Source organism: Cynocephalus volans, chromosome X, assembly GCF_027409185.1.
Source record: "Cynocephalus volans isolate mCynVol1 chromosome X, mCynVol1.pri, whole genome shotgun sequence".
Classification (NCBI taxonomy): Eukaryota; Metazoa; Chordata; class Mammalia; order Dermoptera; family Cynocephalidae; genus Cynocephalus; species Cynocephalus volans.
The window spans coordinates 101421623-101565801 of NC_084478.1; positions in this window are offsets into that span (position 1 = coordinate 101421623).

Genomic DNA, 144179 nt, shown 5'->3' on the forward strand with positions numbered 1-144179 from the left:
TTCTCCCTCCCCCCCTCCCCCCCAACAATGTCCTTTCTGTTTGCTTGTCATATCAACTTCAAATAATTGTGGTTGTTATATCTTCTTCCCCCCCCCCCGGTTTGTGTGCGTGTGTGTGTGTGTGTGTGTCTGTGTGTGTGTGTGTGTGTCTGTGTGTGTGTGTGTGTGTGAATTTATATATTAATTTTTAGCTCCCACCAATAAGTGAGAACATGTGGTATTTCTCTTTCTGTGCCTGACTTGTTTCACTTAATATAATTCTCTCAAGGTCCATCCATGTTGTTGCAAATGGCAGTATTTCATTCGTTTTTATAGCTGAGTAGTATTCCATTGTGTAGATGTACCACATTTTCCGTATCCACTCATCTGATGATGGGCATTTGGGCTGGTTCCAACTCTTGGCTATTGTAAAGAGTGCTGCGATGAACATTGGGGAACAGGTATACCTTCGACTTGATGATTTCCATTCCTCCGGGTATATTCCCAACAGTGGGATAGCTGGGTCATATGGTAGATCTATCTGCAATTGTTTGAGGAACCTCCATACCATTTTCCATAGAGGCTGCACCATTTTGCAGTCCCACCAACAATGTATGAGAGTTCCTTTTTCTCCGCAGCCTCGCCAGCATTTATCGTTCATAGTCTTTTGGATTTTAGCCATCCTAACTGGGGTTAGATGGTATCTCAATGTGGTTTTGATTTGCATTTCCCGGATGCTGAGTGATGTTGAGCATTTTTTCATATGTCTGTTGGCCATTTGTATATCTTCCTTAGAGAAATGCTTACTTAGCTCTTTTGCCCATTTTTTAATTGGGTTGCTTGTTTTCTTCTTGTAAAGTTGTTTGAGTTCCTTATATATTCTGGATATTAATCCTTTGTCAGATGTATATTTTGCAAATATTTTCTCCCAGCAGACGGAAAGAAATCCTTAAGATCAGAGCAGAACTGAATGAAATTGAAAACCAAAAAACAATTCAAAAGATCAACGAATCAAAAAGTTGGTTTTTTGAAAAGATAAATAAAATTGACAAACCATTAGCATGGCTAACAAAAAAAAAGAAGAGAGAAGACTCAAATAACAAAAATTAGAAATGAAAAAGGCGATATTACAACTGATTCATCTGAAATACAAGGAATCATTCGAGACTACTATAAACAACTATACGCCAACAAATTTGAAAATCTGGAGGAAATGGATAAATTTCTGGACACACACAAGCTCCCAAAACTGAACCGTGAAGACGTAGAAAATTTGAACAGACCAATAACAATAAAGGAGATTGAAGCTGTTATCAGAAGGCTCCCAACAAAGAAAAGCCCAGGACCAGATGGATTCACAGCAGAATTTTACCAAACATTCAAACAGGAATTGACACCGATTCTTTACAAACTATTCCAAAAGATTGAAACGGACGCAAATCTCTCAAACTCATTCTATGAAGCAAACATCATCCTGATACTAAAACCAGGTAAAGATATAACCAAAAAAGAAAACTACAGGCCAATATCCTTGATGAATATAGATGCAAAAATCCTCACTAAAATACTAGCAAACAGAATACAGCAACACATACGAAAAATTATCCATCACGATCAAGTGGGAAATCAATAAATGTGATACACCATATTAATAAACTCAAACACAAGGATCATATGATCATCTCTATAGATGCTGAAAAAGCATTTGATAAAGTTCAGCACTCCTTCATGACAAAGACCCTCTATAAGTTTGGTATAGAGGGAAATTATCTCAACATAATTAAAGCCATATATGCCAAACCCACTGCCAATATCATCCTGAATGGGGAAAAGCTGAAAGCTTTTCCTTTAAGAACAGGAACTAGACAAGGATGCCCACTCTCACCGCTCCTATTCAACATAGTGTTGGAAGTACTTGCCAGAGCAATCAGAGAAGAGAAGGAAATAAAGGGCATCCAGATTGGAAAAGATGAAGTCAAACTGTCCCTGTTTGCAGATGACATGATCCTATATATCGAACAGCCTAAAACCTCTACAAAAAAACTGTTGGAATTGATAAATGATTTCAGCACAGTAGCAGGATACAAAATCAACACACAAAAATCAGTAGCATTTCTTTTCTCCAATAGTGAACATGCAGAAGGAGAAATCAAGAAAGCCTGCCCATTTACAATAGCCACCAAAAAAATAAAATACTTAGGAATTGAGTTAACCAAGGAGGTGAAAAATCTCTATAATGAGAACTACAAACCACTGCTGAGAGAAATTAGAGAGGATACAAGAAGATGGAAAGATATTCCATGCTCTTGGATTGGAAGAATCAACATAGTGAAAATGTCCATACTACCCAAAGTGATATACAAATTCAATGCAATCCCCATCAAAATTCCAAAGACATTTTTCTCAGAAATGGAAAATCTATCCAGACATTTATATGGAACAATAAAAGACCACGAATAGCCAAAGCAATGCTGAGCAAAAAAAATAAAGCTGGAGGCATAACACTACCTGACTTTAAGCTATACTACAAAGCTATAATAACCAAAACAGTATGGTACTGGCATAAAAACAGACACACTGACCAATGGAATAGAATAGAGAATCCAGAAATCAACCCACACACTTACTGCCATCTGATCTTTGACAAAGGCACCAAGCCTATTCACTGGGGAAGGGACTGCCTCTTCAGCAAGTGGTGCTGGGATAACTGGATATCGATATGCAGGAGAATGAAACTAGATCCATACCTCTCTCCGTATACTAAAATCAACTCAAAATGGATTAAGGATTTAAATATACACCCTGAGACAATAAAACTTCTTAAAGAAAACATAGGGGAAACACTTCAGGAAATAGGACTGGGCACAGACTTCATGAATACGACCCCAAAAGCACGGGCAACCAAAGAAAAAATAAACAAATGGGATTATATCAAACTAAAAAGCTTCTGCACAGCAAAAGAAACAATTAAAAGAGTTAAAAGACAACCAACAGAGTGGGAGAAAATATTTGCAAAATATACATCTGACAAAGGATTAATATCCAGAATATATAAGGAACTCAAACAACTTTACAAGAAGAAAACAAGCAACCCAATTAAAAAATGGGCAAAAGAGCTAAGTAGGCATTTCTCTAAGGAAGATATACAAATGGCCAACAGACATATGAAAAAATGCTCAACATCACTCAGCATCCGGGAAATGCAAATCAAAACCACATTGAGATACCATCTAACCCCAGTTAGGATGGCTAAAATCCAAAAGACTATGAACGATAAATGCTGGCGAGGCTGCGGAGAAAAAGGAACTCTCATACATTGTTGGTGGGACTGCAAAATGGTGCAGCCTCTATGGAAAATGGTATGGAGGTTCCTTAAACAATTGCAAATAGATCTACCATACGACCCAGCCATCCCACTGTTGGGAATATACCCAGAGGAATGGAAATCATCAAGTCGAAGGTATACCTGTTTCCCAATGTTCATCGCAGCACTCTTTACAATAGCCAAGAGTTGGAACCAGCCCCAATGCCCATCATCAGATGAGTGGATACGGAAAATGTTGTACATCTACACAATGGAATACTACTCAGCTATAAAAATGAATGAAATACTGCCATTTGCAACAACATGGATGGACCTTGAGAGAATTATATTAAGTGAAACAAGTCAGGCACAGAAAGAGAAATACCACATGTTCTCACTTATTGGAGGGAGCTAAAAATTAATATATAAATTCACACACACACATACACACATACACACACAAACCGGGGGGGGGGGGGAGGAAGAAGATATAACAACCACAATTATTTGAAGTTGATACAACAAACAAACAGAAAGGACATTGTTGGGGGGGAGGGGGGGAGGGAGAAGGGAGGGAGGTTTTGGTGATGGGGAGCATTAATCAGCTACAATGTATATCGACAAAATAAAATTTAAAAAATAAAAAAAATAAAAAAAAAAAAAAAAGCAATCTTTTAGATCTATGATAATTAGATTATAATTGTTAGGAATGAGGGCTGGATTAGGGAGCCCAGGCTGTAGAGTCCCCATGGGAAGAATGCAGGCATTGATTTTTCTTAAATCATGTAATAATCTCCATTTTCCTGATTTTTTAGGAATGAAAAATATAGGAGTATTCCAGGGACTATGCGATGGCTCTAACTGTCCCATTTCTAACTGTTGTTTGACAAGTAGCTTAATTTAACTTCTCCCCTCTAAGAGGCCACTACTCCACCCAAAGTGGAGGGCCAGGTGTCCATTGTAGTTTGAGTGGTGGGAGTGTGGCAGTGGCCATCATGATAAATTTGAAGATGTCCCAATATAAACATTCCATTGAATAAGGTGGTCTCAGCCCCACAGTGTTTGAGGGAGATCTAGAACATAAGGCACAATAGAGGCAGTTTGTCCCTCAGGGCCCAGTACACAGCAAAGGATTTTTACCTTGATAAGGGATTTTGGACCCGCATAATTCAGTAAATTCAACTGGTGAAGAAGTTATTTTTCATAATGGATTCCAATTCTTTTTAGCAATTTTAGTAACGTCAGCCCCCTGAATCTACCAATCCTGTAATTAACTTTTGTTCAACAGAAATGCTCAACTTTTGGTCAACAGGGGCTGAGTATTATCTAATCTTGGTATCCAAAACCCATCAGGAGAAACAAGAGGTTGAAGTTTAGATTTTGTTTCAGAGAACAAAGAGGACAAGAGAACAAGTTGAGCTATTTGAGCACCTTTAGGAATTACATGATATCCTGAACAAGTTATCATAACATGAATTGGTCCAAAGTTATTAGGTGGAATTAGTTCTGAAATAATTTGGATACCATTTATACAGTATTTTGGATTGCCCAGGGGTGTTGAAAGGTAATGGACTGGAGAAATTTGTTGTCCCTAACTTTACTTGTCCTGCTTCATCTAAGATAACATCTTTTGTTAAAGTCAAATCAACAACTGTCTGACCATTTATTTGAAGTCTGGCAAAGGAAAATTGTCCTGGGAAGGAGTCCAGACTTGTGCCTGAAAATTGAGAATTTGATTCCTCTTGTTTATTGGGGTGCAGAAGCAGGCACCCCTTTGTTGGTTTCCCTAAATAGGATTGCCTTCTATATCAAACTTAGATATGCATTGACTTGATCAATGAAATCCTTTTTTACATTTAGGACATTTTTGTTTTGGTTTAGTTTGTTCTATGTCTTCTTGTTTGCAATCCTTTTGAAAATGACCTTCCTTTCCACATTTAAAACATTTTTTAGATTTGAGAGCTGCAGCAAGAACTTGGGCTTTATAGGTTTCAGTTCCTACATTTTGGCAGGCTCTAATCATATCAGCAAGAGTGGAATTTTTATTGAAAGAAGGATCTTTTGGCAGTCTTCATTATCATTGTCAAAAGCCAATTGCAGTGAAAGTATCTGGGCTGCCTGAGCATTGTCAATTTGTTTAGTTATGGCATCTTGAAGATGATTAATAAAATCTATATAAGGCTCAATGGGACCCCCTGTCTAACAGTAGCAAAAGATTTAGTGGGAGTATTTTGTTTCAGGAATTTTGATACAAGTCATTATGGCTGCATGAGTTGTTTGGTCAAGCACTTGTTGAGGAAGTAAAGCCTGTGCCAGAGGTGTTATAAAATCTCCTTCCCCAAATAACATGTCCATACTAATTTGAACATCATTTCAAGAATTTTCGAGTGAAATAGCATGTAAGGCTTCCTGATATTCTTGTAGCCAGACAATATATTTAGCAGTAGCTAAAACAGTTTTTCCAAGTGTTTTCCAATCCCAAGGGGTCATATTATACCCATTAGCAATTGATTCTAAGTACCCCTTAGTAAAAGTACTATGTAAGCCATTTTCTGTTATGCTCTCTTTAAATCTTTCAATCAAAGAAAATGGGAGGTTTTCATGTCTTGACTGAGTCCTAGTTCTTACAACAGGAAAGACATGACAAGTATCAATTCCCATGTTATGTCCTTCTTTAAGACAATGCTCCATCAAAGGAGTAAATGAATTGTTGGCCTCTAAAGGCAGAGGTGGGGGAGGAGGAGGAGGCGAAGATTGTTTTTCATCCTCTTTAGTGACATAAACACATTTTTGCTTTCTGTTAGGGTCCTGAATAGATTTTAAAGCAATTCAACATAAATTCCAAACCATTACATGGGAAGCTTTGACGGCACTGGTTGCATTTTTTAACCAATAACCAATTAGTTCCCAATCCTCAATATCAAGACTTCCTTCTTTAGGGTAACAAGGGCACTGTTGTTTAATAACCAATAATAATTCAGTTAGTTGATGTTTAGTTACTTTATAACCTACTGCCTCAAGGAGACATTGAAGTTGTGACCTATGTTGAACTTCCTTTTTAGACAGTGAACTACCCATAGTCATAAGAATAGATAGAAAATTGAAAGAGAAAGAAAGCAAAACCTCTGGGTAAAGCACTGGCTAGACACTGCCATAGGCATGCAATCAATAATCAAAAGCCACCTGGGCTTCCCTTACCGAGATGAGTAAATGCAAATGTCAGACATCCTTCTCCTCTCCAATGCTTTGGCAGGTCAGTCTCTGATCCATGGAGTTGAAATGCCTCACACGGGGCACCACTTTGTTACACGTCTCTCTGTGTAACGGAGATGCAAAAAAGGATTACTCAAAGCACCACGAATGTGTTGAGAAGCTCAGAAGGGCTGCACTCCAGCAATTCCTCTGTTAGAGGGAGAAAGCTGAGTGTAGCAGCCCTGATTCAAAGTTAGCTTCTCTTTTATATTGTAAAGAAAAGGAAGTTTCACGAGAAAATTCAGTTGATTCAATCATTACAAAAGGATACAAGGACATGGGCAGTGTTACAAAAGTTATCCATGGCTAAGTATAGCTTAAGCAATGGAAACTAGTAACATCAGTAAAATTAACAATGTGACATTCCAAAGTACAATTAGTGAAAAGCTAAGTTGGTCAAACTGGCTCATTATCTAAAGTATAAGCTCTCCTTAAGCAAGAGTTATATTCTTATCATAAAATCTAAGTACAATTATATCTAAAGTTTCCCCCAACAGACAGCTTGCCCCGGCAAATTTTTTTTTCACATATTTTCCTTCAGCAATTCTTAAAATATCTTAACAGTATCAGTATGACAACCACCTGTTAGCTCTAAAATTATTAAAGTATACAATCCCATACCTAAGCAATGATTAGAGTTGATTAGATGGACCATAGCCTGGTTATTTGTGGGCTGTGGCCCCCTATGCAAGGACTTTTGCCCCAATATGTATTTACATAAAAACCTATTCTAAAAATCAAATGAGAATAGAATTGATTAAATGGGCTTTTGCCCTCTATATGTAGACTTTGGTCTCCTATCCGAGGGCTTTTGCCCTATATATGTATTTACTTAAAAGCCCTATTCTAAAATCAAATGAGAATCAAGATTTCTAGCCTTCCACAGTAAATTAGTACAACCACTATGGAAAACAGTATGGAGATTTATCAAACAACTACAGATAGATCTTCCATATGACCCAGCAATCCCACTTTTGGGTATATACCCAGAGGAATGGAAATCATCATGTCGAAGGGATACCTGCACTCTCATGTTCATTGCAGCCCTGTTTACAATAGCCAAGACATGGAACCATCCTAAATTTCCATCAGTGGATGATTGGATAAGGAAACTGTGGTATATATACACCATGGAATACTACTCTGCCATAAAAGAATGAAATTCTCCCATTTGCAACAACCTGGATGAACCTGGAGAAAATTACATTGACTGAAATAAGCAAAGCACAGAGGGATAAATACTGCATGTACTCAACCATATGTGGAAGCTAAGAGAGAAAGAAGGAAAGAAAGAAAGATCAAAGTGGTGTGTTGGACTTGTAGAGGGAGAGAACATACCTTGGGCTACAAAGTGGAGTGTAGGGGAAAGGCGGAAAGGGAGGGAGGTTGGGGATAATTGGGTGTGGGACACGGGGTACAAATGCAATTTTTGGTAATGGGTATGCTGTCAGTATGGATCTGGCCTTCACATCTTGGGCATGAGGAGTGACAATCAGCTTTGTATCTCATTGATTTTCATAACCAAAAAAAATTATTTAATTATTTTTTAAAAATCCTGACTAGATGTCCAGGACAGAAGTGTCCTGTAATTTTTTAAAAAGAAGTACCAACAATAGAGATTAGAAATACATTGATAAGTGATAGAGTTTGGATGCGTTATCCCTGCCCAAACTCATGTGGAAATCTGAACACCAATGTGGCAGTGCTGGAAGCTGTTTGAGTCATGGGGGCAGATCCTTCATGAATGGATTAATGCTCTCCCTGGAGAAGGAAGGGTAGTGAGTGAGTTCCTGAGAGAGCTAGCTCTCTCTCTCTCTCTCTTCTTCTTCTTCTTCTCGCCATGAGATCTGCTTATACCTGCCAGCTGCCTGCTGCTTTCTGCCATGAGTAGAAGCAGGCTGAGGCCTGCACCAGATGTAGCTGTTCCAAACTCATAAGCCAAATAAACCTCTGTTCCTTATAAATTACCCAGTCTCAGGTATTTCTGTTATAGCAACACAAACAACTAATACTATAAGTATGTCATAGGTATTATCCCACCATAGTAGTTAAATTTTTTTAAAGTCCAGAATTGTTCTTCCCAACTTTAAGACCCGTGGTAAAGTGTTCTCATAAATTTTCCAACTAGATACAGCTGTAGTTCATAACCAAAAGTGAATCACAGTGGTTTCTCTCCTGTTATTATAGGAGTCAGAAGATAGAGACCACTTCGCCCACTAAATCAAACTCGGTTTAGATGGCAGCGATTAAAGGAAAAGTGACGTACTTGGTGCCTTTAGATGGCCAAGGAAGTCTAGTTAGGTAGTTGCCTGAACAGTAGAAGAGGATAAACAGCTGAGATGTTTGCAAAGCTTTAATAAACCCTGTATAAGGATCACAGACAAAAATCACAGTCAGGAAATCAAATAACAGTGACTTCTAAGAAAAGAAAATATCATGAAGAAGGTTAGCTCTAAACAGCACATTGATTTACATGTACTACCAGAGAATTTCTTGGCCTTGAAATCACCTAGTTTGGTTGGGCAATGAGGTGAGTGACCATAGCATACCAGTTACATTTAATAGTTACATTTCTAGCAAGAAACTGCTATGGTATTTTCACTGAGATTATGCAATAATTGCTTTAGTTGTACTCAAAGTAGCAGGATTGCAGCATAAATCAAAGCAATAAATATTTTTCTGCTCAATAACATGACATTTAACATGTTTTTGCACATAGTGATCTATGAGACAAATATTGTGTTTAAATTCTAAGGTGAATATGAAGATGAGCAACAGTGGGAGATGGGGAATGTACAAGTGTATTATATTCGCTATATCTGGCTGCTGGAGCAACAGACAACCTTCATAGTTGTTGAATGCATTTTGTTCACAACAATGTTGTTGTTGTTTTTTTCTGTCACTCCTTACCTGACACCTTCCACTGAAATATGCTGTATTTCAGGTACTGACTTTCGTTTTCTTGACATAAGTTATTGATTTCTGTCCTATTCAATTTAGTTCATGTGAAAATACTCATGGTGTCTTGAAATAAGTCTGTGGATAATAATTGCATTGATTGATCATGTCCTGGGCTAAGTAAAGGATGGTATCCTAATGATGGAAGAAACTGAAGCTTATTAAAATTTATAAGAGGAGTAATTTGACTTAGGATCAAATTAGATAAAGCATATAAAATACTTACAACAGTGACTATTATTATTTCTCTAATTTTCATGAAATATCAAATAAAAAACTAATATTTAAAGTGGGCATTCATGTAACATGTTCATCATTTCAGGTTTTAAGTTCCAACATTTTTAAAAAACTCTAAAAATAGGACCCACATTTTAAAAACCGCCCTGTATTTTATTTTAAATTTACTTATTATTATTATTATAAAATTTAATACCAATATTTCTATGAAATAAATATTTTTTATAAAAATATTGTTCGCCTAAAAATTTAAACAATATGGAAAAAATAGAAAGGAAGAATATTTTCACCTCTAAAATACCACCACTGTTATTAAAATGTATTAAGGACCATCCAGAAATCTCTAGGCACACACATACAGATATAAGTTCTTGCATACACATAGATATTTTCAGTAGATGACCTCATAGATTGGAATGCATAATCATATAAAGCCAAGAGAAATACTAAGATTGAATCAAATATCGCAGTGATATCTAGAAGAACTTGAGCCCTATAAAAGAGGAAGATTATCAAAAGAATGAAGGATTTCCTAACTTCTAAGGGCTTTATTATTGATAAATCCAAAATCTTTAAATATCTTAAGAATCAAAGAATTGCAAAATACAATGAAATAATACAGCAATCCATGTGGAGGCTGCAGACTTCTGTGAGTAGACAAAATAATTAGGTAATATATTAATCTAGGTGACATGGTCTCTGTTTCCAAATCCTCCTTTAAAGATGTGGTCCTTTGTATAGGCTATCAGTAAGGTGCAATTCTTCCTATATGCATCACCAATGTGAACAGCGTCACCATTCCATCATCAGTCATTAAGAAATCTCAAATATAAATTTATTAGCCAGAGAAACAAAATCAGTCTTGAGTCTGAAATCTGCATGGCAGCCAGTAAGCAGGGTTTATATGTTGTGATCTTGAAGCAGAATTGCTTCTTCTTTGGGAAAACTCAGATTTTGCTTTTAAGGCTGTCAGCTGCTTAAACAAGACCTATCCACATTATGGAGCGCAATCTGCTTTACTCAAATTTTAGTCATCTAAATGTTATTCACTTCTGAAAAATATCTTCACAGCAAAATTTAGACTGGTGTTCAACCAAACGAACACCATAGCCTATCTATGGTGACACATAAAACTAAGCAGCATAACCTGTGAAGCTACCTCCCCAAATTACTTAAAATAACAAAATTGTTTCTTTAGTGATTTAGCATATTTTGTCTTGAGATTTACAGTTCATTACAGAAATATTTAAGAGAACCAAACCCATAGTATTAAAATTTTTTTGTAAAGTCTATTCATATTTTTGTATTTTGAGTATTAATAATTTGTTTAAGAGAGTTTGGCCTATTAGAGAAAAATGCTAATTTGCTATTCTAAATTAAAATATTTAATTGATTGATTGATATAGATTTGAAATTTTAAATTGAAATCTCGTTATGCTTGTACACAGAATGGGAGCATTTAGAATAAAAATACCATGAAGCCAGGGATTTCCTTTCTTTTGCCTGCTGTTACCTTCTAAGTGCCAAGAACAGAGCCTGCTCTTTAATAAGTTCTCAATAAATATTTGTAGGATAAATCTTAGAAAATTGAAGACTCAGCAGACATCCAAGTTTACTGGGACTTTTTTTTTTTTTAATTAGTTATTTGAGTATTTAAAGGAAAAAATGTAACAAATTTATAAATGCAATTTAAAATATTTATACAAATTTGATTAAGTTGTAAAAGCCCCCTCAACGCTGATTTTTGGTAATTAATGAAATATATGAATACAATAACATTTATAAATTAAAATAAAACCTTAAGAAATAACTGGTTTTTTGCATTCAGAATTTTAATTAAGTATTAATTTCATAGTGGAATTAACTTTTCTCTGCACCAAAACCACCCTCAAGGGCAGGGAAACAAAACAAAACAAAACAAAAAAACCTCACACTTGAGAGATAGGTCAGTATTTTCCAACAGAGGTCATCAAACACGTACTATATTTATGGAAAGCTTAATTTTAATTTCACTAATTTTTAGCAGGAAAAAAAGCTAAGAAAATTAAAGAATTACTGAACTTCAGGTAAATGTTTCATCATAAGAAGAGATATTTGTTACTAAAAGAGTTCCCTAAAGTTTTTCTTTCACTATTACAGAATAATCATTAAGAGTTCGGTCATTGTTTTGCTATATTTTATATATGTGTATTTTACCACACTTTTCTACCTTAGGCAACATAGCAAAATGAGAACCAAATTTTCTGGGACTGAAACCTAGCTCCAACACTTACCAAGGTGGCAAGTGATTGAACCTTTATGTGTTTTAGTTTCCTCACCCTTAAAATATTGACAGCAGTGAGAGCTGCCCTTTAGCATTGTTGTAGGGTTGCACAAGATCATTCTTGTCAAGTACTCTGAACGTTATCCGGTACATACAACTTTTATTAGGCATAGCATTTATTAACTTCGTGCTAGGAAAGATGAGAAAACTAGCCCACATTTCCTCCCAAAAAACCTACCCACAACTCCTGAGTTTTGTTAGTAACATACTTTGATAATATAAAAATGATTATATAATTTGCATAACCATTTCAGTGATCATTATCCCCACAGTTGTTTAGTTCTACCCTATCAAAAACAGAAAGGGATTAAATGCATGCCACCAGTTCTTTTGTCACGGCTTTCCCATTTCTGGATTCTCAATTTGTATTAATTCCTTGGTTGACTAGATTTCATCATCAAGTAGAATTGGTTTGTTGCCTTTTTTGTTTTGTTTTTTGAGAGCTCGTGTGTACTAAATTTTCTGAGTACTCATGTACTTGATAATGTCTTCTGCTTTTCCATACTTATACAGTAGCTGCATGTGGCTACTGAGCATTTGAAATGTGGCTAGTCTCAATTGATATATGTTGTAAGTGTAAAATACACAGCATATTTCAAAAACTTAGTGTGCAAAATAGTTTATCAATAATCTTTATATTGATTTCACGTTGAAGTGATAGGTTTGATATACCAATTTACATAAAATATATTATTAAAATTAATTTATCCTGTAATTCTTTGCCTTTTTCACTATTTCAATTAGAAATTTTAAAATTATATATGTGATGTTCTGAACCCCTTGAAGTGGCTTGATTATCATGCCTTCATGCCTTTAGAATTATTTCTTCTTTATCTTGGACATTCCATAACTTTGCTCGTAAATGTCTTGGTGTTGAAATGTATCAAATCAATTTCTCCTTAGAGATGGTTGTGGTAGAATGCAGTGAAGACAACAGTTCTTCAACCCTTCTTGTAACCAAACCTTTCATCATGTAACTTTGAAGTAGTCTCCATGTGAGCAGGTTGACCTGTCCCACTGCTTCACCCTGGTCACAAACATGACTTGCTTTGGCTGATGGGATATTAACTGACATTATGCAATCAGGGGATTGAAATGGGCTTTCACTTTGGGAATTGCGCTGTATTTCACCTTTGCCATAACCATGAGAACATGCCAGGGCTACCCTTCTGGAAGATGACAGACATAGAGCAGAGCCAAGTCACTCAGTCACCACAGTTATTACCAGCAAAGAACAGCAAACAGCAGGCCAAACCCAGACATGCAAAGGAACCCAACCACTTATCAACAGAGCTGCTTAGCTGACCACCCTAGATACATAAGTAATGAACACTTATTATTGTATGTCATAAAGGTTTTGTATTAGATTTTTATGCAGCAATAAATAAAATAAAAAGTTTCTGCACAGCAAAGGAAACAATCAACAGTGTGAAATGACAATGTACAGAGTGGGAGAAATTTTTTCTAACTATGCATCCGACAAGGGATTAATATCCATAATATACAAGAAACTCAAGCAATAACACAGTGAAAAAACAACCCAATCAAAAAATGGGCAAAGGAGCTGAATAGCCTTTTCTCAAAGGAGGACATACAAATGGCCAACAGGTACAAGAAAAAATGCTCAACATCACTAGTCATCAGGGAAATGCAAATTAAAACTACATTGAGATACCACCTCACCCCAATTAGACTGGCTATAATCAAAAAGACAGTGAATAACAAATGCTGGTGAGGGCGTGGAGAGAAAGGAACACTCCTTCACTGTTGTTGGGACTGTAAATTAGCACAACCACTATGGAAAACAATATGGAGGTTTCTCAGACAACTACAGATAGATCTTCCATATGATCCATCAATCTCATTTCTGAGTATAAACACAGAGGAATGGAAATCATCATGTCAAAGGGATACCCGCACTCCCATGTCCATCACAGCTCTGTTTACAGTAGCCAAGACATGGAACCAACCTAAATGTGCATCTATGGATGATTGGACAGGGAAACTGTGGTATATATACACCATGGAATACTATTCTTCCATAAAAAAGAATGAAATTCTCCCATTTGCAACAACATGGATGAGCCTGCAGAAACTTATGTTGAGTGAAATAAGAAAAGCCTAGAGGGATAAATACCACATATACTCATTCATAAGTGCAAGCTAAGAGAGAAAGAAGGAAAGAAAGAAAGACCACAGTGGTGTGTTGGACTTGTAGAGGGAGAGAACATACCTTCGGATACAAAGTGGAGTGAGAGGGAAAGGGGGAGGGGGAGGGAGGTTGAGGATAATTGGGTGGGGAACATGGGGTACAAATGCAATTTGTAGTAATAGGCATGCTGCCAGTATGGATCTGGCCTTCACATCTTGGGCATGAGGGGTGACTATCAGATTTGTATCTCATGAATATTCATGACCAATAAAAATAAGTAAATAAATAGTAAAAAAATGATTCAACCTTTGATCTATAGATTCAAAGCTGTAATTTGGAATAATTTTACTCTGGTATATCTTGGAATAATTTGCTCCATTTATTATGCACTGTCATTAGGAAACCAATTATGAATATCCTGTGTCTTCATTGATTGTCTTTCATAGCAATTATGGTTTTTTCTAATCACAAACATCTTTTTTTTCCAAACTAAATTTGTTTGGTTTTTACATGTCCAAATTTTATTACCTTTACTGTATTTGCTATTGTATTTTTATGAATACAATTGTGGTATGTCTATTTTCTGAAAAGTAGTTTGGGGAGCATCAATGGCAAGAAGGGATCACTCAGCAGCTTCAATGCAAGTATGGAGTCAGGCTGTCTACCTTGCAGCAATTCCTTAAATCCTCTGCCTTGAGGAGATTCCTCAGCTCAATTTTCAGGATTAAGAGGACTGCAGTAATCCCAGATCTTGGTTTCTAATGAAGGATGATTGGTCAAGCTCTTAAGGATACTGACATTTATTTTTAGGGAAATCTGTTTATTGCCTGAGATTTGATGGAGCATAATTTAGATTCCTCTTCCTTTTCTTTCTTGAGCTATTCCAGATCACTTCATGACCATCCTTATTCCCATCCAAGTCTCACAGGATTTTATAGTTTTTCTCTTACATTTGTAGTTTGGGGAATTGGGGGTTTGTTGATGTGTTTTCAGTTGAAGAATGAATTTTCTTCTCTATCTTTTGTTCTTGATATTCTTAGTAGGATTCAAAGAAGAAGAGTTAAACGAAAATAATTTTACACTTCAATCTTCATCCTTATATACAAGTTCAGCCTTCAGCTTATAAACAACAAAATGTGGAAATTCAGTATGGTGATGAATGCTCATATAACCAAAACTTAATTATTTTTATATTCAACTTATCAAAAAAATTATATAAAATATTTATAATACCAGAATTTACTAGAATTCAACAAGGCTTCATAAATTTAATTGGATCCGTCTTTAATAAAAAATCCTCCACAAAAACATCTTAATCTCTTTCTAGCACTGGATAGGGCTAGAAAATTAACAGGAATTTATAGAATCTCTTCTTTGTGCTAGGAGTTGAGACACCAAATTATTCTTAGCAAAGTGAATGAGAAAGTACTCTACATACTGTATTTTATTTATATTTCATTCATTCAGAAGACTGAAAAAGATGCAATGATTGTATTGCAAGATTAATTATTCATTTTGATTCTGGTGAGATTTTATTATTAGATGATGAAAAACCATTGATGCTTCTAAAGGGAAGAATAAAACAAGTAAAATCACAGACATTTTGCTTTTCCTTTGGGGTAAATCAAGATATAATTCAACTTTAAAAGAAACTTTTTTCATTCAGTATCCTAAGGTTAAATATTATCTAGGTTAGAATATCAATATATTTTCTATAATTAGGTAAAATACTGAGTGAGAGGACTGGTCTTTCTCTTGGGTTAAAATATTATTCAGAGACATGTTTCTTACTATAATGTGAAATAACTGTATTTAATATTGAAAAACATTTTTCTAATACTATTTTTTATGAATATAAAACAACTGTGGAAGGCCATGACCAGGCCTTCTATAACATGAGGATGCAAATAAGAAAGAGAAAACAAATATATGTAACTGTGGATTCAGCAATGATTTGCCTTATTTGGAAACAGTTAAACCATTAATTATTTACACATGTCCTTCTCTCTGTTTATTGTTATGAAAAATACTGAATCCTATTCAGTGATGACAGGACAATGGAAATCATCATTTTTTTCTTCATCTCAGACTTTCATACACAATTATATGAGAAGCTAGGGAAGTACCAGGCATCTGAGTACACTCTTCCATGTGTGCTTTTAATTATTATATCCTTTGCACAGATTGTTAACAGTATCAGTAGTTAAATTAAAGGGAAACCCACTTAACCTGACTCTGAGTCATTATTCTCTCCAGTTTTCAACTTGAACCAGCTTCTAGACCTCTTTTGTCTGACCTTAAAAATAAAAAAAATAAAAATAAAAGGGAGATGTGTGTGTGTGTGTGTGTGTGTGTGTGTGTGTGTGTGTGTATACTGTAAACACAGTTTTATACAGGAATGTTTTTACTTAACAACATTATATCACAAATAACTTCCAATTTCCTATAAGTACACTTACTGAGTCAAGGGGTATAACAGCTTAAAATTATTAATATGTATTTCCAGCTTCCTTTCCAGAAATGTTGCATACATTTACATTTCCACCAACAGTTTATCAGAATGCCCGATTGTCACTGAACCTTAGCCAATACTGGGTGTTAGCACCTGTAAAAATTTTGTAGAGAAATATAGGTTACTAAAGTGGCAGAGTAGGAAGCTCCAAGCTCCTGATAATACACAGAAACATAAACAAACAAACAAAAGACAGAAGCTGTCTGAACAAACTTTGTAGGAATTCTGAAAAGCATCCAAAGGTTTATAGCAAACCAGCAAATATCCAGTCAAATGAAAGCCACCTTCAAAATGGTAGGGAAGATTTGTGGCATGTTTACTCACCCTGGACCCACCTTCTCTGTTGTGTGGCTGAGATGGTCTTGGTCTTCAGCAGCAGAAACCCAGTTTCCAATCCCACTCCTTGAACTGTCAGGAGCAGAGTACACTTATTTTCAAATTATTATGTACTCTATTCTAACTTGAAGGCCCGATTCATTTGCCTCTGTCTTGCATAGCTTGGAACATATGTTAGAAAAGTGATGGACAATGTTCACTAAAGCTACAAGAAGACTGCACACTTACAGATGACCAAGGCAGCATATTCTAGGAGGAGACATACAATCAACCATCTAAGGCATGGAGGTGAATCAGGGATGAGATTCTTTGGGAAATTAGAACTTCTAAAGCAGCCATGTATATGGTTGAGTTTAGAAAGCCACATGCATGCACAGACTAGACACATAGAAAGTCCTGAGAAGGCCTTGAGTTTTCACTTTGTGCTGATCCCTAGGCTCAGAGCAAGCATAGAGAATTGGCAAAGGGCTGTCCAAGCACAGAACCAATCTCTGTCACTCTCCCTCTCTTTGGGGAAGTTGTTTGTTTGTTTGTTTCACCTCCTGCATTCAAAGAAATCTCTATCAAAACATTAGCTGAACCTGAGCTAAAGAAAGAGACTTCAGTGAATATACATTTCAAGGAATGGCCTTTAAAGTAAGCCTCAAAACAAATATATTATTGCAGCTATCAACAATTATTAAAAAAATTTAAAAACAAACCCACAGAAAACTCTGAAGAAGGAAGAGCATCTCATTTCTACAGCTACCACAATATAATAATCAGATACCCAATTTTCAATGAAGAATCTAAAGTCATACACACACAAAAACAGGATGCATGGCTTATTCAAAAGAACAAAATAAATTAATAGAAACTGTCCATTTAGAATCCCAGACATAGAATTTACTAGTTAAGAATTTGAAACAACTGTCTTAATGTGTTCAGTTAAAAAAAAAAGAACAAAAGAACTAAAGGGAATCAGGAAAACAATATATGAACACAGTGAGAATATCAAGAAAGAGAAATTATGAAAAGAAAGTGAGCAGAAATTCTGGAACACAAAAGTACAATAACTGAAATGAAAATTTTACTTGAGGGATTAAAAAGCATATTTGATCAGGGAACAGAATCAGTGTAGTGATGACAGGACAATGGAAATCATCAAGTCCGTGGAGAAAAAAATATAAGGAAAAGTGAACAGAATTTAAGGGACTTCTGGGACACCACCAAGCAAATCAACATAAGCATTATGTGAGTTCCAAAAGAAGCGAAAAAGAAAGGAGAAAAAAATAAAGAAATAATGGCCTAAAACTTCCCAAATTTGAGGGAAGACATAGATCTACAAATGTCAAAAGCTCCAGGAACTCCAAGTAAAATAAACCCAAGAAGACCCACACCAAGACATGTTATAACTGAATTGCCAGGGCCGATCCCATGGCTCACTCGGGAGAGTGTGGCGCTGGGAGCACAGTGGCACTGGGAGTGCTGAGGCCACGGGTTCAGATCCTATATAGGGATGGCCAGTGTGCTCACTGGCTGAGTGCGGTGTGGGCAACACCAAGCCAAGGGTTACGATCCCCTTACCAGTCACATAAAAAATAAATAAATAAATAAAAATAACTGAATTGCCAAAAAGACAAGGAGAGCATCTTGAAAGCAGCAGAAGAAAAGTGACTCATCAAATACCAGGGATTTTCAATAAGATTATCAGTGGATTTCTCAACAGAAACCTCATAGTCCAGAAGACAATTGGATGACATTATTAAAGTGCTACCAGAAAAAAAAAAAATCTGTCAAACAAGAATTGCTGTGTATTTGGCAAAACGTTCCTTCAAAAATGAGAGATAAAACTAAATAAATATTTGTCAAATGAATGAATTATGCTTTCTAAGTGGTGATTGATGCTACATAGCAAAAATATTGTGTGTGTTTATTTTATATTCAATCTCTTTACTGAATTTTCGCATATTTTAAATATATAAAATATATATGTTTTCAGGTATTCTAAGAAGTCCTAAGCTACTTTCCAATATTTCCCAGCAATCTACTGTTTCTTCTGAATTAAAGATGGACATTCTTTTACATGCACAGTCCAGTTCTCTGACACCAAATCAACATAATGTATGAAAAATTGTAATCCCAACATGCACCACTACCAGGATTTATCAGTCTTTTATCTTTGTTTAGCACTTAACTTATTGGGAATAAACCTTTCAGAAAGTGATCTGCTAACTTGGTTTCTCTTATTATTTACACTGATGAGGGAGAATTTATGGTGTGGGGCGGGAAGGAGGTAGCAATATTTTCTGGTCATTCAAAAATTCTTACATTTGTCTTAAAGCATGGCTAATGCAATTTTCTAGTTGGAATACAGTCTGCATTTCTGAATAACAGGACAGTTTATGGGAAAAAATATTGCTCAGTTTTTCAAGCATATAGCTTTATAGCATTTCAAGCAACAAAATATGTGTCAGCCACTGATGGTTATTCTTGGATCAGCTAAAAAAATGACGGTGTTGGAAAATTTCCCCAAATATAACATTATGGGAACTGTCAGTATTAGCTTTAGTTACTGTTATGAATTTTTACCTTTATCTGTCTTTGTATAGATATTTATTTAATTTATTTATATATATTTTATTTTATGATTACACAATATAAACTTTTTTTTGTGGCCCTTTACCAATTTCTCCCTAACCTTCCCTCCCCCTCCCCTTTACCCACCTCTGGTGTCCTCAGTTCCATTCTCTCTTTTTGAGTGTTCAAGGAATTATTGTGATTTTTGCATGTCTCTAGCTTTTTCTTTTTCTTTTTTTCCCCCAGTTCCCACTTATAAGTGAGGACATGTGGTATTTCTCCTTTTGTACTTAGCTTACCTCACTTAACATAATTTTCTCTAAGTACATCTATGTTGCTGTGAATGATACAATTTCATTCCTTTCTATAGCAGAGTAGTATTCTATTGTGTATATATACCACATTTTCCTTATCCAGTCATCCATCAGTGGACATGTAGGTTGATTACAACTCTTAGCTATTGTAAATAAAGCTGTGATAAACATGGGAGTGCAGGTGTTCCTTCAACAGAATGATTTGCATCCCTATTGGTATTTACCTAGCAGTGGGATTGCTGGATTGTATGGCAGTTCTATCTGTAGTTGTTAGAGGAAACTCCATGCCATTTTCCATAATGGCTGCACTAATTTAAAGTCCCACCAACAGTGTAGGAGGTTTCCCCCATTCTTTTCATCCTCATCAGCATTTGTTATTCTCTGTCTTTTTCATTCTGGCCAGTCAAACTGGGATGAGATGATATCTCAATGTGATTTTTATTTGCATTTCCCTGATGCTTAGTAATGTTGAGCATTTTTTCATGTGTCTGTTGCCATTTGTATATCTTCCTTTGAGAAATGCCTATTCAGCTCATTTGCCCATTTTTTAAATTGGGTTACTTGTTTTTTTACTTTGAAGTTGTTTGAGTTCCTTGTATATTCTGGATATTAATCCCTTGACAGATGCATAGTTTGCAAATATTTTCTCACATTCTGTAGGTTGTCTTTTTTGCTCTGTTAACTGATTCTTTTGCTGTGCAGAAGCTTTTTAGTTTGATATAATTCCATTTGCTTCTTTTTCATTTTGTTGCCTGTGCTTTTGTGATCTTGTTCATAGTCTTTGCCCAGTGCTACATCCTGAAGTGTTTCCTCTATTTTTTCTTTTAGTAGTTTTATAGATTGAGGTCTTATGTTTAATTCTTTCATCCATTTTGGGTCAATTTTGTTATATAGTGAGAGATACAGGCCTCATTTCTTTCTTCTACGTATGAATGTCCAGTTTTCCCAGCACCACTTATTAAAGAGACTGTCCTTTCCCTTGTTCCTCCTGTTGCCCTTGTCAAATATGAGTTGGCTGTAAGTATGTGGGTTGCTTTTGGGGGTTTCTATTCTGTTGCATTGGTCTGAGTGCCTGTTTTTATGCCAGTACCATGCTGTTTTTGTTACTATAGCTTTGTAGTATAATTTGAGGCCCGGTAGTATAATGCTTCTGGCTTTATTTTATTTGATTTTATTGCTCAGGATTGCTATTCTGGGTCTCTTGTTGTTTCATAGGGATGTTAGTATTGTTTCTTCTATTTCCATGAAGAATATCATTGGAATTTTGGTGGGGATTTCATTGAATCTCTAGATTGCTTTGGGTAGTATGGACATTTTCACAATATTAATTCTTCTATTCCAATAGCATGGAATGTCTTTCCATCTTTTTGTGTCCTCTTGAATTTCTTTCGACAGTGATTTGTAGTTCTCATTGTAGAGATCATTCACCTCCTTGGTTAAATTGATTCCTAGGTATTTTGCTTTTGGTGACTATAGTAAATGGGCTTGCTTTTGTGATTTCTTTCTCTGCTAGTTTGTTGTTGGAGAATAAAAAAGCTACTGATTTTTGCATGTTGATTTTGTATCCTGCACCTTTACTGAAATTGTTTATCAGCTCTAGGTATAAAAGGAAAATATCTCAACACAATAAGAGCCATATATGACAAACCCACTGCCAATATCATCTGAATATATTTTTATTTATTTTAATAGGAGGTTTGGAGAGACAGTGCCGGGACTTTCTGATCAGATTCCATTTTAAAACACAAAATTTGGAAATGTTTTAGTGATATAAATGTGAATTTATTTTTGATAGGATTTACAAGTTATAACTTTTATCATTTAAAGGTATATGTAGAAAATATAAAATAATGTAAGATTTGAACTGGATAAAGAGTTTTTGAGCTTGAACATATTGGTTTCTTTGTCCCTTTATTTTTGATAGGATTTACAAGTTATAACTTTTATCATTTAAAGGTATATGTACAAAATATAAAATAATGTAAGATTTGAACTGGATAAAGAGTTTTTGAGCTTGAACATATTGGTTTCTTTGTCCCTGAGCCAATTTGTGAACAGCAGAAGACACTCTATAGTCCATCCATTTCAAAAATAATTATTCTCATAAATGTGCAGCCTCTTATTAAGTCAACAGTAGTTTGTCTGCACAATTCAGCAGCTTTCTTCCCTCAGGCAAATGACACAGCTCTAGGTTGGTCTCAACGTATATTGAATTTGGTGGGTAAATTTGGACAATGTTTTCCTAAATGACACATTATTTCAGGATTATTGGGTTTCTGAAGCCCCAAAGAAACATTTACATAATGTAATGCAGAATTGCAAAATCTTCTAGTCATAAATACCAAATAGTATATGTATATGTATATTTTAAATGGTACTATATGATGTAATAAGTGCTATACTAAAGGCATCCAAAATAAAAAGACAAACATCTAAGGGATAAAATAGCTGACATTTATTTTTTTACCATGTACACTTTGTGACAATTATTTTACCACTAATCTAACGTAAATAATGACTAATATTTTAATAATATAGTTTACAAAATATCTCTAACATATATCCTCATTTAACTATTTGTGTGATTTTTGGAACATTTTCCACCTGAAAGAGATAATGATCTCAATAAATAAGAAGTAAGGTCATTCTTTTTCCTCCTCAGAATGTTAGAACATTTATAAATGGCAGTCCAGTTAAATAAGTGTATTGTTGCAATATAATATTTGAAAAATCGTGGTCTGTCACTGTTGGTGGCATGTGTGTGTGAGTATTTCTTCTCATGATGTATATTATTCAGTTATGCATTTAACAAGCAATCACGGAGTGATTTCTAGGTGTCAAAGATACTGGTAAATCCAGTAGTAATGAGGACAAAGACTTCCTCCTCATTGGGGCTTATCCTCTATATGGAAGACATACACAAATCTAATTAATGAATAAATATAAATGTTGGAAGTTACTAAGGAACATAAAGCAATAAGAGGATAGAAAGTGACTAGAAAGAGGGATGTTACTTTAGCTAGAATGATTAGGGAGAGCTCTGAGGAGGCCACACTTGAGCTGTGACCTTGAACGAGGAGAAGGAAGTACACATCTCAGAACTAAAATCATAGGACACAAGAAGTGCAATGGTTTTGAAACAAGAATGAGCTTGGCATGTTTGAGAGATGGGGATAAGGCCAATTGTATCCCATAACACTGCCTTTCTTATACTGGTATGTCAACGGGAACATTGATGTGAACAGCTACAAGCACCTGCCCTGCCAGTGGATTGGTAACATCATCTTTGTACAGAGGGAACAGCATATTAGTTTTCTCCTTTAATTGACTTCAAGTGTTAAGTGAAGAAGGAAAGAAAATTCAAGCAACAGACAATCACAAAACTTGCTATAATAATTCAACGTTATTTACGCTGTATCTTCTGCGTTTGTGGATAAAAACGAACATATGCAAGCACAGCAGTAATATTCATACCCTAAGGCAATTATTACCCTTATCTCTGTGAGAATGGGACTCTGTTAGGGGCATTAAGAGCAAATTAGCAAATAAATATTTCTCTTTCTATTAATTCATAGACAATTGATAACAGACGACTTTGGTTTCTTAAATAAAAGGTATGGTTGCAAACGTGACAGAAACTTGAATACAAATGGTTTACGAAAATAAAGGAAGGGGTGGATTTTTATGCTAATGTCCAATGAATGAAAAATCCTAGAATGGATCTGATTTGGGGGTGGTTTAAAGCAGAGGCTTAAATTACAACATTGGGGCCTGGTTTGAGTCTTCACTAAACTTGGCATCCTTTGTGTTGTTCTATTCTCAGACATGTTCCCTGGTAGTAGCAAGATGGCTACTGACACAGGATTAAGTCACTAAAAGACCACGTCCAAAAGAAAGATCAAACAGGGCCATACTGCAGAACTCCAGGTGGCACCATTCAGGTTTTGGTCAATATAAATGGCACCCTCTAACTTAGTTTAAAGTCCTTCCTGGTAAACAGCTGTATTTGTCCAAGGACCTCGCTTAATATACCTTACTCAAAGGAATTGTTCAGGAAATATCTATTGAAATAAATTCCCTAGGTCTTTACTCTCCGTATACTTTGTCACAGATTCTATAGCTTCAGTCGTTAGAAAAATACACTATTATAGATCTATATTTTCAACCAAATAATTTTCATCATTAACTAGAAGCTGCAGCTAAGAATACGGGTTAGTCACAGTAACTATCTCCCCAAGCTATACTACAGAGAAAGTGAGTGGCTGAAATCTTTGCAGAGGGATTCAACTTTAAGTTGAAGCACTATATCCAGTAAATATCACTGGATAGGCAAAACTAAAATGAGAGGCTCTGACCTGAATTGCAAGCCATGTGAGAGAAAAATGCAAAAAGTCAGGGAGTCCAAGGACTGTTTTTTCTTTTTAAAAATTTATTTATTTATTTATTACAAATATTCATGAGATACGAAGCTGATTGTCCCCTCTCCTGCTCATGATGTGAGGGCCAGATTCATACCGGGGGCATACCCGTTACCATAAATTACTTTTGTACCCTTTGTCCCCTCCCAATTATCCCCCAACCTCCCTCCCCCTCCTCCTCTCCCCTCCACTCCAATTTGTAGCCCTAGGAATGTCCCCTCTCTCTGTTGGATCACGGCACTACTGTGGTCTTTCTTTCCTGCCTTCCTTTCTCTCTTAGCTCCCACATTAGGAAGCACATGCGGTATTTATCCCTCTGTGCTTTGCTTGTTTCACTCAACATAAGTTTCTCCAGATTCATCCATGTTGTTGCAAATGGGAGTATTTCATTCTTTTTTACAGCAGAGTAGTTTTCCATAGTGTATATATACCACAGTTTCCTTATCCAATCATCTATTGATGGACATTTAGGTTGGTTCCATATCTTGGCTATTGTAAACAGAGCTGCAATAAACATGGTAGTGCAGGTATCCCTTCGACATGATGATTTCCATTCCTCTGGATATATACCCAGAAGAGGGATTGCTGGATCATATGGAAGATCTATCTGTAGTTGTTAGAGAAAACTCCATACTATTTTCTGTAGTGGTTGTACTAATTTACAGTCCCACCAACAGTGCAGTAGTGTTCCCATCTCTCCACACCCTTGCCAGCATTTTCTTCAGGTCAGCATGCAATGTGTTAACATGCAATGAATAAAGTGCTGAAACAACAGGCAAAATTGCTTGCTTCAGAGAACACTGATAATATTCTGTTGAAACTCATGACATTCACATTAGCAAATACAAAAGCAATTTCCATATAGCTCTCAGTAAGTATAAAAACACATTTATGAAAATGTAACCTGGGTAAAAAGTCTGCTTATTGGATGATCAAAACCCCAGCAGCCAATTTGCCCATGCTCCCCCCGGCTGCCACCACCACCAAATATAACATCTTATCAATATCAGGAAAAAAGTTCTTTTTGAATACATGAAATAACAATTACTAGTCTCATAGAAGAATTTTTGCTATATATTTGTTTCGTAGATTTTTAAGTTGTATATCAAATAGCATAAAATAGTTCCAAAACATTTCTTTCTACCTTGTCAAAATGAGGTATGTCTGCTGTTTCTAAGCTGCTGTTTTTAAACATAAAACATTGTAATACAATAACAATTCATTGCAAAAGTATGCTCAGTATTAATATACTTTTTAAAAAATTACACATACTTGTACTTTGACAGCATATTCTAAAAGTCTCTCCTTGGTGAATCTTGTATTGCATTTATTGCGTTTATTTGTATTTTTATGCCTATCTAGTTGGTTATACATTTAACATTAAGTTGATTCCTTCAAACTACGAGAAGAAAACATAGGGGAAACACTTCAAAATGTAGGACTGGGCAAAGACTTTATAAATAAGACTCCAAAAGCACAAGCGACGAAAGAAAAAGTAAACAAACGATTATATCAAACTTAAGAGCTTCTGCACAGCAAAGGTTACAATTAATAGAGTGAAAAGACAACCTATGGAATGGGAGAAAATACTTGCAAATTTTGTATGTAATAAGGGATTAATATCCAGAATATACAAGGAATTCAAACAACTTAGTAAAAAAACAAATAATCCAATTTAAAGTTGGGCAGAGGAGCTGAATAGACATTTTCCAAGGGAAGACATACAAATGGTTAACAGGTACATGAAAAAATGCTCGCCATCATTAATCATCAGGGAAATGCAAATCAAAACCACATTGAAATATCATCTCACCCCAGCTAGGCTGGCTATTATCAAAAAGACTGAGAATAACAAATGCTGGGGAGGATGTGGAGAAAAGAGAACTCTTCTACACTGCTGGAGGTACTTTAGCCATTATGGAAAACAGTATGGAGGATTCTCAAACAACTACAGATAGAACTACCCTATGACCCAGCAATCCCACTGCTGGGTATACACCCAAAGGAATGGAAAGCATCTAACTTAGTCCATCTCAGTAATAAAAGCAATAGTTTGGCTGCCCATTTCACCATTTGTTTTAGTTCTCAATGTTTTCAGAATCTGGGTAGAGAATATGGGTCTTCTTTATTGGAGGCCCTCTTAAGCATACAAACAAGAATGGTTCTATGCGTTAGTGGCATAAAACAATTAAAAGTCAATCATGCTTATGATTACTGAGTGATGACTGAGGCCTCAGTTAGAGTGGCTTAAATAGCTGTAGGTTCCTCAAACAGCTGAATATGGCTGAGATAACTCGAGGTTACATATGTATGGGGCCTTGACTCTGGATATTGGACAGATTTTTCTGTTCTCACTGTTGTGTCTGCTAGAGCTATAAGGTCCTATATGACTTCTTAATTCATATGTCACTCACACATTTTCAGTTTGTCAGTTTGTTAGAGAGAGAAATGAAGAGAGATAGAGATATGCAGTGTAAGAGATAGAGAGAAAAATGGAAGGAAGGAAGGGCAAAGAAAAGAAAAAAAGAAAAAGAAAAGAAAATACTATGGCTCAGTTGTCTATATTGGACCAAGACCCTAAATACTTGCTCAATTTGAGAGTTCATAGGGTAATTGTATTACTTCATTTTGATGGAACTAACTACAGATCTCAAATCTCTAACATTTTGTTTGTGAGAAATATGGCTACTTATTAATTGCTAAATTCTTCCTCCTTCCCCTGCTTTTCTCAGTTTTACTACCCTATCTATTAACTGCTCAAATATTTCTTGCCCTAATGTTCTAATATACCTTATGCTATCGAAATGCTGGATGTAATATTTGAGCTGGTAATGTTTATGAATTACATCAAGACCGCTGGTTGATCCTTCCTATAAAGCATTTATATTGTCCTTAGAACTTATGATTACTTTGCTATTAATGTCTTCATCATGCCACAATTTATTTTCCTTAATAAAACCTGGACTGATGTCAGACTTTTCAGTAATATTCCAGAAAGTGAAATTATTCAGGTTGCATGAAAGCATTCAGCCCATCTTCTTACTTAGAACTTTTCTTTGAAAAGGATTAAGCACAGCATTTATAACAAGTTTTACTCTAGTAATATAAATGGATACTAGAAGTAGCATAAAATTAGCTACAACCAGTTCCTGGGAATTTTGAACTCTAGTATTTGCTTAGCTTTCAAATTACATTGACCTTTTCTGGGCATTCCCAAATACTTAAATTTTTATTAATTTTATCCAATTTTCTAATTACTAGCTCTTTCAAAATGTAACTATTTCCACAAGTTTCTGAAATGAGAAATTATAGTGATCACGGTTTATGATTTTTACATTTATAAATTATAAGATCTAGGAGCTATTTATACCCCCAAATGCTCTATCTTATAAGAAATGGTTCATATCACTCTAACACAGAAGGCTATAATTGTGTTTATGTGTAACCCCTTACACACTCTGACCATCTATATCGTTAGTTGTCCGGAATGTTATCTGGTATCAACAATGTTTACACTTGCATATGCCTCTAGCTCCTTCAACAGGATAAAAAGCTTATCTCTTTAATCCACTAGATGGAGCCCAGCAGCCCTTCCATGGTAAGTAAATTGTCCATGATCTCTCTAGATTTTATGTATCCAGATCATGCCTAGTCTCTATTCATTCAGATATGAAATTTTAAACTACCAATCTATACAATTGTAATGGAAATATGATGATCAAGAGCTTTTAAATAAATATTTATGATACAAATGAAATACAATCAATGTTATATATTGCTATACTATTATAAGTTGAAATAAAGAAAGCATAAGGATGTCCTGAAAACAGAGTAGCATGCTTTATATTTGGATACATATAGTTCTTATGATTATCTGGAAGTTTTAAATATATACTCTGGAGGATAAGGGAGGGAGTAACTAAAGTATCCACTTGGGCATCAATTTTATTGAATGAAAAAGTATTAAATATTCCCAAAGTCATAATATTTACAAAATAAAAATTAAATGTCTCCAACTGAAAAATTGTATTCTTCTGAGAAGCTGTATTCTAGAGTACTTTGAATTAGTATTGAATAAACGGTTTACAAATTATGATGACATTTATAGTTAAAGAATAGATGTTTATTTATAAGATATTAGCAACAGTGATCCATTAAACTTAGGTTCTTGTTCCAACATATGTGGTAAGACCTACAGTTTATTGTTTACTACAGAATACAGAGGAAACATTTTTTCCTTTGCAGTCATTAGCTAGATATTATACCAAAAAGAATTGATTCAGTAACTCATAGTGTCTACCTACCCTAAGAGTTGATAGAAAAGCATTGAACTTCTAATCATCTATGTAGTCTCCAGCACCTTTACAAATCATTTCCTCAGAAAGTTAATTTAATACTCAATATTTTACATGCTTTTAGTGAAACCAGTGATTCTAACCCCGTTAACTACCTGGCTGCTCCTCAGTTACTCTCATCTGCACTACAGGTAGACAGAGGCTATCATCAAGTAAAGATGAGGAGGATTGGGAAGATGGTGGAATACAAAGAAGGGCTCTGGGGAAAGACGAGACTTCACCTTATTCTCCATATACAAAAGACAGAAATGGAAACAAAGTTCCTTGATTACTTGTCTGTTCAGCTGCTATGTATCAGAGGAAAAAATGCAAGTATTCAGATCTTCCTGTATTTAATTAGAAATCCTTTATCTTTTTAAATATTCTCTTTCTACCAACACAGATTGTTTCGGAGATGTATAATCAATTTTGTAATGCTGTCTTTTCCTATTTCTTTTTAAAATATTCTACTGAGCTAGTTCAATCTCTTTACCAGTGGCTATTATTTTCCTTCAAAAAGAATATTCTTTTTCACCTATAAAGTGGTACTGTACTGGAGAAAAAGGAAGGGGAAAGCTGTGGTAATTTAAATTGCTATTACCTAGAATAAATAACACAGTTTTCAAATGTATTCACTAGATATTAAAGAAGTACATCAGGCAATTGTAGGTTCATGTTCTACCCTGGGACGATGGGGCCTCCTGATAGGTGTATTGTTAACCTAAATTGTCTGTATCCAGTGGAATCTAATTTTTCCTAGAAGTTTATTTGCCAGCATTATCCATAATTGTAACAATTTTCCTTTTAAAACTGAATTTTATAGCAATTTTATGCTGAGTTCATAAATGGTCATGTTACTGTCTATTGCATGTGGTCATTATAAAGCCACTTATGAAACATTTTAGGAGGAAATGTTATGAAATGATCGATAATGAAAAATTCTTCTAAATTCAGTCTGACATTACCTCCTAGTTAACAAGTAAAGACTGTTTTGAGGCCAGAGGCAGTAGAAAGATATTGGAGGACTGAGGGGACAAAGGCTACTAATCAGTTTTGGAGAAAACTGCTTTACTGCTCTCAAGGATAGAAGTATCAAGCCTATAAGTATAAGATTAATCTGGAGATTTAAAAAAATCAACACCAACCAATTTTAACTGATCTAAACTTGTTGAAAAAATGAAAATTTCAGCTGGTGTGTTTATGGGGCATTAGCTCATCAGCTTGTTTTTTTTAAACATAGTAAATTATTGTTATATCCTCATGTACTCAGCCTGAATATAGCTTACTATATCATAAGAAGAGATAATATAAGATTATATCTAACATCTCACATTGAAATATCAATCTTATACTGAATATATAAAAGCTACTATACATCAATAATAAAAACATATACAACCAAATTAAAAATAGTCAAAAGACTTGAAAAGACAGTTCACAAAAGAGAATGAAAACAAACCATAAAGAAAATACTCAATAAACACACAAAAATATCCTTAACACCATTATACACTAGAAAAATGGAAATTAAAATCACAATGAGAAATCAGCAAACACGCACCAGAATTGCTAAAATTAAAGAATAAAAATAACAATGTTCAATTGTTGAGAATATGGAAAAACAGGAAATCTCATACACTGCTGGTTGAAATATAAAATAATACAAAAAATTAGGAAAGCAGCTTGGCAATTTCTTATGAAGTTAAATATATTTGTATCCTAAAACCCAACAATTCTACTACTCCTTGGTATGTTATCCAAGAACAATGAAAATATCAATCCACAAAAAGATTTGTACAGTCATAGCAGCCTTGTTCATAATAGCTGAAACCTAGCACAACCAATATACATCAGAAGGAGAATGGATAAACAAATTTTGGTATTAAAAAGAAACTAGTGACAAAAGCACAACATGGACAAATCTGAAAAATATATTGAACAAAAGAAGCCAGACACAAAAATGTGCCTATTATGTAATCCCATTTATATGAAGGTCAAGAGCAGGCAAAAACTAATTTATGGTGCTAGAAATCAGAAAGTGGATATCTTAGGAAGATGGTAGAGATGAACTGGACAGGTACATGAAGAAAAATTTTGGGTAATGGAAACATTATACATCTCATTTTTCGTGGTGGATACAAAAGTATTTACAATCATCAAAACTTGTTAAACTTGAACAGTAGGATGAGTGGATTTCATTATATGTCAAATATTCCTCATTAAAAATAAACAAAATAGAAATATTTAAATATAAAATAAAACTATTGTTCTAGCACCAGAAATACATATATCGATCTTGATCACTCAAATATTAGAATTAAATAGACAAATTTATTTTTATTCTTTTTAAAATAATTTTTATTGAAACATACTGATTGTACATATTTATGGGATACAGAGTAATACTTCAACACATGTATACAATGTGTGCTGATCTATTCAGGGTAATTAGCCTATTCGTCATTGCAAAACAATCATTTCCATATGATGTGCACATTTGGTCTCCTCTCTTCTAGTCATTTGGTTACATGCAGTAAAACATTATTGATTATAGATTTCTGGGTCAACTGTACATCAACAGGGCTTATTTGTCCTATCTCACTGTACTTTTATATCCACTAATCAGTCTTTCACTATCCCTAGTCTCCTCTAACCTTTCCCACCTCTAGTAGTCATAGTTCTTCTCTCTCCTTTTAACAGTTCAATATTATTAGTTATTTGTTTTGTTTGTTTGCTTGTTTGTTTTGTTCTCATAGTTTAGCTCCTACATATGGGTAAGAACATGCAATATTTCTCTTTCTGTGGCTGGCTTACTTCACTTAACAATTTTCTCCAAGTTCATCTATGTTGCAGAATTTCATTCTTCTTTTAGTCTGTGTAGTACTCCATTGTGTATATGCACCACATTTTCTTTATCCAATCATTGGTCAATAGACATTTAGGTTGGTTCTATATCTTGGCTATTGTGAACAGAGCTGCAATAAACATGGGAGTGCAGGTATCCCTTTTACATGATGATTTCCATTCCTTTGGATATATATCCCAGAAGTGGGGTTGCTGGATCTTATGGCAGTTCGATCTGTAGTTGTTTGAAAAGCCTCCACACTGTTTTCCATAAGGCTATACTAATTTATGGTCCCACCAACAGTGTAGAAGGGTTCCTCTTTCTCTGCATCCTCACCAGCATTTGTTATTCTCTGTTTTTGTGATAATAATAAGTCTAACAGGAATGAGATGATATACGGTTTTTATTTGCATTTCCCTGATGGTTAGTGATATTGAGCACTTTTTCATATACCTTTGGCCATTTGTATGTCTTCTTTTGAATATCTATTGAGCTCCCTTGCCCACTTTTTAATTGGGTTATTTGGTTTTTTATTATTGAGTTGTTTGAGTTCCTTATATATTCTGGAAATTAGCCCCTTGTCAGATACATAGTTTGCAAATATTTAATCTCATGCTGTGGTTGTCTCTTCACTAAGTTGTCTCCTTTGCTGTGCAGAAATAGTATGATGTAATCCCATTTGTTTATTTTTGTTGTTGTCTGAGCTTTTGAGGTCTTATTCATAAAATCTTTGCCTAGTCTTATATTCTGGAGCATTTCCCCTTTGTTTTTGTCTAGAAGTTTTATAGTTTCAGGTCTTATGTTTAAGTCTTTAATCCATTTTGAGTTGATTTTTGTATATGGTGAGAGATAGAGGTCTAGTTTCATTCTTCTACACGTGTACATCCAGTTTTCCCAGCACCATTTATTGAAGAGGATGTCCTTTCCCCCATGTGTGTTTTTAGAGGCTTTATCAAAGATCAATTGGCTGTAAGTACCTGGGTTTATTTCTGGGCTTTCTATTATGTTCCATTGGTCCATGTGTCTGTTTTTATGCCAGTATCATGCTCTTTTGGTTACTATAGCTTCATACTATAATTTGAAGTCAGGTAGTATAATGCCTCTGGCTTTACTCTTTTTGCTCAGGATTGCTTTGGTTATTTAAGGTCTTTTGCTGTTCCATATAAATGTTAGGATTGGTTTTTCTATTTCTGTGAAGAATGTTCTTGGTAATTTGATAGGGATTGTGTTGAATCTCTAGATCACTTTGAGTAGTATGGACATTTTCACAACATTAACTCTACCAATCAATGAGCATGGAATGTCTTTCCACTTTTTGTGCATCCTCTTAAATTTATTTCATGAGTGTTTTGTAGTTTTCCTGGTAGATATCTTTCACCTCCTTGGTTAGATTACTCCTAGGCTTTTTTTTTGGTGGGGGGGTAGCTACTACAGATGAGATTGCTTTCTTAATTTGTTTTTCTGCTAATTCATTCTTGGTGTATAAAGATGCTACTGACATTTGTGTGTTGATTTTATATCCTGCAACTTTACTGAATTTATCTAAGAGTTTTTTGGTGGGGTCTTTAGGGTTTTTTTTTTTTTTTTTTCTGTATACACGATCATGTCATCTGTGAACAGGGACAATTTGATTATGTCTTTTCCAATTTGGATGCCTTTTATTCCTTTCTCTTGCCTAATTGCTTTGGCTAGAACTTCCAGTAGCATTTTAAATAGGAATGGTGAGAGTGGGCATCCTTGTCTTGTTCTTAGAGGAGAAGCTTTCAACTTTTCCTCATTCAGAATGATGTTAGCTGTGGGTTTCACAAATGCATAGCTTTTATTATATTGCTTTTCCTTCCATACTTAATTTGCTGAGAGGTTTTATCATAAAGTGGTATTGAATTTTATCAGATACTCTTTTTGCAGCTATTGAGATGATCACTTGGTTTTATCTTTTATTTTGTTGATATGGTGTATCACATTTATTGATTTGCATATGTTGAACCATCTTTGTATCCCTGGGATGAATCCCACTTTACCATGGTGTATAATCTTTTTGATGTCCTCTTGGATTCTGTTTGCTAGTACTTTGTTGAAAATTTTTGCATCTAAGTTCATCAAGGATATTGTCCCGTAATTTTCTTTTTTTGTTGTCTTTGTCTGGTTTTGGTATCAGGATGATGCTGTGCTCATAGAATGAATTTGGGAGAATACCCTCTGCTTTGATTTTTGGAATAGTTTGAGAAAAATTGTGATAAGTTGTGTAAAGGTTTGGTTGAACTCAGCAGTGAAGCCATCCAGTCCTGGGCTTTCCCTTTTTGGAGACTGTTGATTACTGATAAAACCTTGTTATTTATCATTGGTCTGTTCAGGTCTTCTATTTCTTCTTGGTTCAGTCTTGGTAGGGTGTATGTGTTCAGAAATTTATCCATTTCCTCTAGATTTTCAAATTTGTTAGCATATAGGTGTTCATGATAGTCTCTAATGATTCTTTGTATTTCTGTGGAATCAGTATAATGTCTCTATTGTTTTCTCCTAGACACTCTATAGGTGACTACTTGTTGCTTTTGACTTCCATTGTATTAGAGGTGAGGGTTGGCCACCTCTAGTCAGATATCTTGCTGGAAGAAAACAACTTCATTCTTAACTCTAACAGTCAATATTAATAATGTATAGCATTTTAACAGCTTTATTGAAATATAATTTACATACTATAAAATTCACCCATTTAAAGTATACAGTTCAATGACTTTTAATGTATTCAGAGAGTTGTGATCATTACCACAATCATATTTAAAATATTTTCAATTTCCCAAAAGAAGGCCTGAATCACTTAGCCATCATGTAACAATCCTTTTGCTCCCTCTAGCCCTAGGCAACCACTAACCTACTTCCTCTCTCAGTAGATTTGACTATTCTGGACATTTCATATATATAGAATCATATAATATGTGACCTATTGTGTCTAGCTTCTTTCACTTAACATGTTTTCATTTTTTATCCATGTTGTACAGTATATGAGCACTCATTCCTTTTTATGGCCAAATAATATTCCATTTACATATATATAACAATTTATTGATTCATTCATCAGCTTATCAACATTTGGGTTGTTTTTACCTATTGCTACTTTGAGTACTGCTGACATGTACATTTATGTATGAGCATTTGTTTGAGCACCTGTTTTCAAATCTCTTAGACATATACTCAGGTGTGGAATTGCTGGGTCATATGGCAACTCTGTGTTTAACTTTTTGAGGAACTGGAAAACTATTTTCCAAAGTGGCTGAAACATTCCATATTCCCACCAGCAGTATATGGAGAGTTTCAATTTTTCTACATCCTTACTAACACTTGTTATTATCTCTTTTATAGCCATCCTACTTGGTATGAAGTGGTATTTCTTTGTGGCTTAGATTTTCATTTCCATGATGGCTAATGATATTGAGCATCTTTTCATATGCTATTTGGTCAGTTGTACATCCTTTTTGGAAAGCTGTGTATTTATATCCTTTGGCCATTTTAATCTTTTTATTTCTGAGTTTAATTTGAGCTGGGGTAAGGGTGACCAGGGCCCTAGTATTCTCAGTCTGCTGTGCCTAGTGTAGAGCCTCTGCCCTTATTTTGGGGGCTGGGTGGAGGAAGTGAACCTTCAACCTCTTGGCTGCATTGACTAAGAATTTATCCTCTTCAACTTGGAATTGGAGGGTCTGAGAAATGCTGGATTCCTGCCCCTTCTGGAGAGAGATGTTGTACTAGTTTCCTAGGGCTGTCATAACAAAGTACCATAGACCGGGTGGCTTAAACCACTGGAAGTTTATTCTCTCACAGTTCTGGAGGCCAAAAGTATAAAACCAAGATATCAGAAGGGCCATACTTCCTCTGAAGGCTCTAGGAAAAGTTCTTCTTTGCCTCTTCCTTGCTTCTGGTGGTTGCTAGAGATCTTGTCATTCCTTGGCTTGTAGCTGCATCATTCCAATTCCTGCCTTTGTTATCACATGGACTTCTTTCCTGTGCATCTCCTCTGTGTGTCTGTATAAAAAATCCTCCTTTCTTTTCTCTTATAATGACAAGTATTAATGGATTTAGGGCCCACCTGATACAGTAAGACCTCAATCTAACTTTATTCCATCTGAAAAGACTCTATTTCCAAACAAAATTACTTTCATAGGTACCAGAAACTATGACTTAAACATATGTTTTGTGGCACACAATTTAACCGACTACATACAGTAACCCCTGATGCAGAAGTGAAGAGAGAGGGAGAAATGTCTGCTTGTCCACACTCACCCAGAGTGAAGTTCCCATCAAGCTGACCTGGGGGTGAGAGTGGTGGGAACTGTTCATGGCTCAGATGCCACAGAATCTCAGTAATCTTACTGAGTTTTAGTAAATTTTCTTGACCAAATTATTTTTCATTTGCTATATGACATTTGAACAATTTCCAGAGATTTTAAATGGCTGGTTTTTTAATTACTTTTCACTAGCTTTGTATGCAAAGCTCTTTCCTTAAGGAGTGGGTTGTGGAGCTTGTTGCACTACCATCCTAGAAGTGGAACTTTCCAATAAATAGTATTTTAAAGCTTTTTTGATGTGACAAGAACTATGTTAAATATTTCACCAATAATAATAATTGAATCTTCAGAATAATCCTATGAGTTGAGTACAACTATCTACCCAAATTTATAAATAAGAAAACCAAGACTTATAAAAAATAGGTAAATTTCTCAAAGCCCTATAGCTTTTAAGTGTTGAACTCAGAACTTAAACCAAGCTTTGTTTAACTCCAAGGCTGATGCTTTTAAAGATTATATTATACTCCCTTTCATAGTGGTGAAGCTAAATCACTCTGTAGATTTTATGTGGACCAACCAGGTTTTCTTTGAACCTCTGTGGATTCTCAAAGGTAATAATGGGAGTTCACAAGCTATTTTATTATTTCAAAAGATGTAAAAGAAAAAATTTAATTCCAAATATTATGATGCCACAGGACAATCCAGACAGAGAAAGAGAGAGAGAGAGAGAGAGAAGGAGAGAGGAGAAAATGCCTTGATTCATAGCATTTGTCTGAATGTCAAGTTTTTTTGCTTTAGAATGGAAGTAGGTACTTGCATGTACTTTCCCTCAATAGCATTACTTGTTATCTTATGTCAAAAAGAAGGTCTGATAGGAAATTATATGTAATTAATATAAACATAATGATATACATATAGATACACACACTTGTACACAAGTAAAAGGATTTATTATAGGAATTGTCTCACACATCTATGGAAGCTGAGAAGTCCCATTTTCTGCTGTCTGAAAGCTGGAGAATCAGGGAAAGACAGTGATGTAATCCAGTTTGAGTCTGAAAGCCTGAGAATGGGAGAGGGTAGATAGGAGGCAGCAGTGCTGTAAAGTCCCACTCAGAATCCAAAGGCCCAAGAACCAGGAGTGCTGATGTCCAAGGACAGAAGATGGATGCCTCAGCTCAAGCAAGGAGAGCAAATTGACCCTTCTTCTGCCTTTTTGTTCTATTCTGGCTCTCAGTGGATGGATGATGTCCACCTGCATTGGTGAGGGCTGTTTTCTTTACTCAGTCTACCAATTCAAATGCTAATCTCTTCAGGAAACATTCTCATAGACACACCCATAAATAATGTTTTACCACCTATCTGAGCACTCTTCAGCCCAGTCAAGTTGACACATAAAATTAAACATCACAGTACCATATACTAGACAAAATATTTTTGTATATATGTTTTATGAAAAAATGATGAAAGGAATTTTTGTGAAAAGACTGGAACCAATGATACTGAGAGTTCTTTGTATTTTTTGAATACCAGTTCTTTATCTGATGCATGTTTTACAAAGATTTCTCCCAGTCTGTGACTTGTCTTTTCATGATCATAACAAAAATCAAATAACTCTTTTAAAAAATGGGCAAAGGACTTGAATAGATATTTCCCCACAAAAGACATACAAATGCCCAACAAGCACATGGAAAGATATTCAACATTGCTAATCATTATGAAAGAGCAAATTATTTAGAATTAGATACCACCTCATACCCATTAGGAGAACTCATATATACTCACACACACACACATACACACACACACACACACACACACACACACACACAATGAGAAGTGCTGACTTAGGTGTGAAGAAATTGGAATATTTCTGCTCTGTTGTTATGAGTTTAAAATGGTACAGCTGCTACAGAAAACAGCATGGCAGTTCCTAAAAAAATAAATAAATAAAATTACCATATGACATTACACTCCCTTGGTATATATCCAAATAAATTGAAACCAGGGTAGGAAGAAATACTTGTACACATATGTTCATAGCAGCATTATTCACAATAGCCAAAAGGAGGAAGCAATACAAGTGTCTATCTATGAATAAATGAATAAACAAAATGTGGCATATACATACAATGGAATATTATTCAGCCTTAAAACAGAAGGAAATTCTGACACACACTACAAGATAGATTAACCTTGAGAACACTGTGCTAATTGAAATAAACCAGCCACATGTCTGTTGGCCATTTGTATATCTTCCTTAGAGAAATGCCTACTTAGCTCTTTTGCCCATTTTTTAATTGGGTTGCTTGTTTTCTTCTTGTAAAGTTGTTTGAGTTCCTTATATATTCTGGATATTAATCCTTTGTCAGATGTATATTTTGCAAATATTTTCTCCCACTCTGTTGGTTGTCTTTTAACTCTGTTAATTGTTTCTTTTGCTGTGCAGAAGCTTTTTAGTTTGATATAATCCCATTTGTTTATTTTTCCTTTGGTTGCCCGTGCTTTTGGGGTCGTATTCATGAAGTCTGTGTCCAGTCCTATTTCCTGAAGTGTTTCTCCTATGTTTTCTTTAAGAAGTTTTATTGTTTCAGGGTGTATATTTAAATCCTTAATCCATTTTGAGTTGATTTTAGTATACGGTGAGAGGTATGGATCTAGTTTCATTCTCCTGCATATGGATATCCAGGTATCCCAGCACCATTTGCTGAAGAGGCAGTCCCTTCCCCAGTGAATAGGCTTGGTGCCTTTGTCAAAGACCAGATGGCAGTAAGTGTGTGGGTTGATTTCTGGATTCTCTATTCTATTCCATTGGTCAGTGTGTCTGTTTTTATGCCAGTACCATGCTCTTTTGGTTACTACAGCTTTATAGTATACTTTGAAGTCAGGAAGTTTGATGTCTCCAACTTTCCTCTTTTTGTTCAAGAGTTCTGTAGTGATACAGGGTCTTTTGCGTTTCCATATAAATTTTTGGATCAATTTTTTTCTATTTCTGGGAGGAATGTTGTTGGTATTTTGATAGGGATTACATTGAATGTGTAGATTTCTTTGGGTAATGTGGACATTTTGATGATGTTAATTCTTCCAACTCATGAACATGGGATATCATTCAATTTATTTGTGTCCTCTTCAATTTCTTTCACCAGTGCTTTATAGATTTTATTGTAGTGATCTTTATCCTCCTTGATTAAATTTACTCCTAGGTATTTGATTTTGTTGGTAGCTAATGTGAATGAGATCACTTTCTTGATTTCTTCTTTGGCTATTTCCTTATTGGAGTGTAAGAATGCTATTAATTTTTGTGTGTTGATTTTATATCCTGCCAGTATACTGAATTCATTTACTAGTTGTAGTAATTTTTTGGTGGAGTCTTTAAGGTTTTCTATGTATATAATCATGTAATCTGCAAATAGGGACAGTTTGACTTCCTCTTTGATTTGAATGGCCTTTATTGCTTTTAATTGCCTTATTGTGCTTATTATCCTGTATTATGTTGAATACAAGTGGGGAAAGTGGGCATCCTTGTCTTTTTCCAGACCTTAGAGGAAAAGCTTCCAATTTTTGTCCATTCAGTATAATATTATCTGTGGGTTTGTCATAGATGGCCTTTATTGTGTTGAGGTACATTCCTTCTATACCAAGTTCATTGAGTGCTTTTTTATCATGAAGGGGTGCTGAATTTTACCAAATGCTTTTTCTGCATCTATTGAAATGATCACATTTTCCCCCTTCATTCTATTGATGTGATGTATCATGTTTAAAGATTTACATGTGTTGAACAATCCTTGCATCCCTGGGATGAATCCTATTTGATCACGGTGAATGACCTTTTCAATGTGCTGTTAGATTTTGTTTGCTAGTTTTTTGTTGAGGATTTTTGCATCCATGTTCATTAGGGTTACTGGTCTGTAGGGTTTTGTTGTAGTTGCTGTGTTTTGTTTTGTTTCTAATTTTGTCATAAGAGTAATGTTGGCCTCATATAATAAGTTTATAAGTATTCCCTCCTCAATTTTTTTTGAAGAGTTTGAGAAAAATTAGTATTAGTTCTTCTTTAAATGTTTGATAGAATTAGGCAGTGAAGCCATCTTTTCCTTGGGTTTTCTTTGTTGGAAGATTTTTCACCACTGCTTCAGTCTCATTACTTGTTATTGGTCTGTTTAGGTTTTCTAGTTCATGATTCAACCTTGGCAAGTTGCATGTGTTCAGGAATTTATCCAGTTATTTTAGTTTATTCAGTTTGTTAGCATATAGTTGTACATAGTAGTCTCTTATGATCCTTTGTATTTCTATGGTATCAATTATAATGTCTCCTTTTCATTCCTGATTTAATTTATTTGTGTCTTCTATCTTTTTTTCTTCATCAGTCTAGCTAAAGGAGTATCAATTTTGTTTATCTTTTCAAAAAACCAAGTCTTTGTTTCATTGATCTTTTTTGTTGTATTTTAAATCTCTAATTCATTTATTTCTGCTCTGATCTTTGTTGCTTCTCTCCTACTAATTTTTGAGTTGTTCTTGTTTTTCTAGATCCTTGAGGTGTAATGTTTGGTTGTTTATTTAAGGTTTCTCTCTTTTTTTGATGCAGGCACTTAACTTCTGCAAACTTTCCTCTGAGAATTGCTTTTTCTGTATCTCATAGGTTCTGGAATGTTGGGTTTTTATTTTCATTTGTTAGAATTTCAGTTTTGTAAGATGAAAAAGTTCTGAAGATTGGTTGTATAGCATTGTAAGTATACCTAACACTACTGAAATGTAAACTTAAAAATGTTTAAGATAAATTTTATGTTATGTATTTTTTACAGTTAAAAAATGAACAGACTAATGAAACATGCAGCAAATCGGATGAATCTCGAAAAAATGAATCTATCTCAAAATTTATTGAAATATTTCTTCCGTTTTTCTCTTATATTTTCATTATATGTATGTTATATTTTTGTATTTGTGCCATAGTTCTCTGATATTTTGTCTTTTTCATTCTTGCTTCTACTTTAGATTTTAGTTTTGGAATTTTCTATTAACATTTCTGCAAGCTCACTGATTCTTTCTTTAGCTGTGTCCAGTCTATTGATGAGTCCATGAAAAGCATTCTACATTTCTGTTATTGTGTTTTTGATGTTTAGCATTTCCTTTTGATTCTTCCTTAGAGTTTACATATCCATGTTTCCATGATGTCCACTTCTTCTATTAGATCCCTGAGCATATTGATCATAGTTGTCTTAAATTACCAGTCTGATAATTCTAACATCTCTACCATGTCTGAGTCTTATTATGATGCTTGCTCTCTTTTCAAAATGTGTTTTTTGTCTTTCAGTATGTCTTCAGTTGTATTCCTCTGTTATACAGAAGCCCAGTTGATGTGGTCATGAGGAGGGAAGGAGGGGAAGTGTTCTATATCCTATGGTTAGGTCCCAGTGTTTTAGTGAGTCTTTGCCCCTGTCTTATGATCTTCATAAGTGCTTCTCAGTTTTGTGGTGTTTTTTTTTCTTCTGTAGGAGTGATAGGAAGGCTAGAGAGTGATGCAGTTGGGTATTTCCTTTCCCCAGTTTTTTTATATAATAGTAAAACCCAAGTAGGTTAGGCTCTGGTAAGACAGTTTATCTTGAAGTTAAGTCTTATAAAGGAAAAACAAATACTCTGGGCATATTTTTAAATGGTTGCATTCTCCCTCCCCCTGTTGGAAGCATGAAAAAAAATTTTCTCTGATCTTCACAATGAGAACCTGATATGACTCCTGGAGATAAAACTTATAAGAGAATGAAATACTGCCATTGCAATGACATGGATGGACCTGGAGAGAATTATATTAAGTGAAACAAGTCAGGAACCGAAAGAGAAATATCACATGTTCTCACTTATTTGTGGGAGCTAAAAATAAATAAATAAATATACAAACAACCTGCCGGGAGGGAAGAAGACACAACAATTACAATTCATTGAAGTTGATATGACAAGCAAACAGAAAGGACATTGTTGGAAGGGAGGGGGAGGGGAGGAGGGAGGGAGGTTTTGGTAATGGGCCACAATAATCAACCACATTGTATATTGACAAAATAAAATAAAACTTAAAAAAAAAAAAAAAAACTTTTAAGAGTGTGGGTGTTCTTCTAAAACTGGACCCTCCTGAAGTTTTTAACATTCAGACTTGTCCATATTGAGCCTCCAATAATTTATCAATTACAGATTATATTTTTCTCTTCCAGTACCAATTCCCACAATGGTTTCTGCTTCTGGGCTCTGTTCTGATAAGTATAATTCTCTTTATCCTCCTCTCTGTCTCTTCAATTTTGGGTACTGTGTTTGTCCTGTGACCATGGTTCTCTCATGGGTCTAAGAATAGTTGTTGATTTTCCCACACAAAAATCAGTAGCATTTCTTTTCTCCAATAGTGAACATGCAGAAGGAGAAATCAAGAAAGCCTGCCCATTTACAATAGCCACCAAAAAAATAAAATACTTAGGAATTGAGTTAACCAAGGAGGTGAAAAATCTCTATAATGAGAACTACAAACCACTGCTGAGAGAAATTAGAGAGGATACAAGAAGATGGAAAGATATCCCATGCTCTTGGATTGGAAGAATCAACATAGTGAAAATGTCCATACTACCCAAAGTGATATACAAATTCAATGCAATCCCCATCAAAATTCCAAAGACATTTTTCTCAGAAATGGAAAAAACTATTCAGACATTTATATGGAACAATAAAAGACCACGAATAGCCAAAGCAATGCTCAGCAAAAAAAATAAAGCTGGAGGCATAACACTACCTGACTTTAAGCTATACTACAAAGCTATAATAACCAAAACAGTATGGTACTGGCATAAAAACAGACACACTGACCAATGGAATAGAATAGAGAATCCAGAAATCAACCCTCACACTTACTGTCAGCTGATCTTTGACAAAGGCACCAAGCCTATTCACTGGGGAAGGGACTGCCTCTTCAGCAAGTGGTGCTGGGATAACTGGATATCGTTATGCAGGAGAATGAAACTAGATCCATACCTCTCACCATATACTAAAATCAACTCAAAATGGATTAAGGATTTAAATATACACCCTGAGACAATAAAACTTCTTAAAGAAAACATAGGGGAAACACTTCAGGAAATAGGACTGGGCACAGACTTCATGAATACAACCCCAAAAGCACGGGCAACCAAAGGAAAAATAAACAAATGGGATTATATCAAACTAAAAAGCTTCTGCACAGCAAAAGAAACAATTAAAAGAGTTAAAAGACAACCAACAGAGTGGGAGAAAATATTTGCAAAATATACATCTGACAAAGGATTAATATCCAGAATATATAAGGAACTCAAACAACTTTACAAGAAGAAAACAAGCAACCCAATTAAAAAATGGGCAAAAGAGCTAAGTAGGCATTTCTCTAAGGAAGATATACAAATGGCCAACAGACATATGAAAAAATGCTCAACATCACTCAGCATCCGGGAAATGCAAATCAAAACCACATTGAGATACCATCTAACCCCAGTTAGGATGGCTAAAATCCAAAAGACTATGAACGATAAATGCTGGCGAGGCTGCGGAGAAAAAGGAACTCTCATACATTGTTGGTGGGACTGCAAAATGGTGCAGCCTCTATGGAAAATGGTATGGAGGTTCCTTAAACAATTGCAAATAGATCTACCATACGACCCAGCCATCCCATTGTTGGGAATATACCCAGAGGAATGGAAATCATCAAGTCGAAGGTATACCTGTTCCCCAATGTTCATCGCAGCACTCTTTACAATAGCCAAGAGTTGGAACCAGCCCAAATGCCCATCATCAGATGAGTGGATACGGAAAATGTGGTACATCTACACAATGGAATACTACTCAGCTATAAAAACGAATGAAATACTGCCATTTGCAACAACATGGATGGACCTCGAGAGAATTATATTAAGTGAAACAAGTCAGGCACAGAAAGAGAAATACCACATGTTCTCACTTATTGGTGGGAGCTAAAAATTAATATATAAATTCACACACACACATACACACATACACACACAAACGGGGGGGGGGGTAAGAAGATATAACAACCACAATTATTTGAAGTTGATACAACAAACAAACAGAAAGGACATGGTTGGGGGGGAGGGGGGGAGGGAGAAGGGAGGGAGGTTTTGGTGATGGGGAGCATTAATCAGCTACAATGTATATCGACAAAATAAAATTTAAAAAAAAAAATATATAAAAAAAAAAAAAAAAAAAAAAAAAAAAAAAAAAAAAAAAGAATAGTTGTTGATTTTTGGTTTGTTCAATGTTTTTCTTGTTGTGTGAATGGATGAATCGACATCCAAGCTCTATAAATGCTAAACCAGAAGACAAATGTCAATAATATTTTCGAAACATAAATCTTGGCAATATCGGTGCTATGCTTAAAATCCATTAGTCGCTCCTTATTGCTCTTAAGATATAATCTTAAATCTTTATTAGTTCCCAAATGACTTGTTTCTTCTTACTTCTGGGCTTAAAGAGAAAACAGGTCTGTGAATATTTTCCTGTCTGAAAGAGAAATACACACGGTCATCTGTTTTGATGGAATTTTATCCTCTTTTATACATGCGTAAGTGTGAATGAATACTCAAGAATGCAATATCCTGTAAAGCAACTCAACAAGGTTGTTTTCTGACCTACAATCTAAATGTAAATCAATTCAATCTCCCCAAAGAAGGACTTACTTTTTATTTTTTTTTTATTTTTTATTTTTTTTTTATTTTTATTTATTTATTTTTTATTTTTTATTTTTTGTAATTTTATTTTGTCGATATACATTGTGGCTGATTATTGCTCCCCATCACCAAAACCTCCCTCCCTTCTCCCTCCCCCCTCCCCCCCAACAATGTCCTTTCTGTTTGCTTGTCGTATCAACTTCAAGTAATTGTGGTTGTTATATCTTCTTCCCCCCCACCCCCCGGTTTGTGTGTGTGTGTGTGTGTGTGTGTGAATTTATATATTAATTTTTAGCTCCCACCAATAAGTGAGAACATGTGGTATTTCTCTTTCTGTGCCTGACTTGTTTCACTTAATATAATTCTCTCAAGGTCCATCCATGTTGTTGCAAATGGCAGTATTTCATTCGCTTTTATAGCTGAGTAGTATTCCATTGTGTAGATGTACCACATTTTCCGTATCCACTCATCTGATGATGGGCATTTGGGCTGGTTCCAAGGACTTACTTTTTAAAAAGCAAAAATGGGAATATGGTGAAAACTAATGTGTTGAGGTCAGTTATTACTCAGTAAAATTGTGATGTTAAGCTAGTTTATTTTAAAGTAACAAATTAATCTCAAAGAACATGAATGTGAATTATGTTACAAAGTAATTAATTTCAATATTATTAATCTCATTCTTAAGTTAGTGATATAGAACAGAATGTTGAAGAAGACTGAAATAATCATTTTTATAATTTTAGTAAAATAAAACTACTTAATGATTTTCCTTACATATCAATTTCCTTGAAGAAAGGATTGCTATATAAAAGAATTTATGAATAGTTATAGAAAATAGAAGGCAATCTCTATTTAATGTCATCTAATTTATTCACCCATACCAATAGATTTAATTAAGTGAGATATGAGCCAGATGTCAAATGCCAAAATGTATAAAAACCACATTTTTAAAAAACAAAATAAAAATCTCTTCTACCAACCAAATATGAAGTAAGTCTCTAATAACTCATACCTAGACTTTACCTTAAACATCAGTCCATAAATTACCAAATCCAAAATTCTTGTTTTAAAGAAGATCTAATAAATACAGAGAAATCAATAAGGGCAGTTGAATTATTTTTTCTGTTTTTGCTTTATATTTACTTTGAATATAAATGTCATCCATTTCTAAGAAAACTGTTTTGAACACATTTACTTAAAAATGTATTTGTCAACAGGATGATCTGAATTATTAATTTCTAATGTTTAACACAACTTGGTTTTTGGATAATATGGCCCAGGACCAGCTACCCTGATATAAAATTTCTAGATTCTGAGTAAACTGCAGTTTTTATTGCTGGAAGTAAGGGGGTTCTCCAATAAGTCATTAAGAGAAATGAAAACTGAAATGCTGAATAACAATGATATGTAAATTGAGAAAGAAATAATTATGTTTAAAGCATGCTAAGGTTCATGGACTCATGTGTTGTTTGGGGGTGATAAGATACTTAGTGCAAATTTAGTTATGCGTGCATGGTCAAATTTTAAGAAAAAACATGGGAATAGTAAAAATAGACTGTAAAACTTGCAAATTAGCAGAAGCAAAAAATGAAACTAACAAACAAACCCCAGCACTTAAAAAACAAGAAACAAGAAAAAAAGGAACATAGTAAAAGCAGGACAAATAAAAAGCAATATAAGATAATAGAAGCAAGTCCCCATATAAAAGTAATCACAGTAAAGTTAAATGAACTAAACTCACTAGTTAAATGACAGAGATTATTAAAATGTTTTAAAAATTCTCAGCTATATTTAAGATGTAAGGGCATGATTAACATGAAAGTAAAAGGATGAAAGAAGATATACTAGTCAAATACTAACCAGAGTAAGTCAAAGTAACTATGTTAATATCAAACAATTAGGCAAGATTAACATATTATCAGGGATAGAAATGGTCACTACAAGAAATAAGAGGGAAAAAGCACAAGGAAGTTATAATTATAAACATGTATGTACCTAATATCATAGCCTCAAATTAAATGAAGCCAAAATATTGCAAATGCAAGGAGACATTGCCGATTCCACCAACATAGTGGGAGTGTAAATACAACTATCTCAAAATAATTTAAACAAAACACGAGATTTGAGAAACAAAATAAGCTTGATTTTTTGAACATATACAAAACACTGCAACAAACACTTAGAAAACACACATTGAACATTAATCAAAACTGACTACCATAAAACAAGTCTTACTTTAAAAGTTTCATTGTGAGCATTTTTCAAGAATTCTATAAACTTCATAGAGATGACAGAAATGAACTAGACATGGTAAAAATTTGTAACATGTCAGATAATATCCTGATATTACCTATAAGTAATTTCTTTCCCAAGGTAGATGAGATCTCTAATCAAGGTGAATATTAAGAGATGAAACTTAAATATAACTCTGAACTTTCATTTCAAACCTGAATTCAAAGTTACAAAATATAGGACACAAATTTTTCTTTCTATAATATTTTATATCCTCTGTAATCCACCAGGTTGTCCATAAGCACCCTGATTCAACATTATTAGGATGAAATTAGATATTTCTCACCACTCTAATCACAGAAGATAAAAAACTAAAATAAATCTCAAAAATTTCAGGTGTTTAGAGAGTCAGTCCATTTTTAGATAACTGATCTATATACCACCAAACCATGTCAGGGTTAAGAAGTGGCATTTGGTATGTATTGGTAAATCGAATTAGGTGTAGCTAACTTTTTATTCTCCTTAATTTTACATATTTTATAAACAATAAATATCATTAAACTTTAACAGTATGTTGTGCTCTAATAAATTATTATATACACTACGCTTGTTTTCTATGGTAATTACTGGAAACACATAGCTTTGCCATTTATAAATGGCTAAATTAGCACATCCACATTAAAAGAAAACTGTTTCTCTGGGTTTTTTTTCTTTGAGCAATGATGAAAAAACTTACCCTTATCTTCAAAGGTTATTAACTGTGAATTGTGTAACCATTTATTTAAGGTCATTATTGCAATTTAGATATACAATTAGTTATATAATACTGAAGACAACAAATGAATTTGCTAGATAAGATTTTATTTTCTTATGGCTCTCTAGGTGATTGTATTAGCTTTCTCCTAAGTGTGATTAAGTGGCATAATATTCTGTAGTATGGTTTATAAGGCTATTTATAGGACAATTTCAGTTTTGAGTAATATTATTTTAGCTATGTATCTTACTTATAAGAGATTATTTGTAATACTGTTTTTTTATGGTAAGCTAAAGGATAGTATTATTGAGTGTTTGTTGGTTTTAAGTACTGCTTCATGCTGTTTTTATAAATGTTGGTGGGAATGTACAGTCAGTATAGAAAACTGTATGGAGGCTCCTCAAAGAAAAATAAACTAAAATTACTATATGATTCAGCAATCCCTCTTCTGGGTATTTATTCAAAAGATTTTAAATCAGTATGTCAAAAAGATGTCTGAACCCACATGTTTCTGGTAGCACTATCCACAATAGCCAAGTTATAGAATCAACCTAAGTATTAATCAGCAGACGAAAGAAGAAAACGTAATATATGTATACACAATGGAGTATTATTAAGCCTTAAAAAGAAAGAAATTTGGCATTTGCAACGTGGATGGAATTGGAATATATTATGCTAAGCGAAGTAATCCAGGCCCACATGGACAAATATTGCATGATCCCAATTATGTGTGGAATCTAAAACAATCAACTTCAAAAAAGCAGAGAATAGAATGGTGGTTACCAAAGGCTGGGGGTTGGGGGAATGGAGAGATGATGATCAAGCTTCAATGATACGGGAGAAATAATTTTTTTTTTTTACATTGATATATACTGCACAGTGTGGTGAACAGTAAATAATGTGTTTTACATTTCAAAATTGCTAAGAGTAAGTTTCAAATGTTGTCACCACAAAAAATGATAAGTATCTGAGATGATGACTATGTTAATTAGCTTCATTTAATTATTACATATTGTATGAATATATCATAACTTCACTTTTTACCCATAATTATATAAACTATATAATTAGTCAATTTACAATTTAAATAATTAACAAAAAAAATTTACTTCATCATTTTGCACCTATAAATCTAAATCAAAATTAAAATCTGAATGTTTTACTTTGTTTTGCCATAAAAGTTTCCCTTTGAAATGAATTTCATAATTTCAGGAGGGTAATTCACCTGCCACTTAGATGCACTAGTGCTCTTAACTCTAACCAGGAAAACACAAATGGGAATGATAACAATGCAACACTAAGGTTATATTGTTTCTATATCCCCCGCCCCCAAAAAAAGTATACTGTAAAACTTTGAATGACCCACTTTTCCATTTGTATTTTTATCACAAAAATTGTTGTATTGATAGATTCGATGATTCTCTATTTCTTTATTTTTTGTTTTTCTTCTTTGGTGTCAAGTGGAACCAACTAAATCATATTTTCATAATCACTTGAAACCGACATAATTCCCCTTTGTTAAATGAGTCTTTCAAGCTACAGGCAAAAGTATTGCTTAACTTTGATCATTTAGTAATTATATCATTTCATAGTTTTTTCAAAGATATGCTAATGAAGCATGTGGGTTGGGGTGATGCACTAATGCACCTACAAAAATTAAACCAGGTCAAGTGGTATAATACAGAAAGTAATCCTATGCAGAATTTCAGTTTTCTACATTAAGGAAAATATGCTTTAATTAATAATCTATTAATGAAATTTGAAAGCACCTTTACAGATAACGATCCCAGGTCACTGAGAAGATTGATATATTATGATTTTCCAATGAATCTCAGACCTGTGAGTAATATTTTGTTCCAGTTTTTATTTATTTTATCACTATATGGAACAAAAATAAGTTTTGAATGAGCTGAACCATTTGGAAATCTTCAACCCATCACAAAATTTGTTTTCCTCTTGATAAAATAAGAAAAAAATTTAAATCATCTTTGTTTCTAAGAATATACTTTAGATTAATCAGGACAACAATCTTTAAAACTACACTAAATAAATATCTTAAAATTTTTCCCTTGTGTAGATAATTTCTCAAAAGTTTGTCATTGTAGCAATAATCAAATTTGACCATTTACGTAATGGATCCAAATAATTATTCTGTCATCTACCATTAAAAACATCCTGAAGAAAATTTTGATCATTAAACTTGTTGAAGAAAATATAATTGAAAATTATTTTTAATTACTGAATTATTAACTAGCTCAGGATATTCATAAGTGCTCAAACTATAGGAAAATATACTTCTGCATAAACTGGTTTTGTACACAAAAATATTTGTGTTGGATATAGCTGTAGTTCAATTTTAAAAGTGGTTTTATTTTATGTATATACATACAGGTTTGCTAGATGCTTTTTTAAAAAGCATAAAATATTTTGTAAAAGAATAGTTAAATTTAGCAAATTATGATAGTTCTAATTTTGGGTTCCTCTTTTTTTTTTTTAATGTTTATTTTAAAAGCAGGAAGAGAAAATCTAGCCATCCCAGTTTTAATTGGGTAGAAAGAAGATGAATAGGATAGAAAATATACATTTCATACATGGACAGAGGAATAAAGAAATAAAAAAAATTGTTGTGAACATGGGAGAAATGGATCAAAAAGGTCAAGAAGATACGGAATCAGGTGTAGTTAAAATTAGAATAAAGGCAGTTTGTCTTTGGTATCTCTAACCTTCCGTTTCTGAGTAGAGATTTTCTCTTTTAACTCAATGCTATCAGGAGAAAAGTCAATAAATCATTAGCACTTAATTATTATAAGATTCACTTACATATTCAAAGTGATCCAAGAAAAAGAAATTTAAATGATAAATCTCTTAAGGTAGAATTTAAAGCATAATGGCATTTTGATGGGGACATTAATCTAGGGCTGAGTGGCCACTAGACTACTCTTTACCATCTTGCATACGTGACTATATACTTTAAACTTTCTGTCGCAAGGAGTGTCCTTTTAAATGAACCTATTTTGTGGCTTTTTTCCCCTCAACACCGCTTTGTGCCATACTGAAGGGGAATGAAGGTCAGGTTGTAAAACATTTTTCTCAATCTATTCAAATAGTGAAATTATTCTGAAATCTCAAGAGACAAAAGGTGGCAGGACAGAAAACAAACACTGACAAATGATGAGCCCAGTTCTCCTCCTGAGCTGTTACATTGGTATATATGGGCAGACACTGTTGGTCTCCTTAAGGCATTCATGAGTGAGAAGTTACAACTTGTAGTAAAGGCCAGCTGAGGTGCATTCATACACAAAGACCTGTAACTATGGCTTTGGTTTCATAAGTAATCATATTGCCAGCTGGCTCCAAGAGGTTGCTTTGTATAATTTCCCTGATCAGTTTCAGGCTTTCTCAGGCCCAAAATGTTCAGGTCCAAGTGAGCTCATCTTCCTGAAAATCATAGAAGAATGTTTTCTTAATTTCTGGTTGTGATTGGAATAGTAAAGTCCTTTATGCACTCTCTTGGGTGCTGAGATCAATGTGTGATAAAACACAACACCACAGAGCAAATAAGAAAATGAGTGGCATTAAGCTGAATCAAAGTAGGCACTCTGAACTTCAGTTTCTTATAATAATAGTGCTTCCCTCATTGGAACCTTGTGAGATTAAATGAGAGCATTTGGGAAGTGCCTAGCATAGTACCTGGCACATTGTAGCTGTTCAATATGAAACCATTTTCAGCTCAAACAACTCAAATACTATTACTTTTATATACTGACGTCTGTGGAAAATTCAATTTGATGAATAGGCTCTACAGTTTTTTAAAAAACGATTTAAAATCATTGGCCTCATTGATCTCAAAAAACCTTTTCAGGCCTAAGGTCATATTATTCTTACACCCTAGTCTTCTCTCTACCAAATATTTAATTTTATATTTCTCAACGAGTGGCATAGTATTGATGAAATAAATCAAGATAGAGGAAGAATGGTTTACTATTGGACATATCTCTATTTAAAGGCCTAAGAAGTCTTTTAGCACTGCTATTATGTGAGAGTATTTTAGGAAATTCACATGAAAACATTTTTGTGATAATAATTATGTTCTTTATTTCAATATGTACCAACAAATAATATAACTAGCACAAAATACACAGATTTAAAATTGAGTCAATTTTAAATGAGATAAATGATAACAAAGGTAGGGAAGGAAATGGAAAAAATGATAAAAAATGCCCTTTAAATGCCCAAAATTGGAAAACATTTTTTTGGTTCATCCTCCAGTTATGTTAGGATTTTTAAAAAATAAATTATTGAGAACAGAAATTCCATACACAAATAAAACAATATTGTATGCATCTAAAGTATATTTGTCTAAAAAGAGATTCATGATTGGAGAATCATATTGTTTCATTCTCACCAAACCACTTATTAATTCCCTTTGTGTCAAATCCTTTGTATATTACCAACTACAGTCTTCTATAAGTTGAAAATATGATTTAACCTTCTCAAAAAAATCCCTGTTTATAATTGCACTACTGAGTATCTACTTAAATTTCATGTAATTTTTTAAAATTAAGCTCATTAAATAAATAAATTATGAACAGAACTATGAACACAGAAAGCTCTTCAAAATCTGTAATTTCTTGGGTCTGAATTCATAATATTGTAAAAAGTGAAGAGTGAAAATTAGCTTAGGCTGTGTGAGGAAAGTGGAGATAGAATGGTCAGGCTCCCTCACCTCGTATCTGGCTGAGCATGACTCAGCATGTCTGTTGTAAATATGTTATGCAAGAGTGGTATAACTGTGCATGTGCACCCATGTGTTCCTTGGCTATCTGACTCTAGAATAAAAGACAATGGCTCTGATCCACTGGGGGGCTGAGCTCACATCCGAATAAAGCATGTCAACCTTGCCAATGGCTCCCAGAATCTTTTTCTGACTGCCTAGCTCACAGCCTGCGCAGGATAGGCTTGAAGAGTCTGTGACCCAGCCCAACAGGCTGCTATAGCAAATTATCATAGACTGGGTGGCTTAAATAACAAACTTAATTTCTCACATTTCTGGAGTCTAGGAAGTCCAAGATCAAGATGCTGGCAGACCCAGTGTCTGGTGAGATGACCATCCTTTTGTTGTTTCTTCACATAGTGGGAAGCACAAAGAAAGGAAGCAACCTCTCTTGTGGCTCTTCTTACAAGGGTACTAATCCAATCATAACTGATTGATATGATCTGAACAAATGTTTGTGTCCAAAATTCATATGTTGAAACTTAATTAACAATGAGATGGTAGTAGGAGGTGGGGTCTTTGGGAGATAGAATCCTCGTGAATGGGATTAATGACCCTATAAATGAGGCCCCAGAGAGCTGTCTTGTTTCTTCTGCCATGTCATGACAACAGGAAGAAAACTACTATCTATGAAGAAGTGAGCTCCCCCAAGACATTTCATCTGTCTGTGCCTTGATCTTGGACTTTCCAGGCTCCAGAAATGTGAGAAATAAATTTCTATTCCTTAAAAGCTAGCAAATTTATGTTATTTTGTTATAGCAGCCTGCGTGGACTAAGACAGGACTCAACGCTCATGTCCTAAGTATCTCCCAAAGTCCTCACTTCCTAATACCAACAAATTAGTGATTAGGGTTTCAACATACGAATTTTGGGGAGGAATTGTCATGCAGTCCATAACAATAACAGAAGAGGAGAATAAAAACATTTATTTTGAGAGCAATGGAAATGCAGCTATTTTGTGTTTTCTGGTTCCAAGTTAAATGTATGGCCTATTACAGAAATACTCAACACTACTCTACAGAAAACTTTTCAATGATCTTTTTTTTTTTTGACTTTCAAAATTTCATATCATCCAGACTCATCATCTTCATAATCTGAGAAAGATAATACAAGAAAAAATTCATTCCCAGGAATTATATAGCTCTTGATGATAGTCTCAAAACTTCTTACATTTCTTTTTATTTGAAATCTGGAAGGGATTATGGATACAGAGGGTGAAAATAAATGTAAAAGTTGTTCATATGATTATTTTTTTTTATACATAATTCCTGAACTGTAGTAAACTGTAAATTGAAATTTAAACTTAAGTCTCAGAAACAACTCTAATTTTTCATTTTCAAACACTAGCATAAATGAAATGATAGTGCATCTATGAAGAAAATGTAGAATTCCACTATGAAATTATATATTTAGCTTTCTAATGGAAAAATAATTAATAAAGTGAAAATTTTATATAAATAGCCTTAAGAGTTAATACACCACATAGGTGAATTAAACCAAGGTAAAGGGAAAGTGGTAGACTATTGTCAGTGTCTCTATTTAAAGGACTTAGAGGTTATATGAGAGGGCCTGGAACCTGATCAAAAAATAACAAAATACCATCTAAGTAAAGCTGCTTGTAGATATACTTTGCAGAGGATAATGAGTGGGGTTTAGGAGGGCAAAATTCAGAGTGATGGGATTATGATAGATGTAATAATTCCCCCCAAAAGATGTCCACACCCTAATTATTAGAACCTGTGAATATATTTCCTTACATGGCAAAAGGGAATTTGCAGATATATTAATGTGATAGACATTCAGATGGAGAGATTATCCTGGATTAGCAAGGTAGGGACCAATGTAATCCTAAGAGCAGAATCTTATCATTACCATTATCATTATCATTATTAGTACTATTATTGTTGTTTTCCAATAATAATAATCATAAGAGCAGAAGACCTTTTGTGGCTGTGATCAAAAAGGGAGGTGAGGATAGATAAAGGTACAAAGATAAATTTAATGTTATTGGCTATGAAGATGAAGAAAGGGGGTCAAGAGCCAAGAAATGTGTGAGACCTCTAAATGCTGGAAAATACAAGAAAACTGATTTTCCCCTAGAGCATCCAGAAACAATAGAAAACTAATATGAGCATTAATCAGTTTTTACAGTGGAGTTTCATATAGGTAGATGTTGTGCCAATTTCTGATATGTAGGACTAACTGTGTTACATATTGTGTGGTGTTAGATTTAGGACAAGGACATAATTCAAATTATAGCAAAATCATTGTAATCAAATGTACTATAAAGAATTGTATATTAGTGGATATGACCAAAGATCAATTTGTATTCTGATCTGGAAAGGAAAGTGGATCAGAAAGCTAAGGTAGGGCTGTCTAAGCATGAGGGGAGTGTCCTATCTCAGAGTAAATCTGCAAAGTACAGTAGAATTGGGTTTATGTTTGTCTTTTTTTATTCTTTTTGGCATCAAACATTTAAGTAAATCTCTTCTAGGTTATTGTTTAACCACCAAGCTAATGGAATGAAGACTTCAGTGATGGCACATGACAAGAAATGCAGTCTTCACAAAAATAGATTGGAATAGTCAATGAAGAAATGGTCAGCTGCAGCCCAAGATAAGCAGCAGCAGTAAACCCCAAGGTAGAGGGGGAATCTAATTTCCAGAATTAACAAATTACAGTTATCAAAATGTCTAGTTTTCAAAAAAATAATTATGACACATGCAAAGAAATAGGAACATGTGGCCCATTCATAAGAAAAAATAAATTGACAGAAACTATCTGTAAATAGGCTGACATTGGACTTACTGGACAAATCAATCATCTTAAATATGTTTAAGGGCTAAAGAAAATCAGGAGAATAATGTCTCAGCAAATTGAGAATATCAATAAAGAAATAGAAATTTTTAAAAGAATTGAAATTTTGGAAATGAAAATTATTATAGCTGAAAAAAAATCATTTACTACAGTGTTTAAACAGCATTTTTGAGCAAGCAAAAGAAAAAAATCCATGAATATGAGCATAAGTCAATAGAAATCATCCAGTCTGAGGATCAGAAAGAAAAAAAAAAGAAAAGAAAAAACTGACAAGAGCCTAAGGGTCCTGAGAGACACCATCAAGCTTTTTAACATATGAATTATGAAAGTACAGAAGGGGAGGGAAAGAGAAAGGTTAAGAAAGGATATTTTAAAAATTAATGGCCAGGCCGAGCCCATGGCACACTTGGGAGAGTGCGGCGCTGAGAGCGCGGTGACGCTCCCGCCGCGGGTTCAGATCCTATATAGGAATGGCCGGTGCATTCACTGGCTGAGTGCCAGTCACGAAAAAGACAAAAAAAAAAATAAAAATAAAAATAAAAATAAAAAATAAAAAAAATAAAAATTAATGGCCAAAGTTTCCCAAATCAGATGAAATACATGAATATACACATTCAAGAAGCTCAATGAACTCCAAGGATAAGCTCAAAGAAATCCATGCCAAGACACATTATGATTGCTACTGATTAAGTGTGGCCTCCATAGGTTCATGTATTGGAAACCTGAAACCCATTGTAACAATGTTAAGAGGGTGGGAGATCCAATTATGGTATTTGAAAATTGGGCTTTAACAGGTGACTAAATTGTGAGAACTGTACCCTTGTGAATGGATTGGTCAATTTATAGAGTAATGGGTGCAGCTCTGATGGGTATAAGGAGTGCAAGTGAGAAGTTGAGCTCTGTCTTGATCAGCGCATTCTCACCATGTGATACCCTGAGTTGCTGTAGAGTTGCTTGGTGGTGCCAAGAAGGCCCTGCCCAGATGTGTTCCTTGTATCTTGGACTTCCCAGCCACTAAAGTGTAAGAGAATAAATTTTTTTCTTTAAAAATTGCCCAGTGTCAGATATTCTGTTACAAGCAACAGAAATGGACACAATAATGAAACCATCAACAGACAAAAACAAAAAGAGGATCTCGAAAGCAGCAAGCAAGTAGTATCTCGTCACATACAAGGAATCCTCAATAAGATTAATAACCAATTGCTCATCAGAAATCATGGAGGCCAGAAGACAGTGGGACGACATATTTAAAGTGTTGGAAGGAAAAAGAACCTATCAATCAATTTATGTCTGGGAAAATATTAATTCAAAAATGAAAGAAATAGAGTGACATAAGCTAGGTGGTGAATAGGATGTAACAGGCTTTACTCCCACTCACAGAAAGATCAACTAGCAACTATCCACCACCAAAACCACCTGGGTGAAAACCCGGCAACAGGAGAATAAGCCTGAGTCACCTGTATGTTCCAGAAAACTGAATAAAAACAAAATATTTCTATTCTTTCACATTAAAAGTATAAAAGAAATGATCTTGTTTTGGCTGCATTACCCTCCTCCCTTCCCCATGTCAGCACAGCACCACACAGAGATGATACCCCAGGGCCCATGGTTTCTACAGTGGGAAAAGAGAACTGAAGAGGCAGACATCCAGCTTCTCTAGAATTCCAAGATGCTTCCCAGGGAGGCCCCTTTGTTCCCATTTCAACAGGAATGGGGAATTTTGGGGAAACTGCAGGGCTAGACCACCTGGGGTCAGCTAGAAACAAAACAAAAAGGTGAAGCCCACAGAGATGAGTGTGTATATTTTGATGAAAGCTCAGTGTATCCGGAAACAAAGGCACTTGATCAGAGGTACCAGCTAACAGCATAGCTCACTTGCAAAGCCAAACTGCTCACTCCCAGAGCAGCTGGGAACTGATACTTGGCTTGAATCCCTAGACAACCAACCAACAGGGCCAGACTCAGATTCTGCCCCAGGGTACTGCCTAGGGAGGGAGAAAACCCACACACCTAGGAGTTTAATCAGCACTCCCCACAGCCTCAAAGCCGTTCCCCAGACTCTACCCAGAAAGGGAGGCAAATCTTAACCATGCATTTCTATTGAGCATAGCAATTGGTAAATCCATCCTGATCCACTTAACTGCAGAGCCCCTTCTGCAACCCTGTCCAACTGCTAAACTTAAATAGCAGTACCTTCTGGCCAGGGTATACACTTTGTGACCCAGTCAAGTCAGAGGCAATTGCAATGCCCATACAGCATCTCAGCCTGATAGCACAGCTCAGACAGTGGTTTTGCAAGATAGCAGAGTTCAGCCAGCTGCCTCATCCAAATTCAGAGAAAAGGCAGCAGCACAGTCATCCAGAGAACCTGAAAGCAAACCCTGCTTATTCAGTGTCACTACCAGGTCCATCAAGAATAATAGACTAGACCATGTAGTGAAGGTAGAACCTGCCTGAAAACAAAAGTAAAAGCCTAAAATGTGTCTCTCTCTGTAAATGCATAAACACTAATACAAGGGTACAAGTATTACAATGACTCTGGTAATTATGACACCTTCAAAAGAAACTAACAAAGCTTTCACAATTTACCCTCCAAAAAGGGAAATCTATGAAATGACAGAGAAAGAATTCATAATAATGCTCTTAAATAAGTTCAGTGATCTTCAAAAACATATGGATGAAAAATTAAATAAAATTTGGGAAAACAATACATGAACAACATAAGAAGTCTGACAAATAGAAACAATAAAAAATGAATAAATAAAAATCCTAGAGATGAAGAATACACCAACCAAGCTAGAAATGCAATAGAATGCTTTAATGGTCAGCATGATCAAGCTGAAGAAAGACGTAGTGACCTTGAAGGCAGAACATTTAAAATTACCCAATCATAGCAACAAAAAGAAAAAAAGAATGAATAAGAATAAATACTATGGGAATTATAGGGCAACATAAAGAGATATAATCTATGCATAATTGGCATTCTAGAAGAAGGAAAAGGAATAGTTCCAGAGAGAATATGTAAAAAACTAATGGATAAAAACTGCTGTAATCTGAGGGAAGAAGACAACATCCAGGTTTAGAAATCACAGAGATCATCACTTAAATTCAGCTCAAAGAGGAATAATCAAACTGTCAAAATCAAAGACGTATAAAATCAATCTATCAAAAATCAAAGACAAATAAAATTTCTGAGACCAGCAAGAGATAAATACATCACATACAAAGGAGTCTCAATATGGCTATCAGCAAATTTCTCAGCAGAAACCCTGTAAATCAGGAGACAGTGGGATGATATATTCACAGTGCTGAAGGAAAAAAAAATGTGCTAACCAAGAAGATTTTTCCCAGCAAAGCTGTTTTTCAGAAATGAAAGAAAAATAAAAATATTTCCAGATAAACAAAAGCTAAGGAAGTTCATCACCACTGGACCTACCTCATAGGAATTGCTAAAGGGAGTTATTTAAAATGAAACAAAAGGCTGCTAATTAATAACATAAAACTCATGAAAGCACAAAGCTTAATGGTAGAAGTAATACATAGCAATATTCAGAATACTCTAGGACTGTAATGGTGGTATGTAGGTAATTTTATCCCTGGTCCAAGGGTTAAATGGCTAAATTATTAATAACAACTATAGCTAAAATAAATTATCAAGGGATAACTATTACAAAATGATGTAAATTCAGACATCAAAAACATAAAATGTGCAGGGGGATTAAAAGTGTAGAGTTGTTGTATGCAATCAAAGTTAAGCTGTTATTAGCTTAAAATAGACTATTATAAGATGGTACATATAAGACTCATGGTAACCAAAAAGCAAAAATCTATAGAAAGTGCACAAAAACCAAAAAAATAAAATAAAATAAAATCCAAAGCATACACCTACAGAAACCTTCAAATGACAAAGGAAGACAGCTAGAGAGGAAGAAAGAAATAAAGGATATACAAAACAATGAGAAAACAATTAACAAAATGGCCATAGTAATTAATTTCCTAGCAATAATCACCTTAAATATAAATGGATTAAATGCCTCAATCAAAAGACACAGAAACAGTAAAGATGGCAGAATAGATGGTCCCCAGCATCACTCTCTCCCACAAATCAACCAATTTACACCTGTAAAAATGCAATGACAGCCAAGCTGGGTCCACTAGAGTTTAGGAGAAGAGGAAGAGAGACCTACAGAGTGCATGAAGGCAGGAGAAGCCACAATGAGAGAAAGAAAAATCTGCTCTGAACATTTTGAGCCCTGGCCACTTCCAGGATGGAGCTTCTGAGAACACAGAGCACGAGCTGTCAAAAGCTGCAGTGGTGTCCTTCAGATGAAGTTGCTTGAAGGCAGAAGGGGAGAAGAAGGACTTGGTGGCCCCCAGGCCAGCAAGACCACTGATAGGGTTCCCATGGACCCACATAGGAATAAGAAGCCATAACAACTGAAAAAAAGGAGCTACTAAGAGCCCGGTGAGTCATCACAATTGACTAGAACATGGCCCATCCCATAGGAAGTGTTTGGAGCATGGGTGGTAGGGGAGATGTGCCCATTGGGGCACAGCAAGGACAGCTGATCTGTACCCCAATCAGCATAAGACCACTCATAAGGGACTGGTCAGGAATATAGAATTGCCTGGGGTGCAGTTTGATGAAAAGATTGAGGCCCAGACCAGAGTTTCTACACAACTCAGGTGCACCAGATTTCACTAGACCCAGAGGTACCTATAAAGTCAACCATTAAACCCTGAGCTACACAAAAAGCCTTCCCTAGGGAATCAACAGCAAAGCAGCAATTTAACTAAACCACACAGCTCAAGTATTGGTCCCCATGGTAAGTTCCCCCATTTTAGAAGTAAGCAAAGGACAACAAATTAGTTCAAGTGCAGAGTTTAAGTGGTGGTAACATCAAATAATTCAATACAGAACTGAAAGAAAAATCAAAGCACCCACAACCAGAGACAAAGTTTGGTATTAACTAGTAAGGGTCTCATCTCACCAAAGAATACCTATAACACCTAGAAGGACTGGAAGTCTCCTGGGTTACCAAGCCAGAAATGGGGAAGAGACAGGGGCCTCAGCAATGCCCCAAACACCTGCAACCAGTCCTGGTGGTGGGGTACAAGGGCTTTGGCAACACTCCCCCAACACATGCAACCACACCAGCAATGACCAACACACCGCAGGAAGTGCCCTGGGTTCTCCTGAGCCAGGGTGGTGGGGGAGCCAAGGGCCTTGGCCATGCCGCTTTGACACCCACAGCCAGCCCAGCAACAACCACTGAACTGCTATAGGAAGCACCCCAGGCTCTCCCAAGCTGGGGTGCTGGGGTGCTGTGGGCCTTCACCAGGCCCCCCTGACATCTCCACCCATCACAGCAATGACCAAGCCACTTCGGGAAGCCTTCTGTCTCCCCTCTGGGAATGGGGAGGGATGCCACTGGCCTCAATCCTGCCCCTCCTCCTTCCTCCTTCTTCCATTCTCATTTCCTTCCCCTTTCCCTCTTCCACTCCCTCCCAATTGCTCCACAACAACATTCTAGAATGAAAAAAAATAATATTAATAAACTACATATTCTTTAAAAAACATAGTCTACTTTAGCATATATTTGTAATTTTCTGTAATAAAAAGGTGTTTAAATACAAAAACAAAAAAGACATAGAGTATAGGAATGGATGAAAAAACAAGATACAACTATATGCTGCCTACAAGAAACTCACTTCACTTTTAAAAACAAACTGAAAGAGAAGGAATGGAAAAGGCATTCCAGGCCCCTCCCCCTTAGACCTAGAGGGAAGTGCAGGCAGCCATGGCAGGCCCCACAGAGGTGAGCTAAGACACACATGGTACAGGTGGCCCCTCCTCACTTGGACTGGAAGGAAGCACCAGCAGCCACAGTAGTCCCCAGCTTGGTGAAGTGAGACCTGCGTGATACTGGGGGCTCATTCTATGGCCACAGATTCTTTAACAGGACCCAAGGTGGTGTAATAAAACCAATACCACACCTACTGTCACTGAAGAAAAATTCACCTCCAGAGTAGCAGCCAGGGCCATGCTACAGGTTACCTACTGCTCATTCGACTACACTGATTGAAGAAGAGTCAACAGTAAAACCTGCAAATGGAGGAAGACATCTATATCCTCATAGGTGACCTCATAGTAAAAGAAGAAGCAAACCCTCTATCGAATGACCAAACATCAATGAAAAAACAGTAGAGCTACAAATAAACAAGAAGATATGACACCACTGAAAAAATACAATAATGCTAAAATTTCAGACTCCATGGAACTGAAAATCCTTGAAATGTCTGAAAAAGAATTCTGAGCAATCATCTTAAGAAAACTCAAAGAGATAAAAGAAGATTCAATTCAAGAGCACAATGAAACAAGAAAAAATATCCAAAATATGAAGAAGGAAATTTACAAAGAGATTAATATCTTTAAAAAAGTGTAGCAGGGGCTGAGCCCATGGCACACTCGGGAGAGTGCGGCGCTGGGAGTGCAGCGATGCTCCCGCCGTGGGTTCGGATCCAATATAGGAATGGCCGGTGCACTCACTGGCTGAGTGCTGGTCATGAAAAAGACAAAAAAAAAAAAAAAAAAAAAAAAGTGTAGCAGGATTCCTAGAAATCTAAGATTCACTCATTGAAACAGGAAAACACAACAGAGAGCTAGAGCAGCAGGCTAGAGCAAGCAGAAGAAAGAATTTCAGATCTGTGAAGACAGTCTTTTTGAAATAACTCAGGCAGACAAAAAAAAAAAAGAGGAAAAAAGAATTAAAAATAATGAGGAAAACCTAAGAGAGATAGCAGATGACCTCAAGTGCTCTAACATCAGAACTGTGGGTATTCAAGAAGGAGAAGAGAAAGGAAAATGTATTGAAAGCCTATTCAAGGAAATAGTAACCAAAAATTTCCCAGGTGTAGGGAGAGATACAGATCTTCAGAACCAGGAAGCTCAAAGGTCTCCAAACTGATTCAACCCAAAAAGATTCTCCCCAAGACACATTAGAATAAAATTTGCAAAGCTCAAATACAAAGAGAAAATTCTAAAAGCAGCAAGAGAAAAGCGTCAAGTCACATATAGGTGACACCCCATAAGACTAACAACAGACCTTTCAACCGAAAACTTACAGGTCAGAAGAAATTGGAATGATATATAAAAATATTAAAAGAAAAAATTGCCAGACTAGAATTCTTTACCAGCAAGGCTCTCCTTCAGAAATGAGGGAAAAATAGTGCATTTCCCAGACAAAAAAAGTTGTGGGAGTTCACCACCCCATGATCATCTCTGAAAGATATTCTCAAGGGAGTCATTCACCTGGAATCTGAATAACGATGAAAACTATCACAAATACACAAGAGCAAAAATACAAAGTTAAAAAAGAAATGTCAGTGAGAAAAGAAATAAGGTAAATCATGCTACCTTAAATTTCCAACTAACATTGAAGAAGAGAAATAGAAGGGGAAGTAATAATCAAAAGACATTTAAGTCATCCAAATAAAAAGCAATTAAATGACAGGAAACAAACAATACCTGTCAATAACTACCCTAAATGTTAATGGATTAAACTCCCCATTCAAAAGAGACAGACTGACTGGATTAAAAGCTAGACCCAAGTATATGCTGTCTTCAAGAGACACACCTCACCTGTAGAGACACACACAGACTAAAAGTGAAGGGATGGAAAAAGATATACCATCAAATAGAAACCAAAAACGAGCAGGACTAGCTATTCTTCTATTGAATAAAATTGACTTTAAACCAAAAAACATAAAAAGAGACAAAAAAAGGCCACTGTATAATGATAAAAGGATCTATCCAGCTAGAAGACATAACAATCGTAAATATATATGCACCCAATTCTGGAGCATCCATATATATAAAGCAAACATTCTTAGACCAAAAGAAAGAAATAGGCCCTGATACATTAATAGTGGGTGATGTGAACACCCCTCTCTCAGTATGGGAAAGATCTTCCAGGCAACAAATCAACAAAGAGACACAGGATTTAAACCACACCATAGACCAACTGGACCTGGCAGATATATACAGAATATTTCACCCAACAACTAAAGAATATACTTTTTTCTCATCACTACATAGAACATTCTCCAGGGTAGAACCACATATTAGGTCACAAATCTAGTCTTAGAAAATTTGAAAACATTAAAATCATTCCAAGTGTCTTTTCAGACCACAATGGACAAAATTGGGAATTAATCATAAGCAAAACTCTGAAAAGTATACAAACACATGGAAACTGAACAACAGGCTCCTGAATAACCTATGGATCCAAGAAGAAATTAAACAGGAAATCAAAGAATTTCTTGAAACTAATGAAAATAAAGATACATCATACCAAATCCTGTGGGATACTGCAAAAGCAGTACCAACAGGCAAATTTATTGCAATAAATGCTTACATCAAAAGAATGTAAAGACTTCAAATGAATGCCTCAAAGAACTTGAAAAACAACAAAAATCCAAACCCAAAGGTAGTAGATGGAAATAAATAATTAAGATCAGAGCAGAACTAAATGATATAGAGACTCCCCCCAAAACAGAGATCAACAAAACAAAAAGTTAGTTTTTTGAGAAGATAAGTAGAATAGACAAACCATTACCTAGCTTAATAAAAGAAAGAAGAGAGAAGACCCAAATAACAAAAATCAGAAAGGAAGAGGGTGACATTAAAACCGATCCCACAGAAATACAAAGAATCATTAGAGACTATTATAAACAACTATATGATAACAAATATGAAAGTCTGGAAGATACGGATGTTTCAAGACACATATAAACTACCAACACTGAACCAAGAAAAGATAGAAAATGTGAACAGACCAATAAACAAGCAATGAGATTGAAGTCGTAATCAGCAATCTTCCAACAAAGAAAAGTCCAGGTCTGGATGGCTTTACAGCTGAATTCTACCAAACTTTTAAAGAGGAGTTAGTGCCAATTCTCCTCAAACTATTCCTAAAAACTGAAACAAGCTACTCTTCCAAACTCATTCTATGAGGCCAACATAAATCTGATACCAAAACCAGATAAAGACACAAAATAAAAAGAAAATTACAGGCCTACTTGCTTGATGAACATACATGCAAAAATCCGCAACCAAACATTAGCATCAGAATACAGCAACACATTAAAAAAATTATACACCATGATCAAGCGGGATTCATTCCATGGATAAAAGGATGGCTCAACATATGAAAGTCAATAAATGTGATACACCACATTAACGAAGTCAAGGACAAAGACCATATGATTATCCCAATAGATGCTGAAAAAGCATTTGACAAAATTCAACATCCCTTCAGGATAAAGACAAATTAGGTATCGAAGGAAAGTTCCTCAACACCATAAAAGTGACCTATTACAAGCCCACTGCCAGTATCATTCTGAATGGAGAAAAACTGAGGACTTTTCCCTTAAGAATAGGAACAAGACAAGGATGCACACTCTCACCACTTCTATTTAACACAGTATTGAAAGTACTAGCCAGAGCAATCAGGCAAGAGAAAGAAATAAAGGGAATGCAGATTGGAAAACATGAAGTTAAACTGTCTCTATTTGTAGATGACATGATACTATATATAGAAAAACCTAAAGACTCTATCAAAAAATTCCTAGAGCTGGTTAATAACTTCAGTAACATTGCAAGATACAAAGTAAATGCCCCCAAATCAGATGCATTTATATTTTCTGGTAATGAACTAACAGAAAGAGAAATCAAGAAAATAAGCCCATTTACAATATTCAAGAAAAAAATAACTAGGATCTATTTAACCAAGGAGGTAAAAGATATCTACAATGAAATCTACAAAGCACTACTGAAAGAAAATAAAGAAGACACAAAAAGATGGAAAGATATTCCATGCTCTTGGATTGGAAGGATTAACATTGTGAAATTGTCTATACTACCCAAAGCGAGCTACAGATTCAGTGAAATCCCCATCATAATACCAAGGACATTATTCACAGAAATGGAAAAAAACAATCTTACCATTCATATGGAGCAACAAAAGACCCCGAATAGCCAAAGTAATCCTTAGCAAAAAAGATAAAGCTGGAGGTATAACACTACCTGATTTCAAATTATACTACAAAGCTACAGTAACCCTAATAGCATGGTACTGAAATAAAAATAGACACTCAGACCAGAGCAGAATAGATAACCCAGAAATCACCCTTCAGGTTTATAGCAATCTGATATTTGACAAAGGCAACAAAAACGTATATTGGGTATAGACTCCCTCTCAATAAGTGGTGCTGGGAAACTTGGATATCTACATCCAGAAGAATGAATCTAGGCATGCACCTCTCACCATATACTAAAATCAACTCAAAATGGATTAAAGATTTAAGCATAAGACCTGAAACTGTAAAATTACTAAGGGAAAATATAGGTGAAACACTTCAGGTATTAAGTCTGGGCATAGACTTCATGAACATGAGCCAGAAAGCACAAGCAACAAAAGAAAAAAATAAACAAATGGGACGATATCAAACTAAAAAGCTTCTGCACAGCAAAGGAAACAATCTTCAGGGTGAAATGACAACTTACAGAGTGAGACAAAATTTTTGCTAAGTATGCATCTAGCAAGGGATTAATATCCATAATATACAAGGACCTCAAGCAATTACACAGTAAGAAAACCAAATAACCCAATTAAAATATTGGCAAAGGAGCTGAATAGATATTTTTCAAAGGAGGACATACAAATCACCAACAGGTACACGAAAAAAATGCTCAACATCACTAGTCATCAGGGAAATTCAAATTAAAAGCACATTGAGATACCACCTCTCCCCAGTTAGTCCATCTATAATGAAAAATTTGGTGGATAACAAACGCTGGTGAAGATGTGGAGAGAAAGGAACCCTCTTGCACTGTTGGTGCGGCTGTAAATTATTACAACCACTATGGAAAACAGTATGGAATTTTCTCAAACAACTATAGATAGAACTTCCATATGATCCATCAATCCCACTTTTGGGTATATACCCAGAGGAATGGAAATCATCATGTCAAAGGGATACCTGCACTCCCACTCCCATGTTCATTGCAGCTCTGTTTACAATAGCCAAGATATGGCACTAACCTAAATGTCCATCTATGGATGACCGGATAATGAAACTGTGGTATAAATACACCATGGAATACTACTCATCCATAAGAAAGAATGATATACTCCCATTTGCAACAACATGGATAAGCTTGGAGAAACTTATATTGAGTTAAATAAGCAAAGCACAGAGGAATTAATACCGTATGTATTCACTCATAGGTGGTAGCCAAGAGAGAATAAAGGAAGTAAAGAAAGAACACAGTGGTTTTTTGGACTTGTAGAAAGAGAATACATACCTTGAGAAACATAGTTGAGTGGGGAGAAAAGGGGGATGGGGGGGAGTTCGGGGACAATTGGGTGGGAGACACAGGTACAATTGCAATTTGTGGTAATGGGCATGCTGCCAGTATGGATCTGTCCTTCACATCTTGGGCACAAGGGATGACAATCAGCTTTGTATCTCATGAATATTCATAATCTATTAAAAAGTAGAAAAAGATATTCCATACAAATGGAAACCAAGTAAGAGAGGGGTAGTGATACTCAAATTAGACAAAATAGACTGTAAGTCTAAAACTGTAAAAAGAGTCAAAGAAAGACATTGTAAAAGGGTCCAGTTCATCAAGAGTATACAACAATTGTAAACCTATGAATATATGTACCCAATAGTAGAGCACCTAAATATATAAAGCAAATATTAAAAGAATTAAAGGATCTATTTGCAATGCAAGGACACATCAAAAAGTTCATGGAAAGATTAGTATTATCTAATATTATTTTTCCAGAAACTTTTTGAAGTACTCTTTTACAATAATAATAGGAGATTTCAACGCCTGATTTTTAACAATGGACAGATCATCCAGACAGAAAACCAATAATGAAATGTTGGACTCAAACCACACTTTAGACCAATGGAACTAACAGCCATATAAGAACATCCCATCCAACAGCAATAGAACACACATTTTTCTCAAGTGAACAGAGAACAATCTCAAGGACATACTATATTTTAGGCCACAAAACAAGTCTTAATAAATTTAAAAATCTAGATAATTTCAAGTATCATTTAAGACCACCATGATATGAAACTAGAAATCCATAACAGGTGGAATTTTGGGAAATTCACCAATAATTTGGAAAATAAACAGCATTCTCCTGTACAAACAATGGGTCAAAGAGGCAATTAAAATAAAAATTAAAAAATACCTTCAGACAAATGAAAATGGAAACACAGCATACCTAAAGTTATTGGATGTAGCAAAAGCAGTACTAAGAGGGAAGTTTATACCAATAAACACCTACATCAAATAGAAAGGAAGCTCTTAAATAAAAAACTTAACACTACACCTCAAGGAACTAGAAAAAGGAGAACTAAGCCAAAAGTTAATAAAAGGAAGAAAATAATAACCATAGCAGCAGAAACAAATGAAATAGAAACTCATAGAACAATACAAATTATCAGCAAGACTAAGAGTTTGTTTTTTGACATTAAACAAAATTGGCAAACCTTAAGCTGGACTATGAAAAAAAGAGAGATGATCCAAATCAATAAAATCAGAAATGAATGAGGAGGCATTACAACTGATAATACAGAAATACAAAGTACCATAGAAGATTATTATGAAAAATTAAGTGCCAACAAATTGGATAACCTAGAAGATATATAAATTCCTTGACACATCCAACCTACCAAGACTAAATCATGGTGAAAAGGAAAATCTAACTAGACCAATAATGAGTGATAAGATGGAATCAATAATAAAAAGTCTTACATCAAAGCAAAGTCCATGACCTGATGGCTTCACTGCTGAGTTCTGCAAAACAATTAATTAAGAACTAATACCAATCTTTCTCAAATGCTTCTAAGAAATTGAAGATAATCACAAACTTTCAGTCTCATTCTATGAGGATGGCATTAACCTGATAACAAAGCCAAATGAGGACACTACAAAAAGAAAATTATAAGTCAATATCCCCAATGAAAATAGACGCAAAATTCTCAACAAAATACTAGCAAATTGAATTCAACAGCACATTAAAAGTATCATACACCATGACCAAGCAGGATTCATCCTAGAGAGGCAAGGATAGTTAGAAAACACACAAATTACTAAATGTGATGTACCACATTAATACAGTGAGGAACAAAAACCCTATGATCATATCAATAGATTCAAAAATGCATTTGACAAGATTTAACATGTTTTCATGATAAAAACTCTCAACAAATTAGGTACAGAAGACATGTACCTCAACATAACAGAGTCCCTATATGAAAAACCCATAGCAAACATCACATTCAATGGTAAAAGCTGAAAACTTTTCCTCTAAGATCAAGCACAAGGCAAAGATGCCCACTCTCACCACTTCTATTTACCATAGTACTGGAAGTCCTTGCCAAAGCAATTAGGCAAAAGAAGGATATAAAAGGCATCCAAGTAGGAAAGGAAAAGGTTTAAATTTTCTTTGCAGATGACATAATCTTATATAGTATATCAAAAATCCTAAAGACTCCCTCAAAACACTGTTAGAACTAATACATTCAGTAACACTGAAGAATACAAAATGAACATACAAAAATCTCTTGTTCCCTGGCTCAAAGAGTATCAGGCAAAGGTGGTCTAGTGCCCTGGTTATTCTCTTATGGGGAAGGGTCTTTGATGCTGATGTGATATATTTTTATTCTCAGAATACCAGAAACAATCATTTGACTCCACCTTTTCTCTGACACTCTGGTACTTTACATATAGCTTCATTCGTTTTCAAAATGCTTATTTCTTATGGAATTAGAGAACTGTTTTCATTACCTTCAAAAGCTTTTGGATGTGTCTGTCTCTGCAGAAATACATCATTGAATGTGACTTAAGACTCTACAAAGGAAACTTTGTTCTTCTATGTACAGAATGTGCTATAGGGACCCTCTTTATTCTAGAATTTATGTCTAAGAATTGAAATTGTCTAGGAAAAAGGAGGATAGCTAAATAAAGTTGGAGAACATGGCAGTGGCTTAAAGGGAAGGAAAGCTATTAGTCACAATGTTAATTTCTTCTATTAGAGGGAACAGGTCCTGTAATCTGGACAGGAGCATGGAAAACAATTTGCAGCCTAAGAAAAACAAGTTTCTTTTTTTTCCACTTGACATCAAAATCTAGATGAATGATTTTGTTTTCAGTTTTTTGGGTGTTTGGTATTGAATAAACAGACCCATGGTGTGACTATGGGGGACAAAAGTAGACATATACTATATTATATAATCGTTTATAAGTTCTACTTTTTAAAAATTATTTTTCTCTATGTTCTTTCCTAATAAATTTAACTGGAATCTTTCCATTAGGTCATATAAGTCCTAATGCTCCTCAAGCTTGGCATTTCTCTTACATTATCTTACCAAACAACAGCTTTCTGTAACTTTTTAGCATAAGCACATCCATAACAAATGGGGTGGCTAACTAGTGAGAGGAGTAAACTAACACATTTTTCTTCCATTAACATCTGACTTTCAAAAACATACTCTTTCTCTTTTCCCCACAATGTCAAGATATACAATACCTTATATTGTTGAAATGATTTTTGTTATGAATAGAAACAAAGAAAAATAGTTTCCATAGCAACACATCTTTCTATATGAAAACAGAAGATCACTTTCATCACTCTTCAAGTTTTGTCTTGTTTTGCCAGTTTGCCTATTGATTTATTCAGAGAATAGGGCAGATGCTGAATGTCATTTTGAAAAAAGAATAGAAGCAAATGGACATTTAAAAAATGTATTCTAATTTCACAGTGAGTAAGCTATTTAGTGACACAGGGTTTCTGATATAGGAAATTGTAAAACATGATATGAGAAAAAGAATTTAGCTATATGTCAAAAGAATGTCTTGTTCATTTTGCATGAGCATAAAAACCAATAGATTTTTAGAATTGTCATATAAAGATGAATGGCTATTGATTGACTGTACTATAAATACATGTGCATGAAATGAAGTATAATACATGAGAATATAGGCCAGGTTCAGAAGCTGAACAGAGTGGAGAAAGTCTGACACTGAAGCTCTTAATGAAGAATGAGACTTCCAGTGCTTCAAAATTCATGTGTCCCAGATGAATTAACGACAATAAAGCAAGGCTGGATCCCTGACCCTGATGAATGAATTACCTGAGTAATTTCTGTGCTGTGCACCCTTGAATTGGACATATAATTCTGTGCATGTATGACCAAGAGAAAGTAAGAGAGAGAGAGAGATTAATTGGATTAATTGAGCATGTACCAGGCAGTTTTCTGGACCCTAAGGTATTCAAATAAATGTGCAGGGTGCTCTAAGCACACAGATGGACAACTCATTTTGTCTAGGGAAAGTCAGAAAAGGTTTCTGGAAGAGGTGAAAGTGGAAATGGCCACTGAAAGATGAGGAGTTCTTTAAGAACATTAGGAAGAAAAGGAATTTCAAGGTAGAGAAAACAGCACTAGTGTTAGAAGGAAGGCAAAAACAAAGTATGATTCCTTTGTGGGAGAAAAATGAAACTTACTATGTTTGAAATACACATTTTACTTTTATCGTAAAAGAGAAAAAAATATTTTCAAATTTTAGAAGTCCGGATATCATGAGGGTCATGATACCAGAATGAATTAGTCCAATTAGCAGGTCTCATCAAAGCAGTAAAGAAAGGAAGGCAGCAGAGAGTAGAGGTATGTGAGAGAAATTGGGTGACTCAATAGATGATGGACATTAAGGTGTCCAACCAGGAAGCCATCTGACTGAAATTGACAAAGAAGCTAGAGAAATGGTAGAGTACAGAGTGCAGCCGGTGTGAAAGGGACATTTAACAACTGACGAACAAGAAATTGAGAGGAACCTCCTGTTTTATCATGAATTGTGCTACTTCTGTGTTGTAAAACCCATCTTCTGATGAACAGGCTTCCTTAAAGAGGCCTAACTTTAGAGGTGATCCTGTGAAAACAGCCTCTCACTTCCCTTTTAGCATTTTACTCCTATCTTCATCCCCAGTCCATTCATGCATACAGTATCCTGTGTTTCCATGTATCAGATGCTTTTATATTGTCCTTTGGTTGCCTCATGATCTCCACAGTGGTGTTTTATTCTGGCTTTTTGTGCCTGTGTGGGAACACATATACCTTCCTCCTTCAATTCAATGTTCCCTGTTCTACCTCTCAATGCATATGGAATCTGTCCACTCCATTCTGTCCATATCACCATACTTTAGTTTAGGCCTCCATCCTTTAAGGGTTCTCTGTTGCTTACAGTATAAAATTCAAAATGTAGTGATGAGGGTCTAAACTAAGTTATGAACATTTCTAAAATTACTTTACACATTATGGATTTGCTTACACTTTAAAAGAATCTTCCTTATTAGATCAGTAAGTTATGAAATACATGAGTAAGAATGATATTGGTCATATTAAAATGTTTATAGAAAAAGCAGATTAGATGTTACATTTTGTAAATTTACAGACCACAAATAACATGGTCATAAGACTTTGTCTCATTGATGTAGTAATTTGCAAACTAAAAAGTTTTTTAAAAAACAACATTAAAATGCTTAATTTGCACATATTCTTGTGTTCTCTCTGAACTCTTAGTGACAAAACTTCTTTTTTATGAGGTGCTATGAAATTTCAGTGGTAATTTTGTAATGAACCTGTATGTCTTTGAATAGGTTTTTTTGTATTTTTTTTTTCCATTTTATCTGCAGAAAGCCTGATCTTTAAATACAAAATTGTTTAGATTATACAATCAAGAAAATGCATGTAATCCTCTAGAAACTGTGAGATTTCCCTCCTGTTTGAGATCAATGAGGCCTATTTTTAATTTAAAGTTTTGAAATGTCCTCATGTGTGACCTTGGAGAAGTTAGTTAAACCATATGTGCCTCAGTTTTTCATCTGTAAAGTGATAATATTAATAATAACATGTTTATTATAAGGTTGTTGTGAGATGAAATAATACAATGCATGTGAGGTATTTAGCACAGCTCCTATCACATGGTGAGTTTCATTGAATGTTAGCTGTCATTATTATCATTCTTATGATTATTATACATTTTTTAAGAAGAGGCCTTTATGATTTCTTTGTATTCATTAACTTCTCTTGGTGTTTATTTTACCTATTCTATTGTCAATAGTTGTATTAGTCCATTTCTGTTGCTTGTAACAGAGTACCTGAAGCTGGGTAATATGCTTAAAAAAATGAAATTTATTTCTTACAGTTTTGGAGGCTGGGAAGTTAGCAGTCCAGGGAGCACATCTGATAAGGGTATTGTGGGATATCACATGGCAAGAGAATGGCATGAGCAAAAGTAAGAGAGCTAACCTTCTCACTCTCCTTGTAAAGCCATCAGAACCACACCCGTTACTCTGTGAATGTATCAATCCATTCATGAGGATATGTTCCTCCCAATCTCATAACCTCTTGAAGGCCTCACCTTTCAAATATCATAATTGGATTTCCCACCCTCTTAACACCATTACAATGGTGGTCAAGTTTCCAATACACGAACTTTTGGGGGAAAATTTTAACCCATAACATTGTTCCCTTGGCCCCCAAGTTCATGTCCTTCTTACAAGTAAGCATATTCATTCCATCCCCAAAGTCTTAACTTGTTTCAGGTCAAAAGTACAAAGTCTTATCTGTGAAATCAAACAAATTATCTACTTCCAAGATACAATGGTGGGGCAAGCATAGAGTACACATTCCTGTTCAAAAAGGGAGAAATAAGCCAAAATAAAAGGGTAACAGGTCTTAAGCATGTCATAAACTCAGCAGGGCAAGCATTAAATCTTAAATCTGGAGAATAATCTCCCTTAACTCTATGTCCGACATCTTCTGCACACTGGTGTGGGGGCTGGGCCTCCAAGTCCTCAGGCAGCCCGACTGTTATGGTGTCTCTTGTCTCAGGCCATGCTTTAGCTCTACCAGGCTGGCACTGCACACTGGTAGCTCTTAAGTTCTGGGGTCTGCATGGCAGTCCCACTCCCATGGCTTCTCTAGCCATGGTCCTGGTGGGGTTTCTCTGCTGCAACTTCAACCCCACATATCTGCTCAGCATTGCTCTAGTGAAAGCTCTCTGCAGTGATTCTGCTCCTGTGATAAGTCACATCCTGGGCCCCCAGGCTTTTCCATACATCCTCTGAAATTAGGATTCCACAGCTCTTGCTTTCTGTGAGCCTGCATACTTAACACCATGTGGGTGCTGCCAAGGCTTCTTGCTTCTATCTTCCAAAGAAGTGGGTCTAGCCACACCTGGGATCAATTTATCTATAGCTGGAGCAGCTGGGGCAGCCAGAGTGCTAGGAGCAGCATCCCAAGGTGGTCCTGGGCAGCGAGCCCATAGAAGGCTACCCAAGCCTGTTCCCCAAAACCATTCTGTCTCCCTAGGTCTCTGGGCCTGGGATGGGAGGGGGTGCCTCAGAGATCTCTGAAATGCATTTGGGGTCTTTCTTCCATTCTCTTGATGATCCCTTGCTTCTGTCCTGAATTTATCAAAAAGTTACTTGGCTACACCTTTGATCTTTTCTACTGAACACACTTTTACTTTTTACATAGCCAGGCTGGGAATTTTCCTATTTTTTTCCTTTGCTTCTTTCTTAAGTATAAATTTCAGCTTTATGTCATGCCTTTACCACCATAACTGAGCATAGGTTGTTATAATTAGACATGCAGCTGGCTGAGTACTTAGCTGCTTAGAAATTTCTTCCACCAAATACCCTCATTCATCACTTTTAAGTTCCACATTCCATAAAACTTTTGGGCATGAACAGAATGCAGCTATATTCTTTGCAATTCTATAACAAGGGTAACTCATGCTCCAGTTTCCAATAAGCTCTTCTTCATTTCCATCTGAGACCTCCTCAAAATGGCCTTTATTGTCCATATTTCTATTAGCATTCTGGTCATCACAATTTAACCAATCTCTAAGACATTCCAACTTTCCTTGGTCTTCTTGTCTTCTAAGCCCTCACCAGAAACTAGACTTTCTCTAGCTTGCCCCTCCAAATTCTTCCAGCCTCTGCCCATCACCCAGTTCCAAAGCTGCTTCCACATTTTCAGGTATTTGCTATTAGCAACACTCCACACCTGGTACCGATTTTCTGCATTAGTCCATTGCTATTGCTTATAACAAATCTGAAACTGTATAACTTATAAAGAAACGAGATTTATTTCTTACAGTTTGGAGGCTTGGGAGTTCACAGTTCAGGGAGCACATCTGATAAGAGCAATGTGGGGTATCACATGGCAAGAGAATGGTATGAGCAAGAGTGAAAGAGCTAACCTTATCAATTCTTATCCTTATAAAGCTATCAGAACCATGCCCACTACTCCATAAATGAATCAATTCGTTCATGAGGACAGAGTCCTTACAATATAGTCACCTCTTAAAGGTCTCACCTTTCAAATACCATAATTGGATTTCCTACCCTCTTAATACTGTTACATTGGAGATAAAGCTTACAATATATAAACATTGGGGGGACACATTTATCCTACAGCAAATGTATTAAAGAATACTGAAGGTTTTCATTGTATTTGACCTCAGAGAGAACAGGAGTAATGACGGAAAAGAATACATTTACAAGGGGTCTTCAAAAAGTGCACGGAAGGATTTGTATTATCTTTTAATGCAATTGTTCCACATACCTTTAGAAGTACTCTCATATCAGTCAGAATAAGCTATATTATGCTGTAGTAACAAACAATCCTGAAAATTTCAGTGATTTCAAACAACAAAGGTTTACTTCCCATTCATTCTATGTATTCTTACAGGTCAGGAGGGGATTTCTGTTTATCATAGTCACTAAGTATCTCAGCTGACAGAGCAGCAACCATAACATCATCAATCGCTATACCAAAGAGAAAAAGACCTGGAAGATTTAATAGCTATTAAAGGCTTTGGTCTGAAAGTGACACATATCTCTTATGCTCAAAATCATTGGCCAAAACTAATCACATGGCTCCATCCAAACATAAGAAAGCCAGGAAGTACAATCCTCCAAGTGTGCAGAAGACAGACTGACATATGTGGCAAACAACACCATTGACTAAAACCAGACTCAAATATATTTGAAATACGGTAGATTATATTATAAGATAGAGGTCCTATTTCTGTTGAAGCTCAGGGGTTTTATATCTTTGAGTTTACTACTGATGATTAAAGTGGTAACAGTCTCTATTCAATCCATTCAATTGAATGGGACACAACCCAACCCAATAATTTAATTAGATTGCCTATGATGCCTTTATGAGGAGTATTCCCAATAATGAAGATCCTTGTCACTTCAGTATAGGTTATAAAAAATGGAGTGGCCAAATCTCTAAACTGTATCAAATGTGAAGGAGATACACACAACAGGATTTCATCATTAATTAACATGAGGAACCTATGGTAACTCTCAGGTTCCTGTTTTGAGTAGCTAGATTGGTGGCAGGTAACTTGCATTGAGATAATGACTAGAGGAAGATGGATGAATGACTGTAAGAATCAGAAGATGAGTTCCATTTTGCACATGAGTTAAAGTGACTATGTGGTGTCTGTAGCTATGGTGATCAGTCTGGTTTGGTCATGGAGTTTGTGGAATCAGTATTGTAAAGGTTAAACTAGTTAACACCATCAGTACTCACATACTAATCAAGAGGAAACATTTAGACTGAAAAGAGTGTAGTAAGAAGGATAAAACTCTGTGAAACAGGAAGCAACCCAGATGTGTAACATCTGGTAAATGAATAAACAAATTGTGTTACATCTATACAATGGAATACTACTTAGAAACAGCAAGAATGAATCTCAAAAGCATTATGCAAAGTAAATAAACCAGACACAAAAGGCTACACACTATATAATTACATTTATATGCATTCTGAAAAAGGTGAACTACAGAGAAAGAAATCAGATTAATGGTTGTTAGAAAAAATTTATGGAGGGGGATGTTGATTGCAGAAATTAGAACTTTTTGAGATGATGGAAATGCTACATATCTTGATTTTTGCAGTGGTTGCCCAAAAGCATACATTTGTCAAAACAGCACACATTTAAGGCCACTTTTTTTAGTAGGAACACTTAATATGAGATCTATCCTTGTACCAGATTTTTAGATGTGCACTATATCACTGTTATTCATAGGCACAATGTTGTCCAGCAGATCTCTAGGACTTATTCATCTTGCATAAAATAAATTATATACCTGTTGATTAGCGACTCCACATTTTCTCCTCCCCTCCAACCCATAGCAGCTACCGTTCTATTCTTTACTTCTATGAGTTTGACTGTTTTAGATATCTCAAGTAAGAGGACTGTTACAGGATTTATCCTTCTGTTTCTGGCTTATTTCACTTAGCACAATGTCCTTAATATTCATCCACAGGGTTGCATACATCAGGAATTCCTTCATTTTTAAGGTTAAGTAATATTCCATTGTGTGTATATACCACAATTTTTTTTTTAGTCTGTTCAACTGCTAATGAACATTTAGGTTGTTTCCACATCTTGGCTATTGTAAATATTGTTGCAGTGAACATGAAAGTGCTAATATTTCTTTGAGAACTTGATTTCAATTATTTTAGATATATACCAAAAAGTGGGTTTCCTTGATTATGTAATATTTCATTTATAGTCTCTTAAGGAAACACCCTGCAGCATTCCATGGCAGGTGGACCATTTTGTATTCCTACCAACAGTATTCACTTCAACAGTATACAAATTTACCCTCCTCTTCAACATATTTGAAGAGATTTCAATTTCCCCACATCCTCACCAACACTTGTTGTCTTTTTATTTTTTGTCTATTGATAATAGCCATTCTAACGGAAGGGAGGTAATATCTCACTGTGGTTTTGGTTTGTATTCCCCCAACAATTAGTGCCACTGAGCATATTTTTATATGCCTGTTGGCAATTTGTATGTGTTCTCTGGAGAAATTTCTGTTGAAGTTCATTGTATATTGTTAAATCAGAATATTAATTGATTTTTTTTTTTTCGGTTATTGAGCTTGAGAAGTTACTTACATATTTTGGAAATTAACCCCTTATCAAATATACAGTTTGCAATTATTCTCTTCCATTCTGTAGACTGTTGTTTCACTGTATTGTTTCCCTTGCTATACAGAAGCTTTTTAGTTTGATGTAGTCCAACCTATCAATTTTTGCTTTTGTTGCCTAGGATTTGGAGTCATATCCATAAAATAATGGTCAAGATCAATGTCAAAAAGCCTTTTCCCTATATTTTCTTCAAGTAGTTTTATGGGTTTCATTTATATTTAACACTTTAATGCATTTTAAATTTATTTTTTTATATGGTGTGAGATAAGGGTCCAAATTCATTCTTCTGCATTTGGATATCCAGTTAACCCAACACCATTTGTTGAAGAGAGTATAATTTCCTTGCACTCCATCAAAGATCAGTTGATCATACATGCATAGATTTACTTCTGGGCTCTCTATTCCGTTCCATTGGTTTATGTGTGTTTATGCCAGTACCATACTGTTTTAATTACTGTAGTTTTGTAATATATTTTAAAATCATGAAGTGTGATGCCTACATCTTTGTTCTTCTTTTTCAAGATATTTTTGGCTATTTGGGGTCATTTGTAGTTCCATTAAAATTTTAGAATTGCCTTTCATATTTCTGTGAAAAATGCCATTGGGATTTTAATAGGGACCACATTGATCTGTAGATTGCTTTGGGTAGTTGGACATTTTAACAACACTAAGTCTTCCAACCCTTAAACATGAATGTCTTACCATTGTTTATGATTTCTTTTATTTCTTTTGTTAATGATTTATAGTTTTCAATATACAAGTCTTTCATTTTGTTTGTTAAGTTTACTTTTAAGTATTTTATTCTTTTTGATGCTATTATAAGTGGGACTGTTTTATGTATTCCTTTCAAGAGGCTTCATTATTAATGTATAGAAACACAACTAATTTTTATATATTAATTTTATATCCTGAAACTTTACTGAATTTAATTAGTTCTAACTGGTTTTGGGGGGGAGGGTCTTTAGGGTTTTCTATATGTAATATCACATCATCTACAAACAGGGACCATTTTACTTATTCCTTTCCAATTTTGATGTCTTTCATTTATTTTCTTGCCTAATTGCTCAGACCAAAACTTCTAGTGCTGTGTTGAATAGAAGTGGTGAGAGTGGGCATCCTTGCTTCATTTCTGATCTTAGTGAAGCTTTCATCTTTTTACCGTTGAGTATGGTGTTAGCTGTGGGTTCTTTGTATATGACCTTTATTATGTTGAGGGATTTAGTTTGTAGAGGTTATTTTATCATGTAAAGATGTTGGATTTGATCAGATGCTCTTTCTACATCTATTGGGACAAACACTTGTTTTATTTTTATGTTTTTACCTTAATTCTGTTAATGTGTTTTATCACATGAGTTGATTTGCATATGTTGAACTTTACTGCATCCCTGAAATAAATTCCACTTAGTCACAGTGTATGATCCTTTTAATTTATTGTTGAATTTAGTTTGCTAATATTTTGTTGAGGATTTGTGCATCTATGTTTATAAGGGTAATTGGCCTGCAGTTTTCTTTTCTAGTGGTGTGTTTGTCTGGCTTTGGTCTCAGAGTGATAGATGACATCATAAAATAAGTTTGGAAATGTAGCCTCCTCTTCAATTTTGGGGAAGAATTTAACGAGGATTGGAATTAATTCTTATTTAACTGTTTTGTAGAATTCTCCAGTGAAGTCATCTCCTGGTTTCTCTTTGTTGGGAGGTTTTTGATCATTAATTCAATCTCCTTATAAGTTATATGTCTCTTCAGAGTTTCTATTTCCTTATTTTTCAGTGTGGGTAGGTGTTATGTTTCTAGCAATTTATCCATTTCTCCAGGTTATTCATTACATTGTTAATATTAGTCTATTATGATCCTCTGTAGTTCTGTGGTATCACTTGCATGTCTCCTCTTTCATTTATGATTTTATTTATTGGATTATTCTCTTTTTTTCTTAATTAGTCTAGCTAAAGTTTTGTCAATATTGTTTATATTTTCAAAACCACCTTTTAGGTCCATTGATTTTTTTTAATTGTCTTTCTATTCTCTATTTAGTTTTAGTTTTTTGTTTTCTGCTCCTATATTCATTATTTCCTTTCTTTTCCTGACTTTGGGTTTAGTTTCTTCTTATTTTTCTTGTTACTTTAGTTAAAAACTAGAATGTTTATCTATGATCTTTCTTCTTTTTAATGTAGGCATTATAGCTACAAACTTCCCTCTTAGGACTGCTTTTGCTGCATCCTGTAAGTTTTGCAGTGTTGTATTTTCATTTCCTTTGTCTCAAGTTACTTTCTAATTTTCAATTTGATTTTTTCTTTGAGTTATTGGTTGTTCAGAAATATGTTCTTTAATTTCCACATATTTGTGAATTATCCAGTTTTCCTACTGCTATTAATTTCTAGTTTCATTCCATTGTGGTCAGAAGGGACATTCGATGTGATTTTAATCTTCCTAAATTTGTTAAGACTTGTTTTGTGACATAACACCTGATCTATCCCAGAGAATGTTACATGTGAGCTTGATAAGAATGTATATTCTGTTGCTTTTGGATTGCATGTTCTGTATATGTCTTTAGAGTCCATTTAGTTTATAGAGTTCAAGTCCACTGTTTCTTTGTTAATTTTCTGTCTTCTTAGTCTATTCATTATTGGAAGTGGGGCTTGAAGTCTTCCACTATTATAGTATTTCTCCTTGCAGTTCTGTAAATATTTGCTTTAAAAATGTAAGTGCTCTGCTGTTGGGAGCATATACATTTATAATTGCTATATCTTCTTGGTGGATTGACCATTTCTATTACTATATAATGCCCCTTTTTCCCCTTTGTGACAATTTTTACTTAAACTCTACTTTCTCTGATATAGGTATAACCAACTCTGCTCTTTCTTGGTTACCTTTTGCATGGAATATCTTTTTCCATTCCTTTACTTTTAGCCTATGTGTGTCCTTAAATATAAATTGACTCTCTTGTATACAGCATATAGTTGGATCTTGTTTTTTTAACCATTCTTCTGCTCTATATCTTTCATTAGGGGAGTTTAATCTATTTCATTTAAAGTAATTGTTAATAAGGAAGCATTTATCAATGCCATTTTGTTAATTATTTTCTGTTTGTCTTATAGTTCTTTTGCCCATCTATTCTTCTTTTGATGTCTTCATGTTTCATTGTTTTCATTTTGATATTGATATGTTTAGTTTTACTTTCTGTTATTCTTTGCATATCTTCTATGGGTATTTTCTTTGTACTTATCATGGGGCTTACATAAAACATCATAATTTTAAAAGTTTACTTTAAGCTGATAACTTAATTCCAATCATATATAAAACCTCTTTACACTTTTACTTCTCCCCCATGTGCATATACTTATATATTTATTTATATTGCATATCTATTATAACATTTTTAATTATAGTTATTTTTAATAATTTGGTCTTTAACTGTTCCACTAGAAAGAAAAGTGATTTACCCACCACAATCACAATAACATAGTTTTCTGTATTAATCTATATATTTACCTTTACAATGAGTTTTATACTATCTTATGCTATTGTGTTGCTGCTTAGGCTCCTTTTGTTTCAAGATCAAGAACTCCCTTTAGCATTTTGTGCAAGGCAGGTCTGGGGTGATGAACTCCTTCAGCTTTAGTTTGTCTGGGAAAGTATTTCTATTTCATTTTTGAAGGACAGTTTTGTCAGTGATAGTATTCTTGGTTGGCAGTTTTTTGTTTTTTGTTTTTTTCCTTTAGAACTTTGAATAATTATCCAACCCTATGGCTTGGATATTCACTGGTAGTCTTATAGCAAGCAGTTTCCTTACATGTGGCAAGTGGATTTTACCTTGCTGTTTTCAAAATTCTCTGATTGTCTTTGAAATTTGATAATTTGATTAAAATGTGTCTTAGTTTGGATTTCTTTGGCTTCATCTTATTTGTAAACCTTTGAGCTTTCTGGGTAGAGATGTCCATTTTCCTTCCCAGATTTGGGAAATTTTCAGCCATTATTTATCTGAATAAGCTCTCTGCTCCTTTTTCTCTTTCTCTACTTTAATTCTGATAATGCATATTTTGGTCCATTTGATAGTGTCTTATGATTTTCTTAAGCTTTCTTAATTCTTTTTTATTCTTTTTTCCTTTTGTTCTTTTGACTGAATAATTTCCGATGACTTGTCTTCAAGTTTGCTGATCCTGTCTTCTGCTTGATCTATTATACTGAATTTTAGTTCAGTTATTGTTTTCTTCAGCTCTAAGATTTCTGTTTGATACTTTTATATATTTTTAATCTCTTTGTTGAAATTCTTACTTTGCTCATGCATTGCCCTCTTGAGTTCAGTAAGCATTTTTATGACAGTTATTTTGAATTCTCTGTGGGATAAACCTAATATCTCCATTTCATTAGAGTCAGTTTCTGGATATTTATTTTGTTCCTTTGGAAAATATTTCTGTTTCTTCATTTTCCTTGACTCTGTGTTGATGCCTGTGCATTAGACAAAACAACCGCCTCTCCCTGTCTTCATGGACTGGCCTTATACAGAAGAAGACCCTCATCCACTAGCCCAGCTAGGGATCCTGAAGGCCTCTCAAACTTTGTTGCTAATACAACTTGCTTTTTTTGAGGTCATTACAGTTGATGCTAATCCAGCATGACTGGCATCCTTATAAAAATGATAAATTTGGACTCAGAGACATGCATAGAGAGAAAGCAATGTGAAGATACACATGAGAAGATGACTGTCTATAAGCCAAGAAAAAGAGCCTCGAAGAGATCTTTCCCTCACTCCCCTCAGAAGGAAACAACCCTGTCAACACCTTGATTTTAAACATCTAGCCTCCAGAATTGTGAGACAATAATTTTTCGTTCTTTCAGACACCCAGTTTGTAGTACTTTGTGTGACAGCTCTAAAAAAGTAATGCAGATGTAGAGGGTTAGAAATGTTGATTCTCATTTGATTTTTAGAATAGGGATTTTAGGTAAATACAAGTATAGGGCAAAAGTCCTTGGTTTAGAAATGACGGTCTACAGATAGCATGGCAACAGCCTACCTAATCAACTCTAATCACTGCTTAGGTATGGGATTGTATACTTAAATGATTTTAGAGCTAAGAGGTGTTTGTCATACTGAAACTGTTAGGAGATTTTAAGAATTGCTGAAGGGAAAGATGTGAAAAAATGTTTGCAAGGGGCAAGCTGCCTGTTGGTGGAAACTTTAGAGATAATTATACTTAGATTTATATCATTTCAGGAGAGGTTATATTTTAGATAATGATCACAGTTTGACCAACTTAGCTTTTCACAAATTGTACTTTGGAATGTCATGTTGTTAATTTTACTGATGTCACTAGTTTCCATTGTTAAGCTATACTTAGCCATAGATAACTTTCATAACACTGCCCATGTCTTTGTGTCCTTTTGTATTGATTGAATCAACTGATTTTTCTTGTGAAACTTCCTTGTCTTTACAATAAAAAACAGAAACTAACTTTGAATCAGGGCTGTACCCAGTTTACTCTTTCTAACAGAGGAGTTGCTGAGGTGCAGTCCCTTCGGGCTTCTCTTCACATTCATGATGCTTTGAGTAATACTTTTTTCATCTCTGTTACACAGTGAGAAGTGTTACATGAAGACAGCTTTTTTATTTAAACTGTAGTGAAGGAGGGGAAGATGAGAATAGATACTGATAAGATTTTCAGTGGCAGGCAGGAAGATGAGAGAGTCCATAACTGATAGATTAATTTTATCAAATAGGATGAGAAATAGTTTATTAAAATGTGGGTGTAGAGGGCTAGCCAAAAAACGATGACAAGTTAAACTAGCTATTCTAGAGAACTAAACAGAAAGCTGACTAGTTATGTATACAAGTTATTATTGGGCAGTATTGGAAGTATAATTTAGATGAGCAGCTATAGGCTTATAGTAATGTCTGTATGCACAGTTGTGTTCTTCTTCAACAGAGCTCATAAACTTGGGGGGTAAGTGAAGAGAAAGTGGATATACGAATTGATTGAGGATTTTAGGGCAAATGATTGTAAAGGCAATAGAAGGACAATGAAATATTGAAAGAGGAATATTAATGGAAAATGTGAGACAGTCTAGATAGCAAAGGAACTGAAGATTGGAAGGGGTTAATATGTTGAGGGAAAATACAGAGATCAAGGCGCTGAAGTTCTTAATGAAGTAAGGAAGTAACTGAGCTGCCCAGAATAGGAGGTGTGGATTATGATTTAAGATTTCAAATCTGAAACAGTCATGGGCATAAATAAGTTGCTGATATATGAAAGTTGTTGGAGTTAAGGTGAAGACACTCTAATGCTAAGATGATACATGAATCATCTACATGGACTTTGAAGTTACAAATGATGATTTCAGTATTTGCGATGGAGAGAAAGACTGTGATCTAGGTGCCAAAATCTTTACAAGTGACTAAATGATTAGTGGATGTAGATGGCAAGGAAGGGCAGAAGATGATAGTAGGTAATATGGTTGGATGCCACAGGCCTTAAAGGAGAACTGAATTTCAACTGCAGGTGGAGGAATAATCATATTATCTATTATTTTTATGTTACAAATAAAGGCTTATTAGACTATAGATAGGTAGATGCAGATAGGTGTAGATATCAATGTTAAATATATATGTACTTCCAAGAAATAAAATATAATGCCTGGTAAGGTTAACATCATGAAACAAAATACTAGGTTTAAATATATGTGGTGTTCTCAGTTATTACCTAGTTTCAAGTTAACACTGGACAAAATGTGACTCCAGTGTATTTAATGTGAGTTCATTTCAACTAGCAATGCCTTATTAATAAACTTCAAGGAGTAATTTAAGTTCATGCTTCTTATTTGTTATATAATATGAAGTATACTCTATAGTGGAGTAAATTTTTTCTTTCCTCACCACATTTTATTTGTGTATTTATTTATTTATTTTTAGCTACCACAAAAAAAGTGAGAACTTGTGATGTTTCTCTTTCTGTGCCTGACTTGTTTCACTTAATATAATTGTCTCTAGGTCCATCCATGTTGTTGAAAATGACAGTATTTCATTCTTTTTCATAGCAGAGTAGTATTCCATTGTGTAGATATACCACATTTTCTGTATCCACTCACCTGATGATGGACATTTGGGCTGGTTCCAACTTTTAGCTATTGTAAATATTGCTGCAATGAACATTGGAGAACAGGTATACCTTTGACTTGATGATTTCCATTCCTCTGGATATAATCCCAGAAGTGGGATCACTGGGTCATATGGTAGATCTATCTGCAATTGTTTGAAGAACCTCCATACCATTTTCCATAGAGGCTGCACCATTTTAAATATTAGTTTAAATAACCAAATGGGGCTAGTAGCTATCATATTGGGGAACATATCTTTAGACCTTGTTAGATAACATAAAAACATAATTCATACTAACAGGTTAATGACTAGTCTGTAATGTTTAAGATAACTGCTTTTTAACGGGGCAAAATTGCTGGTAAAATGCTTTAACAAAAGGAAGAGATTCTATAATGATAAATGGTTGGAACTCTGACAAGTTGACACAGCAGGAACTTTTAGGATTGTTTTATTTATTATTTTATTATTTTAATTTATCAATATAGAGTGTAGTTGATTTTCATGTCCCCTTACCAATTCCTCGTTTTCCTTCCTCCCTCTCCCCCTTACCCCATCAATAACATATCTGTTCACTTTTCATTACAAGTTCAAGGAATTGTTGTGATTGTTGTGTCTCCTTCCCCCCTTGATATTTCTTTGTATATTTATTTATTTATTTTTATTAGTTTCCACAAATAAGTGAGAACATGTGGTATTTCTCTTTCTGTGCCTGGCTTATTTCACTTGATATAATTTTCTCTAAGTCCATCTATGTTGCTGCAGATGGTGGTATTTCATTTTTTTATTTTTTTATAGCAAAGCAGTATTCCATTTGGTAGATATACCACATTTTCCTTATCCACTCATTTGATGATGGGCATTTAGGCTGGTTCCAATTCTTGGCTATTTTAAATAGCACTGCAATAAACATGGAAGCACAGGTATCCCTTCAACATGATGATTATCACTCTTCTGGGTGTATACCAGAATGTATGGTAGATCTATGTGTAGTTGTTTGAGGAAGCTGCATACCAATTTCCATAAAGGCTGCACCATTTTGAAGTCCCACCAAAAGTAAGGGAGGGTTCCTTTTTCTCCACACCCTCACCAGCATTTATCATTCTCAGTCTTTTGGATGTTAGCCATCCTAACTGGAGTAAGATGGTATCTCAAAGTGGTATTGACTTGCATTTCCCGAATGCTGAGTGATGTTGAGCATTCATATATCTTCCTTTGAGAAATGCCCATTCAGCTCATTTGCCCATTTTCTAACTTGGTTACTTGATTTTTGCTGTTAAGTTGTTTGAGTTCCTTGTATATTCTGTATATTAATCCTTTGTCAGATGTATATTTTTCAAATATTTTATCCCACTCTGTTTGTTGTGATTTTGCCCTGTTAATTGTTTCTTTTCCTGTGCAGAAGCTTTTAAATTTGATATAATCACATTTGTTTATTTTTCCTTTGGTTCCCTGTGTTTTGTGGTCATATTCATAAAGTCTGTACCCAATCCTACCCCCAGAGTGTTTCAAGCAAGAGAAAGAAATAAAGGGCATCCAGGCTGGATAAGACAAAGTCAAATTTCCCTGTTTGCAGATGACTTGACTCTATATACAGAAAAGCCTAAAGACTCTACAAAAATCTTGGAGTTGACAAACAATTTCAGGAAATTTGCAGGATAGAAAATCAACATGCAAAAATCAGTAGCATATTTATACTCCAACAATGAACTAGCAGAAAAAGAAATAAATAAAGTTAGCCCATTTACAATAGTCACCAAAAAAAATAAAATACCTAGGAATAAAGTTAACCAAGGAGGTGATATAATGAGATCTACAAATCACTGTTGAAAGAAATGGAAGAAGACACAAAAAGATGGAAAAACATTCCTCACTCTTGGATTGGAAGAATTAACATTGTGAAAATGTCTATATTACCCAAAGCAATCTAAAGGTCCAACACACTACCCATCAAAATACCAATGGCATTCTTTGTAGAAATAGAAAAAAATCCCCAAAATCCTGAACAAAAGAAATAAAACCGAAGGCATCATACTATCTGACTTCAAATTATACCTCAAAGCTCCAGCAACCAAAATAGCATGGTACTGGCATAAAAACAGACACTTGGACCAATGGAACAGAAAACAAAACCCAGAAACCAACCCACATACTTACTGCCAACTAATCCTCAAACAAAGGCACTCAGAGAAAACATTGGGGAAAAGATACCCTCTTCGATAAATGGTACTGGGATAACTGGGCATCCATATGTGGAAGAATGAAATTAGACGTGTACCTTTTGCCATATACCAAAATCAACTCAAAATGGATTAAAAACTTAAATATAAGACCGGAAACTATAAAACTCCTAAAAGAAAACAAAGGGGTAACACTTCAGGAAGTAGGACTGGGCAAAAACATTATGAATATGACCCCAAATCTTGGGCAACAAAAATAAAAATAAACAAGTGGGGTTATGCCAAACTAAAATGCTTCTTCACAGCAAAAGAAACAACTAACAGACTGAAAAGACAACCTACAGAGTGGGAGAAAATGTTTGCAAACTATGCATTCAATAAAGGATTAATATCCAGAATAAACAAGGAACTCAAATGACTTAACAGTAAAAATACAAGTAACATAATTTTAAAATGGGCAAAGGAGCTGAATAGCCATTTCTCATATGAAGATATACAAATGGCCAATAGACACATGAAAAAATGCTCAACATCACTCAACTTCAGGGAGATACAAATCAAAACCACACTGAGATATCATCTCACCACAGTTAGACCGGCTATTATTTAAAAGTCAGAGAATAACAAATACTGGCAATGATGAGGAGTAAGTGTAACCCGCCTACACTGCTGATGGGACTGCAAATTGGTGCAACCCTTATGTAAAATGGTATGGAAGTTCTTCAAACAAGTACAGATAGAACTGCCATATGAACCAGCTATTGCACTGCTGAGAATATACCCAAAGAAATGGAAATCGTCATGTCAAAGGAATACCTGCACTCCCATGTTTATTACAGCTCTATTTACAATAGCCAAGAATTGTAACCAAGTTAAATTTCCATGGTCAGGTGAATAGACAAGGAAAATGTGGTATGTTTACACAATGGAATGCTATTTTGTTATAAAAATAGTGAAATATTGCCATTCACAGAGCAACATGGGTTTACTTAGAGAAAATTATGTTAAGTGAAATAAGCCAGGCAGAAAAAGAGAAATACCACATGTACTCACTTATAAGTGGGAGCTAAAAACAATGAATGAATGAATGAAAGAAAGAAAGAAAGAAAGAAAGAAAGAAAGAAAGAAAGAAAGAAAGAAGAAAGAAAGAAAGAAAAAGAAAGAAAGAAAGAAAGAAAGAAAGAAAGAAAGAAAGAAAGAAAGAAAGAAAGAAAGAAAGAAAGAAAGAAAGAAAGAAAGAAAGAAAAAAGAGAAACAATCACAATAACATGTTGTGGCTTCAAAAGGACAGAACAGAACTGAAGTTATCAAAAGAGGGAAAGGGGGAGGGGCAGAAGGGATAAGGGTGAAATTAGTAAAAGGTCACAAAATTGATTGCATTGTATAATGTTAATATGCTAATTATCCTGATTTGAGCATTGCATATTCGACACAACTATTGATATTCAATGCTTCACCCAACAGATATGTACAATCAACTATGATTCTATTAAAAAATTAAAATTAACAGGCACATGAAAAAAATGCTCAATATCACTAGTCATCAGGGAAATGCAAATTAAAACCTCATCAAGATATCACCTCACCCCAGTTAGAATGGCTATAATCAAAAAGACAATAAATAATGCTGGCAAGGGTGTGGAGAGAAGGGTATGCTCCTGCACTGTTGGTGGGACTGTAAATTAATACAACTACTGTGCAAAACAGTATGGATGTTTCTTAAACAACTACAGATAGATCTTCCATACAATCCAGCAATCCCACTTCTGGGTATATACCCATAGGAATGGAAATCATCATGTCAAAGAGATACCTGCACTGCCATGTTCATTGCAGCTCTGTTCACAATAGCTAAGATATGGAACCAACCTAAATGTCCATCGATGGCCAATTGGATAAGGAAAATGTGCTATATATACACAATGGAATACTACTCTGCCAGAAAAAGGATGAAATTCTGCCATTCACAACATGGATGAGCTTGGAGAAACTTATGTTGAATGAAATAAGCAAAGCATAGAGGGACAAATACCGCATGTACTTACTCATAAGTGGGAGCTAAGAGAGAAAGAGGGAATTAAAGAAAGACCACAATGTTGTGTTGGACTTGCACAGGGAGAGAACATTCCTTGGGCTACAAAGTGGAGTTGGGGAAAGGGAGATGGCGTGGGAGGTCGGGGATAATTGGGTGGGGGACATAGGGTATAATTGCAATTTGTGGTAATGGGCATGCTGCCAGTATGGATCTGGTCATCCGATCTTGGGCACAAGTGTTGACAATTAGCTTTGTACCTCATGAATATTAATAAGCAATAAAAAATTTAAATATAAAAAAATAACGTTAGAGAATAATGTTTTCTAAGAAATATAGGGGATGCAATGAGACTTCCCGGAATGATGATCGTGGGTTAAATTGAGTTTGTACTTAGTTACAACTCTAGAAAAATGATAGTATTTCCTGATTTATTTTCCTTGTAATAAATATTTAATATATAGCTTAATGGTTCATATAAGGTAACCTATCCCGTGCTCTGATTCTTCAATAATGTCTTAAATAATGGCTAAGGCAAAGGCTTAGAAAGTTGAAAGTATATGTAACTCTACCTCGTGAAAGTTGTATTGTTTAATAAAGTAGAGGTCTTTGTACAACTCTTAAAACAAACAGAGAGTGTTTTCTTTTAAGAAGTAAAGATAACAAAAATAGAAAACTGCTTCTGAGAAGTTTAGTTACACAGACAAAATAATGATTAAAATGAGTGTGGTTCATTAAAGTCTGATATACCAGATTTAAATTGCTATATGTTGGTTAAAGGAAAAAGTAGTTTCAAATTTCATCACTTTCTTAATGGACATGAGTATAGTTCCTAGAACGTCAATAGCCCAAAGCTACCAAACTATTGAATAAGGTTATTAAAATTTCATGATATAGTTTCTTTCACAGCAGTTTTACTCTAGCAACCTATCATTCAAAAAATATGAAACCAAGCTTTTAAGAAGGGTTTACAAGGCCTTAAATCATTCAGTCTAATTTTCAGATTGTATCAGAGGTCAAAGTAATTCACGGTGTCTTCATCATTCAGGAAAACCACCTTCAAGACAAAACACGAACAGAAAAATATCATTAAAACAAATAGGGAAATATACAATTTTCTAATCCCAAATTAGTGTAACTCACGATAGTTTTAACTTTATACAGACATATTTGTATTTTTTTCTACCTTATAAAAGCTCTATGCAATACTGTGAAGAGAAAATTATCACTAAGGAATGACAACACCCAAGGTCACACAGTTTAATCAATAAATATTGAATATCTAAATGGGCTGGGCATTGTAGAAGGCATAAAATAATTAGAAGATATAGTACTTGCCTTTAAGAAGCTTATAGTTTGATTAGTGAAGCAGGTCTAAAACAATTAAAACAAAATGAACAATACAAGGCAGTACATCATCAAGAATAACCCTCCTACACTGAAGGAAAGGCTAGATGCTATGGGAGTGTTGAGGAGCGCTGAATTACTCAAGGAAAGCTCCACAGAGGAGAAAGGTGTTGTTATGGTCTGAATTTGTTCCCCCCTAATTAATATGTTGGAACCAAGTACCCACAGTCATACTATTAAGAGTTGGGGACCTAGGGTAATAATTAAGTCATGAGGGCTGCACCCTCATGAATGGTATTAGTGCTTTTGAATGATAGGATGCCACATTAACACTACTGGTAGAGAAACTATATCATGAAATCTTAATACATGGTTCAATAGTTTGGTAGCTTTGGGCTATTGACATTCTAGAAACTACACTACGTCCGTTAAGAAAGTGATGAAATCTGAACCTTTTTCCTTTTCACAACACATCTCAATTTAAATGTTATATGTTGAGCAAGCTCGCTTGCCACTTCCACCATGTGAGGATAAAGCTAGAAGTCACCAACCATGACACAGAGAGTAACCCATCACTGGACAGCAAATCTGCTGATGCTTTTATCTTGGACTTCCCAGCCCCCAGAACTGTGAGCAATACATTTGTGTTGTTCATAAATTACCCTGTCGAAGGCATTTTGTTACACCAGCTGAATGAATTAAGACAGGTGGTAAGCTGTGCTATTAAAAATGCATAGAATTGTAGAATTTGGACTGCTGAGAAGAAGAGATATGACCAATCTAGGTGAAACAAATGACATTAGAAAGACAATGAAAACAGAAATAAGTATATTGTTTTAAGGAAGGTAGTGACTCAAGCTTCTTCATTTTCTAGATAGAAGTGTTCCATCTTAAAACATTGAGTTATATTGCCTCAATGAAGGCCTTTCCTTGCTATTCTTTAGTACAGTCTTGTGCACATTCTGGATGTATGTATCATAAAATCTTCCAGAAAGTGAAATTGGAATCCCCAAAACAGAAAAATAACCTTTAGAATCAACAAAGGCAATATGCAAACCTTTTAATTGGCAACTTTAAAATAAGAGTGCCTATAAAATAGAACTTTACTCCCCCCCACCCCCCCACCCCAGCTCCATTGGTCAGAAACACCTCACTAGTTAGAGATCTAATATAACTAAAAAAGAAATGATGAACCTATCTGTGTATGGATGGATAATAGCTAATAATTATGGAGTGCTCACTGTGTGCTGAGTTCTGTTCTATGGGCATATGGGAATTATCTCATGTAATACTCACAATCCTAAGAAGTAAATAGTATTATTAAGTATCCTGTAAAATAATAGAGACTGTTTGAGACTGCTTTTTCTTCACTGGCAGGATACTTTTCCTAGTCATAATTTGGGCTTGCTTTCATATAATTTCTACCAACATCAAACTTGGCTCATTCACATGAGGTGAATAGGTAGAATGTAAAGGATTATTTTGGTCTTCCTTCTTCACATCTAAAAGTCATAAAACTTGTAAGTGAGCATACTCCTCACCAAATAAATGTCCAGTTTTCCATTTTGTTTGAGCTTTAAATTGATGACCAAAATTATGTGTAAAGTGCCTAAATATCAGGAAGGAATATTTGAAGACTTTTTCATTATTATAATTCTCTTTTTGTTCCAAGTGCAAAATCAGTAAGGATCAGCTGCATACCTATTTAAGAGCTGGATTACAGCTTTATTAATAATATATTATTTTGCCCATAATTTTCCTAGGAGTGAGAACAATATAACCAAGTGGTTTCCAGAAAATTCATTTGATTCATGGAGCTACTTTAATTTAAGACTGAACAGTAACTCCATGGGAAATTGTATGGACAATTTTACAAACCAGAGAAGTATATACTTTGTGACAAAATAAAATTTGCAGTACATTATTTTTTGTTGGAAGCCAAAAGGCCCTTCTTTGAATACATTTCAAAACTGAATTTTCACCAGGATAAGTTGTTAGTTTAATAATATAGAAGCAAAGGGAACACACATGCTATATTCAAGGATGTTATCTTTCCACAAATACACTTATCCAGGTGTATCTACATGGTCAGATGCAAAGCAAACAGTACAAAATACTCACTCAGGTATATTATATACATGACACCAAATTGCCATAAATGTATAATGACTGCTTACTTTTTAATCCATATGTTTCCTGTTACTTAGACAAATTACAAATATTTTTCTAAAAGTCTGTATTAGTCTATGTCAATTCTGTACCACCAAATTGACAATTTTTTGATAACTTCATTGACAATGGCAGAGTTGAAGCAATAGAAACCTTCTATCTGTAATTTCTTTTAAAATATTTATGAAAGACTTCTGGTATCCAAATGTTAATAATGGATATTTCAAGGTGTTAAGATTTAGAGTGAGTTTGGTTTTCTTCTTTGTACTCTTCTGTGTTACTTAAATGTTTTATGATGTGACTATATCTCTTCTACAAAATCAATAAAGTCTTTATTCTTTAAAAACAATACCCATGAAACCATCAGAAAATAAAGAATCCCTGGCAGTGGCTTAAATAAATAATGGGAGTAAAGCTATGCCATATTCTGGTAGAATTTTTTGTAATATTACATATTGGTACAAAGTGATAATGAAGCCTCATATCAATAAAAATTCAAAGAAGAGGAAATACAAGTGGACAACAAATACATAATGATATACTCAAATTCACTAGTACAGGAGACATGCAGATATAGGTACATTTAGATAACAGTTTATACCCATTGGACTGACAAAATTAAGTTAGAATAGAATCCAGAGACATTCATTGTTAAGCAAAATAATCAAGTTTATAAAATAAAGAATAGGTATAAATATGATGAGAAAACTTTCACTTCCAAACTGGCTTATATTTTTAATCTTCCCAACATTAAAGTACCTGATAAATATTTTCTAGTGTAATGGTTAGTACAGTTCATTCTATTCTCAAAATCTCCACATGTTACAATGGATTCTCATTAAATTTCCGTGATTTTGATTTCAGTTATTATTTATTTATTTATTATGAATATTCATGAGATACAAAGCTGATTGTCACTCCTCTTGTCCATGATATGAGGGCCAGATTCATACTGGGGGCATATCCATTACCAGAAATTACTTTTGTACCCTTTGTCCCCTCCCAATTGTCCCCTAACCTCCCTCTCCTTCCCCCTTTCCCCTCAACTCCAATTTGTAGCCCTAGGAATGTTCCCTCCCTCTGCTGGACCACGGCACTAATGTGGTCTTTCTTTCCTGCCTTCCTTTCTCTCTTAGCTCCCACATACAAGTGAACACATGTGGTATTTATCCCTCTGTGCTTTTCTTGTTTCACTCAACATAAGTTTCTCCCGGTTCATCCATGTTGTTGCAAATGGGAGTATTTAATTCTTTTTGATGAGAGTAGTATTCCATAGTGTATATCTACCACAGTTTCCTTTTCCAATCATCCATTGATGGACATTTAGGTTGGTTGCATATCTTGGCTATTGTAAGCAGAGCTGCAATAAACATGGGAGTGCAGGTATCTCTTCAACATGATGATTTCCATTCCTCTGGATATATACCCAGAAGAGGGATTACTGGATCATATGGAAGATCTATCTGTAGTTGTTTGAGAAACCTCCAAATTGTTTTCCAAAGTTGTTGTACTAATTTACAGTCCCACCAACAGTGCAGTAGTGTTCCCTTCTCTCCACACCCTCACCGGCATTTGTTATTCACCAAGTTTTTTATTATAACAAGTCTAACCGGAGAGAGGTGGTATCTGAATGTGCTTTGAATTTGCGTTTCCCTGATGACTAGTGATGTTGATAATTTTTTCATGTATCTGTTGGCCATTTGCATATGTTCCTTTGAAAATTGTCTATTCAGCTCCTTTGCCCATTTTTTAATTGGGTCACTTATTTTTTTTACTGTATAATTGCTTGAGTTCTATGTATGTTCTGGATATTAGTCCCTTGTTGTATGCATAGCTGGCAAAATTTTTCTCCCACTCTGTAGGTTGTCTTTCCACTCTGTTGATTGTTTCTTTTGCTGTGCAGAAACTTTTTAGTTTGATATAGTCCCATTTGTTTATTTTTTCTTTTGCTGCTTGTGCTTTTTGATTCATATTCATAAAGCCCATGCCCAGAACTAACTGCTGAAGTGTTTCTCCTATATTTTCCCTTAGTAATTTTACATTTTCGGGTCTTATACCTAGGTCTTTAATCCATTTTGAGTTGATTTTAGTGTATGGTGAGAGACACACATCTAGTTTATTTCTTCTGCACATGGATATCCAGTTTTCCCAGTACCACTTGTTGAAGAGACAATCTTTTCCCCAATGTAGATTTTTGTTGCCTTTGTCTAATATCATATGGCTATAGGCCTGAGGAGTGATTTCTGTGTTCTCAATTCTACCCTACTGGTCTGAATTTCTACTTTTATACCACTACCATGATGTTATGGTTAAAACAGCTTTGTAGTATAATTTGAAGTCAGGCAGAGTTATGCCTCTGGCTTTGTTTTTTTTTTTTTTTTTGCTCAGGATTGCTTTGGCTATTCAGTGTCTTTTGTTTTTCCATATGAAAGGTAAGATTGTTTTTTCCATTTCTGTGAAGAACATCATTGGTATTTTGATGGGGATTTCATTGAATCTGTAGATTGCTTTGGGTAGTATAGACATTTTCACAATGTTAATTCTTCCAATCCAAGAGCATGGAATATCTTTTGATTTTTTTGTGTCTTCTTTAATTTCTTTCAGAAATGGTTTGTAATTCTCATTGTAGAGATCTTTAACCTCCTTGTTTAAATTGATCCCTAGGCATCGTATTTTTTTGGTGACAATTGTAAACGGGCTTGCTTTCTTTATTTCTCTTTCTGTTAATTCATTATTTGAGTATATAAATGCTACTGATTTGGGACATTTATTTTGTATCCCGAAACATTCCTGATGTTATTAACCAGCTCTAGGAATTTTTTGATAGACTCTTTAGGTTTTTCTATATAAAGTATCATGTCATCTGCAAATAGAGAAAGTATGACTTCAATTTTCCTTTTGAAGTGGGTACTGAAAATTATGTAGCTGACTGAATATAGTGGAATGTAGTAGCATTCAATAATGTGTAGCACATTAATAGTATACAAATAATTAAGAGTTCAAAGGAAAAGTTTTAAAATCACTAAAGGCCATTGGTATTTTGATGGGGATTGCATTGAATCTATAGGTCACTTTGGGCGGTATAGACATTTTCACAATGTTAATTCTTCCAATCCAAGAGCATGGAATATCTTTCCATCTTTTTATGTCTTCTTTAATTTCTTTCAGAAGTCGTTTGTAATTCTCATTGTAGAGATCTTTCACATCCTTGGTTAAATTGATCCCTAGGTATCATATTTTTTTGGCGACAATTGTAAATGGGCTTACTTTCTTTATTTCACTTTCTGTTAATTCATTATTTGAGTATATCAATGCTGCTGATTTGGGGGCATTTATTTTGTATTCTGCAATGTTACTGAAATTATTAACCAGCTCTAGGAGTTTTTTGATAGAGTCTTTAGGTTTTTCTATATATAGTATCATTTCATCTCCAAATAGAGAAAGTTTGACTTCATCTTTTCAAATGTGGATTCCTTTTATTTCTTTCTCTTGCCTGATTGCTCTAGCTAGTACCTCCAGTACTATGTTGAATAGAAGTGGTGAGACTGGACATCCTTGTCTTGTTCCTGTCCTTAAGGAGAAGGCCCTCAATTTTTTTCCCATTCAAAATAATACTGGCAGATAGTGTTTTTGTTAGCTTGTTTTCTCTTCATGAATGCCATTTTTATTATACTAGCGGGTTTAGATTTTTCTTGGGTTTTTATGGCAGTGGTAGTTATTTTTCAGGAACCAAACCCAGTACTCCCTTGAGGATTTCTTGTAAGGGTGGTCTTGTGGTAGTGAACTCCCGCAGTTTTTGTTTGTCTGAGAAATATACTATTTGCCCCTCATTTCGGAAGGAAACACTATCTACAACCTAAGGAACCAACAAACACAGAAAACAAACAGTAAATCAGAAAGCAAGGAACAAAAGACACTTAAGACAACCAAACAACCAATAAAATGCTAGGAATAAATCAACACCTTTCAATAACAACTCTAAATGAAAAAGGCTTAAATTCCCCAATTAAAAGACACAGACTGGCTGACTGGATCAAAAAGCAGGACCCAACTATATGCTGCCTACAAGAGACCCACCTCACCCATAAAGATTCACACAGACTAAGAGTGAAAGGATGGAAAAGATTTACCATGCAAACAGAAAAGAAAAACGAGCTGGAGTAGCTATTCTTATATCTGACAAAATAGACTTTAAACTAAAAACCATAAAAAGAGACAATGAGGGACACTACTTAATGATAAAAGGACTGATCCATCAAGAAGACATAACAATCATAAATATGTATGCACCCAATGTTGGAGCAGCCAGATTTATAAAACAAACTCTATTAGACCTAAAGAAGGAAATAGACACTAATACCATAATAGCAGGGGACCTGTACACCCCACTGTCAATATTAGACAGATCATCTAGGCAAAGAATCAGTAGAGAAAAACAAGATCTAAACAAGACTCTAGACCACTTGGAATTGGCAGATATCTACAGAACATTCCACCCAACAACCTCAGAATATTCATTTTTCTCATCAGCACATGGATCATTCTCCAGGATAGATCACATATTAGGTCACAAATCAAGTCTCAATAAATTCAAAAAAATTGGAATTATCCCATGTATCTTCTCAGACCACAATGGATTAAAACTAGAAATTAATAACAAACAAACCTCTGGAAACTATACAAACACATGGAAATTAAACAGCATTCTACTTAATGACATATGGGTCCAAGAAGAAATCAAGCAGGAAATCAAAAAGTTTATTGAAACGAATGAAAACAATGATACATCATACCAAAACCTGTGGGATACTGCAAAAGCAGTATTGAGGGGAAAATTTATTGCATTAAACGCTCACTTCAGAAGAATAGAAAGATGGCAAGTGAACAAACTAACACTTCACCTTAAAGAACTAGAGAAACAAGAACAATCCAAACCTAAAGTTAGCAGACGGAAAGAAATCATTAAGATCAGAGCAGAACTGAATGAAATTGAAAACCAAAAAACAATTCAAAAGATCAACGAATCAAAAAGTTGGTTTTTTGAAAAGATAAATAAAATTGACAAACCATTAGCATGGCTAACAAAAAAAAGAAGAAAGAAGACTCAAATAACAAAAATTAGAAATGAAAAAGGCGATATTACAACTGATTCATCTGAAATACAAGGAATCATTCGAGACTACTATAAACAACTATACGCCAACAAATTTGAAAATCTGGAGGAAATGGATAAATTTCTGGACACACACAAGCTCCCAAAACTGAACCGTGAAGACGTAGAAAATTTGAACAGACCAATAACAATAAAGGAGATTGAAGCTGTTATCAGAAGGCTCCCAACATAGAAAAGCCCAGGACCAGATGGATTCACAGCAGAATTTTACCAAACATTCAAAGAGGAATTGACACCAATTCTTTACAAACTATTCCAAAAGATTGAAACGGACGCAAATCTCCCAAACTCATTCTATGAAGCAAACATCATCCTGATACTAAAACCAGGTAAAGATATAACCAAAAAAGAAAACTACAGGCCAATATCCTTGATGAATATAGATGCAAAAATCCTCACTAAATTACTAGCAAACAGAATACAGCAACACATACGTAAAATTATTCATCACGATCAAGTGGGATTCATCCCAGGGATGCAAGGTTGGTTCAACATATGCAAATCAATAAATGTGATACACCATATTAATAAACTCAAACACAAGGACCATATGATCATCTCTATAGATGCTGAAAAAGCATTTGATAAAGATCAGCACTCATTCATGACAAAGACCCTCTATAAGTTAGGTATAGAGGGAAAGTATCTCAACATAATTAAAGCCATATATGCCAAACCCACAGCCAATATCATCCTGAATGGGGAAAAGCTGAAAGCTTTTCCTTTAAGAACAGGAGCTAGACAAGGATGCCCACTCTCACCACTCCTATTCAACATAGTGTTGGAAGTACTAGCCAGAGCAATCAGAGTAGAGAAGGAAATAAAGGGCATCCAGATTGGAAAAGACGAAGTCAGACTGTCCCTGTTTGCAGATGACATGATCCTATATATCGAACAGCCTAAAACCTCTACAAAAAAACTGCTGGAATTGATAAATGATTTCAGCACAGTAGCAGGATACAAAATCAACACACAAAAATCAGTAGCATTTCTTTTCTCCAATAGTGAACATGCAGAAAGAGAAATCAAGAAAGCCTGCCCATTTACAATAGCCACCAAAAAAATAAAATACTTAGGAATTGAGTTAACCAAGGAGGTGAAAAATCTCTATAATGAGAACTACAAACCACTGCTGAGAGAAATTAGAGAGGATACAAGAAGATGGAAAGATATCCCATGCTCTTGGATTGGAAGAATCAACATAGTGAAAATGTCCATACTACCCAAAGTGATATACAAATTCAATGCAATCCCCATCAAAATTCCAAAGACATTTTTCTCAGAAATGGAAAAAACTATCCAGACATTTATATGGAACAATAAAAGACCACGCATAGCCAAAGCAATGCTGAGCAAAAAAATAAAGCTGGAGGCATAACACTACCTGACTTTAAGCTATACTACAAAGCTATAATAACCAAAACAGTATGGTACTGGCATAAAAACAGACACACTGACCAATGGAATAGAATAGAGAATCCAGAAATCAACCCACACACTTACTGTCAGCTGATCTTTGACAAAGGCACCAAGCCTATTCAGTGGGGAAGGGACTGCCTCTTCAGCAAATGGTGCTGGGACAACTGGATATCCATATGCAGGAGAATGAAACTAGATCCATACCTCTCGCCATATACTAAAATCAACTCAAAATTGATTAAGGATTTAAATATACACCCTGAAACAATAAAACTTCTTAAAGAAAACATAGGAGAAACACTTCAGGAAATAGGACTGGGCACAGACTTCATGAATACGACCCCAAAAGCACGGGCAACCAAAGGAAAAATAAACAAATGGGATTATATCAAACTAAAAAGCTTCTGCACAGCAAAAGAAACAATTAAAAGAGTTAAAAGACAACCAACAGAGTGGGAGAAAATATTTGCAAAATATATATCTGACAAAGGATTAATATCCAGAATATATAAGGAACTCAAACAACTGTACAAGAAGAAAACAAGCAACCCAATTAAAAAATGGGCAAAAGAGCTAAGTAGGCATTTCTCTAAGGAAGATATACAAATGGCAAACAGACATATGAAAAAATGCTCAACATCACTCAGCATCTGGGAAATGCAAATCAAAACCACATTGAGATACCATCTAACCCCAGTTAGGATGGCTAAAATCCAAAAGACTATGAACGATAAATGCTGGCGAGGCTGCGGAGAAAAAGGAACTCTCATACATTGTTGGTGGGACTGCAAAATGGTGCAGCCTCTATGGAAAATGGTATGGAGGTTCCTCAAACAATTGCAGATAGATCTACCATACGACCCAGCTATCCCACTGTTGGGAATATGCCCAGAGGAATGGAAATCATCAAGTCGAAGGTATACCTGTTTCCCAATGTTCATTACAGCCCTCTTTACAATAGCCAAGAGTTGGAACCCGCCCAAATGCCCATCATCGGATGAGTGGATACGGAAAATGTGGTACATCTACACAATGGAATACTACTCAGCTATAAAAACAAATGAAATACTGCCATTTGCAACAACATGGATGGACCTTGAGAGAATTATATTAAGTGAAACAAGTCAGACACAGAAAGAGAAATACCACATGTTCTCACTTATTGGTGGGAGCTAAAAATTAATATATAAATTCACACACACACACACACACAAACGGGGGTGGGGGGAAGAAGATATAACAACCACAATTATTTGAAGTTGATACGACAAGCAAACAGAAAGGACATTGTTGGGGGGGGAGGGGGGGAGGGAGAAGGGAGGGAGGTTTTGGTGATGGGGAGCAATAATCAGCCACAATGTATATCGACAAAATAAAATTTAAAATAAATAAATAAATAAATAAATAAATAAAGTAAAAAAAAAAAAAAAAACGAATGAAATACTGCCATTTGCAACAACATGGATGGACCTTGAGAGAATTATATTAAGTGAAACAAGTCAGGCACAGAAAGAGAAATACCACATGTTCTCACTTATTGGTGGGAGCTAAAAATTAATATATAAATTCATACACACACACACGCACACAAACGGGGGTGGGGGGAAGAAGATATAACAACCACAATTATTTGAAGTTGATACGACAAGCAAACAGAAAGGACATTGTTGGGGGGGGTGGGGGGGAGGGAGAAGGGATGGAGGTTTTGGTGATGGGGAGCAATAATCAGCCACAATGTATATTGACAAAATAAAATTTAAAATAAATAAATAAATAAATAAAGTAAAAAAAAAAAAAAAAAAAAAACGAATGAAATACTGCCATTTGCAACAACATGGATGGACCTTGAGAGAATTATATTAAGTGAAACAAGTCAGGCACAGAAAGAGAAATACCACATGTTCTCACTTATTGGTGGGAGCTAAAAATTAATACATAAATTTACACACACACACACAAAAAAAAAAAAAAAAAAAAAAACGGGGGGGGGAGAAGATATAACAACCACAATTACTTGAAGTTGATACGACAAGCAAACAGAAAGGACATTGTTGGGGGGAGGGGGGGAGGGAGAAGGGAGGGAGGTTTTGGTGATCGGGAGCAATAATCAGCCACAGTATATCGACAAAATAAAATTAAAAAATAAATAAATAAAAAATAAAAAAATAAAAAAAAAAATACTGGCAGTGGGCTTGTCATAAATGGCTTTTATTGTGTTAAGATATTTTCCTTCTATAGCTAATTTGTTGAGAATCTTTATCATGAAGGAATGTTGAATATTGTCAAATGCTTTTTCAGCATCTATTGAGATGATCCTTTGTCCTTGAGCTTGTTGATGTGATGTATCACATTTATTGACTTTCGTATATTGGACCATCCTTGCATCCCTGGGATGAATCCCACTTGATCATAGTGTATAATTTTTTTAATATGTTGCTGTATTCTAATTTCTAATATTTTGTTGAGGATTTTAGCATCTAGGTTCATCAAGGATATTGGCCTGTAATTTTCTTTTTTTGTTCTGTCTTTATCTGGTTTTGGTATCAGAGAGTTATGTTGGCCTCATAAAATGAGTTTGGGAGAGTAGCACCTGTTTTAATTGTATGAAAGAATTTCATGAGAATTGGTATTAACTCCTCTTTAAAAGTTTGATAGAATTCAGATGTAAAGCCATCCAGACCTGGAGTGTTTTTTGTTGGAAGATGGCTAATTACCACTTCGATCTCCTTGGTTGCTATTGGTCTGTTCAGGTGTTCTGTCTCTTCTTGGTTCAGTCTTGGTAATTTATATGTGTCTAAAAACTTATCCATATCTTCCATATTTTCAAATTTCTTGTCATAAAGTTGTTTATAATAGTCTCTAATGATTCTTTATATTTGTCATGTCAGTTGTAATGTCTCCCTTTTCATTTCTGATTTTTGTTGTTTGGGTCTTCTCTGTCCTTTTTTTTGTTAATCTAGCTAATGGTGTGTCTATTTTGTTTATCTTCTTGATAAACCAACTTTTAGTTTTGTTGATCTTTTCTATTATTTTTTGGGTCTCTATTTCATTTAGTTCTTCTCTGATCTTAATTATTTCTTTCCATCTACTACCTTTAGGTTTGGGTTGTTTTTGTTTTTCAAGTTCTTTGAGGTGTAGTATTAGGTCGTTTATTTTGAGTCTTTCCATTTTTTTGATATAAGCATTTACTGCAATAAATTTCCCTCTTATAACTGCTTTTGCAGTATCCCACAAGTTTTGGTAAAAGGATACAGTTTTTAATTTTAATGAAAGCTGAATTAAAGAATGAGAGACATGAGTTTTAACTCTATACTCCCAAGCTTTTGTTGCTTGCTCAGATATATTTACTGGGTTTCCTCTACCCCCACCCCACCCCCATTTTGGCCAAGGATTAAAATCTGTTTATTGATCAATAACTTGAGGATGGGAGACAAGAAATGAGTTTCAGGCCAGCTTAACATCTGCTAGCACTTCTACATTCAAGTAAAATACTGTGGTCACATTTTTAAAAATACCTTGCTGAGCTATCTAGGATATTACAGAAACACTTATAAAATCAACCTTTAAAATGAGCAAACAGGAACAATTGGATATCAACATGCAATAAATGAAGTTGGACCCCTTCCTTATACTATAAACAAAAGTTTGCTTAAAAATGGATTATAGACCCAAATATTATAGCAAAACTATAAAACTATTCTAAGAAAGGTGTAAATCTTTGTGACCTTGGGTTAGGCAAAGTCTTCTTAGATACAACACTGAAAGCACAATCAAATTTTAGTTCCTGGTTTCAATAAAATGTTTGGTCATGTGGTGGGGAAAAAAAAGCACAATTGACCAAAAAACCCCACAATTTTTAAAAATAGTTAAATTGGACTTCACCAAAATCAGAGACCTTTCTGCTTTAAAGGATACCATCATAAAAGTGAAAAGACAACCCATGGAATGGGAGAAAATATTTACATATCATGTATCTGATAAGGAGCTTGTATCCAGAATACATAAAGAACTCTTACAACTCAATAATTAAAAGACAAATAACCCAATTAAAAACGGGCAAAGGATTTGAATAGATATTTATCCAAAGAAGATTTACAAATAGTCAATAGGCACATGAAAAAATTCTCAACATCAGTCTTTCGGGAAATGCCACTCAAGTCCTCAATAAGATACTATTTCATACTCACTAGAATGGTTATAATAAAAAAGTCAGTAACAATCATTGGCAAGGATGTGAAGAAACTGGAATACTCACACATTGGGGGTTGGAATGTAAACTTGCACAGCCACTACAGAAAAAATGTTTAACAATGAGAGACCTAAGAAATAGGACCCAGCTTTTTTCAATGCTCTTTAAAAAGAGACCCCACATTTTCCTTTTGCAGTGGGTCCTGAAAATTATGTAGCTGACTCTGAATATAGTGGAATGTAGTAGCATTCAATAATGTGTAGCACATTAATAGTATACAAATAATTAAGAGTTCAAAGGAAAAGTTTTAAAAGCACTTTTTATCTGATCCAAGATATAGTTTACTTAAGGATATAATAATGCTTGCAATAATGCTATATATGATCATAATTACATAAACATAAGTATGTATAAATGAAAAAATATTGATATGGGACATGCAAAATGACAGTAGCTGTATAAAGTTGGTTTTGTTATGCACAATTATTTTCTTTATTTTAAGAATGGTATACAATATTGCTTTGTTTTGATGAGAATAAAATGCTCACTATTTTGTACTAGGATGTTTAAGAAAATATTGGAACAAACACATTAATTTTTTTTGTAGCTTTACCTGGTGTCAAAGGGCTGATTCAGTCCTTACAATGATATTAAGAAATCATAATGTTAAGAAATCAAAGCAGATTAATGCCTTATCACTTGTTTGGGCTACTTATGAACCACTAATTTTTTTTCTTTTACAATAATAGAGATTTACATTTTTAAAAGTCCCAGTGTATCTCTACACGAAGATGCCTAGAAATAAAGGGACAAAGTCTGTTCACTTTTAGAGATGCTCTAAGAAGTGGTAAAGTGAACAAATCTAAATTATACTCCTCAAAAATTGTCTTTTGAGGTTAAAGTGGGAAATTAGAATCTGTGATTTTATCTGTGTTCCATTTGGCCTGACATGAATATCAAGTGGAATCAAAAATGAAATGACACTGATAGCATAATACTGTGTATACATAATTCACTTCTTTAAACTTAAAGTGTATATCATTTCTGCATTTGTTTTCCAAAGCCAAAATGGAAGAGCTCTCTTTGCCAAATCTCTCAAATTCTCTCTCAGAGTTCAAGCTGTACTAAGAATATATGACCTTATATTCTTGTTGGATTTAAAAAGTGGTTTTGTCTATAATGATAAAGTGCCTGGGCTTTGCAGTTAGCTCTGGGTTCTGATCCCCACTCAAATATTTATCGCAGAAATTAAATGAAATAATGCAAACAAAGCTGTTAGTACAGTGCTTGGTCAATACCTAGTACTTAGATAGATGGTAGATGTAACTATAGATGAAGATATAGATATATAAAAATAAACAGATTTTATTACACAAAAATTGTTCATATTTTTCTGCTTCTTGCATAAATTCATTGAAGATTTCCTTTTAGAGATTTACTGTTTACTTGGATCTAGTCAGGTATTAAATAAAATGATTAACACATCAGTCACACGTTGGGTGCCAAACTGTGCTGTATATTTCATACAAAGAAACATAATTTATTCTATATTCTGTTCTGCTATAAATTTTTAAATTTCACATATAAGAATTTTATTTTAAAGAAATAGCCTGCTTTGTAAGCTCATTCATACTAATGGTTAGTTTAATGAATTAGATTTTTAGTGCATTTAAACCTCCTTCTGGTAATATACCAATTTCTAAAAAGAATATTAACATACTTCCATGCATGTATATGATGAGGCTAGCATAAGGCAAACTATATCTTTAAACATAAGGAATGAAGGTTGTATTTTTTCTCCTAAATGTCAAGTTACTGAATTAGCCTAAGCATATGATAGAATATTATATCCATAGGGAATATTATCTTATTTTATCATTGTAGTCTGAATTTCTTAGAATTATCACTTGTAATGACCCCTTTCATGATTATATTTTTCCCATCCTGAACACTGATAATTATGATCTATTTATATACAAACTGGATTCAAAGTTGCAAACTGTTGTTAAATCAAAGCAAGGTCTTATCTATGGTAGCTATGCTAAGCACTAAACACAAATAAGTGCTGTCATCTGGGCAAAGATAGCTTTCCCACCAGCTATTATTTCCTCCTAAGAACCTTAATTCTAACCATTAAAATTACTTCTGGTTTCCAGATAGTAAAAGTGGAGAATGGAAGGAGTTGCCTTTAATGTCGAAAAACTTTTCATATATGAGAAGAGGAAAAATTCTAAACATTCCTCATATTAGCATGGTGAATATAATGGAATTAACATATTTTCCCAATGGTAAACACAGTAAAACGCAGATTCTCAGGAGCTGGGATGCAGGACCTCAGGATAGTTTTCAATGCTAAATTATGTCTTTCTGAAAAAAAATAAATAAATAAAAATAAAAATAAAAAAACGTTTTCTGACTAAAATCTCTTCTGTACCTTAACTAGTCTTAAACATACCTGCTTCTTAGGGTCTTATTGCTAGAATAATACAGTAATGATAGTCTATTATCCTCTGGTAGCCGTAAAGCTAAATTCGTAGCCCTAGGTTTTTTTCTGTTTTGCTTTGTTTTAATAGGCAAAACACCCTTTAACGTTGACTGCAAAACTCACATGAGGTAACAATAAATGGCATGCGAAGTAAATGGATAAAGCATAAAGCCCATGGTAAAGCATGCTTTTCTGATGGAAGAAAAGGAAAAAGAACAGGACATAATTACCCTAGAGAGGTTTCTCAGGCTTCACATCTTCTCTTGCAGTTTGGGATGCAGTCTAATGACACAACCAGAAAACTCACTAACCAGCAGAGAATTTTAGCTTAAGAGGAAATATTCATTTGATCTATCTTTACATAGCAGAGGTATTAACCCTTTGTCTGGCCTATGTGTTGAAACTATTTTCAAGTTTGTCATTTATTTTAACTCTTCTTATAGCATATTTTGCCTATGAAAAAATATATATAATATGATGTCCTCAAATATTTGTTTTTTTCCTTTAAGGTTTCTGAGTTTCACATCATGCTTAGATATGCTTTGAGTTCAATATTAAAACATTCCCCTACATTTTCCATTTATAGATTTTGTTTATATATTAAAAGATTTAATCTACTAAAATGTATTCTTATTTCAGAGAAAAGTAGGACTCGAATTGATTTATTTCCAAATAGCTAATTATATTTACAATGTATAATGAAAAATCCATCCTTTCCTTGCTAATTTGAAATGCCACTTTTATCATATGCTACCGAAATTAACACTGCTTCTTGTTTTTCTCTTTTATTCCATTGATTTATCTGTTTATTCCTCTTCCAGCCCCAGACTACTTTAACTGTTGTATCTTTATATTATATTTAGATAACTACTAGGACAAGCCCCATTATTCTAATTAATTTTTAAATGGCTAATTTCACACAGTCTTTCCATTAAAATTAATTTATCATGTTCTGAAAAAAAAGTTCCACTAGGTATCTGATTTGCCTTGCATTTAAATTTATGAATCAAATTAAGAGAAATTGACATTTTGCACTATTCAGTCTACCTGCTCAAAAAGCAGTTTTGACATTATATTAGCTAGTGCAAGTGGTCCTGAGATTGGTTTTGGTCTGCTCTCGTTGAAAGGGTCTAGTGTCATAGTTCTACTAGCCTGGTGACATGAATTAGAAACTTTTTTTTTTTCCTGTGCTCTGGAACAGTTAAAATAACAGAAATTTTTCATTCTCTGAAGGTCTGATAGATGATGATTGCAAAATCATTGGTGCTATTATTTTTGGGGTGGTATAATTTTTATAACCTTCTTCATTTTCTTCTGTTTTGGGTTTATTCAGTTTTTATTTTTCACCTCTAGTTAAATGGGATTTTTTCAATTGACATAATTCATTATTTATAATTTCATGAAACCAAAATTTGAAAATTTCTTGATATAGAATTTTATAATAGTCTCTGAATTTTTAAATTCTTCTCCATATCATCTTTCTTGGTTCTAATATTTTGCTCAAGTGAGTGTTATTTTTCATTTTTTCTTGGTTATACCTGTCATGGGTGATTCTATTTTCACAGAAACTACTGTTGGTTTTGCTTTTATTTATCCATTCTATAGGAGTGCTTCTAATTATTTTTTGTCTTAAATAACTCTTTCCTACTTTTGTAGGTTCATTTTGTTTTTGTTTTTGTAACTACTTGGATCAAACATTTGGTTCACTGATGTGTAAAATGTGTTAAATACTAATACAAAATGATTAAGATTATGAGTTTTACTCTAACATAGTTTTAGATACTTTCCCAAGTAAAAATAATTTTCTGTTCTTCAAGTTGCATTAGTGATGACAGACATATATAGTCTCATTCCAGTGAAGAGAATTTACCTCAAAGTATTATAAATATTATTAATAATGAAAGTAATAATAAAGAATTTGAGTGCTAATAATATGTAAACATAAATTATTTTACTTAATCGTCCCAACAATCAGTGTGATAAGTTAAACTTATCATTCCTAATTTACATAAAAAAGAAATCTAATAATCAGAGAAGGAAAGAAATTTGCTCAAGATCACATAGCTAGTGAGTGGCAGAGCTAAAACCCCAAGCCTGGGTGACTCCAGAGTTTACAATTGTGTTTCAAAATTTTTTAGATTTTAATTTATCAATATACAATGTAGTTGATTTTCGTGCCCCTTTACCAATTCTTCCTTTTCCTCCCTCCCTCTCCCTGCTCCCCCCATCAATATTTCTGTTCACCTGTTTAAGTTCAAGAAATTGTTGTGATTGCTGTGTCTTCTTCCCCCTAACCCATTTATTTGTTTGCATATTTATTTATTTATTTATTTATTTATTTGTTTGTTTGTTTGTTTGTTTTTAGCTCTCACAAATAAGTGAGAACATGCAGTATTTCTCTTTCTGTGCCTGGCTTATTCAACTTAGTATAATTTTCTCTAAGACCATCCATGTGGTGCAAATGGTAGTATTTCATTATTTTTTTTTATAGCAGAGTAGTATTCCATTGTGTAGATACACCAAATTTTCCTTGTCCACTCATTCATTCAATGGTGGGCATTTAGGCTGGTTCCCACTCTTGGCTACTGTAAATAGCACTTCAGTAAACATGGGAGTACAGTTATTCCTTTGACATGATGATTTCCAGTCCTGGCTACATTCCCAGCAGTGGAATAGCTAGGTCATATGGTAGATCTATCTGTAATTGTTTGAGGAACCTCCATACCATTTTCCACAAAGACTGCACAATTTTGCAGTCCCACCAACATTTATCATTCACAATCTTTTCGATATTAGCCATCTTAACTGGAGTGAAATGGTATCTCAAAGTGGTTTTGACTTGCATTTCCTGAATGCTGAGTGATATTGAGCATTTATTCATGTGTCTGTTGGCCATTCATATATCTTCCCTTGAGAAATGCTTGTTCATCTCTTTTGCCCATTTTTTAATTGGGTTAATTGGTTTTTTTGCTGTTAAGTTGTTTGAGTTCCTTGTATATTCTGGATATTAATCCTTTGTCAGATGTATATTTTGCAAATTTTTTTCCCACATTGTTTGTTGTTTCTTCACTCTATTAATTGTTTCTTTTGCTGTGCAGAAGCTTTTTAATTTGATATAAACCTACTTGTTTATTTTCCTTTGGTTGCCTGTGTTTTTGTGGCAATATTCATAAAGTCTGTACCTAATCCAGAAATCAAGAAAGCTAGCCCATTTATAATACTCACTAAAAAAACAAAATACCTAGAAATAAAGTTAACCAAGGATGTGGAAAATCTCTATGACAAGAGCTACAAACAACTGTTGAGAGAAATTAAAGAGGATACAAGAAGATGAAAGATATTCCAAGCTCTCGGATTGGGCAAATTAACATTGTGAAAATGTCCATACTACCCTAAGTGATCTACAGATTCAATGCAATCCCCCTCAAAATTCCAATGACATTTTTCTCAGAAATGGAAAAAAACAATCTTAACATTCATATGGAATATTAAAAGAGCATGAATAGCCAAAGCAATCCTGAGAAAAAAAAATAAAGATTGAGGCATAACACTACCTGACTTTAAACTATACTACAAAGCTATAGTAACCAAAACTGCATGGTACTGGCATAAAAACAGACACACGGACCAACAGAACAGAATAGAGAATCCAGAAATCAATCCATACACCTACAGCCATCTGATCTTTGACAAAGGCACCAAGTCTACACACTGGGGAAGAGATTGCCTCTTCAGTAAATGATGCTGGGAAAATTGGACATTCATATGTAGGAGAATGAAACTAGGCTGGTACCTCTCACCATATACCAAAATCAACTCAAAGTGGATTAAAGAATTAAATATATGTCAAGAGTTTACAATTTTTACTATTACCCTCTGCTACCAAGTCTATTCAGCTGCAATAATGATACCAAGATAAGGGAAGAGAGGGAGGCAAATATATTTGAGGAAGTTATTAGGACTCAGACTGTGCTGTGTTTTCCATCTGTTGTCTTCTAAATACAATCTTATGACATGTGTTTCATTAACCTCATTTTAATATCAATACACTTTTTGAAATATGTCCTAATAGCCTATTGATATTTATCTTAGATTAATTTTACCCAAATAAATAGGCTTTTGGAAATACTTTCACCTTGCAAGAAGATGAAATTGTATGTTACTTTGCTCTATTTTGCTTTATTGTGCAAAATGCACAAAAATGTTTCTTAGGACAATATGAGTAAAATCCATATAGATGAGGCTGGAGATGAGGGACTTGTGAAAAATTCAATTTTAAGTTCCTGATAAGTGAATGTGTATGTACCAAGAGAAAGAATACCTTAAACACCTTAGGATAGCTGTCTTTGAGCAAACAGTGTAAAGAGTTTAAAGAGTCCAGATGAAAATGATATGGAGAAAGGTACTATAGAAATGGAGAGAATATTGAAGAAAGTGAAATTAAGGCAGACAGTCATTGGTTTTCATACCAGTAAATTCTAAGTAAGTAAAAAGTTACAAGAACAAAGTAGTAAAATCAGGATTTTTAAAAAGGGATTATCAGACTCAGTACATAGAATTAATAAACTATATCAAAGTAGTTTTCAAAAACAAAACTAAGAGGAGTGTATCTTTAAAATAAGTAGAGGCAAAGCTGAAAAATGTATTGAAGAAAATTCTATACAGGAAAAGGTCCATTGTGCTCCTGACTAATATCCACAGCCTTTGGACTGTATAGAGAACAATGATGAATAATTCTAGACCTATGCTGTACAATATGAGAGCCACTAGCTAAATGGGGCTATTTACATGAAATGAGGCTGGTCCAAATTGATGTGTTAAAAGTGTGAAATACATGCCACATTTTGAAAACTCAGTGAAAAAAAAAAACATAGTATATCATTACTATTTTATCTGATTAATTTTGAAATAATTTTTATTATTCATGTATAACATATTCAGTTTTACTATCTGAGCAGAGAAACCTTTTCTTTAAATTAAATAATAGTTGGTTATAGATATCTGTGGGGTATAGTGTTGAATATCAATATCTGTGTGCAATATATTATTGTATTCAACATTATACAATGTAATTGATTTTCATGGCCCTTTACCAGTTCCTTCCTTACTCCCCTCCCCTTTCCCCTCTGGTAAACTCAGTTCTTTTCTCTTCTTTTGAAAATTCAACATAGTATTGTGATTGTTGTATCTTTCTTTCTCTTTAAAATTTCTATGTGCTTTAGCTTCCATTACTGAGTAAGGATATGTGGTGTTTCTCTTTCTGTGCCTGGCTTATTTCACTTAACATAACTTTCTCCAAGCTCATCCATGTTGCTGCAAATAACAGAATTTCATTCTTTTTTATGGGTGAGTAGTATTGCAATGTGTAAATATACCCAATTTTCCTTATCTAGTCATCTGTTGATGGACATTTATGTTGACTCCAACTCTTGGCTACTGTAAATAGAGCTGTGAAAAGCATGGAAGTGCAGGCATCCCTTTGACATAATGATTTTCATTCCTTTGGGTATATACCTAGAAGAGGGATTGCTGGATCATATGGCAGTTCTATCTGTAGTCGTCTGAAGAACTTCCATACCCTTTTCCATAATGGCTGCACCAATTTATAGTCCCACCAACAGTGTAGGAGAGTTTTGCTTTCTCTGCATCCTCACCAGCATTTGTTATTCTCAGTCTTTTTGATGATAGCCAGTCTAAATTGGGTGAGATAATATCTCAGTGAAGATTTGGTTCACATTCTCCTGAAGCTGAGAGATGTTGCACATTTTTTCGTGTTTCTGTTAGCCATTTGTTAATGGCTTCTTTTAATAAATGCGTGTTCAGCTCCTTTTCCCATTTTTTAATTGGGTTGTTTGTTTTCTGGGTTTTTCTGTTTTGTTTTTGTTTTTATTTACTGTGAAGTTGAGTTCCTAGTATATTCTGAATATTAATCCTTCTTTGGATGCAGAGTTTACAAATATTATCTCCCACTCTGTAGGTTGTCTTTTCACTTTGTTAAGTGTTTCTCTTGCTGTGCAGAAGCTTTTTAGGTTGAGATAATCCCACTTGTTTATTTTCCTTTTGTTGCCTGTGCTTTTGGGGTCATATTCATAAAGTCTTTCCCTAGTCCTACTTCTCGAAGTGTTTCACTGTTTTCTTTTTGGAGTTTTATAGTATCAGGTCTTATATTTAAGTCTTTAATCCATCTTGAGTTGATTTTAGTATAAGGTGAGAGGTACAGGTCTAGTTTCATTCTTCTACGTATGGCTGTCCAGTTTTCCCAGCACCATTTATTGAAAAGGCAGTCTTTTCCCCAACGAATGTTCTTGGTACTTCTGTTGAAGATCAGTTGCCTGTAAGCATGTGGGTTGATTTCTGGGTTCTCTATTCTGTTCCATTGGTATGAGTGTCTGTTTCTATGCCAGTACCATGCTGTTTTGGTTACTATAAATTTGTACTATAATTTGAAGCCAGGTGGTGTTAATCATCCAGCTTTATTTTTATTTATTTTTTAAATTTTAGTTTTGCTTAGGATTGCTTGGATATTCAAGGTCTTTTTTTGTTCCATATGAATGTTAGGATTTATTTTCTATTTCTCTGAAGAATGTCATTGGTATTTTGATGGGGATTGCATTGAATCTGTTGATCACTTTGGGTAGTATGGACATTTTAATGATATTAATTCTTCTAAACCAAGAGCATGGAATGTCTTTCCATCTTTTTGTGTCCTCTTTAATTCTTTCAACAGTGATTTTTAGTTCTCATTGCAGAGATCTTTTACCTCTTTGGTTAAATTTTTTCCTAGGTATTTTATTTTTTTGGTAACTACTGCAAATGGACTACCTTATCTGATTTCTTTTTCTGCTAGTTCATTGTTCAAGTATAGAAACACTAAATTTTTGCATGTTGATTTTGTATCCTGCAATTTTACTGAAATTGTTTTTCAACTCTAAGTTTTTTTAAAAAATATTTTATAGAGTCTGTAGGCTTTTCTGTATATAGGATCATGCCATCTGCAAGCAGGGACAATTTGAGTTCATCTTTTCCAATCCTTTTTTTTTCTTTCTCTTACCTGATAGCTCTGGGTAGTATTTCCAATACTGTGTTGAATAGGAGTGGTCGGAATGGGCATCCCTGTCTTCTTCCCATTCTTCTTGTTTTTTTTTTCTCTTTTTTCACATAGTTATGTGGTACAGAGTTGACTTCAGTATTTGTGCACAATTTGTGATGATCAAATCAATATTATTAGCATGTTCATCATTACTAATCATAATTACTTTTTATGTCCCTTACCCGATTGCTCCCTATCCCCCCCCTTTGTCTCCCACCTCTAGTAACTATAGGTCTGTTCTCTACATCTGAATATTCAACAATTTTTTATGGTCTTTCTTTCTTTGTTTCTTAGCTCATACTTATGAGTGAGGACATGTGATATTTCTCTTCCTATACCTGGCTGATTTCACTTAACATAACTTTCTCCAAACCCATCCATGTTGCTGCCAATGGCAGAATTTCATTCTTTTTTATGGCTGTGTTGTATTCCATTGTGTATATATACCACATTTTCCTTACCCAGTCATCCATTGATAGACATTTAGGTTGGTTACATATCATAGCTAGTGTAAATAAAGTTATGATGAACATGGGAGTGGTGGCATCCCTTCGATATGATTATTTCTGTATATGTACCCAGAAGTGGGATTGCTGGATCGTGTGGTAGTGTTATCTATAGTTTAAGAAACCTCCATACTGGTTTTCATAATGTCTGCATTAATTTACAGTCCCACCAACAGTGCAGAAGAGTTCATTTTCTCCACATACTCCTCAGCATTTTTTAATCTCAGTCTTTTTGATAATAGCCAGTCTAGCTGGGGTGAGATGACATATCAATGTGGTTTTGATTTCCATTTCTCTGAAACTAAGTGATATTGAGCATTTTTTCATGTTTCTATTGGTCATTTTTATGTCTTCCTTTGAAAAATGTCTATTTACCTCCTTTGCCCATTTTTTAATTGGATTCTTTGCTCTTTTACTGTGAAGTTGCTTTAGTTCCTTGTATATTGTGGATATTAATCTGTTGCTGGATGTACGGTTTGCAAATATTTTCTCCCTTCAGTAGGTTGTCTTTTCACCCTGTTGATCATTTCCTTTGCTGTGCAGAAGCTTTTTAGTTTGACGTAATTCCATTTGTTTATTTATTTTGTTGTGCTTTTGGGGTCTTATTCCTAAAGTTTTGCCTAGTCCTACATCCTGAAGTGCTTCCCGTATGTTTCCTTCTAGGAGTTTTATAATTTTACATCTTACCCTTAAGTCTTTTATCCATTTTGAGTTGATTTTGGTATATGGCAAAAGGTATGGTTCATAAGGGAAATGGTTTCAGCCCTTTCCCATTCAGGATGATATTGGCAGTGGGTTTGTTATATATGACTTTTGTTGAGATACTTCCCTTCTATACCTATTTTTCTTAGAGTCTTTATCATGAAGGGATGTTGAATTTTGTCAAATGCTTTTTGGTGTCTATTGAGATAATCATATGGTTTTTGTCCTTGATTTTGTTGATGTGATGTATCACATTTATTGACTTGCATATGTTGAATCATCCTTGCATCCCTGGGATGAATCCCACTTGATCATGGTGTACAATTTTTTTGATTTCTTGCTGTATTTTATTTTCTACTAATTTATTGAGGATTTTTGCATCTATGTTTATCAAATATTTTGGCCTATAGTTTTCTTTTTTTGTTGTATCTTTGTCTGGTTTTGGTATTAGGGTGATGCTGGCCTCATGTAATGAGTTTGGGAGAATAGCCTCTGTTCCAATTTTCTGGAATAGTTTGAAGGGAATTGGTATTCATTCCTCTTTGAAGATTTGGTAGAATTCAGTGGTAAATCCATCTAGTCCTTCCTGGGCTTTTCTTTGTTGGGAGAGTGCTGATTAGTGCTTCAATCTCATTGCTTGGTATTGGTCTGTTCAGGTTTTGTATTTCTTCATTGTTCAGTCTTGGTAGTTTGTATGTGTCCAGAAGTTTATCCATTTCCTACAGGTTTTCAAATTTGTTGGCATGTAGTTGTTTATCATATTGAGTTATTGTATAATGTTAAAATAATTGTTTAAAATAACCTTCATTATTTTTTACTTTTTATTACGGCTAATAGATATAAAGTTACACATTATTTTTATTATATTTCTGTTGGACAACACTGTCCTAGACCAACACGCATGCACACACACACACACGCACGCACACACACACACACACACACACACACAAACACACATACACACACAAAGAAAATTCCACAAAAATAACTCTTGATTAATGCTGATCCAGTATCCAGATTTTGTTTCAATGAAAACCATTAAAGATAAACATTTTCGAGTTTATTAAGGCTCTCAAATTAAACAAATTTTCTTTCTTGATAGCTTATATTTATCAGATAATTATTAATTCTCCAATTCTTTATATATGCCTACATCCTAGAAAACAATTAATTTGGGAAAAAATTTTATAAAGTTAATAGTTTTCACTGGTGTGGCTCAATAAACAAATCACATTCATGTAGTGAAATGTTTATTAAAATTGTGCTGTAGATAGTGTTGCATTATGGGGTTTTGCTTGTTTCTTAAGTGAATAGACTTTATTTTCTAAATTTTTTATTTAAACATATCCATTGTACATATTTATGGGGTATAGGGTTATATTTCTATACATGTATACAATGTGTGATGATCTATTCAAGGTAATTAGCCTATTCATCATTGCTAAACTTAATTATTTCTTTGAGATGTAGACATTCAATCTTCTTCTCTCTTCTAGCTATTTGGTATCATGCAGTAAATCATTGTTTATTATAGATTTTTTGGTCGACTGTATACCAGTAGGACTTATTTTTCCTGTCTAGCTGTAATTCTGTGTTCATTAACCAGCCTTTCATTATCTCCCCTCCCCCTTCCTTTTTCCTGCCTCTAGTAACCACAGTTCTTCTCACTCCTTTTAACGGTTCAACTTATTATTGTTACTTATTTGTTTTGTTTTGTTCTTTTTTAGCTCTTACATATGAGTGATAACATGTAGTATTTCTCTTTCTTTGTCTGTCTTATTTCACTTCACATAATTTCCTCCAAACTTATCCATGTTGCTGAAAATGGCAGAATTCCATTCTGTTTTATGGCTGAGTAGTTGCATTATGTTTAATTGAAGATATTTTAAAGTATTATATTTAATGATTAAATATTTACTTAAGTTAGAATAATTATTCAAAGTGTTCATAATAATTGTGCCCAAATGAAATATGGCCTGTTTACTGGCAAAAAGCTCAGGCATCTGTTAAGCATGTTAATGAAAACCAGGTTTCCTCTTTAGTTATATCAGTTTATGATTAACTGAAACTTCTCTGGTTGGATTCTCAGATAAATCATCCAGGGACGTATTTTCTATTCTCCAGTAAAGCGGATATTTGTCTTCACAACATCCATTCACTCTCTTTTTCATTGTGGGACAGCCATGCAATTTGGGTGAGATTGACCCTCATTAAAGGGGTGAGTACTGAGATGCATAATCCAGTTAGCACAATATTATTTCCTATGTAATACCAATTAACTTATGGATGATAAATAACCCTGACCTAAAAAAAGGTGTAGTGTGCTGATGTAAATCCTGTAACTGCTGTAGCCATTTTGCTACAACGAATAGCCTGAAAACAATTGCAACACATTGAGGACGCCAGAGTAGAAAGAATCACAGAGAAATTGGACTAGAGGCCCAGTAAGACTGTGCCTGAATCCTGCCCCTAGACTTTTCAACTATGTTTTGCTAATATATTCCTTTCATTGATTAAAACAAATTGAGTTTAATTTTGTTACTTGCAATCAAAAGCATTGAAACTAAAATATTTGTAGTTTCTCCTTGATTTATTTTTATATTTACTGTAACTGTTCTCTGGCTGTTTGATGAAATGTCTTATCTTTTATTCCTAATTTCATGGTTTTCTGTATACTTCCTCTGCCCTGTCTTCTGGATTTTTATCTCCCTGCCCCTTGTAATTTGACATGACTATTTGTGAACGATGCAGTTTCTTCTAGATTAAGTTAAAAGACCCTCAGTTAATTACAATTTGGCAGGACTATATGTAGTCTTTAGATTCCTCTCTCTCCCAAAATTTTGGTCAGTAATGTTGGTCTATGTGTAAATAGGCAATATTTCACTTGGGTGAATCTTCATAACTGGGGACTCACGTTACAATATGTAGAACTGGCCTTTTGAGATGTAAAAATATGTGGTTTGATATTGTTGCTTGCTTATTATAATATTTGATTTCTATATAAGTCACTGTTTACCATGAAATTTATTCCTATCTCTAATAAAATGTCCCCAAACACTAGACTGATTGATTTTTACTTGAATCCAATGATTTTAAGCATACAGATCCTTTCTAATATAAACAACTTTCTGTCTTTATGCTCACCTCCTTTTTCTTGCATGGGGTCTTATATGTTCTAACTATGGCTTCAGTTTCATGCCTCCCTGGTCCATAATTCTTTGTCTAGTCCCTCCATACACATCTAATACTGTTTCTACTCACAGATGACTCTTCTGCCAACTATTAGTCTCTGTCTGATGTTAGACATATATTGTAAATGTATTCAATTTGGGAATTAGTTTTTTAATAGTATATATAATACATACTGTGAAGTATTGTTTATGTAACTTACCTAATGCTGGGCAAAAAAGAATGAACGTGAAATACAAGAGCTACTGCGTCCTGGGGAAAGTTTTGTGGCATTGCACATAAAATGATCTGGTAACCATATTTATGCACCATAAGGAGTCTCTTTTTAGTTCAGATACCATTAAAATGCCACTTTTATTTTTTTTCTTTTTTATTAGCACATTCATCATTACAAATCATACTTATTCTTTATGCTCCTTATGCAATCTTTCCCCTTTCACATCTCCTTCCCTTTTCACCCCTCCCCCTTCTTCTCTCCCTCCCCCTTCCCATCCCCCTCCACCCTTGAATAACCATAGATTTGTTCTCTCCATCTGATAGACTAACTGTTCCTCTTTGGTTAAGGTTCCTGGATTATCTGTCCAGTACTAAGACAGATGTGATCAAGTTCTCCCCTATTATAAGTCAGATGATGCTTCTATTATTCTGGAGTATGTTTTGTGGAGAGAGAGGACCTTTTTTTTTTTTCTTGGCCTCTGCTAGTGCCTCTCCATGTGTCAATGAAGTTGAGAGTCTGGCATGCCATCTCGTTGTAGCTGGATTCAACTTGCCCCAGCTCCACACCTCAGGGCCCTGCTGGGGCCCCAGGGCGATGGTTGCAGCTTGCCTAGTTGTGGCTAGTTTGGCTTCCCCTGACTCCATGCCTTATTCTGAGATGTTGTTGCAGAACATTTGGGGGGAAGAAGGAGAAGGGAAAGGGAAGAGTAATAGGGTGGGAAGAGTGGGAAGGAGGGGGAGCATGATCGAGGCCAGTGGCTCTCCCCTCATTCTGGCATGGGAGACCTGGGGGCTTCCTGCATTGGCTCAGTGTTCATCATGGGGCTGGTTGTGAATGTTGGGGGACATGGCTAAGACCCTCAGCACCCTGCTACCCAGGCTTGGGAGCCTGAGGTGCTACCAGCAGTGGCTCAGTGGCCATTGCTGGTCTGATTGCAGATGTCAGGGGGGCATGACTGAGGCCTTTGGTCCCCCATAGCCCTGGGTTGAAGCTCTGGGGAGTTTCCTTTGGTTGTTCCGTGGTCATTGCTGGGCTGGTTGCAGATATTGGGGAGCATGGCTGAGGCCCTCGGCCCTCCCACCTCCCAGGCTTGGGAGCCCAGAAGGCTTCTGGTACTTCCAGGTTTTACAGGTGTTCTTTGGTGGTGTTAGACATTTACTAGTTAATATCAAACATAGTTTCTGATCTGTGGATATTTTGTTTTTTTTTCTTTCAGTTCTGCGTTGGACCATTCACTGTTCCCACCACTTAAATTCTGCACTGGAACTAATTTGTTGTCCTTTGCTTACTTCTAAAATGGAGGAACTTCCTGTGGAAACCAGCACTTGAGCTCTGTGGTTGAGCTAAATTGCTGCTTTCCTGATGATTCCCTGGGGAAGGTTTTTGTGTAGCTCAGGTTTTAATGGTTCACCTTATATGTACTTCTGGGTCTCATGAGGTCTGGTACACCCAGATAGCATGTAAACTCTGGTCTGGGCCTGAGTCTTTTCAGCAAACTGCACCCCCTTTAGTTCTATATTCCTGACCAGTATACACAGACTGGTCCTGTGTTGATTGGAGGGCAGATCAGCTGTCCATGCTGTGCCCCAATGTTCCCCAGCTGGGCCTATCTCCTCCATTGCCCACACTCTAAACACTTCCCATGGGGTGGGCCATGGGCTGGTCCCTTGTGATGACTGATCTCAGAATGGTTCCTTTTTTTCTGTTGTTTGTGGCTCCTCACTCATATGTGGGTCCATAGGAACGCTGTTAGTGGTCTTGCTGGCCTGGGGGCTAAGGCCTTGCCACCTTCAAGCAACTTCATACAAAGGGCACAGCTGTGGCTTTTGCCAGCTCTTACTCCATGCACTCACCAGATCCAGCTTTAGAAGTGACCAGGGGTCAAAATGGTCAGAGTAGTCTTTTTTTTCTCTTAATGTGGCTTTTCCTACCTTCGTGAACTCTGTAGGTCTCTCCTCTTCTCCCCTGAGCTCTAGCAGCCCCAGCGTGGCTATTGTTGCTTTTTAATAGTTGTAAATTGGTGTATTTGTGGTAGAGAGTGATGCTGGGGACCCTCTATTCTGCCATCTTGACTGGTCCTCCCTAAAATGCCACTTTGCTACAACTTGGCATGAATGATACACACTAAGAAAATATAGAAGAAGACTTGAAGCAATAAGATCAGAGCCAGCACTGCAACATTATGTAGCCAGAACCAAGGTCATACACTGTCTAATATAGTAGCCTGTACTCATATGTGGCTATTGATTTTTTGAAGTAGGGTTAGCCCAAATAGAGATGAGCTGCAAGTGTAAAATACACACCAGCTTTTGTAGACTTAGTATGAATTTTAAAAGGAATGTAAAATATCTCAGTACATTTTTATATTAGTTGCATGATAAATGATAATATTTTAGTTATATGTTAAATAAAATTACTAAAATTATTTCACTTGTTACTTTTTACTTATTTTAACAAATCTACTTAAGAATACAAAACTAGATATGTTTCTTATATTGTATTTCTATTGGACAGTGCTGTACTGTGGCATATTGAAATGACTCAAGCCCTTCAATAGAGATTGAAGGCTAACAACATAAAACCTGAAGCCTGCATAAACAAGTTCTAAGAACTAGTAATAAGAATTCTGAAACAGGAAAACTTCTAGCCATATTTAACAAGAACCATGTGAAGCCTAGGAATCTTTTAACAAGCTCCTCAGGTTGATTCAAGGACAGGGTCAGTTTTGAGAACCACTCTTCTATAGTTATTCCCTTTCATGGTCTTCATAAATTTCCAAACTGAAGAGCACATTTGGGAGACTATTATAAAAGAAAACTATTCCCAGTGGGCTCTCTCTGACTTGAAGTTCAAAGCAAAACTAGTTAAGCAACCCTGCTTTCTAACTTTGGCTTGAAGAAACCCCTTGTCCATGGAGTGGGCTACAAGTAACAAAAACTAAGGAAAATGCCCTGTTGTGAAGTGTACCAACCCATATATACATACATATTTTCTCACCATTCCAGATGTAGTTTGTAGCAACAAAGTTTTTTTAGAGATACCCTTACTATAGAAATTTGTCTTAAATACAATGGGAATGCACACTGTAGGCAGAAATAACAATTCACAGGAATAAAAGAATAAAGTGGTAACAATAAGAGTGTCACCTGTCCCCCAGGATGATGGAGATGCAAAGGATTACTCAAAGCCTATTTCTTCTGAGCAGTGAGAAGCCCTGAAGGGGTTAATTTTCTGCAAACCCTCAAGAGAGAAGCATTCCTCCTCAGAAAATTAACATTGAACTGGGGTCTTCTCTCAGTATTTATTTCCCAGCCCAGAAAGTTACAGAAAAGGAACATAAGTGGTTACAAGAAGAACAGTAAGATAATTGTTATGGCAACAGTCATTAGGTTTAGTTGCACCAAGGACATCTGCCCTTGGAGCCAGCAGTTTTGCTGTATTACAATTCTTTATCTACAACAGAGACTTTAGCCTGGGGAAAGTTTCCTGTCTTATGCAAGCTTAACATTTTTAAGTGTAATTTTAAAAAGTTACACTATATCAGAAACTACAGGGCTTTGGAAGCTAGGCCTTGTGAAATACATTTGCTTTATTAATGTTAGTATACTCCACATTTGCCCCCCCCCTTTTTTTAAAGAAAAAGCAAAAGCTATAGATCAAGTTTTCACAGTTAAGACAAAAACATTTTGTTAAAGCAAAGTTAGTATCATTTAGCATGGCAAGTCCTTTTTAATTTATCCTAGGTAGGGACTGATGATGTTGTCATCTCTTAGGGCTATTGCATCGGCATTATCCCTGGTGGTGTTAATTGGGGTGTTATTGCCAGTTGTTGAAGCTCTGGAATGGGGTTCTTTCCTATAATAGTTGATTTTGAGTTTAGAGAGTTTGTTGATGTTCACCCATCCAGGACCCTGCTGCTTCCAAAGCATCTAATCTTTGTAAAATTTTTTTGATCAATTACACATCTTTTGTTTAGGAACAGGATGTCTCATTCAAGTCATAAGCATCCCCTTTAAGGCCATGAAAATTTAGAGAACTGCTTTTGTAGACAAGATATTATTTCCCCATTTATGATCAAAGCATTCCTCATTAAAGCATTGATGAGCAATATTTTGATTGAAAAGGTTTACTTTTCTTTGTATAGATCCCTCAGTGCTGGGAAGGCTCATTCCCAGGTTGTCATGTCCCACGTTGGGATGACAGATGAAACAGCAGGATCAAACAGCAGTTAGGCCAAATTAGGGCAACATGAAGAGGGGTCAGGAACTTAGAAGAGACATGCTATTTTATAGCCAAAGTTTTAAATTATATCCTGTTAAAAAGAGAGAGTCAAATTTTATTGAACTTATAAAAATAGCCACATTGCTATAATAATCATAAAGATACTCAAAGTTATTAAATTTGGGGGGGGGATCAAATAGGGAGAAAACAAATGCTTTTATCTCTGTTTTAAGTTATATTTTACCTAACTGCTGTCAATTATAGATAGCTTAAGAGAGAGAGTTTTCTTAAATCTGGAGAATAAGACATTAATGAGGAATGTTTCAAAATAAAAATTGTAAAAACCTATAAGTCTCTTTAATCAGTTCATTAGTTTTATGTAATTAACTTTTGTTGCTTTGATCTTGGTGATTAATTTCATAAACCCATCAGTTTCTTCATTAGAATTTTGGAAATTCAGTTCAAAGGTATGAACTTAAAGTTTGTCAAGAAACTGTACCTGTCAGAGTTTTTTATAAAATAACATTTTAAAATTGTGATTGAACCAAGATTATGACCAGTAGCATTTATATCAAGATACAAATTCTAAGAACCTTTCAAGATTTTAGAACACATATTAATAACATCTTAGTATAACCAAAGAAGTCAAACATTATTTCATTCTTTCTTGTTTTGACAATGTTTTTTATATATTCTAATTTATCAAATAAGCCAATTAGTTTTGATACATTGCATATATATGTATATATATATCATCTGAGAAGCTCCAGGGCCCTTGGAACCTCCCACAGTTAGTTTAAGTCCGAGTTTTTAGAATTTGGTTTTGGAAAGTTAGTCAAATAACAAAAGCTTAAAACACTTAGTTGAATAAGACCACAAATCACTACAAAAATAAAACCAAAGTGACAAAGGATTTCAAAGGCAGAGAGCATAAGAAATTACCATGATAAAACATAAAATAAGTTTCTTATGCCAGTTATTTAAAAGATAAAGAAAACATTTTACAATTTTGTATTAAGAGCAGTTAAGTGCTTTCAGGAAATCTGGTTGTTCCATCACAGGACAGCAAACTCTGTCCCTATATCAGAATATTTTTGATATTAATTTTTAGAAAAACTCACACATAATTTGCTTTCAAATCCAGTTCATCCTTTTATTGTAAAACCCTTTTAACAAATTTATTTACCCAAACCATAATCATGACTTATCCAGACTTTCTGTTATTGTCCTATACTTCCTGCTTCCTAAATAGCCAGTCGTTTTACTCTAGGACAAAAATACATTGTACCAGATGCTTTTTTACATAAAAAGAAATAGAATTTTTAACATATATATATATTATTAAATATATATATTTAGCCTTTCTAACCACAACCACATTTTCATATCCATAGCTTTCTTTATATCACCTCTTTTTTACATATTTGTTTTTTCTCTATTAATGTTAAATTGACCTCATTTGTCAAAAAATTATATATAGAAAGGTTTTTCTGGTTTCAGCGGGGTTTAGGCAAATGTAATCCTGTTTGATTAGTAAACCCAGGCAAAGATGTGTGCTGATCAGGACATTTTTGTACATTCAGGTTAGTAAATGGGGGTCCATTTGTCAGAGCAGATTACACAAAGCCCAGTTTGAGCCTCAGATATTTTAACCAAATATATATTTATAGTTTCCCAGCCAAAAACTTGGTGCATTAAATTTATACCCTTATCAGTTAATGTTTACTAGGGCCTTTGAGATATTAGACATAGGTCCCCTTTTACTAGCCATCCTGGGTTCCAAGTATCCACATGGCATTTAGGGCCATGTGGAATCCAGAGAGGCAATGTGGAGCTTAAGGCAGAGGGCAGTATTCACAAAGATAATGTCTATAAGATACCATTTCTCCCAGCATGGCCAGGAGGCAGAACTGAGATAAGGAAACAAATTGGTTTTTGTCCTGTAGCTGATGGCTCACGTGATGTGGACATATTATGTCATCTGACCTCATGATGGTTCTTTGTTTAGTGCCCAGAATTTAGCGTCTAAAAACCAAACACAAGCTAACAACAAAACATGTCCAGGGCTTTGGGATAAGCTGAGAAGCCAGTTTTCTTACAGCATTTAGTCCTCAAACAAATTAAACAAGTATCAAACATACCACAAAATGTGCTGACCAAACAACAAATTTAGGCAAAAGGTTTAAGACAAATTTTGAAAATACATCTACTTTATCAACAATTTTAGAAAATTAAAGTCACATGAACTTGAAAAGTATACTTATTTATTTAATGAGCATACATTATTTATAAGCTAATTTGGTAACATGCAGACAAATACAAACACATATAGACATGAACATGTAGACATAACATACATTTACGTACATATACATATAGATATGAACAGAAATAATAAGGATTTTATAGGTTTTGTTTAAAATATAATAAGGAGACATAAAATAGAAAACTCAGTAATAAAAGGACAGTCAGGTTTAAATTGTGTTTCTAAAGAATGTTAAAGCTTATCTGTGAGGCCTCACCCTGTATTAGAGAAAGTAAGGTAACAAAAACAGGTAGATTTTAATCTAGTTTTTGTATCTCAAATGGGTTACTGAGCTTAAGGTCTGAGCTATTTGACTTTTGGTGTTTCAAGAGAAAGGCAGCAGACCTAAAAGGAGGTCCTGTTGGTGCCATTGCTGCCTTTCTCATGTAGCCTCAAGGTCTTTGGCAAAGAAGAGAAGCACATGCAGATAAGAAAAGAACCACTGCTTTAAAGAGAAAAGAGAAGCATTGTGCATATAAGAAAAGAAAACATGCTCAAACAAAACCAACATTTGCAAAGAAATATTAACTTTTTTCACTTTAGTTTGTCCAATTTAAAGTTTTTTCAGTTATTGGCAAAGATTACGTTTTATCCTTTTTCAGTGACATAAACACATCTTTGTTTTTTGTTAAGGTCTAGAATAGGTCTCAGAGCAACTTGATACAGATTCCAAACTGTTAGATGGGACGCCTGACAAGACCCATTGTATAAATTAACCAGTGACTAATTTATTTCCAGATTTTTATGCAAAAGCTTTTTCCTTGGGATACCAAGGACACTTTGTTGTTTAATAGCCACTAACAGTTTTACAAGGTGCCATTTAGTTACTTCATAGCCAGCTGCTTTAAGGAGACACAGAAGTGGTAATATAAGTTGAGTCTCCCTTTTTGTTAAAGAATTTTCCATATTTTAAAAGTGAAAGAAAAGGAAAAAAAAAAAAAAAAAAAAAACCCTTCAGGTTGAAAGCTAGTTTGACCTGCCACAGGCATGGACTGCTAATTGAAAACTGTCTGTGTTCTCCTTCCCAGTATGAGTAATCCCTTACCAGGATGCACAAATATAAATGTCAGATGTCTTTTACTTTCCAAGGCTTGGCAGGTCAGTCTCCAATCCATGGAGCCAGAATTACTCACACAGGTCACCATTTGTCACCTCTCCCCCAGGGTGATGGAGACACAAAGGATTACTCAAAGCCCATTTCTTCTGAGCAGTGAGAAGCCCTGAAGGGGTTGATTTTCTGCAAACCCTCAAGAGAGAGGCACTCCTCCTCGGAAAATTAACACTGAACTGGGGTCTTCTCTCAGTATTTATTTCCCAGCCCAGAAAGTTACAGCAAAAGAACATAGGTGGTTACAAAAAGAACAGTAAGATAATTGTTATGGCAACAGTCATTAGATTTAGTTGCACCAAGGACACCTGCCCGTGGAGCCAGCAATTTTGCTGTGTTACAATTCTTTATCTACAACAGAGACTTTAGCCTGGGGAAAGTTTCCTGTCTTTTGCAAGCTTAACATTTCTGTGTGCAATTTTTAAAAGTTAGGCTATATCTGAAAGTACAGGGCTTTGGAAGCTAGGCACTGTGAAATACATTTGCTTTATTAGTTTTAGTACACTCCACATAAGAGTGTGGAGGAAGATTCATGTAACAAAAGTGCTATTTGCTTCTAAGAAAGGAGCCAAGGCAGAATTTCTGTGTTTGAGAGAGAAAACTGCTAAACTTATTATATGTATTTTAAATCTCTATTTTAAAAGTATGTTTAGTGTGTTTTTCCCCTCACAATATTTTGTCCTGGTAGTTTACAAAAACTATTGAAGGTAAATTATAGACCTCAGTGATGTCAGCAAGATGATAGAATAGGTGTCTTCAACTGCCATCTTCCTATAGAAGTATCAATTTTGACAACTACCCACAGACAAGAGTAGCTTTGTGAAAGCTCAGGAGTCTATTAGAGAAGTTCCAGCTGGGGAATCCAGGTGCTCACTCATTACAGTCACTTTTCCCACCATAGAAATCCCAGGCAAAGGGTGTTTCTGTTGTCATTGAGTTGTGCCATATTTCGGGAGGGCCATCAACAGAAGACTTGGTCAAGCAGAAGAAAGAATCTGTGAATTCAAACACTGGTAATTTAAAATTGTATAGTCAGAGGAAAAAAGGGAAAAAAATGTAAAGGAATAAAGAAAGCTTATTGAATTTATAGGACACCCATCAAGAGAACTAACATATGGATTACAGGAGTTCCAAAGTACAGTAGAGACAAAAGGTAGCGGAAAGCTTATTTAAAGAAATACCAGCTAAAACCTTCCCCCAAATAGAGAGATATGGAAATCCAGGTACATGGAGCTTAAAAGCCCCCATACAGGTTTAACCCAAAGAGGAATTTACCAAGACACATTATAATTGAACTGTCAAAAACCAAAACAAAGAGAGGATCCTGAAAGCAGAATTGAAAGAGAGGAGAGGAGAGGAGGGAAGAGGAGAGGAGAGAGAGAGAGAAGAGAGGAGAGAGAGATATATACTAGGACCCCTGTAAGTTTATCAGTGACTTTCTCTATAGAAACTTTCAGAGCAGGACAGAGTTTGATGATATATTCAAGGTGTAGATAGAGAAAAAAACACCAACCAAGAGTACTTTACTTGGCAAATCTGCCCTTCAGAAAAGAAGAGATAAAGACCTTACCAGAAAAACAAAAGCTGTGGAAGTTCGTCACACTAGATCTGCCTAACAAGAAATGCTGAAGGGTTTCTCAAGCTGAAATGAAAGGATGCTAATAAGTAACATGAAAACATATGAAAGCATAAAACCCATTGGTAAAGATAAATATATTGTCAAATTCAGAATACTCTAATACTGGTGTGTAAATTACCTTTAAGCCCACTCTAAAGGTTAAAAGACAACAGTATTAAAAATCACTACAGCTCCAATAACTTGCTCATGGATATATAATATAAAAATATAAATTATGAAATAGAAAACATAAAATGTCAAGGGAAAGTAAAAGTGTAGAAGTTTTTTATTTTTGTATGCAATTGAAGTTAAGTTGTTTTCAGCATAAATAGATCAAGCATTATAACTCAAAAGTTTTTTGTAAGCCTAGTGGTAACCACAAAGCAAAAGCTTCTACTAGATACACAGAATATAAATAGAGAGGAATAAAAACATACCACTACACAAAATCATCAACTCACAAAGACCACAAGAGAGAAAGAAAAGAATAGATAAATTACAAAACAGTCAGTAACAATTAACTAAATGGTAATAGTAAGTTCCTACCTATCAATAATTATTTTAATGTAATGTTTAAGTCCTGTAACCAAAAGACATAGAGTCTTTTGACATTGGCTGGATGGATTTAGAAAAAAAATAAAAAACAGAGAGAGGGAAAGAACCAACTACATCCTTACAAAAGACACACTTCAGTTTTAAGGACAAACATAGCATGAAATAAAAGGCACAATAAAAGGTATTCCATATAACTGGAAACCGAAATAGAGCAGGGATAGCTATAGTTAGATAAAATAAAACTTAAGTCAAAAACTAAAAAGAGACAAAGTTCACCAAGTGATGATAAAGGGAATATTCATCAAGAGAACATAAATATTTTAAATACATATGCACACAACATTAAACCACCCAAATACATAAAGCGACTATTAACAGATCTGAAGAGAGAAACAGACAGCAATACAACAATAATAGGAGATTTTATAGCCCACTTTCAACATGAATGCAACATCCACACAGAAAATCACTGAGGAAACATTGAAATTAAACTACACTTTAGAGCAAATGGACTTTAAAGTCATATACAGAACATTCTGTCCAACAGCAGCATGTACTTCTCAAGTACACATGAAACATTTTCCAGGACACATCATATGTTAGGCCACAAAACACGTAAAGAAACTTATGATCGAAGTCTCAAGTATATTTTCTAACCACAATGGTATGAAACTAAAAATCAATAATAGGAGGAAAACTGGAAAATTCACAAATGTGTGGAAATTAAGCAACACATTCCTGAAGATCCCATGAATAAATGAAGAAAGAAAAAGGGAAATCAGAAAATATTTTGAGCCAAATGAAAATAGAAACATAATATACCCAAATTATGGGTTGCGGTAAAAGCAGTTCTAAGAGAGAATTTTATATCAATCTTAACCATTAAGAAAAAACAAAGATGTAAAAGAAAAAACCTAACTTTACACCCCAAGGAACTAGAAAGAAAAACAAACTAAGCTCAAAGTTAGGAGATAAAAGAATATAACAAAGATCAGAACAGAAATGAATGAATGAGAGACTAGAGAAACAACAAAAAAGATAAAACTAAGTTGCTTTTTTTAAAGAGATAAATAAAATTGGCAAACCTTTAGACAGACCAAGAAAAAAAGAGTAAAGACTCAAATAACTAAATCAGAAGAAAGAGGAGACATTACAACTGATACTACAGAAATAAAAAAGGATTATAAGAGACTACTAAGAACAATTATATATTAACCAATTGGATAACCTAGAAGACATAAATAAATTCCTAAAAAGGTACAACCTAGTAAGACTGATTTACAGAGAAATAGAAAATCTGAACAGACCAATAATAAGGAGATTAAATCAGTAATCAAATTCTCTCAACAAAGGACCAGATTGCTTCACCGGTAAGTTCTAAAAATCATTTAAAAGAATTACCAGCAATCCTTCTCAAACTCTTCCAAAAAATTAAAGAGGAAGAAAGACTTTCATGCTCATTTTGTGAGAACAGCATTACTCTGATACAAAAAACAGACAAGGACATTGCAAAATATGAGAACTACAGGCTGATATTAGTGCAAAAATCCTGAACAGAATAATACCAAACTGAATTCAAAAGCACATTAAAATGATGATACACACAACCAAGTGGAATTTATCCTTTGGATGCAAGGATAGTTCAACATAAGCAAGTAAATACATGTGATATACTAAATTAAGAGAATAAAGGATGAAAACCATATGATCATCACAATAGATGCAGAAAAAGCATTTGACAAAATTCTGTACTTTTCATGATAAAATCTCTCAATGAGCTGGTGTAGATGAAATGTACCTCAACACAATAAAGGCCTTATATGACAAGCCTGCAGCTAACATCATATTCAGTAGTGAAAAGCGGAGAGTTTTTCCTTTATGATCAGGAACAAGACATGGATGCCCATTCTTGACACTTCTATCCAACATGGTGCTGAAATGTCTAGCCAGAGTAATTAGGCAGAAAAATAAACAAAAGGCATCCAAATCAGAAAGAAAGAAGTATAATTTTCTCTATTTGCATATGACATAAACTTATACAAGGGCACTTCAAAATTTTTGTGAAAAAACAGAATTAAAAGATAATATGAATCTTTCTATGAACTTTTTGAAGTTCATATATACCCTCATATATAGAAAATTCTAAAGACTTCACTAAAAAAGAAAACTGTTAGAACTAATAAACAAATTCAGTTAAGTTGCAGGCTACCAAATCAACATGCAAATTCAGTTGCATTTATATACACTAACAACAAAGTATCCGAAATAGAAGTTTAAAAAACTATCCCACTTACAATACCTACAAAAAATAAAATATCCAGGAATAATTTTAATAAAGAAGGTAAAATATCTGTACACTGAAAACTACAAAACATTGATGAAAGAAATTAAAGAAGACGCAAATAAATGGAAAGACATTTCATGTTCATGGATTGCAAGAATTGGTATTGTTAAAATATCCATACTACCCAAAGCGATCTAGAGATTCGATGCAATTCTTATCAAATTTCCAGTGGCATTTTTTCCAGAAATAGAAAAAACAATCCTAACGTTTCTATGGAACCACAAAAGATTCCAAAAACTACAGCAATGTTGGGCAAGAAGAAGTAAGCTGGAGGCATTTCACTTCCTGATTTCAAATTATGTTGCAAAGCTATTGTCATCAAAGAGTATCATACTAGCATTAAAAAAAAAAAAAAAAAAAAAAAAAACCAGAAAGACCAATGAAACAGAATAGAGACCTGAGATATAAGTCCATTTATATATATGGTTAATTAACCTTTGCTAAACTCATCAAAAATATGCAATAGGGCAAGTTTAGTTAGTCTCTGCAATAACTGATGTTGGGAAAACTGCATACCAACATGCAAAAAAATGAAATTGGACATTTATCTTGCACCATACACAAAAATCAGCTCAAAGTGAATTAACAACTTAAATGTAAGACCTGAAACTATAAAACTCCTAGAAGAAAACATAGGGTAAATCTCCATGACACTGGCCTTGGTAATGATTTTTTGGATAGGATACCAAAAGCACAGGCAACAAAAGCAAAAATGAACAAGAGGAACTATACCAAACTAAAAATTTTCTGCACAACAGAGGAAACAATCAACAAATTGAAAAGGCAACCCACAGAATGGGAGAGACTATTTTCAAACCATATATCTGATAAGGGGTTGATATTTTAAAAATATAAGGAACTCATACAATTCAATAGCAAAAAGAACAATTAAAAATGGGCAAAGGACATGAATAGATATTTTTCTGAAAATGACATACAAATTTTCTCTAAGCCCATCCATGTTGCTGTGAATGGCAGAATTTCATTTTTTTTTTTTTATGGCTGCATAGCATTCCATTGTGTATATGTACCACATTTTCCTTATCCAAACATCCATTGATGGACATTTAGGTTGGTTCCATATTTTGGCTATTGTAAACAGAGCTGCAGTGAACATGGGAGTGCAAATATATTCAACATGGTGATTTCCATTCCTTTGGATATATACCTAGTAGTGGGATTGCTGGATCATATGGTAATTTTATCTGTAGTTGCCTGAGAAACCTCCATACTGCTTTGCATAATGGCTGCACTAATTTACAGTCCCATCAACAATGTAGAAAGGTTTCCCTGTCTCCACATCCTCACCAGCATTTATTATTCTTTGTCTTTTGGATAAAAGCCAGTCTAACTGGGGTGATATGATACCTCAATGTGGATTTGATTTGCATTTCCCTGACTCACAGTGTAATCTTAAACAAGATCCTTGCTTTCTCTTAGCCTTAATTTCTTCATCTGCAAAATGGAGAATATAGTAGTATTTACTGACCAAGATGGGCTTAATGTCCATCTCAGCTTGACTAAACTTTAGGCAGGCTTCTTCTTGACTCTAGGCCCTTGACCTCCCTTTTCTTAAGAACATTTACTAAAAAACTTGTAATTGTAAAATTCTTCTTCTGTTCTTTTGAGATGTAAATCCTTTTAAAAGCCACTTGTCAGTTTTACAAGGCATTAATGTCTTTCTCAAAGACTCAGGAGTCATTCTTTTGAAATGTAATAATGAGGAAATATAGCACTCCTTTCTCCCAAGGTCTGTGAGAGAGTGGAAGCCTAATGTCGGTGGGCACCTTGCTCCAAGTTGCCAAAAAACTAGCTCCTGTCATAAAAATATGAGAAGCTTATTTTTCCTTTGGATAAAGCCAACTGACGAACACAGATGGCCTATGACCCCTTTCCTAATGTTCTCCAGTACTTTTCCACTAACTCACCCTAGTGCTTAAAAGCCTTCTCACCGTTTGTTTCAACAGGGTTGAGTTCAGATTGAGTTCTAACTTCTCTCCCCTACTGCAATAGCCTCAAATAAAGTCTTCCCTATCTGTTTAATTTTTTTCAAGTTCAATTTCTGCTTTGACATTAGTAGATACAGTTGTTGAGAGGCATAAATTAGATAATACACACAAAGCATCCAGTGCAATGCTTGGTCAATATTAAGTGCTCGATAACTATCAATTATTTTAACTACCATAATTGATTTAACCACTTCCATATTGACTGATAATTTTATTGTCTGCAAAAATGTCTTCACTTTATAGTAATGAATTAACATTCTTGTATATTTACTCTTTCACAATTATGCAAATATTTCTGTAGGTTACTTTCTAGAATTATAGTATATTTGTATTTTAAAATTTAGTAGAGATTCTGGAAGTAGATTTGAAAATTCCCAAACAAGTTCTCTTCTTTGAGAAGAAGACTCAAGAGCTGGTCCTAGAGAATGGGTTGAGTGAAGGAGAAGTAGACACAAAGTGGTTTTAACTGAATTCTCAAGTTTCTGCTTGAACTAGTTTAGCTTTGCTTTTATTTGTTTTATACATTAGAGCTTAAGGTACGTTTTTCTGGAAAACAAAAGGATTAAGATATTTTATTGCTAAAAACTGCAAAAACCTTTGTCAGGAGATGGGAGTCCAAGGAATTGTATTTTTAACAATCTTTCCAGGGATTCTGATGAATATTAACTTTTATAATGGTAGAGAACTTAGGAACATGAGCTTGAAATCAGACGCATCTGGGATTCCTATGTTGCCTCCCTTTCTATCAGGTGCATCATTGTCAATGATCTGCTTTTATAAACTTACCTTCAACTGAACACGCTCAGGTATAGCCCACTAAGTGTTACCAATCCCAATCCCCTACAACTGTCTTTCTGGAGGTGACTATTGGGAACCAGTTCATCTCTTTCTCCTCATCTCAGGTCTGCTGCTGTGACATGGCTGACAGTCATCTGAAACTGCATTATGCATCTTGATGTTACTCTAATACAGTAGCTCCCAAACTTTAATACACATTAGAATCTCCTGGTTATATTCCATACCAATTAAATCCGAATGTCTGGAGGTGGGGTCCAGGTAACAGGAGTTTTTAAATATCTCCAGGTAACTAAAATTTGTACAACTGAAAACAACTTCTCTAACTGATTGGGGGCCTGATGTGAGTTATCTCGCAAATGTTTTAGCCAGCTGCTAGTCCTTGGGTTAATTTTAAATCAAGTCAACAAACAGCTGTGAAACCTCAATGTGAAAAAGGAGAGCTCATCTTCCAGCAGAATCCCAACAGTCTTATCACAGTGCCCCTAACACACCCCTGCCCCAGTAGTGAGAACTCTCCGTATTCCATCCATAGCATCAGGAGCAATAATTTGTTGGTGAAGGAAGTGGTTCTGGAAAGACACCAAAGAGAAAATTGTATTTGCGTTAGCCTTGAAGGATGGAAAAGATTCTCACGGGTGCAGAGATTGAGAAAAAGGGCATTTTAAAAAGTGGCAATAGCTTAAGGAAAGGTATGAATACTGATGTGAAGAGCACAGTGCTAGATGTTTTTATATTGTATCAGTGCTTCTCAGAGTGAATCTGAAGAAATACTACATCAAAATTTCCTTGAGGTTAGGACCAAAGACATCTGCATTTTTACCAAGCTCCCAAGATGATTCCTGAGTTTAACATTTATCTATGAGGAAGTTGGATACCATCTCAATGGGGAAATGCGTAATTCACCTTACATTGCAGGCCCTTTTTCCCTCCTGCAGATTTGCTAGGTTCTACACAACCTCGTAGCCGGTGTTTGCTGCCCCCTTGTGGAAGGAGTTGGGAATTATTCTCTCGCTTCCCATTCCCTTGCTGCAAATGGCCTTCGAAAGCACATTATGGGGATCTTGTGCTCAGCAGGAAAGGTTGGTAACATCAGAGAGATTCTCGGGACATTTCTCTTCTGTCTTTCTGTATTCTTGTAAAAATGAATCTCTTACTAGCTATGTCCGAGAAGTCCGATTTCACAGCCTACCTGTAGTAGAGGGTGGAGGGTTTTGAATGGTAGGCCAAACATAATGTTATATAGGAGTGCAGATTTTGTGCTGAAAAGTAACTTGCTGGAAGTAGGGTTTGGGAAATATTAATGTGACAGAGGCATACAGGGTGGTTTTTATAAGAACTGGAGGTAGAGGCATTAATTAAGAAATATGGAATAGTAAGGAAAGGTACAGATGTGACAGATATTGTGAACAAAGATTAGACAGAATCAAGTGGTTTGCAATATCAGGAGTGTGGGAGAGAAAGAATATGATCTGTCTCATGGTACACCATGGCTTTTTCTAGACCTGATAACTGAGGTACTAGTCTCACCTGGTAAAAGTTTACTTCACCTGAAAACTCAATTATCTTGAGATGAAAGAACTTCTTTAGTGATAACTTACAAATTTCATTCTATGAAGCAAAGACACTAACTACTGTGTAAAGAGTGCTCTACCCACATGGAGATGGCTACTGAACCCTATGCTGGCTATTCATTTATCATAAGGCACTGTCTCCAGAAGACAATTTAAACAGCAAATGTTCCCTACAAGAAATAACATTAATTCATCAATAACAATTATTTCTAGTTACAATACCAACTAGCTGATCAGCTAAATTAGGTCTTACTAGGTAGAGGGATGACCTGTGAGAATGGTGCTTAGGACATTAAACAAGTGATGAGTAGTGGGTAGGAGCTTGAGGTTGCTGTTTAAGATGTTACTTTGGAGGATCCACAGTCACCTTCAAGCATCATGAGATCCTTAGACTCTGCAGCTGTAGTGATAAAAATAATTCATATTTATCGAGTGGCTGCTAACTATGTCTCAGGCACTAATTAAAGCTTCTTACACATATTAACTCAATTAATCCTCACACCAATCTTTATTATATTATATACTATTATTATACCTATTTTTTAGAAGAGGAATGGAAGGTATGTAAAGGTTGAATAATTAGCCAAGGCTACACATAGGAAGTAAGGGAGCCAAGATTTGAACCCCAATAGTCTGGCTCCATTTCCCATATTATCAACCCCAATGTTATGATACCTTGATAATGTTAGAAAAATATTTGTTTATCTGGCATAAGCATGGGGCCCTAAAACCTCCATGATGCCCAAAATCTTAGGGATTTAATGCCACTCTTCCAAAATGATTCAGAAGGAAACTCGATACCAAGAGGGTCTGGAATCATCCCCCAGGATAGTGACAGAATAGTGGGGAATGGGGGTAGAGAAGAGAGATAAAGACTGAGCAGTTATGAGGGAAGAGTAGATGAATAGAGGCAAGGTTGGTGGAGGTATCCTAGGAAGAGGAAGGATGACCAAGAAAGACTGTATGGGATGATAGGTGAAAAATAAATATATTGTACCATCCATTGATTCAATATTTGTTACACAACAGGCTACTAGGAAGAATACCTTCTGGTAATAGACCATGTCTTTAGATCTTTACCAGGTATACTGGAACTAAGAAATAACACAACAAATGCTTGTCTTATGATACTAAATCCTTTGTGTCATAAAAGGGTACTTCACAAAGTTCGTGGAAAGATTCATATTATCATTTAATTCTATTTTTCCATGAACTTTTTGAGTACACTTGTACAGAGATGCCCTGAAGATGGTGGAGAGAAATGCAGTGTTGTATATAATGAATTGATTAGATTATCTATAGCTTTACAGTTACTAATGTGCCATTCCTCTTATCTGACACACCTAAGAAGGTACCTTAAGGATGATTGTTATTACAGGTTGTAGGTGGGATAAAAATGAATATTTTTTAGATCGGTAGATGAATTGGAAGAAAATATAGTTTTAGAGCAAAATATAATTAATTTATTGGGTGTCTCTAAATGGTTTAACTGACCTTCCCCCTGAAATTATATGATAATTTTATAGCCTTAATGACCAATAAAAATAGCATTGAACAGTCTAGGTTTGGATTTTTCCCCAAATGATAAAAGTATCTATTTTAGGTATTTGTCCAAGGCATAGTATATTACCATCTACATTTCCCCTTTTTATTTAACCCCGAAGCTAATTCCTCCTTGGAAGTAAAATTTCTATCAGCAAACATTATGATATTAGGTGTCTTTTTCAGGATATTAACTATGAGAACTTGTCACTTCTGCCTTTTCCTCATAGCTATCATTAATGAAGCTTTAGTGTCATTTGACTTTTCATGGATAATTGAGTTAATTGTATAATGATTAATTTTTTTTGATAGCTGAAGTCATGATTAATCTCATCTTACCTGGAAAACATAGATGTCATTGGTATATTAATGACAGTTTAAAATTTGTGGGATGTAGTATAAAAGCATTGTTACCTAAGCTTCAAGCTAATAATAATTGCTAAGAAACCTCAAGGTTAATTCTATATGATAACAACTAGCATATATATATATAGTATTTACTATGTGACAGACATGAGCCTGAGAACTTTATACATCTGTACTTATTTAATGCTTTCAACAACAAGAAGTCATTAGTATTCATATTATCCCCTATTTGTAGATGAGAAAACTGGGGCAAAGAGAAGTTGAGTAACTTGCCTAATTTCAAACAGCTACTAAATGGCAGAAATGGGATTTAAACCCTGGCGATCAGGCTCCAGAATCCATGCTGTTAACCACAATACTATACCACATCTTATATAAAAGAACCTGGAAAAGAAAAATCTTGGAACGCTGTGGCATGCCAGTTAGAATTTACTTTTTGTCCCTCTGTAAATAATACAGTGGCTTTTATTTCCTTCAGGGAATGTGTTTTCTCACAATGCACTATAACTACAATTTTTGCTAGAGCTGATCTATGATATTATCTATACATAATTCTGAGCCTTCTGAACATTTTGATGTGACTTGGTACTGAGTATCTAGGAGGGTATCATTTAAATTCTGGATTCCTTAATGAACCTATACTTTTTTTCTTTCCTCTTCTAAGCTGTTAGGAGTCATACAGCTCCATAGAGCTCCAAGTGAAAAATTCCATTTTACATATTCATTAGAATGCAATAAATTGTTTAAGTACTAAAATTTAAATACTATGGAGACAGGGTCACCTTTTCAGAGATTTTTCAGTCCTGTTTCTATATTAAATGTGATAGACATGAATGTCCTTGTACTGTTATATTTAATTTCTCAGGTAAGGAGCTATAATAAAATTTTGTACCTTGGCTAAATCTAAGACAACAAGGAGTAATTCATTAATGTTAGTACAAAATGCACACTAGAAAACTTTTTTTTTCTTTGTCCAAACGTCCTTAAAATCCATTATAATAGTTCAACCTGAGCATAGATCTCCTTCAATGAATTAAGGATAATTTCAAATAAAACTTTTTTAAAAAACCTGGATTCGTCAGTTAACAGGACTTTTTTTTTTTTTTTTTTTTGAGCTGTACTTTTTGAGGAAAAACAAAAGCAAATCTCAGGATAACAATATCAAGGATTCATGTTTAAAAGTACTTCGAGTGTATATTTTGGACTCAGTCCAGAATTTACTCAATTTTCTGCATTCATCATCTTATGCTGAGCCAGTCTTAAACAAAACTGTCAAGTAGTCACTTTATCTTAACGGTGCACAAATGCTTTCTGGCTTTCCTTAGCAACCCACTCAGTCTTCTCCATCTACCTCCCTTCCAAAATGTACTTCTCTCTTCTTCTCAACATATCAAAATTCTCATGCAGCAGGTTCACCTGACCTTAGCTTAGCTGTTAGGAGAAAAAATTTAATGAATTACTCTAATTCACTAAGGTTTTGTCAATGACTGTAAAATGTTTAATACATCAGACTTTTCATAAGTATTTGCATTTTTAAAGAGTTGTGTTTTAACCTAAATGAATCCTAATACTGGAATAACTACAAAAATCTATTTTGGGGGGAGAGAGCAGAGCAAGATGATGAAATAGGATCCTTGATTGATCATGTACCCCACAAAAACATCAACGTGAACAACTACCCAACATTAAAAGGACCTTCACAGAAGTTAATGAAACCAGGTGAGAGATCGTGGTACCTGGTTATAGCAGAATAATGAGAAAAAAATACTTTGAAGAGGGTAGGAAGGACAGTTTTACATTACACATGTCATCCTTCTCCCAACTCAAGACAGCACAGTGTCGTGAAAAATAAGCATAGGATTGTGACTTAGACCCCAATGGTGGTCCTGCCATAGTAGAACTCAGCACCAAGAGACCGCCACAGCCCCTGACTCCAGGCCAATACCTGTAGACTAAGCCTTCAGACCTGCCTTGGTGCCAGGTAGGAACCCGTAGCTCCTGGGAGATGAACTCAATCTGCAGTCCACATCGCCACCAGCTAACTATGGCGACCTTGGGCTCTGGACAAACCTCAGCAGCAGGCAGGCCTCAGTGGCCATAGGGATTCAGGCATGCCCCAACCACTAAGTGAGCCTCAGTGGCCATGGAATTCCAGCTCAGCACCACGCCAGCTGTGGTGGTCCCAGGCTTAGGGCGCTCCTGAGCACTGCAATGGCCAGAATGGTCCCACGCATAGGGATCACACTAGACAGTCTGCCCCTAATCTCTGTATAGGCTTACTATTGAAATGCATTCCCAGACAAAGCCAGTCTACAAAGACTGGAATCAGTACGTACTTCTTCAAATGTGCAGACACAGAAGCATGGCCAAAGGATCAAAAATTAGAGAAACGTAACATCAACAGAGAAAGAAAATAAACTACCAGTGGCAGACTGAAAAGAGATGGAGATGTATAAACTGCCCAGCAATGATTTCAAAATACCTGTTTTAAGGAAGCTCAGCAAAATTTTTAAAAATGCAATGAAATGATTCAAACGAATGAGGAAAACAACAAGTGACCAAAATAAGCATTTTAACAGAGAGACAAATATTTTTTAAAAAATCAAACAGAAGTTCTATCTGTAGTTGTTTAAGGAACCTCCTTACTGGTCACCATAATGGCTGTACTAATTTACAGTCCCACCAACAGTGCAGAAGTGTTCCTCTTTCTTCATAACCTCACCAGCATTTGTTATTCTCTGATTGGGGTGAGGTGATATTCAAAGTGGTTTTGATTTTCATTTCCCTGATGATTAGTGATGTTGAGCATTTTTTCATATACCCATTGGTCATTTGTTTGTCTTCCTTTGAGAAATGCCTATTCAGCTCCTTTGCCCATTTTTTAATTGGATTTAGAGCTTTTTTGCTCTAAAGTTGTCTGAGCTCTTTGGAGATTCTGGATATTAATCCCTTGTCGGATGCATAGTTTGCAAATATTTTCTCCCATTCTGTAGCATGTCTTTTCATGCTGTTGATTGTTTTCTTTGCTGTGCAGAAGCTTCCATATGATCCAGCAATCCCATTACTGGGGATATATCCAGAGGATAGGAAAACATCAGATTGAAGGGATACCTGCACTACCACATTTACTGCAGCTCTATTTACAATAGCCAGGTGATGGAACCAACCTAAATGTCCATTGGTGGATGACTTGATAAGGAAATTGTGGTGTGTGTGTATGTGTGTGTGTGTATGTATATGTGTGTATATATATATATATATATATAATGGAATACTACTCAGCCATAAAAAAGAATGAAATTCTACCATTTGCAGCACCATGGATGTGCCTGGAGAAAATTTTTGTAAGTGAAACAACACAGGCACAGAAAGAGAAATATCACATGTTCTCACTCATAACCAGGAACTGAGTCCATAAGTAAACAAATGAACAATAAAGGGAGACAGAGAGAAAGAAAGAAACAACCATCACAGTAATACACAGAACTTTTCAAAAACTGGAGATGGAAAAGGGGAGGGGGGGAGGGAAGGGTGCTAATGAAGAATTGGTCAATGGATATAAAGAATGATTGAGTATTGTAATGATGAATAAGCTAACTATACTGATCTAACCACCACACATTGTACACAATTATTGAAAATCAATGTTGTACCCCACATGTACATATAATAATTTATCTAAAAAGATAAAAAATAAAAATAAAATAAAAATCAAACAGAAATCCTGGAGCTGAAATATACAGTGAACAAAGTAAAAAAAAAAAAAAATGCAATAGAGTGCATCAGCAGCAGAATTGATCAAGAAGAAAAAACCGGAACGCAAAGACAGATTATTTCAAAATATACAGTCAGAGAAAAAAAAAAGAATAAAAAAATAAAAAGAATAATAGAATTATAAGGAATAAAGAAAGCTTTTGGGATTTATGTGACAGCACCAAAAAGAAATTGTTTGAGTTATTGGGGTTCAAAAGGAAGAAGAGAAATATAAAGGGGTAGAGAGATATTTAAGAAATCATAGCAAAATAACTTGCCAAACCTGGAGAAAGATATAAATGTCCAGGTATAGGAAGACCAAATGTCTCCTTTGATTCAATTCAAACTGACAAAAATCAAAGACAAAGGGAAGATCCTGAGAGTAGTAAGAGAAAGGATGCAAATAACATATAAGGGTGTTCCATCATGCCTAGCAGCAGACTTCACAGCAGAAACTTTATAGGCCAGGAGAGAGTGGGATAATATATTCAAAGTGTTGAAGAAAATTAAAAAAAATACTCCCAAAGAAAAGTAGTATACCCTGGAAAGCTGTCCTTCAAAATGACAGAGAGATAAAGACGTTCCCAGACAAACAAAACCTGAGTGAGTTCATCAACACCAGACATGTACTACAAGAAATGCTAAAGGGAGTTCTTAAGCTGGAAGAAAATGACACTAATGAATAATAAGAAAACATATGAAAGTATAAAACTCACTGGTAAAAGTAAGAACACAGTCAAATTCAGAATATTCTGAAAGTGTAGTGGTGGTGTGCAAATCACTTACATATTTAGTATAAAGGTTAAAAGACAAAACTATCAAAATAATAAGTACAATAATTTGTTAAGAGATATGCAATATAAAAATATGTAAATTGTGACATCAAAACTCAAAATGCAGGGGGGAGTGGAGTAAAATTGTAGAGGGTTTTTTTTGCAATCATGGTTATATTGTCATCATCTTAAAATAACCTATTATAACTATAAGATGTTTTTTGTAAGCCTCATTATAACCACAAAGCAAAAACCTATACTAGATACACAAAAAATAAAAAGCAAGAAATCAAAACATACCACTAGAGAAAATCACATAACCACAAAGGTGGACAGGAGGAAAGGAACAATGAATCTATAAAACAAATAAAAAACAATTAACAAAATGTTAGTAGTAAGCCCTTACCTATCAATAATAATCCTGAACATAAATGAATTAAATTAAATTCTTCAATCAGAATATTTAGAGTGGCTGAATGTCTTAAAAATAAAAAAGACCCAAATCTATTAGGTACTCCATGCAAATGCAAACCAAAAGGGAGCAGAAGTAGCTATACTCATATCAGATAAAATAGACTTTAAGCTGTAAACGGAGATAAATAAGATCGTTATATAATGATGAAGCAGTTCATTCAGCAAAAGGATACAGCAATTGGAAATATATATGCAACCAACATTGGAACACCTAAATGTATAAAGCAAATATTAATAGATCTGAAGGGAGAAATAAATGGCAATACAGTAATAGTGGGTGACTACAGAGCTCCACTTTCAGCAATGAACAAATCATCCAGACACAAAATCAATAAGGAAACATCAGATTTAAAGTATACTGTAGACCAAATGGATCTAGCAGACATATAGAGAACATTCCATCCAACAGCTGAAGAAAGCACATTCTTCTCAATTGCACATGAAACACTCTCCAGGATAAATCATATTTTAGGACACAAAACAAGTCTTAACAAATTTATGAAATTTAAAATCATAAGCATCTTTTCTCATCACTGTGGCATAAAACTAGAAATTAATAACAAAAGGAACATTGGAAAATTAACAAATACATAGAAATTTAAAAACACCCTTCTATACAATGAATGGGTCAACAAGGAAATTAAAAGGAACATTTAAAAGGACACACAACATGCCAAAATGCATGAGATACTGCAAAAGCAATTCTAAGACAGGAGTTTATAGCAATAAACTCTTACATCAAAACAAAAGAAAGATCTCAAATAAAAAACATTGTACCTTAAGAAACTAGAAAACCCATATAAATAAATGAGTTAAGCCCAAAATTAGTAGAAGGAAGGGAAAAATAAAGATCAGAGCAAAAATATATAAAATAGAAACTAGAAAAACAATAGAAAAGATCAACAAAATGAAAAGTTGGTTGGTTGAAGTGATAAACAAAATTGACAAACCTTTAACTAAACTAAGAAAAAGAGAAAATTCAAATAAATAAAATGAGGCAAAAAAGGAGACATTACAACTGATACCACAGAAATTATTAAAAAATCATGAGAATATTATGAACAATGCACCACCAAATTGAATAACCTAGAATAAATGGATAATTTTTTATCATATACAACCTACCAAGAATGAATTATAAAGAAACAGAAAATCTGAACAGACCAGTAATGAGTAAGAAGATTGAATCAGGAATGAAAAAATCTTTCATCAAGGAAAGGCCCATGACCTGATGGCTTCACTGCAGAATTCTACCAAACATTTAGAGAAGAACTAATACAAATTCTTCTCAATCTCTTCCAAAACATTGAAAAGAAGAGAATACTTACAAACTCAATTTTGAGGCCAGAATTACCCTGATATCAAAACCAGACAAAGACACAACAATGACAAAAAGGAAAACTACAGGCCAATATCCCTGCTAAACTTGGATGCAAAAACCCTCATCAAAGAACTAGCAAACATAATTCAACAGAATGTTTAAGAGATCATTTACTATGATTAAGTGATATTCATCCTAGGGATACAAAGATGATTCGACATATGCAAATCAATAAATGTGTTAAATCACACTAGCAGAATGAAGGACAAACACCATATTATCATCTCAATAGCTATAGAAAAAGAATTTGACAAAATTTAACATACTTTCATAATAAAAACTCTCAAGAAATTAAGTATAGAAGGAATGTACCTCAACCGAATAGGGGACATATATGACAAACCCACAGCTAACATCATACTCAGTGGGGAAAAGTTGAAAGCTTTTTCTCTGGGATCTGAAACAAGACAAGGATGCCTACTTGAAACTTCTATTCAACATTGTAGTGTAAGTCCTAAACATAGCAGTCAGGTAAAAGAAAGTAATAAAAGCCATCCAAATTGGAAAGGAAAAAGTTAAATTGTCTCTCTTGGCAGATACCATAATCTTGTATATAGAAAACATGAAAGACTGTACTAAAATACTGTTAGAACTGATAAACAAAATCAAAAAAGTTGCAGGATACCCAATCAACATACAAAAATCAGTAGCATTTCTATACACTAAAAGTAAACTATCTGAAAAAGAAATCAAGAAAACAGTCTTATTTACAATAGCTACAAAAAATATTAAATACTTAGGAATAAATTTAACCAAAGAGGTGAAAGAACTGTATGCTGAAAACTATAAAAATTCAAGAACACAAAAATAAATGCAAAGATATTCCGTGTTCATGAATTAGAAGAATTAATATTGTTAAAATTGCATCACTACCCAAAGTGATCTACAGATTCAATGCAATCCTTATCAAACACCAGTGACATTGTTCCCAGAATAAATAAAACAATCCTAAAATATGCAAAAGATTCCAAATTGCCAAAGTAACCTTGAGCAAAAAGACAAAAGTTGGAGACATCACACTACCTGACTTCAAAACATTCTACAAAGCTATAGTAACCAAAACATCATGGTACTGGCATAAAAACAGACACATAGACCAAAGGAACAGATCAGAGAACCTAGAAATCAACTCAAGTTCTTACAGCCAAATGATATTTGACAAGGTCAACAGGAGCATACTTTGGGGAAAGGACAGTTTCTTCAATATATGAGTTTGAAAAAACTAGATACTCATATGCGGAAAAATGAAACTAGACCCCTACCTCTCACCACTTACAAAAGTTAACTCAAAATGAATGAAAGATTTAAGTGCTAGACTCAAAACTATGAAACTACTAGTAGAAAACATAAGGGAAAAGCTCCATGACATTGGTCTAGACAATGATTTTTTGGATATGACCTCAAAAGCATAGGCCACAAAAGCAAAAATAGACAAATGGCATTACATCAAACTAAAAAGCTTCTGAACAGCAAAGAAAACAATCAACAAAGTGAAGAAAGTACCTAAGGAATGGGAGCAAGTGTTTGTAAACTACACATCAGACAAGGGTTCTAATATGCAGAATATATAAGAAATTCAAACAACTCAACAACAACAACAAAAAAAAAACAATTAAAAAATGGGCAAAGGACCTGAGTAGACATTTCTCAAAAGAAGACACAAATTGACAACAGGTATATGAAAAAATGTTCAACATCACTAATCATCAGGGAAATACAAATCAAAACCACAATGAGATATTGCCACACTCCTGGTAGAGTAGCTATAATTAAAAAAAAAAAAAAAAAAGATAAGTTTGGGGAAGATGTGAAGAAAAGTGAACTCTCACACAAAAGAGATCTAAAGGGATTAAAAACAGTATATCAAGGAGGTATCTGAATTCCCATGTTTTTTGCAGCACTATTCACAATAGCCAAGATATGGAATCAACCTAAGTGTCTATAAATGGGTAAATGGATAATGAAAATGTGGTTTATACACACAATGGAATACTATTCAACCATTAAAAAGAAGGAAATCCTTTCATTTGTGACAACATGGATGACCTTGGAGAACATGTTATATGAAATAAGCCGATGACAGAAAGACAAATACTGCATGATCTCACTCATATGTGGAATCTAAAAAAGTTGATCTTATAGAAATAGAGAGCAAAATAGCAGTTACATGAAGCTTGGGGTTGTTGTAGGAGGGTGGGGGGATTTGAGGAGATTCTGAAAAAATGCAAAATTACAATCAGGAGGAATAAATTCAAGAGATCTATTGTACAACAGGGTGATTATAGTTAATGGCAATATACTGTATTCTTGAAAAATGCTGACAGTGAATATTAAATGTTCTTACCACAAAAATAACTATGTGAGGTAATGCATATGTTAATTAGGTATCTCTAACTATT